At 40.8% G+C, this 121,896-nt stretch overlaps 2 protein-coding genes across 2 annotated transcripts; one reads left to right on the top strand and one right to left on the bottom strand.

Moving 5' to 3' along the window:
- The first annotated feature begins 465 nt into the window (after positions 1-465).
- On the top strand, positions 466-80,246 carry GLP1R (glucagon like peptide 1 receptor). Its single transcript, XM_041477171.1, has 13 exons — positions 466-537; positions 27,397-27,493; positions 28,719-28,829; positions 50,689-50,798; positions 53,356-53,462; positions 56,869-57,022; positions 58,491-58,650; positions 67,011-67,071; positions 71,086-71,155; positions 71,874-71,962; positions 74,477-74,615; positions 75,463-75,504; positions 80,056-80,246. The coding sequence occupies exons 1-13, from the start codon at positions 466-468 to the stop codon at positions 80,221-80,223; spliced, it is 1,380 nt and encodes a 459-aa protein (XP_041333105.1). The 3' UTR covers positions 80,224-80,246.
- Positions 80,247-84,675: 4,429 nt separating this feature from the next.
- SAYSD1 (SAYSVFN motif domain containing 1) lies at positions 84,676-99,165 on the bottom strand. Its single transcript, XM_041477095.1, has 3 exons — positions 99,108-99,165; positions 85,249-85,577; positions 84,676-85,170 (listed from the first exon to the last, which is right to left on the bottom strand). Exons 1-3 carry the CDS (start codon positions 99,163-99,165, stop codon positions 84,880-84,882), a joined length of 678 nt encoding a protein of 225 aa, XP_041333029.1. The 3' UTR covers positions 84,676-84,879.
- Positions 99,166-121,896: the final 22,731 nt, after the last annotated feature.

The following is a 121,896-nucleotide window of genomic DNA, read 5'->3' as shown; positions in this document are numbered from 1 at the left end:
CTCTGATCTGCTCTGCGTGCAGCTCTGCAAATTCAGGTTATAAATGGATAATTGCATTCACTATTATTAAACCTAATAAAACTTGGACGTCACGAACAGGATGAAGGTCACCAAAATGCCCAAGCCTGAACAGATTCAGAGTAAAACAAAACAAAATAAGAAGTTGAAAAAGTGGGAGACGGGCGCTGCCTCCACTTTTTTCTTCCCGTTCCCGACACAACGCTCCCAACACCCGCCCGTGCGACCGCCGTTCTTGGCGGCTCCGCATCTCCGTCGGGCGGGGCCGGGCCGGGCCGGGCCGGGCTGTACCTGGGCCGGCCCCTCCCCGCCTCCGCCGCCGCTACAAAAGCGGCCGCCGGAGCGCCCGGCGCGGCTGCTGCCGCTCGCTGTGCCCGGCGCGGAGCCTCCGCGGCCAGCGGGAGCCGGAGCCTCGCCGGGCCCCGCGCATGGGGGCCGCCCCCGGACATGCCCTCCTCGCCGCTCGGCTTCGCTCTCCTGCTGCTGGCGGCCTCGGGAAGGTCGCTCCCGGTGAGGCGGGTGAGTGCCTGCGCTGGTGCCGCCCCTGCCCCGCGGCGCTGCCCCGGCCCGGCGCCCGCGGGGTCCCGCGGGGGCTGCGCTCCGCCGCGCTGCTGCCGTGGCCGCGGCTCCGGGAGCGCCTCGAAGAGGAGTCAGAAGTTTTAAACCCGTCACTGTTTGGGCGCCCCCGCCAGCACTTGCGGCACAAGCGGCGGCCGCCGGGGACGGCGGGGCTGGAGCGCGGGGAGTTCTCCGTGCGGGGTCCGCGGAGCAGCCGAGGGTCTCTGCGGGCGGGCGTGGGCTTAGGGCGAGCGGAGTGGAGGAAGGAAGCGGAGACGCTGCTACTGCGAGGGTATTGCCCTGGAGGTAATGCTCCCCCCGGCACCCACAGGAAATTACACGCGTGTCTGTAATGGCAAACAAACGTAGTGCCGTGGGAAAACCAGAGCAGGGTCCTGGCGGGGGATTGTAGGGTCGGCTGTGACACAGCCTTGAGGGTGGGAAAGCAAAATGTAATCTGCGTGAACAGCAAGAGCAGGCAGTGGGGGAAAGGGAAAGGGCCACAGAAAGGATGGTGGACAGAGAAGGTTGGCTTGGCGAGCTGGGGACAGCGAGGCGAGAGAGACTGATGGGGAGGGATGGAGGCTACAGCGTTGGGGTGGCAACAGGAAGCTGTTGCTATAGGGAGAGCAAGGACGGGTTCAAAGCTGGCACTGTAGGCTGCAGAGGTCAAGGAAAGGACAGTGTATCTGATGGTGGGCCAAATACACTATCCAGTTTCTTTGCAGTTGCTAAAAGCTTTTGGGGTTACAGACTTCTACAATACAGCACTAAGAGGATCTGTTTAATACCAAACTGGGTATAAGCCTGTAGGGTTGTCTAACACGTTGGGTTTTCTTAGTGGGTTTGTTTTACTTGCTATCTACTTCAGGCCCTTAAAGGTGCAACAGGCACAATTTGCCGTAGGAAAAATTCCAATTCATTGTTAAGATAATCAAATACTGAAACAGGGGCCCTGAGAGGCTGGGGAGCTTCCATCTGTGGAGGTATTTGGTGTTTGACAGGCTAAATCCCTGAGCTACTTGAGCTTCAGCCACAGAGCAGACTAATAGTGGAGCTGCCAGCAGTAGAGAATCAAAGTGAAGTATGTTTCTGAGCCAAGGGGCCTTCTTTACCTGGATGAGGAACTGGGAGCAGGTGAGAAGAAAGAGGCTTCTATGGCCTCAACACTGTAACTTCAGTCTTACAGTAAAACAAGTACTATTATAGCCTTTTCTGACACTAGAGGGTCTTATCTGACAACTTCTCTAGAGCAGTGATTGTGCTTGTTGTATGCTGAAAAACTGAATGAAGCACTCTGCTCAGTCATAAGTGTACAAAAGTATGAGACTTTGGCTATCTGAATTATTTTCTCATGCTCAGTTTAGAATAGTGTTAAAGGTGATATTTAAAGGCAGCTGAAAATAGCAATGCACAGTCAATAGCAGGTAGTAAAATCTGTGAAAGACGGGAGTGAGAGGAAGGCAGAATGAAGTGATACAGAGTTGAGGGAAGAAAAATTTTATTGGTACTCTGACTAATGTTTTATTTAGACTTTCTCTCCCCTCACCCCCTCAAACAAGTGAGGAAGAGAAGAGGAAGAAGAGAAAGCTGAGAATGTACGTAGAAGGAAGAAGAATTTTAGTCTGGAGTTTTTATCTGAGGTGGTGCCGCTCACATGCCATCATCTTAAATGCAGGGTGATGGGTAATTCCTAGGTCTAGATTTTCATTACAGCATTGAGGGGCATAAAACGACCAAGGGCTGGTAGCACACGGCTGCATTGCAGAATCTCATTACTAATGACAAGCTTGTGTCCTTTCTCTGTTTGGCCTTGAGCAGTGATGCCCTGCTGCTGAGAGAGCTGACCGGCAGCTGGCCACTGGTTCACTGCCATCTAGCCCTCTCTTAGATTTGGATTTCAGATCCTGCTTTTCTGTGTAGTACTTTTGCTCAAAGGTTTGATAGAATAATTTCAAAGAAGTAGTTTAAATGTCAGTGAAGAGCAGGAAGGAGCTGTGCCACTGCTGTGATTTGGGGGGTCCTGTTCTTCACACTACCCCTGCTTTTGTTTTTGAGGCTAAATGGAAATAATAGAGGTGGTCTGAGTAGAAGTAGAAACAGATTAAATCAGTGGCAAGGCTATACATATTTTGCTCTCCTCACCTCTTATTTCTGAAGTGCTTTGGGATGGGAATAGAAAAGCACACAGGTAAATATCAACATTGAGTGTGGGTGTGTGTATGTTACTGGTGCTCCCAGTTGCTGTTTTTGTTACTGAGGCTTATTTAGATACAGCAGCCAGCTGTTCTCCCAATCAGCAGCAGGACTTTGTTAGGTTGCAGGTGGTAGGGGCACGTATAGTTAGTTACTGCTACTTGCTCACCCTTCTGAAGCCTGCTGTGGCTGCTTCCCAGTTCTGCATGCAGCATCTGCGTCTTTAACCATGGGTGTGTAGGATTGGATATTTCTCTCCTGGAGACTAGTTTTGAATCCTGATAGTCTTTGAGGAAAAGGTGCAATGTGAGGGGGGGCAGTTTTAAATGCCTTGTTAGTCTGCTGTACCCTTCAGGGCATGTAGGTCCCCTAAATGTTTGCATGCCCCAGCCCAGGCTTGCAGGACCATGCCTATTTTGACTTCCTGTCTTCTGTTACATGCCCTAATGCTGAGAAAAATGAACTATGGTTCCTGACTACCACTGTCCTGTTCTTTAGAAGTCTTTAGGGTGGGAAAATGACTGTGGATAGAGCTTCTCTGAGAAACAGAAAAAGAAGGCAATCTATGAACTCGCGACTCCTTGCAGAAGTGAGGATGGTGAGTTGGACTGCATCTTGGTTAGCTGGATAACCAAGGGGTTATTTTTACCCCAACTGGGTAAAAATCCCTCCATTAGTATTTTAGCTGGAGGTTCTGAGTTACTCCTTTTCTCCGTTTTCTGCTCCCAAAAGCTTCACAGAATTGTTTTTTGGTCTTTTTTTTGTTGCCTACACTCTGAAAATCAAAATATGCTAGACCAGCATCTGCAGCACATACTGGCAGAGGTATAGAAAGCAGTGGAGGAAAGGGTGGACAAGGTCTGACACTGGGCTGTTTTGCTGTAATTATTATTCAGGGATACTTGGCTGGCTTGTTGGTAATGGGCTGCTTTCCCAGGAGTATGGCCAGGTTGTTAAAAACTTTGTATTTTTAGGCTCTTTAAGTTCATTACTATATTATTATGGTGTAAACTTAAATTAGATGATTGTATTATATAATTAAATGTGAATTAAATTTCTATCCCAAGTGACTAAAACCTTTATGTATTCATAAAATAATGTGGGGGTTTTCTTGTTTGTTTTGTATAGAAAACTGATTTTTCTGGAAACTTTATAAAGCTAGTTACACTGTGTGCTATAAAGCCAGATGGCCTAACATAGCAAATCTGACTATGCAAATTAATAGGATACTTGTTACAATATCCCAAACATAACTGTATTGTGGGGGTGGTGGGGAAGACACATGGCATTTCAGGCTTAAGGAGCCTAGGACAAGAGCATGTAGTGCCAGCACAAGGGGGAATGGCTTCAGGCTGCAAGAGAGTAATTTTAGCTTAGATGGTAGGAAGAAATTCTTCACTGTGAGGGTATTGAGGCACTGGAACAGGCCCAGAGAAGTTGTAGATGCCCCATCCCTGTCAGTGCTCAAGGCCAAGCTGGATGGAGCTTTGAGCAACCTGGTCTAGTGGAAGGTGTCCTGCCCATGGCAGAGGGGTTGGAACTAGGTGGTCTTTAAAATCTCTTACAACCTAGGCCATTCCATGGTTCTGTGATCTCCAAGGGCCAAAGGAAAGGACTGCATTTCACACAACAAAACAATGACTTGGCCCTTGGCATTGTCTAAAAGCTCTGATGTCTGTTCCAGGAAAGTTTAAGTTAGTGAAACAGCTCTTAAATCCTTGCCTCTATTTCTGTAGCTGTGACCGCACCACCATCACTTCCCCACCCCCCAACCTAGGGGACAGTCTGAGAGTTTGGACAGAAGTATTTGAGGAAAAGTGTAGACAGATGTGGCTGGGCATGGAAGGACAGATATTATGGCTGTACAAGCACATATAGCTCTCCTTTGTGAGAAGAACTTGTATTCTCAAAGTGTAATGGAAGTGATGGAGCTTTGCAAAACTAAAGCTCCTGCACTCTGAAAGCTGTGGCTCTATAGCCGAGGTAGAGTTCAATGAAACTGTGCCTGATGTACAGAACATAAACAGTTGTCTGCCTTCTGTCAGATTTTTAAAGGTATTGTATCATATCCTGTTTCTGTGAGCCTGTGTAAATAGGACTTTAATTTGCCGCATTGATTGATTGCCAGTTACTTGAGAGGACACACCAGGAGCTGTTATCTCTGAAATCACAGGGCCTTCACTAGTTTTTAACTTGGAAATAGTCCTTTTCAAAACTGATTGTTTCCTTCTGCAGTGCTGTAGGGAAATGAAATCTGTTACCATCTTCTTTCATGGACAGCTTTTGCGTTTCTGTGATAAACCAGTGTATGTACTGCCACCAAGGCTGCCTGCTCAAGTTTCCTTGTGCAGTACATCAGTTCTATTAGTTTGTGTCTTAACAAAAGTGAGTGTACACAATAGCAGGTATATCTCAGTTTTGAAAAAAAAAAATTGTCAGCCAAGTAGATAAGAGACCTTTTATTTAAGCTCTACAATGTTGTGAGCCCAAATTAAAACATCAGGCAGGAACTCATTTCATTAAATGAAACTTCCTAACTTAGCTACCAAAAAAAGACTGAGTTTATTGCTTGCATCCAATGCTTTCCATTAGAAGAGGGATAGGGTAAGCAGTATCTAGGGATCTCTTGCTTGGCAAGTAGAAGGTAATCCCTTCAAATGTCATAGTTTCATATACAGCAAATTTGAACTTGTGAAGGGTGAAAAAAGTTTGGTAGTGGTGGCTGAATACTGTTCTTTGATGCCTCGTTTTGTTCAGTGTTGGAAACTGGTATTTATGAATTTCAGCCACACTGGGCTATGACTGCTGCATTCCCGTGATCCCTTGCCTTCGTGTGAATGAGAAAGAAATACATGTCGATCTTCACAGGCAGGAGGACAAGAAACTCCCAAAAAAGTTGCAGCAGCATCATGATCTGTGGTTTGTGAGCATAAACATGAAAAGCCCACTGCTTCCACTGCTGAAGGAATGTAGATGAGGCTACTCTTACTGCCGGGGAGACGGACCCATGCAAAAGGAAACTCCCTGCAGTTTGACAGGGACTTCAGTAAACCTTAAAGACAGTGTTCCAGGGATACAGCGTGGCATATCTTTGTGGAGAGGAATCTGATTAGATTTCTATCAGTGTCCTCCTCTTAATCTTTGTGGTCTTGTCTTCCCAAAGAGACTAACAACTGCCACTGCCTCTGGTGTATGTGAATGAATTGATACAGGTTGCTGAAGTGAGCATGAGAACATGAACAGCTCTTTCCCAAATGTTTACATGAAACCTTGTGAGCAGCCCCTGCCTCAAGGTCAAATACGGCTTCTTAATAGTCTCGTAAATACTGCCGTTATTGTATGGAGAAAGTAGGGGCTTAATTTAATTGAATGAACAATCAAAAATATGGTAACTGTGGAGAGGAAATTGTAGTTTAGACATGTGAAAAAAAAATTCCTTCAGCTGGTCATTTTACTGACTACATTTTATTGCCATTTCACCATAACTGATTGTTAATAGATTACTGTCTTAGTGTAGTCTGGTATTGACTGCTATTTTTCTTGCAATTGATTGCATTTCATTGTTAGTTTGCCTTCTCGCCATCTTTTTCCTCAATTGTTTTATGCTGGCTTTTAGAATTACCATATTTTTGTCTTGTGCTCGTCTGTTCATTGAGCTCATCTGCATTCACCTGTTCTATTCTTGCCTTGTCCCACTTGTGTACATGCCCTGCCGCTCTCCCAGTGCCTTCTCTGATAATTTCAGGACAATTTTTGAAACTTGCATTCTATTATTGATAGATATTGTTCTACCTGTATGCTCTCTGCTGCACTGTACAAGTTCAGGAAAAGAAACCTGCTTTCTTGTTGTGCCTTGGAAGCAGCTAAAGAGGTGGAACCTTTGCAGAAGAACCGTTTTTCATGTGTGGAACTATGAGTCCTTTGAGCGCAACTTAGAAGCTTGTGACTTTTGTGGTGTCCTGCCTTTTCCACTACCTTCTGGATCTTCAGAGATCAAGTGAGCATGAGTTAGCTTGTCATCTAAATTTTGTTGCAGTTGGGGCATATCTGCTCACATCTTACTGTTGTTCAGGCTCATTTTTCCCTGTCCGTTCTGTAAAACTGCACTGCTTCTCTCCTTCTTCCCACCTCTCCAGCTGCCCCTTCTCCCCATGGAGCAGTTTCTTTGTTAGATTTAATGAGTTTAGGGCAATCAGGAAGGGGAATGTGGGGTGTGTATATGAGCACATCTGCATAGGACGTTCTCTGAAGTCCTGCTCTTTTTAAGACTTTCATTTCTGACTAGGATGCCTTGGTAACTCCTCTGACATCTGCAGTTCTGTTGCTGCTCAGTACATCAGTCTGGAAGGTGAATCACACTGAAAGGCCTGGTATCAGGTAAACCAAAACGCTTGTGTGAGCAGCCTGAGGGAGAGCAGTGCTGTCCTATAAATCCTTCTCTAAATGGGAAGAATGGTGACCACTGAGGCTTTTGCACTGAGTGTGTCTCTGGTGCGGGGCAGAAGCGTATGGAACTCTCCTCTTACCCCACAGCACGCGATTTTGGCAGCATGAGTAGGCTGAGACTTGCTGTTATGTGTGGACAAGCCAAAAGCAGACGAGAAGTTCAGCTGCCAGAAGAGCCCTCCCAGCTGCTCTGGCTCTGCTTAGGGTGGGTATTTCTCTGGTGCTTTGAAAGGCAGTCCAGCTACCTGTGAGCACAATGTGTGTGCTGAAGCAAGCGGAGAAATGGATGTCAAGCTTTACCCTGATTCTGCCAAGCACTCAAGAGATGTACAAAAGTCATTCCAATGAAATGAGTGGATTTCACCCCTTAAAACCAGGTTGTTTCATGATCTGTAGTATTAATCTTCCTTTTCCTCCGAGTTCTGCAAACAGTAAACTTTTACATATTATAGGAAACAACTGTTGTAGTCTTTCTTTTGCTAATATTCCTTCTCCCATTCTGCTCCATAGGTACCAGCACTGCTTATGTTGTAACACCTCCTCTATATTCAACCTTATCTATTATTTCATGGTGAAAACGGAATTTTTTTTTTTTTTGCTTAAAGCATATTCCAGTTGTTCAATTGCAGCTCAACTTCCTTACAACTGAGTTTCAGAGAGTTTATTTCTTATGTAACCAAACTGAGTCAAATTTTGCATGTGCTCCTCTCTTTTAACAATTCAGTCTTTCTTGACATCTGAAAGAAACCCTTAATAAAATGAGTAATTGGACTTTATGACAATATAGGGTGTGACTGGGGGGCATAAAGGGCAAATGACGACAAGTAGGTGACTTCTCAACTGCAGAATGGGGCCACAGTTCTCTAAGAACCTTATAGAGTAAATGAATCAGAAGATTACCTTACTACCTTTGATGGGTGTCAAAGCCTGTGACCACCTTCAAAAAAACCCAAACAAACCAAAGCAGCCTTGAAGATCACTTCTAAAACAGAACTGAACTTCTAAGGCATTCTAGAACATCTCTTTTAATTTGACATTTGCTGTGACTATATAAGGCATTAGGAGGATAGTAGGTGAGGGACATGGAATTACAAAGGTCTTATCACTAAGTCTTCAATGTTTTTCAAGATTACATAGTCAGCTTTTAATGGAGAGCAGAAAGGACAAAGGGTTTGTGCTCAGTTAGATGGGGTGACTGTTTTTTAACTCACTTGTTGCATTTGAGGTCATGTATGCACAAAGCATATAGGAAAACATATGATGTTCATGTTAGGAGGAGCCTTGGTGGATGTGGCTTAATATTTTGTTCTGTGCTGCAGTTCATCTCTAAAGCCCCAACGCTGGGGAACATTTGGAGACATTGGAATAACTTTCTCTTGACTATCCTCCTCTGATATTTGTCTCTTTCCTGGCTTTTCATTGAGCAGATGATAAATGCTAGGCACAGTGTACCATGTGTATTGTCAGCAGCCCAGCAGGTGTTTTTGCTCTCTCCTGTAAAGGAGACTGTCTCTGAACTATTGCAGGTAAAGTAATGGCAGAAGACTCTCCCTTTGGGTGTTTGCTGCTTCTGCAGGTGCCTGGTAGAAATTCTGAAGCACGGGCTTAATGAAACTACTAAGCTGCAGTGTGAAAAAGTAGTTCTTGTCACCTTTCAGATCTTCTGGGGGAGACAGATGTGCTTGGTATCTGCAGTCCTCTTTCACAAGATTGTTTTCCTGATGTGCACAGGCTCCTGGCAGTGCAGTAACCTCTTCATAGATCTTCTTCATGATGGAAATTGATAATTTTTTTTCTCCTCTGACATGTCTAGAGTGTTGCACAGAAGCTATTGAAGAGTTGCTGTAAGTTGTTTTGATATGTAGAAAGGGTTGGGTGTACAGAAGCATTGAGAAGTATCAGGTGTCTTACTTTGTCTAATTGGAGGGAGAAAACCAGGTAACTCAATCAGCTTGCTTTATAGGTTACAGAATGTTCTATTCAACAACTACTGCATCAAATTATTAATTTATTCATCCCAATGTCATCTTTGTGTTGTTCAGGCCCAGAGTAGCACCTTGAGAACTGGAATAGCGTGGCAAAGTACCTGTCATGTTTCCAAAGTCCAGAAACATGTTGCCTTTATGGCTGGCTGTGACTTCTCTACAGACTGATCATTGTGCTGAGGAGGTCTGTACATAGAAATCCACATTTTATGTCTTTCAGAGAGAGTGAGGATATAAGTGTCAGTGCTTGAATTTTTCACTCTGCTTCAGTATGTGAAATTGAATGGCAAGCATGAAGTGTGAGGGAAGCACCAATATCTAGGAGGGTTAACAGCCTATCTCCTATGCCCCAAAATCATCAGAGGTGCTACTGCTGTTGTGGAAGGAGCCAGATCCTGTAAAACACTTACAGTTATTCCTAAGTCACCTCTGAAAGGATATTGGTAGAGCTGTGGATGGGTTATAAATAAGATATACAGCTATGTATCACTAGATCAGTGATAATCGCTTAGGTCAGTCTCCATCTTCCTCCTTTGGTCCTATTCCTCCCAAATAAAATTGTTCTACTGTACAAAGCTTATTATGCAGAATGAATTAACCTTTTAGTTTTTATCCCTTGGGGTGGGAAAATTAAAGGTGTAGTATTTGGTCTAAATTATTTGAAATAGCAGTTGGTCTTTGCTTTTGTCGGACGCTGTGATGCTCTCTAATATACTGCCCTTTTCATTACTGTTTCTTAATGAAGACAAATTCATCAAGTACCGTTGGAAATGCATCACCCTAAGAATAACAAAAAGATCCAGTTCCTTTTAAACTCAGGGACATGCAGGCAGAGTAACACTCTGGAGGGAAAAAAAAAAAGAAAACAGGATGCTATTATGTGTTGTTTACAGTGACACAGTTATAAATTGCACACAAATAAATTAAGATGTGTTTGCAGTGGACTTCTTTCAAAAAGCCCTAAATCTTTAATATGTACGACCTCACAAAATGAAATACAGAGCACCACAGATGGCATGGATGACTTTTAGATATAAAGGTAGTCAGAAACATCCTGTTCAAACAGTATTTCAGAAAGTGAAATTCCAATGCATTTATTGTTGTGATAGATGTAATTTGAGCCTAGATGTTGGCAATCCTGTTTATTAGTTGAATTGAGTAAAAGTTGATACAGGAAACTTGAAAAACCTGTGTTCAGTTGCACTCAGCTTTGCTCCCTATGGACTTCCAAGGGGCAGCAATTTTATCTTTTAATTAACTGTATTTATTTAGAGGAGAAACTTGTACTAGACGAAAACTGTAGAATAATAATTCTATGACTATTCAGTATGGTCTGTATTTGTTCATTGCTCTTTGGGGATTAAGACACCTGGTGGTAATGAATGAGGCTATTAAAGCTTTGTAAAATAAAACTGATTTTATTACTAATAAGATGTAATGATAAAGGAATGTTAGCTTAATAGTTTGAACTCTTGACTTAATGGCCTTGCAATAGTAGAGATGGTTTTAAATTGCAGGAAACCAAGCTGAAGTTGGAAACTGCATTTCTTGATTTCTTACTTGTTTTGATACCTAAATGACACTGGAACTCAGAATGGCTGAGGTTGGAAGGATCCTCTGGAGAGAATCTGGTTCAACCGTCTTGCTCAAGCAGGGCCACTTAATTATTTATTTGTGTAAGGTAACATCAATGCCAGTGGGTCATTGAGCTGTCAGAGCTCTGTATTTCCTGATCAGTTTTCCTGATGTTGATTATGCTAAATGATTGGTGGGTCATCCTGTAATGGTTGAATGATGCTTTTGTCTTGTTCCTTGCTCCTGCCTTCTTTTGCACTCTGCCACCATTCATCCATCTTAATTAGTTATAAACTGAATTTACTGTGGTATTTCACCAATCCAGGCTTTTTTTTGAGATGAAAGCTCTAATAAGTCGCTGTCAAGTATACTTAAAATCACCTTGGATTGGGCTCAAATAGACCTTTACAAGATCACATCAACAATTAAACATTGAGTAAGAAGATAGGCAAATGAGTATATTGATTAATCTCTAACCCATTCATATTAATTCTAGAGGAAGTTCTTTTATTAGTAGACTGTTAGTTTTCTGTAAAAGCCTTGTGGTAGTGCAACTTTCTGCTTGGTTTTTGCAAAAGGGTGTCACAGACTTTCCAAATGTGAGCAGCAGTCCCATCTTTGGACCTTTACTGTGATCTTCCAGGATGCTCTTCCTCTTCCTAGAAGGATGATAGAGAGGGGTTTTGGAGTGGGTTTTTTTCATTTGTTTGTTTTGTCTTGAGGGGTGTGTGTGGTGTATTGTAGGGAAACTGTTTGAAAACCCAGTCAGAATAAAATGTTTTTTAACAGAAAATTCATTCCTGTGTCAGAATGGGTGGGGAAGTATGTGCTTCCAGCTGCAGGAAGTAGTTGGGGTTCTCTTTGGGGATAGGACTCAAACTTCTTGAGGAGAGGACAATGTGGGGAGCAAGCTGTCCATCTTGTTGCTGTAGTAATCATGGTTAGTCTGAGCAATCAAGGGAGAGTTGCCATCCAAGACAGTGGTTATTGGTGACAAGGAATTTGCCTAACTGTAGCTTGGAGTTTACTCATAAGTTTTATTTTTGGCTGATATGGTGTTTGTGCTTTCAAATAAAGGCTTTCTTCCAGAACTAGATAATGGAATAGTCAGGTGAGAAAAGAAGCAGTGGTGTCTCAAGATTTGTGTTAAATGTCTTGGTAGTTCCTCATCAAGTCTGGTGGAACATCTTGTAGCTGATGATGAGAAATGTCCAGATTTGAGCCTTGGGAAAGTGTTTCCTTTTTTCTTTAACTATCTTGCATGTAAAAATTTACAGTTTCAGACTTCTATTATCTTGCTCTCTTCATTTTAGGGGGATTGAGTCAGGTGAGTAACATTCCTGTGGTTTTATAATATTAATTATTGAGTAGGGAAATGGATTACAGTGTTGCCTTACATTTTGCATGGGAGGTAGGAGCTGTTGTCGCTCTTGCTGTTAGAAGTGTGTGTGTGTGTGTGTGGAGATAATCCATTTGGTAAGATGATCCCTTCCAAATACCTGTTATGGGGAAGGAGTAGTTGTGCTTTCTTCTGTCTGCACTTAATTCACCAGGCCTATGTGTTTGAATACTAATATCATGGGTGCCTTGGAAGGATCTGTAATAGCTACAGAAAGCAGTAGAGGACAAATTGCTTTTTATATTGAGTCGAGGTTGAAGGACTGTGTTTGTCTGAAAGTGTTCTCAGTTCCTGTATAATTGATTACTGGTGGAGAAGGGGTTACAGCTGTACAAAAGAGATCTTCATCAATGAGACTGTGTGTAGTATTAAACACTATATTCCTCAGAGCCAGACACTTAATAACAAACCAAGCTGTCAGTCGGTGCTACACATGCTACTGAGGGAGCTTGAAGGCTGTAATATTGGGAGAACAGAGCTAATGTAAACATCATTTATAGTTCATGGGGTTAACTTTCTACTTGCTCAAGCTTTCAATGATTAGTTTCTTTCATGTCTATGTTTTGTATTGCCTGTTGCGTGTGGAGTTCTGAGGTTCAGCAGCTTGGTTCATAACTTGGCTTTAAGCTTAGCTGTGTTGTGTCTTTCCTCTGTTGTCTTTGAAAATACTCTATAGTTTTTCTTTGACAGAAGGACTTACAGTTCTCTTTAATCATGACTTTGCCATTATGGCTGAGCTGCTTAGCATAATGCTTAACTAAAGCCTTAAAGAAAATTCACCTTTTGAGTAATTCATTAATATGCCTGTACTGTATGGGGAAGGAGAGAGAGAGTTGTACTGACAGATCAAGAAGAAACTAAATTTCCAGTTAGTGTGCTAGAAAGAACTTGGATAAAAATTCTGAATTCCAAATATTTTCTCTTATCCCCAAACAACATCTGATATGGTGATCTTTATGCTGATGGTACTTTATGGCCTCTGAAGTTTTTTGGTTTGTTTTTAATTTATAGCTCTTCTTATTCTTCCCTCTTTCTTCTTTTTGGTCATGCTGGAAATATTTGGAGCAAAACCAAATTGTGGAAAAAACAGATTTATTATATTGTCCAAAGTATCTGTATCCTCCTCAATGGACAGCTGGGATCAACACAGAAGAAAAGTGTTACATGAAAGACAGCATGGGCAGCAGACTATGTCACTGGGAAATGAGAAGATAATTTCATAGCAAATTTTGTAGCAAGCTTGGAACATTGTCAAGTATGGGACGACAGGCAGCTGACATGGAAATATTCAACTTTCACTCCCATTGAGATCTAAATGCTTTGTGCTTATTTTGCAATGCTTATCTTTTATTTAGTTTTATGATCCAAATTGGAAGATAAACTATTTGAACAATTGGGAATGGAGAGTGTCAGCCTACTTTGGTCTTGACTAAATCATTTTCTCTTTAGCTGCCTTTTCCCTCTCATCTGTCTTTTCCTCCACCCTGGCGCCTTCTTAAGTTTTTGACCATTTCTGGTCCAAGGAATCTGACAAGAGAAATGTTCTGTGGGTTAGTGTCCTTTCCATTAAAAGTTCTGGTAGAAACAAAGCAGACAAGCTGGCCTGTCTGCTGTGTGTTTGTCTGCTTGCCCAAGCTGCTCATCTAGTGGGCCCCTCTAGGGAGCATGTCCCAGCTCTGGCCAATGTTGTCTTCCTGTCCTCCATGTGGTGAGTTACTGCCTTTTTTGGCTGTGTTGTTTCCTCCCTTGAATTCCATGAAATGGATACTTCTGGACAACTTCAGTTAAGATGGAGACTTTTGGAAAGTTCCTGCCCCCCCACTTTTTTATACAGTGATTAGCCTCCAGAGATTCTGGGATCACCTGGACCCTCACTATATTGTAGTGATAAGCATTTGTTTCTTTTGTTTTTGAAAAGCCAATAAAAATGTCCTTTTGTCTATTTTTTTCCACCTTTTTAAAACACTCTGTATATCTGAATGGTCTGTCGTTTTGGAGACAGGAATTGTAAAGGATTTAACCTCACTGTTGCTCGTGTCAATAACTGGAGACTGTTGTATAAAAGATGTTGCAGGAGGTTTTCATGCACAAGGACTTAACTGCATCTGAATAAATTCTGGTTGCCAAAAGGCAGGAGGATGCATCTTAGTGACCTGAACAGAAGCTGTTCCTGCAGGTTGTTATAACACAAGGGTTTCTGTGTTTCTGCCATTTCCCGCCTGTTTTTGGAGCTGACCTTTCCTTTCTTTTCTACTTAATACTTTTAATTCTACCTGGGTAATAAGTGTTTTTACTTATATAGTGATGTTTGAGCAGAAGTTTCATGTACAGAGGCTTATTTACCTATTTTAAATCTAAGTGTTTCAGTGAACTTTCTGCTGTCATAATCTGCAATGCTAAAGCAAAAAAGATGCCTGGGTGAAAAAGGGACTGTTGTCTGCAGTACAGCAGTGTGCTGCTTTGGTAGCTGCAAGGAACAGATGTATTTTTTTGGGCAAGGTGTTCAGGCATGAAAGCTTTTACCAATCTCTAAAAGCAGATGTGATCTACAGCCCTGATACTGCAGCACTTCCATCTACAGATTTTGACTTGTTTACCCAATTAATTCCTTCAAACTGAAAAAGTAGAAAAAAAGAATGTGCAAACCTGAAAGAGTAAAAATTGCGTGAAAGGAAAACATTATCGTATAAAAAGCACAAGTATTTTTAACTTTGACGAGATAGTGATGCTGATAGTGTCCCCAATACCTCCAGCTCTGCAGATGTCTTCTCAGAACTTAAACCATTCTGGTAAGAAATGGAAGTGGTGCAGTTATGTATAAGGAAAAGGTAAGGAAGCTGATGGCAACAAGTACAAACCAACAGTTTCAAAAATGCTAGTGAAAATAAAACTGTCTAACAAGTCTGCATAATCTGAGGCTAAAGGACAACTGGCTCCTTTATCAGAAACCAGCTTAGTGGCAGTGGGATGGAGGAGCCTGGACTCTCCTTTGCAGGGCTCCACAGCAACGTGGTGGTACGTAATGGTAGCAGTCTATGAAAAATTCAATTTCTATTTGCTTTCGCTAGTAACTCTTAACTGTTTAATCTGATACACATCCGCCTGTTTTGTGAAAAGGCTGAAAAGTTACTGAACCTCATAAATATTAACCAACCTGTTATCTTGGGAAAATTGAGTCAGATACAATTTTTATTACTTCAGATCCATCTTATTAATTAAAACTATTGTGACATACTTCATGTTTTGCAAGGTAGTTACTTTTAAGCAAAGTCATTTGTATGGTTAATTTAACTCAGACTGAAATAAGTGAAGAATTCAGTACTGCGGGTGATAAACCACAGCAGTAGCTAGCCTAAGAATGCAGTGAATTCTTGGTCACTTGGAGTCTTCAAGTCAAGATTAGATCTGTTTCTGAAGGGTGTTTTCTGGTCAAGCTGGCATGTGTGAGATGGATGCAGCAGTTGGTGGGAGAATCTAGGAGGTGCTGTGTGAGAAATTGATGAGTTTGGCCTCAAGGTTACTGTGGTTGCAAAAGGTGAAAAATCACGAGTTTTATGGTAGGGAGTGTAGATGAGGAGAAATTAGGGGCTATTTCTCCTATTGCTGAAGTCCTCAAGTCTTTGTTTCTTTTGAATAACACATTTGACTCCTAGCTTAACATTTTGGTACTGGTAATTAATTTTATGTGCTATATAGGATTTTACTTACTACTCAGTTCTAAGATGGTGGATAACTAAGATTGTTCTTATGTCTCCCTGGGAGCTGTGCTGCGTTTGTTTCTGCCTCACAGCAACACTTAGCCTGTCAAATATTTTCCTGTTTAATTTTGCCTCTGAGAGTAAGGCTGTTTGGCTTGCAGTGCTGATGATATGAGTGCATCATAAGGCGACAAGGGGAGTGAGGCGGGGGGGAGAAAATCACCACCTTTCTGTGGGCAAAGAGAAACCATTGCTTTCAACTGTGGTGCTGGTTTATGCTGCTTTAAATGCTGATAGTTATGCTATAAGATGACCCAGTACTTCAAAAGTACATTTTAAGGGTGAGCTGAGATGAAAACATAAGTCTTGCAGAGCAGGCTCACTTAGAGGGAAAACTTTTCCTCTGAAAATGCATGTCAAGCCAAGCCTCTGCTATTAGAATTTCTAAGTTTTTTCTCTAGCATCTTTTTTTGTGAATGTATTCTGTTCCTGCAAGTGGTGTTTGATTTAAGGTTAGTGTCAGATGGGGAAACATGTAGCTCTGAAACTACTAACATGGAATGAGTTTAATTCCTTTAAGCGACCTATCCATTTTCAGCTTTATTACTGCATGGTCACTGCTTCAGTGCTGTTAAAATTGGAGCTGGGTGGAGGGGAAGATTTGTGCACAGTTTCACCTTCCTCAAAATGAGTAATTTGTAGACTTGACTGGAGGGGTGGCTCTCTCTTCTGTGTTTCCATTTGTCCGGTTTACTTGAAGCTCTCTGCATGCCGTACCAAGCTGCTTCTCCCTTGGAGTTTGTCCTGTCTCTTGCTTTCTAAAAACAAGTGTGCTTACTGCTTGAACAGCCGTCTTCCTCTGCTGCTCACCTTCCCCCTTTTTTTTTAAGGCGTCCCCAAGGAAAAGTGGCAAGAAATGGAAGTCCCGTCAGCTTTAACACCAACACAATTGCGGCTCACTTCTGTACCTTAAACCACAATCCTCTTTAGCTGCATATACCCTGGGGAGAGTAAGGGAAGGAAAGAAGGAATGAGGTGGAGGCAGGCTGATATCTGTGGAGAGTTATGACTGTATTTCAAGCTGGCTGCTGCCCATAGCAGACCTGCTGGACTGAAGGCTGTGCTGTCTGACTGAAGTGAAAAAGTAAGATCCAGCCCCAGGGCTGGTGAGGATCATGCACGGAGAGAATACACTGATTTCCCATGTATTGAGAAAATGGTCTAATGAGATCCCAATTGATGAAAGTCAAAGCGTTCCAGAAGTGGCCTGCAGATGGGGTAGGGATAAACTTTTGAAAAAATAAAAGTTAGGTCTTGCCTCCAAATTCCTCTGTTCTGCTACTCTTTGGGGGCAGAATCATTGTGGCTTGTGAGATTGTCTTGCAGAACTAATGCATGGATCCTTTGCTATTGATTAAGCTGTAGCCAGAGATTCTGGCACTGACTGCACAAGAAGGACTGCATATTAGTATTTGGTATGCATGGTTAATGCAGCAGACTGGAGGAATAACCTGAGCCGATTGCTGTAGCAGTAGGGTGGTTCATGAGTTGCTTTGCAGCCCTAGAGTAAGGAAAGTCTGTGATTCAACTTGACCTGTCTGTACTTCTGTAGTCAGCTCCCTGGCTCAGAGGGATTGCAGGAAAGAGAAGTAAATCTCTTCTGGATGAATTTGTCAAGTACTTTTACTTTTTTAGGATTTGGAAAGCAAACAGATGACGTCTGGAGAATGAGCTTCGCTGGCGGAACTTCTCCTGTATGCTCGGCTCTCAAATGTGTTATAACTGAGGATGAAAGCACTGGCCATTTGTAAAGGTGCTACACATAACTGCCTTGGCAGGGACAAGCCGTACAGCAGATAATTCGGACAGTGAACCTTGAGCCACTGTGACAATGAGCTTCTGAGGGAGTTAATTTGCATTCGTTAAAACCAAAATAAACTGCTACTCTCAACTAGGACTGGTAAAAGCAGTACAGATTTGATTGCATTCTACTCTGGCAATCTCTAAACAACAGTAGATGCAGAACTCATGAAATTGTAAACTGAAGTTTTTGGGTTTGTGTGTGATGTTGTTTTTCTATTGAGTAATTTTTGTAACTGGAGAACTCTGTTTACAAATAAAAAAGTGTAGATGGGAATGCTTTCAGTGAGAAAAAGGTTTGTGAAGATTAGTGTGTCTGATTTATTTGGCTGGTTTTTCTTTTCTTGTTGTTGAGCTGATTGCAGTGATGAGATGACAGATTGGTGGCCAGGCTTACAGTGCTACAGGATTTGTGATCTTGGAAAAAGTAGCTACACTTTGTACCACGGCCCTCTGAGAAGGGTGACTGTTAAATAGTCATTCGAAAACTTGGGGGAGCTTAACTGTGTTGGGATGTTTTGGTATGGAAAGTGGAAAGATTAAGAGTTTTTCCTGCTTAGCGAAAATACAGATTATTTACAATATGTTTTTCTGTGGTAACTTTTTTTAACTTGGAAACTCAAATGTTGCAATTCCATGGCTCTGTGGGGCTGCCAGCTCAGTCTGTCCCTCTGCTCAGCCAGCACTGGGACTGTCCAGTTGCTGGCTGGCACAGAGAAACCAATGAGTTATAAGCATAAGATAAAGATCCTTTTAAATGCATTTGGTTCAGTATGTCCTAAAGAACCAGCTTAAATAATTGCATTGTAAACCTCAGCAAGAGGAGACAGAAGTCCAGCTTTGACAGATGTTCTTTGCTTTTTTTTTCGCTTGAGCAGCTTAGAGATGAGTCAGTTGCCCAAATGTAGGCATCTAGAGCTGCTCAAAATTTTTACAGTATTCAAGATCCTGTATGGGACTAATTGATATGATGTAGGATATAGAGGAATCCTGTGCCTCTCTGTAGGTGTGGCATGAGACAACATGAGGGACACATCTATGTTAAAGGGAACTACAGGTACCTATGATCAGGCATCAGAATTCCATTCTAAAACTCCTCAGCTTTTTCCAGCTGTATATATCCCTCATTTTTCCTCTATTCCGTTTGATAGTACATGATTGTGATGCCCTTCAGGGCTCTGTACTGGGACCAGTAATTTAGATATCTTTATTAGTGGATGTAGTGGGATTGAGTAAGTTTGGCAAGTTTGAGGTGGCACTAAGCTGAGTGTACAGTTGATGCACTGGAGAGAAGGGGTGCCATCCAGGGGGACCTTGACAGGCTTGAGAAGTGGGCCCATGTTCAACAAGGCCAAGTGTGAGGTCCTGCACCTGATCAAGAAAATTGTCAGTATCCATACAGGCTTGGTGAAAATGGATTGAGAGTAGCCTTGCAGATAAGGACTTGAGGGTGCTGGTGGATGAGAGGTGGATGAGCTGGCAGTGCGCAGTCAGAGCCCAGAAACCCAGTTGTATCCTGGGCTGCGTCCAAAGCAGCCTGGCCAGCAGGGCAAGGGAAGGGGTTCTTTCCCTGCTGTTCTTGTGAGATCCCACCAAGAGTGCTGCATCCAGCTCTGGAGTCCCCAGTAAATGAAAGAAATAGACCTGTTAGACTGGGTCTGGAAGAGGGCTGTGGAAGTGATCTGAGACTTCTGCACAGAAATCCTGTGAGCCATCAGATAGTTCAGTCCAGTGGAGAGAATGTTCTGAGACCTTATAATCCTTAAATGGGGCTTATAAGAAAGGCGGAGAGAGTCTTTTTACCAGGGCTTGCAGTGTCATAGGAAAAGGTTTTAAACTAAAGCAGGGTAGAATGATTTTAGATAGAAGGAAGAAATTTGTATGAGCATTAGTATGGTGAACCACTGGAACAGGTTGCTCAAGGAAGTTGTGTGTCCCATCCCTGGAAGTGTTCAAGGCCAAGTTACATTGAGCTCTCAGCAACCTGATCTATGTGAAAGATGTCCCTGACCACAGCAGGGATATTAGAACTAGATGATCTTTAAATGTCTTTCAACCAAATTCTATGATTCTGTGTTACTAATGAATGAAATGCTGAGTTGTTCTTCCAGTAGCCTAGGCTGAATTTTGTTTCTAGATCTGTGAGTGTATATATGAAGTTCTGCTCTCATTTTCAGCTTTATAGCTTCTGCTCCTCCTGTAGCATTCTTCAACTCTACCTTTTTCATTCCTTGATGTTTTTAGAGCTATATCTTGTGTATCTTTCTAAAAATGCATGCCTAAACTATTATGTTTTGCTTGCTCTGTTGTATGACTGCATCAATAACAGTCCCCTGCTAAAGAGCACTTTAGAAAGCATATGTCTAGATTTGCAATGCACAGTAAAATCTCCTTGTATCATAATGTAATTCTCATGAGTGCTGTATGCTATCTCCCACTAAAATTGTTGGATTGCTTTCTTCTCTCCAAGAGTTTGTGAGTTACAGTTGCTTTTGAATTTTGCATTTTTCTTCTGTCCCTCTGCATAGTTGCTCAGTAATTTTCTTCTGGCATTTTTGAGTGGCTCATGTAATACATCCTTGACAGGAACACTTACCAGAACAGATGAAAGACATTGTAATGAAAATAACATTTTCTGGTAACAGCTGCTGCCAATCTAAATGTGTACCTGTCTCAACAGTGAGCATATGGATTCATGGGTCCTACAGTCATCAAAGACAAAAATCTTTCCAGCTTTGGGGAGTTCTTCATGGGACAAAAGAACTCTGCATGTAACTGTTCTTGTCCCAGGTCTGTCCATCACTGAAGACAGAAACAATAGAAACTTGAACCCTATAAACACAGGTTGGCACCACTTTTTCAGACTATCTTACTTGACCTACATGAGTTTGATTTTATTTATTTATTTCTCTAGGTGGTGCTAAATTTTGTAGCATGCTGAAATATTAGGATTTACTTTATTCCAGTTATTTTGAAACTGTATACTCTGCAAGTTGATTTAGGTCTTTAAAAGTTTCCTTTGACATGTATGTCTCTGAATGCCAAATACTTTGTCTTGATCCAGAAAATTACAGGGCCAAGAGGAATTTTTCTCATTGAGATGCACCTTGTCAAAACAAAATTTTCAGGGTTGGGAAAACTGGTTATTTTCAAAGCACAAATGAAAGATCCCAGGACAGACCTGGAGTGTTTGGTCCTGGAATGGAAACCCTTGTGGTTAGGGCTGAACTCTCCTGCCTGCTCAGACAGTTCATGTATTTGGACTGATTGTTCCACCAATCAGTCAGCTGAACTGGGAGCTCCCTGTGCAGAAGTACCAAGAAATAGGAGTATGCCTCAAATCAGTTTTAGTTTTGTTCTTTAAAATTACTTACCTGAGATTCTGTGCAGAAGCATTCTGCATTTTAAACCTTTAGGAGATGCCTGTGCTTATTCTTTTTTCCTTAATCTAGTAAGAGCAGGTCTTAAGAATGGAGGGGGTGGGAGATGGGAATGGGGTGGTGCTGGTAAGTGCCCTTATAGGTGCCTTACAGGCTGATGTAGGATTGAGCCCAGCCGAACCTTCCTTCCTTAGCTGTGCAGGTGTATAAAAGAGAAAAGAAAAACCCAGGAAGTCCAGGATGAGGGACTGTGTGGTGCAGTGGTCTTTTTCAGATGAGAGGGAGAGAGGAATGCTGAGATTCAGTCACTGGTTTAAAACAAACAAAAATAACAACAGCAACAAACACCACCAAAAGAAAAAGAAATCTGGGCTAAGCAGGTCTGAAGAGACAGAATGTCTCTTCTGTGTGTTGATCATATGTGTCTAATGAGTGCTTCCTCTTGCAGCTGTGAGTTCAAAAACTTGATGTCATGGAACTAGAAGTCAGTGACAGAACAGAGGGCTTTCCATGCTTGGACAGATGGTGAAACACTGTTCTCAAGATTTGCCTTTATCGGAGTCCTGAGACTTTCTGTTTTTCTTCAAGGACTTAAAAAATACTAAGCTGCTGCAGCCCAAGGGCAAGAACAGCTGGCAGGTGTCATCAGGGAATTTCTCCCTGAATTCAGTAGCTCCTTTTGAGGGAACCCATTTTTTGCTTTTCACTAGCAAGGAGGATGCTGAAAGATTTCTTTTTCTGACGCTTCTGAGCTTCTGAAGTAATTGGTTCATTAGTAACTAAGGAACAGAAGCATTTACAGGAAAAGCTCCTAGAAGCTGGCTTCCCTCTGAAAGATAAGTTGTTTTGATCCTGTTTGTTTTTTCTGAAGGGTGAGGAATTTGTACAGAGTGATCCAACCACTGATGAAATATCTTGTAAAATATGAGTTGGGAAGCATAATTAATATTGTATCATCTGATCAGTCAAGCAGCCCTACAGAAGGGACTGAGAGTAATGACTTTATCTCAGAGGGTCACTTAGTGTTGGATAATGTCAAATGACTACATTAAACTTGATACTGGGCAACGTAATGTGGGAAGAGAATGTGATAAATACAGAAATCTAGGGAATGTCAGTCCTGAAGTATGATCTAAGTTATGATCTCTTTGAAAGGGTACCTTAATGATACTTCTTTTGAATTATCTGTAGTAGATATCATTTTTTGATGTACCTTCTCCTCCTTTGGCATAGCTTCAGTTCTTAAAGGAGAACTGGACTATGAGATGTTGCACATAATGGATTTAGATTAACTTATTACACAGACGTTGAACTAAGTAGTTACAAAATTGGGTTGAATATCATCGCTTTGGGAGAGTGAGGGTTGAGCAATAAAGCCTTCTCCCACACTAACACACTTCCAGAATGTCTTTAGATCTTCAAGAAGCAATGTACTTGAAGGACTGATCCTCTACAGAATTGTTTTAGCATGGGGTGAACAGTGAATCAAAGAACTCTGTTAATACTGAGTTCAGTACAGTACATTTCAGTCAAGCTTTGGATACTGTCTCTCATGGGATCCTTCTGGACAAAATGTCCAGCACACAACTGGATAAACACATCATGCAATGGGTGAGCAACTGGTTTGGACACAAAGGGTTACAGGGAATGGGCTGGCATCCAGCTGGGGACCTGGCTCTAGCGGGGTTCTGCAGGGATCCTTGGCCTGTTGTTCTTCAGCAACTTCATAAACAACTTGGACACAGGACTGGAAGGGATACTAAGCAGTTCGCAGACAGAACAAAAGTGGGAGGAGCTGTTGACTCTCTTGAAATCAGAGAGGCCCTGTAGAGGGACCTCGAGAAATCAGAGGGCTGGGCACTCACCAGCCATGTGTAGTTCAGCAAGGGAAAGTGCCGGATTCTGCACCTGGAATGGGGAAACCCTGGATGTAGGGACAGACAGAGGAATGAGATGCTGGAAAGCAGTGGCACAGAAAGGAACCTGGGGCTCCTGGCTGATAGCAAGCTGAAGATGAGTCAGCAGTGCCCTGGCAGCCAGGAGGGCCAAGCATGTCCTGGGAGCATCAGGCACAGCATCACCAGCCAGGCAAGGGAGGGCATTGTCCTGCTCTGCTCTGCTCTATTGATGCAAACCTATAGCTTATGTTACCTAAGTGATGATTTGTTTAAGATCTATATTATACCAGAAAAAATGTTACGAGTCAGAATGAGCATAATGCTTGTAATGTGGAATCTTCACCTATTTTGGACTTAGTTGCTGTGCTGATCCTGAGCAGAATAGTCTTGAAATGTCGTCTGACTTTGGGCTTTTCAAGAAAGGGCTGTGAAATTTAAAAGTAACTTACCAGTGCCCTTCTGAGCTAAAAGGCAGTAAATATAATCTGAATCCTCCTCTCACGAGGTAGATATCCCAGCATTACTATCCAAGGGAAGAATACCAAGGCTGTGCCAAATTGTTGTTCAATGCCAGGTTCCTTATTGTTTGCTTTTGAAGATTAAGATTAGCAATTTGGAGGTTCCAGTGGTTGTAATGTTACATGTGAGCCTTTAGCACCAAGGTTCAGTCTTGCTTGTTATCCAGAAATACTAAAAACATGAAAAAGTTGTAGCATAACTGGTCCTGTTTAAAAACAGACAAGCAAAGACAAAGAAATATAAATGTAAGGAGGAATTTCTCATTCTGTTGCATGTGAGACCTTATATGTGGTGGTGGGAGAAGAGAGAAGATAATCCCAGGGGTCACCAGTTGCCTCTGAAGCTCTGAGAACTCTTCTTTCCACTTTAATTCCATTTCATGGTACATTTTCTCTGGAGGCTTTATACCGTGTGTGTTCAGATTTCACTGTACTAGAATATTGCTTTTGTGGCATTGATTGCTTTGGATCTGTGTGGATGCTGCTTTTTGTTTCAGCAGGAATAGTTTCAGAGATGTTGAAAAGTGATGAAAATGCTTACTTTTACAGCAGGCCCTGTGAAGACAAAGGATGGCTATAGAAAGGGGCTTTCCTATGAAAGTGATAAGGATTTGTAAAGAATTCTGACTTCAGATTGTTAAATGTGTTAATTTGGAGTGTGCTCACTAGAGATTAATTGCACTTAATTGTATACATATACTGAGAGGCTCCCAGTCTCTGTCCTCTTGACTGTCCTAATTGTTCTTCATTTGTTTCATGCTCCTTAGGCTGCACTGTCACTCACCTCTTTCATGTCTTGCACCCTTCATGCCTTTTAGCTTCTCCACCTTAACCAGTCAGCTGTGTTTCTATCTTCTCCTCTGCTATCCTTCTGTGATTTATTTTCACCACAGCAAAACTACTGCTGCTTTTCCACCCATGGTTAAACATAACAGGAAAAAATAACCTCGAGTAAACCTGCAACTACATGCTTTCAGCAATGAAAACAGTTCTGAGTTTAACAAAACTATGCATTTTCCATTTGCTCCAAATTGCAGGTACTGACCCAGGAACCTTGGCTTTGTATACTTTCATTTAGTGCTTTGTTGCAGAAGGCTTTAAATAACTTCTCAAGAAAATACAGTCTCTCATATTTGAATATCTACGCACATGGTAAATCTGTGGCACTGTGTAACTTGTGATTCTTGTTCCTGTGGGCCATAAACTCTGAGAAATAGAAAGTAGCATGTATTAAAATCAAGTTGAAGTCAATTTGTCAGATAACAAACCACAGTATTTAGCTGAATCACAGTGAACTGTTGCACAGAGAGAACAAATTATGTAGTCTTAGAATTTATATTTGATTGTCTTATTGCAACAAACTGTAGATAATAGAAAACTGTGTACTAGATAGGTGATCATCAGAGAAAGGCATGTCTAAATATTTCACTCTTGTAGTTTGCTAGTCTCCTTCTTAGTTGTCTTTTCACATTCTGAAAAGCTTCTGTAAGTAGAATGCTTTTACTTTTTCATTAAATTATGGGATAGAGGCTTGCTTTTAACCTGTAGTTAAAGCTGGTTGTTCCTGCATTCATGAAGGCAATAGATGAAAGCTTGATTTAGAAAAATTCTTTTAAAGCTTCCTAACTCCAAAAGAGCTACTTTTCTTAGTGGAAGTGAAACTTTTCTTAGTTTTTAGGATATTGTCAGGATATTTTAAAAGGTAGAGTCTTGTTTCTGAATGAAACTCTGTATGCAGCTGTATCTTGTAATGATTTTAAAAGCTAAGTTTGGATTAACCTGATGTAGTCATCAACATACTTGCTGAGTAGTTACTTTTTGGAAAGATGTGTGATGTTTAGCAACTTCTGAAATTATACTGAATTGTAATTTAAGAATTCATCCTGAAAATATTCCTTTTAATTCCTTTATTAAACTGTTAACCTGGTGATGATAGTGAAACAGTCTTGTGTAACTTCAATTAATGACCCTTGTAAAATGAAGACCTTTAAATGATTCTCTGATTCTAAAAGATATATAACTAAAAGTCACTTTGTAAAGATGCCTGAGAGAAACTTAAGTTTGAAAACTGATTGTCTCCCTCTATTCAGATCATCTATCATTACTCAGCCTACATGGATGTGTAAATGGTGGTTTAGTTACTGATTATCTGTTTCTCTACACACACCTGTAGATCTAATTTAGGTGATGTTTTCTTTCCCCTTCAGGTATGTTCAGCATAGATCACTATGTTACAGGTTTGTTTTTCCATTCAGTAGAATCCATTTGTTTTACAAAAGACAGACTTTGCAGCATTTATTGGCATAGATAAGGTGATTTAAATCAGGCAAACAGGGTCAGAGTTTCCAAGATCCACAGGCTTGTGCTTGTTTTGACTTCAGGGGGAGCTGACTAAATTCTTCTGAAATTATGGCCATGAGCCCCTAACTACAAGTTATTGGTACTTACTCTTGAAACACAATACAGGTATTTACTAAATGTTGTACTTTTCATCACATTTGCAAGACCATGTTTGTAATTAAATGTACTGGGTTAATCCAGGCAGAAGCATTACGCATATGGTGCTTTTTTAATTTCTTTTCAAATGGGTTTTTAATTGGAAGGATATAAAAGAAGAGGACTTGAGAGGTCTTTTCCATTCTTTTCTGTTTTTATACCAAGGTGATTGCCCTGGTGTCTAAATTTCAGTCGTATTGGTTGCAATGGACAGAACTCAGTTTGACTTTTCTGAAATGCAGTACAGTTTTAAAATTACTTCTTCATTTTAAAATTCTTCTTCCCATACTCCGGTTTTATTCTAACCATCTGGAAAAGGTTTAGAAGCACAAGTGGAAAATAAAAATCAGCAATTGAAGCTGGGAGGGTAAAACTGCAAGGATTATTTACCCTCATGCTTCACCAAATAAACTGATTGGCATCTGGGATTAAATGAACTTCCTTCCACTCAGCAGCATTAGTGTGTTGTACCATTAGGTTCATGCTTTTGATTGTATGTCTGTGACATCCATGGGGCTTTGTCTGGAAAAAGAAGGATGAGTTACTTTCATTGTTGATCACTTACAGCCTCCTAATCCGGAGGTTTGGGTTTATACAAATACAAAGAGCGGGGGAGAAGGAGTAATGTCTCTACTCAAATGCAGTGAGTAAAGCTGGATCTCTGTGAGCCAGGTAGGACATCTGCTAGGGTTGAGTGAGCAGCCAGCCCTGAGTTAGCTGCTCACTCTAATAGCAGCTAATTTCCTTTGTCCTCAGATCAAATTTGTACATACTTTTCCCCAGCCCTGTCACTACTTGGGGTAGCTGATGGTGGAACCTGCAGCCTGTCAAAATGTGCAAAAAGTATGTTCCACATCTTCCTGCATTTGCAGGAAAAATATGCAGGATGCAGGGAAAAGCTGTTAATGAAAGAAAAAAAAAAGCTGGAAAAGCTTTCATCTGTATTTTGGAAGAATGCTTGAGGAACATCCTCTGAATATGGTGAATTATCTTGTTTTCATTTATAGGAAAGCAGAAATACTGCTGTTGGAAAATAAACCTTGACTAATAAAGGACTTACTGCTGTCCCTGTCTTTTCATGAGATAAATCACACAACTGGGGCATGTTCAAGAGAGCAAGGCTATCTCAGCATTGGTTTCAGTGAGGATATGGTATAGTTTGTTGGGTTTTTGTTTCCTTGTGGTGGAAATAGAAGGGGAATTTTTTTTTTTGTTGAAATTAGGCAAATACATAGCATCATCTTCTGCCCTTTGTGGTGAGCAGTGCTGTTGTGGCTTTTTGTAGTCATTTTCACGCTCACTCATTTTGTGTGAAAAACCCTGCAGTTTAAATCTCTACAGTGTCTGAGAGTCGTGATTTCTCTTTCAGAGTTCAGATGGGTCCCTCTCTGAGGTTGTGCAGAAATGGAAGGAGTATCAGCTCCAGTGCCAGAAATACTTGTATGAGACACCCCCCATTGTGGCAGGTAAGCCGATTTGGTAGAGATAGGATGTATTAATTTTTAAAATGCATGATAACAGTAGCAAGGGAGTGATTTTGAACTTGGAAAATACTTCTTTCTGGTTCATTGCTTCTTTATCCCATTTGCTCCTGCCTGCTCTCTGTGGGGCTCTTCCTTCTGCTGGGAGAAGCATTTTGTGGAGCAATTTCATTGTAAAGATGTTTGTCCTTAGGTCCAGAGTGTTATGCAGTGGCAAGTGGTATCTGTACCATATCAAACAGCCACTGATGTAATAGACCTGAAACTTCTTTAGGTGTCAAGGTGTTAGGAAATCTGGGACTGTGCTGTTCATATTGAACTAGGAGTTTGTGGGTTGTAAGCTATTCTGAGCCTTGTAAAATGCTGAAATGGCTGTGGAAAAGGCAGCAAGTGACTTGAGAATGTACCTTGTCTTAGTCTTTGAGCTGCTGTAATATACTGAGAGCATCTGTGATGTGCCAGCATCGTGGTGTTTAGAGGACAAGTGTTGGCTTGTCAGTAATGCTCACAGTTGGACACCATGCAGCCTCTCCTCTGCTTCAGTGCTTTTGTGACACACTGAAGATGTGTCTAAAGGTGTGCCTGTGAAGAATTATTTCTAAAACGTTAATATTCCTTGTCTTAACTGCATTATTATGTCAGAGTGAGAGCAGTAGCTGATGACAATGGCAGGGACACATTCATCTCCCTCTGCTGCATTATTCTGTTGAGCAGTTGAGTGCTGCCCTCTAAGAATGACAGTTTAATGAATCTGAAGTAGAAGTATTCTCATGTTGATTGAGCTGTAATGCAAAGTTATGATTGTGTGTGGGTATTTCATTGGTGGACCTATATATTAGGGTAGACTTTCCAACTGCATGAATTTGAACCATTCTGAGGAATTATCTTTAGTGTTCATAGCAAAAATGATTTTAAATTAAACTGTGAAAAGTAAGAGTGTAAAAAAAGTATAGATAAATTAATACTAATCCATTACTTTCTTGTCTGTTGAGTCAGTGTAAGACCCTAATCTGTTCCTTAGTTCCTCCCTGAAACAACAGATTCCGGTTTGAAGATAAACTCACTCTTTTGGAGAAATAAATGTCATATAATTCCACATCAGAGCTTAAATGCATGTGTCATTTCCTTTTATATTCTGCTTTTCAGTCTTTTCCTTCCTGCTGTATTAGTACAAGGCAGTGGCATGAGCCTCCCTTCTCTCTCTCTGCAGAAGGCAAGTTCTGCAACAGAACTTTTGATGACTATGCCTGCTGGCCAGATGGACTGCCTGGCACCTATGTGAATGTCAGCTGCCCCTGGTATCTTCCCTGGGCTAATGCAGGTAAGAGCCTTTCCTTACAGGCACAGCTTTAAACCAATCCTGTTTGCCTTGCCCAGTCTTAGCAAGGACAAGATTGGCTTAAATGTCTGGGAGTGCAGTCAGTTCTCTGTAACATAAAGGTAGGGACTCATATTGGTATGATACATTCTTTATCTTTGTTTAGCAGGAGAAGATGAAAATGAGAGAACAGACTTCTTAAAGGTTGTGTTTAGTTTGGATATTTTTTGCTCTCATCTGGTTTTGTTGCTTGGATAGTGGTGATTATTAATAACTAGCCTTCAGCAAGCACGCAGAGCTGTCTTACAAAGATAATGGCTTAGTTGGAAAACTGAGATAAAAGTAACAAAGGTAACTGGTACATCATCCTGTAGAAAATAGAGATGGAAAAGTCTAAAGTGAAAGTGTTTTGTGCTGCTTCCTGAGATAAACTTATTTCTCAGAACACTGTGAGATGAAGGCATTTTCAGTGGTTGCAAAGACTTCTTCCATGAAGGACTGAATGGCACCTTTAGATTTTACAGCCTTATGTGCATGTACACTTGAAGGCAAGGTGTATTGGATCATTTTGTCTAGCATTCTGTCTTTCAAACCAGTGACTTGTACAGCTTGTACTTTGTGAAGACCTTTCTATGCTTTGAAGTCTAAATGAAACAGTTTATTAGCCAGCTCCGGCAGTGTGGAGAATTGGCTTTGGCCTCTGCTAAAGGACAGAGGATATTAGTTAATGAGGATATATAGTTCTGATTGATGGGTGCAAAGTGTATGGTGTAAGTATGGAGAATATGTTGTGTTAGTATGGAGGGATATCAGGAATGATGAAGAAAAGGGGTGACATAGTCAGAGATTACTTAAACGTGTTGTGAAGTGTGGGACATTGGCATAATACAAATAGCATGAAATAAGGGGTGGAGATGGTCTTGGGTCTGGCTGAGTTGGAGATTACTTTCTTCACAACAGCCCTTGCTCAGCTTCAGAGCACTTGCTCCAAACCCTGCCCAAGGCCAGCGAGCCTGGGGGTCTGCTTGAGGTTGGGAGGTGATGTAATTGGGACTGCTGATCTGATGGGCTATTCCCACTCTATTATGCGGTTGGCAGTAAAGCTCAGGGAAACGGGAAAGAAGAGGGAGAAGTGAGTAGAGACATTCAGTAGTAGTCAGCATAGGTTTATGAAGGTGAAATTATGCATGATGGTGTCTTCCCACGTAATGGTTATCCATGCTGAGGCCCTGCTTTCCACCAAGTGGATGGATGTCTGCCTGCGAATGGGAGGCAGTAAATAAATTCCTTATTTTGATTTACTTGCATGTGCAGCTTTTGCTTTATTTATTAAACTGTCATTATCTTGAAGGGTTGGTGGTGTGTGTGCGTGTAAATCCCCACACTTAAATCAAAATGTCACCACAGCACTGACAAAGGTTAAAAATTTATGCATACAATACTACTACACCCCTTGGCCCTTCACTGCTTTACAACCACAAAGGATTCCCTTGTAGTTGTACCTCATCCACCAAGGAAGCCCAGGGACTGTGAAGAAGTCTCTGCCCTGGTGCCTGCAGCATCTCTTCACCTCACCTCCATCTTCTCTGAGCTTAATGCTCTGCACAGGGCTGTTTCTCACACTTTTTTTCTCACTCCTCACTGCCAGGCAGTGTTTGGTTCTTTCTTGCAAACGTTTTCCCTGAGGTGCCATGGTTTGGTTGATAAGGTGGTGTTAGTTCCTAGGTTGGACTTGATGATCTCAAAGGTCTTTTCCATCCTAGTTGATTCTCTTATCTTGGCTGAGGGGCTCAGCTGTGCCCTGCAATGGATCTTTGGAACCAGTCGTGTCCAGCATGGGACAGCTCCAGCCCCTCCTTACGGAGGCCACCCTTGGTTACCTCTTCAGCCTTGCCTGCTTTCCTAAGTGACTTCAGAAGTTAAAATGCTGTTTGCTAATCCTCCTCAGGCTACTAAAGACGTTATGCTTTTGGAACGGATAAGCAAGCTTTTTCAAGTGTAATGAATTAATATTTACCTCATAATTAACATGAAATCACTGGATATGGCAGAATTTTTTCCAATAATGCTTTTCTGTCTGGATACCTAAACCTCTTTACCGACTTTAACTTCTTTCCTCTAAACCTGTTTATTTTCAGTCTTTAAGACCCTGGACTTTCAACTGCTCTTGAAACCACTGGTGGAAAAAGCCATGGTTTAATGCAATACTGCAGATTAATAAATTACTTGAATGTGCAATATCTTTCATACTTTTGGAAACAAGTTTTTTTAAAAATTAATTATCCTGAAAATGGTGTTTGTTTCAGTGAGAAGAGCAGCATTTTGTAAACTCCTTGCTAGGGAGAATTGCAAAACACTTCAGAAAATCATTAAACCCTTGGATTTGTTCCTTTGTTGAGCAAATTGTGCATATACTTCAACCTCTGTTTTATCAGCAAGGAATAAGAATGGAACAAAAAGGCCTTTCACTGTCCAATATAAAACAAGAAGTTTGTATCTCTGCCAGTATGCAGTTTAGGAGCCTGAATTACCATCACCTGTTAGGATTCCATGACATCTTATGGAGTCATGTTCAAAGTGAATGGTAAAAAAAAGTGAGCTGCTGTGATCAAGAGGTAATGTCTTTGTAACAGAAGATCTAGAGCAATAGAAAATTGAACACCCTGTGGTTTAGAGTGGTCATTGAAGGATCTTTATCACTTGTTCTTGCTTAGCCCCCTACTTGGAACTTGAAATAGGTTCTAGCAGTGCAGGACTTCCATCTCATCTCCTGGAAATGGAGAGGAGGAAAAGATTAAATGTTGTTTGGGAAGTACCTTCAAAACATGTTTAGGGAAGGTCATCACTTGGCAGAAGCACTTCATACTTGTACTCAAATATTTAAGACTGCTGCTCCCTTGACTAGGAGTCAGGTTTTCAAGTCTGTAGAAAGTTTGCTGGGGTATACCCCCAGAAATCCCCTAGGAATTGAATTGAGTCACTTGAAACCAAATGTTGAATCCCCTGGAAATTGAATTGAGTCACTTGAAACCAAATGGGGTACTGAAATAGAGGAAGCATTGAGTCTGAGTCTCTTCATGATTTAACCACTTTGGTATAAAAATGTAGAAGAGCTGGAAGCAGGGAAAGGTGATCCGGGCAGCATACGCTGGTCATTAAGGGATAGCATTGGGAAAGCCATAGCCCATACAGAATTTTGTCAAGTGAGATGAAGAGCAACAAAAAGGGCTTCTAAACAGATAGGAGAAAAAAATGGGGAACCACTGCTGAGTGCAGCAGGAGACTCTTTGGCAAAGGATGAGGAAATTACTGAAGTATTCACTGCCTTCATCATGGCCTTTACTGGTAAGAGCCACTTTCAGCAATCTGAGGCCGCTGTGATCAGTGATAAAGTTGGAAGCAATGAAGACTTACTCTAACTGGATGAGGATCAGAAGATGGAACACTTCATGCAGTATACCCGAGTACACAACAATTGGTAGGATGTACTGATGAGTAGTGAATGAGCTGATTAATATGGTTGTGAGGTCACTTTTGAGTATCTTTGAAAGGTCACAGCAATTGAGGGAGATTCCTGCAATTGTCACCACTATCTTCAAGAAGTGCAAGGATGCAAATCTGGGGAATTACAGGTGAGTGGCCTTTTGTCAGTCCCTGGCAAGTAACAGAACAAATAATCCTGGGAATGGGTTCCTAGCACTTAGAGGGCAAGAAGGTGATTAGGAGTAGTCAGCATAGGTTTATGAAGGTGAAATCATGCATGATGAACCTGATAAGAGGACTAGCCTGGTGGCTAAGGGAAGAGCAATGGAGGTGTTTTTCTTTACTTTAGTAAGACTTTTGACACAGGCTCCCATACATACTCTTTGATAAACTGATGAAGTGTGAATTAGTCAAAAGGCTGAAAAAATGAACTGACAGGCATCCTGTGAGGTTCTGCCCCTGGGGAGGAATAGTTGGGTGTATCAGTGCTGACTGGCTGGAAAGCCACTTCACAGAAAAGGTACTGGAGGTACTGGTGGACACCAAGCTCAGCATGAGCAGCCATGTGCCCTTGAGGCAAAGGACAACAATGGCTTCCTGGGTTGTATTAGGAAAGCATTAGTGGCAGTTCAGAAGAATGATCCTTCCCCTCTACTCTGCGGGGGTGACACATCTGGAGTGCATTGTCTGGTTCTGAGCTTCCTGGCATGAGAGAGACATGGACTTATTTCAGCAGGTCCAGCAAATGATTGTGAAGTTTATTGATGAATGGGAGTGTCTCTCTTACAAGATGAGACTGAGAAAGCTGGTGTTCTTCAGCCTGGAGAAGAGAAGCCTCAGGGAAAATCTTATCAATGTGTATGCTCACATATTGAACTACAGAAAATTTCCTGTAAACATAATTATTTTATGGTGAGGTTTGTCAAATACCTAGGACAAGTGACCCAGAGAGGTTGTGGAGTCTTTGTCCTTGAGGAAGATGATTATAGCCTGACTAGACATGAACCTGACAAACTTGCTCTAGTTCCTTGCTGTATTAGGCAATATCCAGAGTCTCAATCCAGTGTTGATTGCTTTGTGATTCTCTGCTTCTGGTTTTTGGTTTTTTTTTTTTTGTTTATAAGATAAGTTTTGGTAAATTATTGTCAGATGTTACAAATTTCTGTTTGTGTCAGCCAGAATGCAAGATGGGGAGAAGAATTTACATGGTAAATGTTTGGAAAGCTGGAGCATTCCTTAGGGAATTCCAGGTTTTACAAACTATGCTTTAATAGCTTTTGCTGTTCGTGTACCACTCTTGTCCTCGTGGCCGTCAGTCTTGAGCCTGCCCTTCTGCAAATCTCAACAGCAGATGTGGCCCAGCAGGTTGCCTAGCAGAGTGGCAAGCTGAAAGTGGGATGAAGAACTTTTTACGTGCTCAGCAGGTGTGTGAGTAGTCCAGCTGCACACGATGTCAGCTCTTGTCCCTACGTGATGCCACAGAGCTGCTCACTGAGGTGTGACATTCTTCTTGTTCCTTTAATGTGGCAGCTTCTGAATCCCTGTTTGAATTGTGGGCATGGTTCAGCAGTGGTGCGTTCTCCAGTTCTTTGGATTGCTTATTTATCTCAAGATAAATACAAGAGTATTTATCTTGAGGGTACAAGAGCAACTGCAGGGAGATGGGAATCTGTTCATTGAGAAACTTGAGAGTTAATCTGGTGTCCAGTGCTGTGTGCCTATTCAGGCTTGTGTGAATACAGGGACTCAAGACCAGTCTTTTGCCAGACAAATCCGTGCGGGATGGGCTTACAGGCCTTTTGTGCTAAGGAATATGTGCATTTGCAAGATATTTCCTTACAAGATCACTTCCCTTGTGATTGCAGCGTTTGTCTTCAGCCCTTTTTGAAAAAGCTGCTTGCGAAGGCAGCCTATAAAGTACAGGAGAAGCAGAGACAATCCATACGGTCCCTCTTGTGTCAGATCTCTTTAGAAATGCTGAGACTGAGACTTCTTTTTGTTGTCTTACAAGAGGTAACACCTAGAAGGCGTGTCAGCATCCCTGAAAGAGTCACTACTGGCATGCAAGGACAGACTCTGAGGGCTGGGAATATGTTCACAATAATTGAATAGAAGAAAGATCACAACATTAGACCAAGATTTTATGACTGAAACCATGTAGGCCTGTACTGTTACAGACTTTTTTTGTGACAAGCAAGTAAATTAAACCTGAATTTTTACAGAAAGTTTATTATTATAGGTTTCACTGAAATAGTGGGTATTCACTTGTGGGTGCACTTTTGTGATACGTTCTGAATGTAGGGTTATCTTCTCTTTCTTCAGTGGCACTGCTGTCATTTTGTCATCTGTAGTTATGCAGCAAACTAGATTGGCAATTTTACCCAGCTGAGATGTGGGGATTTCTCCTCATTCCTTTGAGTTTTGGTTTTATTTTTTCTTCTCCATGTAGATCAGTTTCCTGATAAGTGTGATTGCAGCTGTATTAGCATTCATCTGCTTCAAGTATATTGGTCATTATATTATTTTCTTAAAATAAAATTGTGAAATAAGAATATTATGGGTATCTGGGTAATCAGTATTCCACTAAAGCCAAAGTAGCTGAGGTTTAGAGTAGCCTCTGCTTCAGGTTAAATCATTGTCACTGGAATGAGAAATAGGTGGCTGATGTGTCTCACAGCACAGGGGTTGATATCCTAGCAAATGAGGAGCCCATACACTGCTGGACTGCAACTACCTGGCAGGAGTTCATAAAGGCATCTGTGTCCCTTGAAAGCCGTAGAAAAAAGCTTTCTGCGTGTAGTGAGGGAGCTCTTCTTGCTTCTTGACAGCAAGAAGCAGGATCATTGAGACAAATTGAATGTGGAAGGGAATTAATTTTGGTCAAACAAAGTATTCTGTTCAGGGCTCTGTAGGGAAATTCTTCTATTTTCTCTTTGGGAAGATTTCTTGTTTTTCAAGTGTTATTTTTAAATGCTTTCAAAATATGAAGGGAAATGTATAGACTATCAAAACAAGCACATGCTTAACTTTGGCATGACTTGCTTCCCTATTCCAAAAAAAAAAACCCCAAAGCAAAGCTTTTTTTTGGCCTGCTTATACAACTTTGAAAGAGCAAACAACAGAAGTTTTTAAAATCTGTGATAGCTATTTCACTCTAGCTCTGTTTGGCTTTTATTTGTTCTTATACAACTCCCACTGAGGGCAGGTCTTTGTGGGGAGATGCTGAAGTGGCAGGATGGAGGTTATTGTTAAATGAATTTGTTCTGCAAAGTTGCCAGGGCAGATCTTGGCCCATAGCCAGAGCTCGTTGAAAGCAAATTTTCTATACTTGTGGCTGACCGAGTTGAAGCTTTTGCTCCTGTATGTGAAGCCCACTCAGGTTATGGTAACACTGAAGTTACACCTGGTAAATTTTGCACACCTTGCTATCCACATTGTAGTTGGAGAGATTATGACAAGTTCTGGGGCCGTAGCTGCCTCAAAGCCCAGTCAGTGCAGAAGCTCTGAGGGGAGCAGTAGGGGCTCCTTTAAGGGACAGTGGGCACCTTGCCCCACTGTCACTGGCTGCGTGCTTTTTCTTGTTACCTTCTCATAATTGAAGGCCAGCTGCCAGTAACACCATGTGGATTTGGAAACTGCCGAGCTGCACAATTCATCTTGCAATTATGCCTCCTCTGGGGTTCTGATATTTTATTGTTTAATAGCACTAAATCCTTTTTAATTAAAAAACCTTCCAGAGGTACTTGTTTCAGGCAAGAGTTATGTGAACAGTAGCCACATCAGTTGCCCCTGTATGCACTGGACTGCACCAAGGCTGGCTGTGGACTTGCATCAACACAGATGTTGCTGTTGCTCAGATCTCCACTCAAAATCTGAAATATTTGAATGCTTTTGTTTCAGCTTAGAGCCTGTCTCTAGTTTTGAGGGGTCTGACACCTGAATTAGATTGATGCTAGTCTCTGTCTGTGTTGGTATCTTGCTGTGGCACAGTGGTGAATTTTGAAGCAACCCCTGATTGTGCTACTTGCCAAGACTGATTTAGTTTGACCAGCTTTGGTGTCTGTTTCTTTGGAGGAAACTTAAGCCAGAAGCTGTGCCCCAGGAGTGCATTGGATTCTTTTCAGTCCTGGAGGGAGGCATAAGAGCTAACAATTTGGCTGTACTACTTTGAAGTCTTCCATAACAGCCGTACACAGGCCTTTGGAGGACTTCTGCACTACCAAGATCTCATTAAATTGTAATGTTTCTTGGGCCAGGTAAAGGGCCAGGTGGCTTGAATGCCTTAATTGATGTTGTCCATGAGGCCTCAGTGCTTTGTAGTTCCCTATGCTCTCTAAATCTACCTTTCTCCTAGTTTGAAATAGTTTTCTTTGTTTACCTAATAACTTCCGTTGTCATTCACCTTTGCTTGAGTCACTTGTCTCCTGTAATTCACTTTATTATCTGTATTATCCTCTCTTTACTATGTTATATGTTGCAATGGTGACACCTGCTCCTTTGTTCTCCCAGATCATCAGGTAAAGTACAGCCTGGGGACCCTTGGAAACAACATTGGTTTCCAGCCTGTGACGTGAGAGACCTGAAAGTCTCTCTGGTGGCAGACTAACCCAGCAGTAATACCAGATGACCTCTGACAGTAACCTTGTGGCTGCCTCTGGCTGCTGGAGATGGAGTCAGTCTGATTAAATCGTGGAGATATCTGGCACCACAGCTGTACTTCACGCAATAATTTTGCCCAGTCACAGAGATTGTGTGAGCTGAGCTTCACGTGGGGGTGTGGAAATAAAGAGATCAGACTGGGCTGCTGCTCCAGAGTACCATCAGTTGCAAGGATACATCGAGGTCAGATCTTTCTCATTTCCCCCTGCTGTAACCTACATTTGAGACCCTCTTCCAGCACTCTCCATTTTCTCTCTGGTGGCAGAACTTCTTTTCCTGATGTGTCTTTAGGCAGGGGCTCTGCATGAACCTTTGGGTGGAAGTGGGGTGTTGGCTTGCAACCCTGAAGTACCAGACATTAGCAGTTTAACCATGAGGATTTTATAATTGTTTAAAGCAATTTCCCTAGGGTTATGAAATATAGACTAACCTTACTGTGATGCAGCAGGGCTCATGGAAATTGTCTGCACAGTCCCCACCCAGCATTAGTGTCTAAGTTAGTCCTGGCTGTTGCTTAAATAATGAATTAATACCTTCCTTCTTGTGTGGTGCCTTTCTTTTCCCAAGAGCGTAACTGAACTTATACAATTACACAATTGTAATGGTATCATGTACAGCAATATTGAAGATTCCATTCCCTGCTACACAAGCAGGAAAACCAAAAGTGTTGAAATGAATTCATCTGATCCCAAACTAAATCTGTCTGTGATGGGGAGAAGGATAAGGGCTGAGAAGGAAACAGAGCCTTGTGTTTGTCAAGGCGTTGCCACAAGCCTTTTGTGTCTGTGGCATGCCGTACCGTGACACAGGTGACAATCACGTGTAGACTTCTGCCTCAGCAGGATTTTGTGTCATTGCTCCTGGGGTGCCCAGACCATTTGAAAAGCTTGTGCAGCTAATCTTTTCTTAAATGTGATTTAGTACCCTTCTCAGCCCTTGCTATCAAACATGGTCATTCAGGGCTGGTGTTCAAGCATCTGCGCTCCCGAGGCATGTGCTGTGCTGCAGGATTAAATCCAATGTCTTGGTCCTCTTCCCTTTCCCTGAGTTCCTTTTGCACACTGTCCAAATTCAGAGGGGGAGGGGGTTTGGGGACAGAGTGCCATAGTGCCAGAAAGAAGCAAAAAAATTTTAAAAAGTGTTTGATTTTGTTTGTGAAACCTACTATGGATAGCCGTGCTGTGGTGGTGAAGCTCTACTGTTGCCTGTGCAAAGCAAACCAAAGAAACTCTGTTGCTTTCTAGAAGGCTCTGTGGAAAACCCTACAGCTGAGGAAGCTGGTGTTTGTGTGAGAGTTTTCCTTCAGACAGTTTTTTGAAGTTATGTGCATGGCAGGAACATTTGGTTCAAGGGACCAAGTTAAACCTTGTCTGGTTTCATCTCTCTCACTTTCTGTTTAATCATCCAGCTTCGCAGTTTGAGATGGTCTTTTAAAACAGAGACAGCAGATGTCTTCGTGAGTGTGTACTTTAAATACCTGCTTGTCTTTTTGCATGCAAGAAAATAAATTTCACTTCAAATATTGGATGCTCTGAGGATGATTAGACATTTATGAAATTTCTTCCCATCCTTGCTTTAATAAAACCAAGCTTCCAGAAAGTTCTTCATAATGCTGAAAAAGGTGTGACCTTTTTTCAGTGAAAAATGTTTCTTTGCATTTGCTAACCCGTAAGCAATTCAAAATTTATATTTCCTTGCACCAGAAGCTGTCTCAAACTAATTGGCAATTTCAGTTTGCTTAAAGTAATAATAAAATAAAAAAAATCTTAGTCTTTCAAGTTCACCTCTGCCTCTGTTTGTCAGTCTCCATCTGGTAGTATACCAGAGAACTCTCAAACATATGTTGCTCATCTCAAGGGTAGATGTAGGGGCTGTTGGAAGAAATAATTTTTAAAATCATTAACAGATAGATGTTATTAACATGCATTTATTTTGGGCCATGTGGCAATGCCATTCTCTATTTTATCAATTTTGCTTAAGTAAAAGAAACAGCTGCTTAACTTCAGATTGAGGTACATATAATAGAGCAGTGACATATGACCTTCCAGCTGGGCTCTGACTTTCTGTAGGGACAATGAAAAGCTCTCTGCTCTGATTCCTCTCCTGCCGCAACCAAAATACATAAAATATGTTACAGAACAGGAAACTTTGCACATAGCCAGACACTGAAATGCACATATGTGTGATGGAAGCATGATGTTCATATGTCAGGTATATATCTCGTCACCTGAGACCTTCTAGGAAGAATTATGGTTTTTGCAATGCTGGACAAGCCTGCTAAAGGCTATCAGCTTGCTGTGTCTGTGGGAGTTGGAGCAGTTGGCAGGACTATGTGTTTTCCAGAAATTTTTTAGTTATAACTGTATCATGTTTTTGTTTAAAGTAATTCCTTGAAATGCACTGTCAAGGATGTCAAGGCACACCTCAGAAAACACATAGCTGAGCTTAATTTTGTGAGTGCTTGAGACATCTCCTGCAGCTGATCAGGCCATGAATAGTGCTTTTCAGTGAGACATGAACACCATTAGACCCAGCTGCCAGGAAGAGCTGGACTGCCTCTGTGCCTTGCCCATGCTAGTCCAGCAGGTAGCTAAATATATTTGATATCTTAGACTTCATCTGTGCTCTCATTACTTATTTGCATAACTGAAGTTATTATCTACTTGCTTTTATTTGTTTTTTGTAACAGTGCACTCTTAAACAGAGGGACCTCAAACCTTGCTTCAGGTTACTTGCGCCTAAGAACTTGCAGTTTTTAATTGCTGTGGATGAGTAAAGTGAACTAATTAAGGGTCTGAATAAACAATAGTGTTTGTGGTTGCTACATAATTAAATACCTTGCTGAAAACAGATTGTTAAATTTCAGCTTGCTTAAACGTTGCTAATTAGTAAAATATTGATTGGTTTGGTTTGGTTCTTTTCCCCGCAAGTCCCAGAAGATGGGCTAAGACATCAATACCTGATCTTAAAACGGCATAGGTGGAGAAGAACTTGCCCATATGGCTCACTTCTTCCTCCCCTTTTCAGGAATTCCTGGCACTTCACCTTGGATGGTGGGAAAGACTTCTCTCATATCCAACCTATGTGTCTCCTCTCACATAACAGATATGCTTCTGATGTGGTAGTGATCTTAAAGGTTATTTCTTTTCCCAGTATCCTCAGTTAAATTTTGGTGAAGATATAACTCAATCAAAACTCAATCTATGTATATATGTGTGTGTCTGTGTATATATATAGGTAAATGCTTTATGTAAAGGCAGCTGAATCTTCACCTCTAAGTTAGTAGCTTTGTGGTTGAATTTTTTATATTTTCATTTGACAGAAATGTGGACTGACTTAAAAGGTGTCTGAATGCAAGTCTAATTACAGAACATCCTCCCTTTCATGCCATTTATATTTTCATTTGACAGAATAGTCCTGCAAAAAAATGTGGACTGACTTAAAAGATGTCTGAATGCAAGTCTAATTACAGAACATTATCCCTTTCATGCCATTTTGCATATGCAACTTTAACTTGAAAATACACTAATCTTTACAAGGATTACACTTCTTAATCATGCACACAGTTTTATTTATTTAGCAGTATAATTATTTTCTACTTGCATGTTTTATTGGTGACTTTCCCCTTGAGAGTTTTCTGTCGTAGACTAGATTTTCCCTGAGAGACCCAGGTCCCTGCTATGAATTTTGAAAGTGTCTAATCCTCCTCAAACATGCTCCAAATGTTAACTGTTAGGATTCCCATACATCACTTTAATTTTTCTTTGTATAAGAATAAAGCTTTTCTGGCCAATGTTTATGAGAGAACTTGGGTACATGACTTGTTTGATGACAAAAATAATGCTGGTTGATGCCTGGTCAGACTCATTTGACTTTTGGGTTCTAATTTACTTTTTGACAATTGGAGTGAGCAGAAGTGAATTAGGCAAGAAAGGATCAAGTGCTCAATGGCATATTTCCTCTGAAGGCAAAAAACTGACTTATACACGCAAAAACTGCCTGGTAATGGTGCTGGAGCTTAATGAGGCAGGGCACCAACAATTCCTTTAAACAGAATGAAAGCATGGGTAAAATGTGGAAAATATTGTGTTGGTGTGACTGATGAATGACAGTGGGCCTAAGGTTTTTTTCAAATGTGAGGTATCACTGGCAGTAAGTATTCAAGGGAAGGGATTGGTGCTTGGCAGGAAAAGAAAAGTTTAAGTCAAAGGGATTTTGTGTCCATCCAAATACCTCTCAAGCAATGAAAATTGAACGGAAATGAAATTGGAATTGACAACTTGGGGAAAATTGCCCATATAAGAGTGTAAGAGATCCTGATTTTTAGATCAGAGATAGGGCCCAGCTTTGGGTTGGAGGGTAGGAATCACTGAGATTGGTGTAAAGATTGACTTTGTAAAGGAAAGGTAAATCCAGACATACCTGCAGCTTTAGTGGCCTCCAGACACTATTGACAGAAAAGATAGTAGTTTCCATAATAAAATTGCTTGGTCCTTCCTTTTTTTTCCCCATTATTTGTAAGAGCTTGTATTTAGTATCTTACAGATTTGTAGCACTTGGCGTGATGAGAATCAACACATTAGAACTCTGTTTTAAGGCTGATGTTTTCCAAGAACATTTTGTCAAAATCCTACTCTGTATTTCAGCATGTGGTTGAGAAAGAGGAGTGTGGCTCCTGTGACACTGGTGATGTGTCTCTTGCTGCTTGTGGGGATGAATTCCTTACGTGTGATTGATTGTTTGCACCTACAGTCTCCAGAGGCCATGTCAGTGTGGAGTAGTGTTCCTTTCCTCTTGAAATGTGTGACTGTTGAGGTCAGACGTGCTTTTGGTGCATGGGCTGAGCATTGTGGCCTTGTTGGCTGCAGTAGGTCCAGATCTGAGAGCAGATGTTCCTTGTTGATTTTGCCCCTCTTCTCTGCTTGGCTGGAGCAGGAGGAGCTTGGTGTATGATGAGGAAGGCTGAGGAGTAGACTGGCGAGAAAGGAGATGTGACAGGCTGGAGTTAGGTTGCAGTTTTAATTACAGCGGCTTTGGAAAATGGCAAATTTTCCAGCTGAGAGAGAATAGTGTCAAGTCAAGTAGAATAGTGTGGGGGGACAGGGAAAGGGGGCAGGAGTGTGAAGGTAAAGCAGCAGCATAGAACTAAATATTGTGGCAGCAGAAAGGGTTGAAAGAATGAACCTGAAAAGTATAACCAAGGAGAGAAATGCAATTAGGGGAGAGAAGAATGTTGTGTCTTTGGTCTTTAAAATGGATGAGATGCATTATTTTATTTGTTCTGCTTTGAAGTATCTACATTCTTTATTTTGTGTAGATAGTGGCTAATTCTTGTGGAAGTTATAGTTATATAACTATAACTATATATAGCTAGCCCTAAATGAAGTTTGGTAGTTTGAGATAAATTTTATGATCTATTTTCTGAAAGCTTCCTATTGTTTAGGATTTTTGGATGATCTTTTTACCTGTCTTGTGAGAGATGATAACTTTAGGATTATTTAATCAGTGGTTCTTTATACCATTGTTTTTGTGGATAATCAAATACCACTAATTTCCATGTTGCCAAGGACTGCCAGTTTGCTTGCAGCATCAGGCATTTGTTTTAGCCTCCATGCTCTGGAGTTTTTGTTCTGCACAGAAGCTGCATCAACCAGCCAGTGTTTATTTGCATGTGTACATCCCTCTCCCTCCTGGCTGTGCATATTTAACATACTAGTTACCTGTTGTCTTTTCTCGAAGTTTGGGGGTTTTTTTGTTCAGCAAGTATTATGCTAATGATTTGTCTAGGTTTTTCTTTTCTTTTTAGCTTGTTTTGATGGTTTTTTTGCTTATTTTTCTAAGGACTTGGATTACGGGTGTAGAAAATAGGTCCCTTTCTCTGCCCTGGAGACAACTTTAGTTGTGTGGTTTGCAGCCTTTTAAGAGGACTTTTTATTGCAGATTTTTTTTTTTTTTTGCATCATTCAAATTGTCCTCTAGTAGGATGGCTTCTATTAATTACATTAACTGATCCAATAACTTAAAAACACAAAACCTCTTAACAGCATTTTTACAAGTCTGTTTTGCATTAAACTTCCAATCACATTTGTTGTTGCAACAAATGTATTCCAATCCACTTTTATTTATTCTGAACAAAACTTCTAATGGTACTTTTTGGTATCTTACCAAATGTTGACAAAACTGTGCCATTATCATAAATACTTGTTTTTCATAAGCTGCCTGCTTTTATTGCATTAATTCGCATATATTTTATAGTTCATAAACATTCTTTATTAAACCTCATGCCCACATGCATGCGTGCACTTTTATGATTTTATTTAAAGTTTATTTCAAAAAGTTATGTTAGGTGTCAGTGTTGTCTAGCATAGTTAATGGCAGCCTTTTCTTAATAAAAGTTCTTCAAATTAAATGCCTGGAGGGTATAGCACCTTTTAGGGTAATGCTCTGTTAAAAACAATATTCTTTTCCAGAAAGCTTTTTTAATTTTTGAGATACTAACCCATACCCAGTGATGTATACATTTGTGACTTAAGGAATACTTTGTGATTTGATATGGTCTTCTTTGCTTCCATTTGCTTCCTTTATTGGCCACCATTATGCAAGTAGTTTTTAATTATGAAGCTGTGTTCTGTGATTGTTTTCTTTTTCACAGATCTTACGCTTTCAGTATGAAGAATGGATTTGCATGTGAGATGTAGTAAAGGGGGCTCTCCTCTGCAGGATCATTACCTCATTAACTGAGAAAGTTGTGTTGAGTGAGGCAAGATATTGCAGAGCTGGCGAGCATGATCTCTGCACTAAGAGAACTGAATATGCCCATGCAGAACAAATTTTGTGGCTGCATAATTTTCTTTTTGTATAAATGTGACTTTATTATGTTACCACAATATGGTCTTTATTTTTTGATCATCTCTTTATGCATATGATCTGATAGCCTCTCTGTTCATTGGGGAGCTGTATTGTTGATGGTCTTTGGATGGACCACACAAATAAGAAAAGTAGTATTTGATATAGATTTGATTCATTCTGCTTAAATATGGCTTGCATCTCACAGTCGTAAGAATGAGTAATTTCACATTAAATTATCTCCCTCTGTTCTGTCCTGAATAAAACTGTGGATTCTGTTGGAAAAAAAATGTATGACTGTGTATGTAGAAACCCTGTTACCTGGTGGAACTAGAACTCGTCTAAGTAGTTTTAGCTTAACACTTCCTAATTCTTGAATCTTTAGTGCTATTGTGTTAATATAATTTCAAAAGGAATGCTTTTAAATAAGAATTTGTATGCAGGCAGTATGCCCTGTGTGATGCCAAACATCACCTCCATCTGCAGTGTCTGTGACTTTGTGCTTTTGATAGCACAGCAGAGGATTCTGGCACTGAGAATTTCCAGGACGTGCAGGGGTGTCTCTGCAGCCTGCAGTGTGGCCTGTGCTTGGTTGGATCTTCCCTTGCACCCTGTGAAGGTGTCTGTCAGGTCTGCATAAGGTCATGTCAGGCGGTCACTTCAAGTTCTTGCTGCAGGAAGAGAATAATTTTCAGTAGTGCGTATGGTTTGGGTGAGAGTTAGGGAAACGGACTCAATCATCCCTATTGTGAATGTTCCTCATCACTAGCTCCTAGCTTGAAAGATCCAAGAATCCCTCCAGCCTTTTCCAATTAAAAAAAAAAAAAAAAAGCCATAACACTGCAAGGAAGAAGAGTAACAAGAAGAAAAAGAAAAGTAAATGCATTCATGCTCCTACCAAGAGACAGACATGAGCTTGCACCCACCTAACAGCCACCCCATCGTGCAAGGGAACATGCAAGTAAGCAAGCACAGGCTTGGGTTTTTTCTTTTTGTTATTACAAAAGCAAAGGAGTTGAGGTGACTAATCCATTATGAGGGAAGAGGAATGGTGGGAAAGAAGACGAAATGAAGTACCTGTAGTTAAAGTGCCTGTTGAGGTAATATAATTTGAGATGATGTGGCGGTAAGCCCGGCACAAAGGAGCACTTTGATAAATGTGATTCTTGGACACTGGTGCAGGCTGGGGCTCTTCCAGCTCCCTGGAGGCTTCAGGGTCAGGCTGTTCCCTTATGTCATGTTTTTAGATGCATGCTCCTAGGCATGAGTCCTGGGTTTAGGACGTTTTTGCAGAAAGCAGCATGAGGGTTGGGGCTGAGTGACACTTAGCAGCAGCATTTACAGCCAAGAGTGATTCCTTTCGGGAGAGCATTGGCCAATTCACAGCAAGTGATAGCTGAACAGAGAATTTAGGTGCAACCTCCTAAATTCTGGTAAGTTGTTGTCCCTATCAAAGGGAAGTTTGCTCATTTCAGGAGTCTGTCTTGAAGACTGTAGTGATGCTCTCGTACTGCAGAGACACTGCTTTATGGAGAAAATTGTTACCTTTTCCAAAACAATTTCCCTGCTGGAAGTAGAGAATGGATAACAGAGGACAAGTCTATAATATGTGACACAGAGCAGACAGACAAAACTGCAGCCTCTTGTTCTTCTCATTCTCTCATCTCTCTGCCTGAATAGAATTGATTGGCTAGGACATGCTGTAATTTATTTTTACAATGAATAATGTTCCAATTTATCCTCAGGGACAGTTAGGTGAGTAATGTCACACTGATCTTGACACCCTGGTGTTGTAAAATGCAGATGAAGTTGGCTGTTTCAAATAGAGAAGATACTCAATTTGGTTTTATTTCTAGTAAAAGTGGGCTAATAAGAAAAAGTTTGTGAGCTTTTTGCCCATGGTCTCCATATGTAAAAGTATTCAGCTACTTCTGGGATTTGATTTGATTTGATTTACAGGTACAGTAGATAGGTGTTATTAGCTTCAGTGCTAGTTCTGTACCTTTTATCAGCTCACAGAGACTGAGTTTTGGGCATCAATCCGTGTTTTAACATGTAATTCTAATGAGATGTGATTGACACTGTCCAAATAGACTCATGCCATTAAGCTGCTGTTCCAAAGGGTTTGCAATTTTTTGCACTTAACTTAAAAAGTAAATAAAATCAGATGGCCTATGCACTGGGTGTGTATTTGTTTATTTGCAAAGAATGATAGCCAATTCTAGAATATAGTGGAATGATTTGAAATATTGATGGTATGGTAAGAGAAAACATAACAGGACAGGAAAAAGGTATTTATTGCAGGATAGCAAGGAGGCAAGAACCACCTTGAACCTTTAAAAAAATATTGTTTGTCATTCTGGTCTGTTAGAGCTGCTGCTGGTCTTTGTATGCTTGGTGTTTTGACTGCATTAAAGGTAAGAGAGCCTGAGTCACTGTGGAATTCAGGCGTGGACAAATGTGAATTGCCTCTGAGTAAACCACCAGCGAGCAAGGAGCTGAAATTGCTCAGCAGCTGTGTGGGTGCCTTCTTTTTGTCATGGCATACAGGCCACCTCCTAGCATGTCACTGTTAGTTTGTCTCAGTGTCTATTAATAACTGATTCTCTTTTCAGCAATGGCATCACATGAAAGTTGCAGGAAATGAACTGCAGCTGAGCTTTGGACCAAGCCCTCAGCAAAGACAGAATGTGTGCATATACTATCCCTTTATCTGTTTGAGAAGGTTGAAGATCTCTGCCATCTTAAGGCATATGACCACCTGTGCAAAGAGAGTCATAAAAAGTACCTGTGAAAAAATTGTTTTAAGACATTTTTAGGTAGCTTTATTGCAAGCCACCTGCTTTCCTCTGAGTGGAAACAATGGTTAAGACACTTGCAATTCTTGAGTCAAAAACATTCCTGATTAAAAGCTAGTGGAATCCTTGAACTTTGTTGGACCTGCAACAAAGATGGGAATTTTGTATATGAGAAGATCTAAAATCTCCAGGGTTTTATTGGTTATTTTGGAGAAACACAAGGGCAGAGTTGCTGGTGTTCTACCCTGTCCCTCACGTCACTGAGACAAGACTGGGGAAGAGCGTTCAGTTCAGGTGAATCTCTTCTGAGCTGTCGGTCATAAACAGCCTTTTTTGTGTTTGGGCAGTAGCAGGTGGCTGCCTGCCACTGAGCCTGTTGCCCACAGGAGCAGTGGATGGAGGCTGTTTGCCTTCTGCTTCTGGGAAATGGAGAAAGTAGGAATGACTGTGGGCTGATGCAGTCAGGGAGGGTTGTGTTTCAGAGGCACACCTTTCCGTGGGCATGCTGTATGAAGGCTGGGCTCTGGGCAGTCTCCTCCGGGCAGCTTCTCTGACCGATCACACAGCGCTCGAAGGTGGCCGCACGCCTGGGCTGGGTTTGCCTGGGAGAGCCTGCGTGGTGCTGCTGTGGGATGGGCCAAGCTGCAGGGCATGAAGGGGCTCATGTGTGTGGTGTTTATTGATTTCTGAGCCCTTCTCAGCTCCACAGAGCGATGCTGTGTGGGTAATGGGGAGTCTGACACATTACTGAAAGCATTCCATTTCCACAACAGTGAGACTTGTTTTCACGTTTCAGAGTAACTGGCTGCCTGCAGTGCATCAGCCCTGTGTTATTTTCATGTCCTGCATTCTGCACTCTCTCAGCTCTTTCATGAGCATTGTCCCATGTATCAACTGGCATCTGAATGGTGCCTCAAAGTGGAAATTTTTGTAACATTATAAACGCTCTTTAAAACATTAAAGCAAACATTAAAACATTCTTTTTTGTAACATTTTTCTCTCTCATAAGCATTTTGCTTAATAAGTTATTCCATAAACCAGGTATTTAGGCTTTCACAATTTGATGTGAAGTCTCATCTATTTGGAATTTGTTTGATTTATTCTTTTACATTTTAAGGCTCTTCCTGGGTACAGATAGCCCAGCTGGTCTTCAGTTCCCTCTGAGTCCTGCCCTGGTCACCTCTGTTTTGGCAAACTGTGAGTCTATGACAACCTGACACAGCTGGCATGTGACTACCTAGAAGTCTGTAAGAGCCATTCACTTTGAGTATTTATGGCCCCTAAGATGTGGCAGGAATGTTTCTATCCAGTGTAATAGCATTACATTATTTTTTCTTCATATCTAAATGAATTGCCTTGTCTTTCTGTCTGATAGCAAATTCCATGTTTCATTTACAGTAAACCTTTCTCTAATATATGCTAGGCTTCAGGATACACTAGGTTTTCCTCTTCATTATTTAAAAAGTGTTATCAATAAAGAGAAAATTAAAGTGTGTCATGATGATTGGGAGAGAAAATAAATATATTGAAGCTAAGCAATCATTCCAATTAGACCTCGCCACTAAGAAATACCGACAGAGAGGGGGAATTCACAAAGAGTTTTAGAAAATGTGAAATAATGTTTGGGGGTTTTTTGCTTGCTTGTTTTTTTCATTAATTCTCCTTTAGCGGAGTGGGGTTTTTTTTTCCCCTTGTGGGTTCCCCCCCCGGAATATAGTAACATTTCTTGTTCTGGGATTATTCCTCATAATAACTTTGTCTTGTAATTCTTGCTTATAGCTCATCTAATGGTAGTCAGACAAAATTTCCTAGTCCTATGACCCTCTGGACTTAAACTTCCTGGATTTCACATTTGTTGGCTCCAAATATACAATATTTACTGATTCCTAGAGCTGCTTTTGCACAGGTGTTTTGAATGGCTTACTTCAAGTTGCTGACCACTAATCGTAAGGGGGTGGGTGAGAGGGGGAATGATGTGTGAGATCCTTAATATATTCATAGAATATATTAGAATGGTTAGGTTGGGAGGGACCTGATCGTATAGTTCCAGCCACCATGCCCTGGACTGGGATGTCTTCCACTAGGCCAGGCTGCTCAAAGTCCCATCCAGCCTGGTCTTGAACTCTTCCAGGGATGTGGCATCCTCAGCCTCTCAACATACCCTGTTGCAGTGACTCACCACCTTTACAGTAAAGAATTTCTTTCTAATATCTAGTCTAAATTTACTCTCAAGCTTTCTTGTAGCCCCCTACAGGAGCTGGAAGGCTGCTTTAGGGTTTCCCTGGAGCCTTTTCTTCTCCAGGCTGAAGCAAAAAAACCATTGAGTACCTCACAGCTCTCTGCCTGTCCTTTGCGGCTACATCTCCCCTATCCTTCCTGAGAGGACCCACGTTTTCCCTAGTCTTTTATTCCTGATGCTCCTAAAGAAGCATTTTTATTACCCTGGAGCAACATCATAGCAATACACTGACCTGAAGAAATTGTCACTGGCAGTAGATAATGAGAGCAGGTACAGTTAGTGGCTGTGAATGTGTGTGTTGCAGATGCTGTACCTAATCTTTTCTGTTTTCACAAGAACAGTTACCCTTAATAGTAAGAAAAAACCTCCACAAGCATAGCTTAATTTTTATATCATCTTTATATTACCTCTTACTGGTATATTCAGTATGGCAATTACAAAACTAAATAGACTGTGCCTACCACAACCATTATCAGCTACCATTTAGAGTACCCATTAAAAATGGTGTATTAGAATATTAATGTCTATATTTTTAAAGCATTTATTACATATAGTACCTGCTAGTTGTCTGCTGCTGACAATTATCAAACAGATTACCAGTTGTCAGCTAACATGCAAATAACCTCCTGGGTTGCTGGAATTTCAAATAAGTTTTAAAATTTTCCCATTGAACGGAAATGCCAGATTCTAATGATTCTAGTTTGCAATATTGAGGGAGCTGACAAAAGAATGAGGTTGCAACAGGCAAGGCTGGGTTTGAGCAAAAGCTGTAATTGGAATTATTACATCAAATGTAGGACTGAATCCTCCCAACTCATCTTCTTATACCCCAGAATATTGTAAGTGCATTTTTCTAAACATTTTTCTGGGTAGAGGCTAACCCTGGTTGAGGGATTGACCCAGCATTGCTTTTTGAGGGGTAGCTTTGTTATACAAAATAGGTCCGTTTACTGGGTCAAAAATGTGATTAGTGAGAAACTTTATTTGCAAAGCAGCTCATAGAAGAACACTTCCAGTTGCTTGTGTGTACAGCTGTCTAAGTTGTTAGATTTCCCCAGTACTCCAGACACTAGAGAGGGAGTCTCTTTTTGTGCACTATGATTGAGTCCTGCTTCCCTTTGCAGTTTCTCTTTTGGTGCTTCCGTCTGACATAATTTTATTGGGAGCCATTTCCATGTACTTGCCTTTACAAGATCAAGCAGCTTACTGCTTGAGAAAGGTGTTTAATTTATTGCTAATTTTGTTATTCAAAGAGGTAGACAGAGGGAATAGAAGGAGTACATAGGTAGTTTAGGAAAAGATTTATGGCTACATTTTATAGCACAGATATTTGTATAAGCATCTACATTTTGGGAAGTTTGTGTTAGCATACCTGTTCTGAGGTTTCTCTGGTTCTGCTTTCAGAAAAGAAAAAGCACATTTAATCTTTGTGAACCTTCTTTTCCATGTAGAATTCATAGCTGAAGCTTAACACTCCTAGTATTTGTATGTTTCAAAATCTAATATTTTAGTGAGTTTGAATTTATGCATGTTGTAAAATCCACACAAAGATGGCAGCAATTTTTTCAGTCTCTTGTTATTGTGGAATGGTCGGCAGCTGTCCTGGTGCCATCTGATACCTTGGCAGCTGCTCCGGGGCCCTGAGGACAAGCAGCTGAGTGTCAGGGGCAGGCAGGGAGCGGGTGCAGCACTTCCCTGCCATGGTGCAGCTTCCCCCTCCAGCCAGGAGAGTGGTGGCTGAGGAAGGAGGGTTGCATGGAGATGCTCTGTGAGCCTTGCCCCTCGGCTGAGTAGGCTCTCTTCCCACTGACCCTGTGGCTCACTTTGCTCCTGGCAGTGCTGCATGGGCAGGTGTACCGCTTCTGCACCTCGGAGGGGACCTGGCTGCTGAAGGAGAATTCAACCCTGCCCTGGAGGAACCTGTCTGAGTGTGAGCCCTCTGACCAGGTAAGAGTTTCTCCCATTTTCCCCGCCTCCTGCTGCTGCTGTTTAGGCCAAAGCAGAAGAGAGGAAAAAAACAGTTGTTGATGCCCACGCGTTTTTCTCCTGTCAGAGTAATCTTGACTGACTCACCTCAGTGAGCCTAATGCTGAGGGACAGCAGGTCTCTCCCCTTCAACAAGGAGAACATGAAGGGTGGATGAGAGCACTTTTAAATGTGCGTGAGAGCCAAGAGAAGTGACTCAGGTCATCCCAGCTGTGGTGCAGGTTGAGCAAAGAGCTCAACTGCAGGAGCGACCTACTGTTATTCCTTTGCCTTTTTTCCATTGTCACGTCATTGCAATAGTGACCACTTGTTCTGTCTGTCTTGTTAGCAGCTATTAAGGTGATTAAGATGAACTGAATTGAAGGATATTTGATTTTTCACCTTTGGGCAAGGGGCAATACCTGCCTTTTTTTTTTGTTTAAGGTTTTTTTGTCTTTATACCTTCATTTTATGTGGGCGATGGAATTAGGCTTGTCAGTGTTATTTTCTTGCCCTCGTGCTTTTTACTCTGCAGGGAGCTGAGATGCCTGGCACTAAATGAAGGAGAGCACAGGGATTTTCAGAGGATTTTTGACAGCCATTGGCGTCAGCCAGTGCACTGTGTGCGTTCCCATGACACGTGATACCACTACTACTGTGAACCTCCCAGGGTGATGCTTTTCCTCACAGAAATTGAGTGCACTCTCTATCCCAGAGTACTGGGAGCCAGTGCGTTACCTAGTCAAAACAGTTCAAGTTTATGAAAGTCCCAAGAGCTGCAGGATCTATGCCCTCTATGGTTTCCATTGCTCAGTGCCTCATTCTTCAAAAGGAAGACCAGGCAGAGATGGGAAAAGAGAGAGTTTCTGTTCTCCAAATATGTGAATTTTAACCTTTTTCTTTGACTTGCAGCCTTACTCCTTGTCCCTTTTGTGTTCTGTGCTATTCCAGCACAGAACACACTGTTTTAATGCTATGTGCAAGCCTGGTTGTTTGACTTCTCCTTGTTGGCCATTATGATTTCTTCCAGACCTGTGTTGGGACATGCCAGTGAGCGAGATACCTAATGGTAACACTTGTTCGTTTGGCACCTCCTCCAATTTTTCATGAACTGATCTGGATTTTCTGAAACCCTTTGTAGGTGGTGTCACTCCCTGAAATGTGAACAGCCATGTTTGGTTTTCCAGCTAATGTATATAGAACCCCATAGTAACTGTGGTTTATGCATCTGGCATGTGGGAACAAGAAGTTGTTTCTATGAGTTTGTTGCGTGTTGTATTACAAATGTAACTAAAGCAAATTCCAAAGTGTTAGTGAATCTTTATAAATTTAGGTGTGTGATGTCATTTTCATCTGTGTACGTGTTTTACATTGTTGGGTTTCAGTTGTTTGCTTAAGCTTTGATACTGAAGAGATTTTCCTTTTCATAGGGCAGCTTTCATGCATTCCCTTAAAAACATTAAGCTAGCAAATCTGAGGTACAGCCTTAAATCCTCCTAGCTGTGCAAAATGCATCTGAATAACTGTACCTAATTTATGAAGTACAAGGAATGTATTCCTTTGTACAGCACAGGTCTCAGGAGTCAATTGCAGAGTTAGCAGCTTCAAGAAGGGAAATAAAACCCCTGAGTCTATTTAGACAAAGATAAGTGCTTAGATATGAACTAGGACAGTGAATATGAATGTGCCTCAGAGGCTGAGCAATAAGACTGTGTTAAAATGCAGAGCTGCCTATACCTTTTCAAGTAATTCTCTTCTCTATAAGGATTTTGGCCAGAATTTTCAAGCAAGGGTCTCAATAATCATGTTTTCATTGAATCTGAAGAGAGCCCCCGCTGCTCTAGTCTGCAGCAGGTTGCTCCCTCTCAAACTCTGTGGTAACACCCAGGCCATGAGGTGCTGTGGTTGGGCTGTGGTTTGTTACCGGGAGGTTGCAAAATTAAGGCAGAACACAGATTATTTGGAGGCAGAAAAGGGTTTAGCTATGTGAATGCAAGGCATGCTTTGCCTCCAAATCATCAAATAGGACCTGGCTTGTTGCACTTCGAAGTGTAGATGAGGACCCCCTCATTATCACAGTAAGGATACTTGCTTGAAGTGCTCAAATCTGAAAAGGTTAGATATTCCATTTTTACTGCAGGTCTGAGTTGTGTCTCTGCTTCCTGCCATCAGTTTTAAGACTTTTAAGACTGCCATCAGTTTTTAAGACTTTAATTACTTGTGGTAATTTGTGTCTCTCCAATTTTGTTATGAAATAATATCACATTATCTATTTTTCTAGCCAGGCTGCAAAACCCAACTATTTCAGCAAATACCTGGGAGCAGCTGAGGAATTAAGATTAAATTTTTATTTCTTTAAAGCATATGGAAAATGGAAGACAGATTTGACTCATGCATTTAAACTTGAAAGTAGGAGAATGATTTCTGCTTATCATTAAGAAAGCTAGAAAGTAGCTGGGAGAAAAGAACTGAAGGCCATGAGCTCTCTCTTTTCCCCCTCCACTTTTGTGTTTTTCTTTTCTTCTTTATATGCTCTCAGGATGCACCAGAAGAACAGCTCCTGAATTTGTCCATCATATACACCATTGGATATGCTCTTTCCTTCTCTGCCCTTGTAATAGCAACTGCCATTCTTCTTGGATTCAGGTAACTGGTGAAGCTTTGAAGAGAGGGGACTAAAGGTTTTATGTTTTTCTATATGACAGTATCAGACTTTGACAGAAACATTTGATTATTTTTTTCCCTCCTTCCATCACCTCATTATTTCTCTATCTTTTGTCACTTCTGTGTTCCTTCCTAAAATAATTCCTTCTCAAAATGCAAGTAAAATTGCCAAATTTTTGCAGTTATCCATATGAACATGTAGAAGAGGTACTTTTTATCAATTGGAATATTTTGTTAGGCAAGTTTTTATTTAAATGAAATTTCCATTGGAAGAAGTGGTAAAAGAGAGAGATGCAAGCATTCCTTCATGGTCTCACCTTGCAGATGAGGCGCAAGTATGAGATGGGCAAGGACATTTAGGAGAAAAATTTTCATCTTGCTTTGCTTGGAATTACCCAGAGCATAAATCTCAGTCTGTCCTATATCCCAGCCTTCACATGCAAGATGTGCAGAAATGGATTTTTGACAAAATTAATAATTTCAGAGAACTTTCAGAAATTCTTATTTCTTTCACAGTATGGAAGAGAGTCTAATTTGAAACTTGAAAAATTTGTGAAATAAATTGCTGACAGCTGGCCATAGTGACATACTGAGTTCATTCAAGTTTGCACCTACAAATTCAACAGAGCTTATAAAAATTTAGACACTCTTGGTTGCCCATGCCAGAGATACACTATGTGTGTTTGGTTAAAAAATAAATAAAAGACAAAAACCCCCACCAGACCAAAACACAACTTTGGATTCTAATAGGGATCTTTTTTTTTTTTTTTCCACCTCTGTAAATGCAAGGGATGTTTTGATTCCAGCCAGACTTTCCTTCAGTTTGGGGGTGCTGAGTTGGAGACTGATACTTAGAAAACACAAAGATGAGATCCTGTTCTGTTGTGGGAAGGAAGTCCCTCTGCCATGAAGCTGATCCCTACAGCCAGGTCCCATCCCTCTTATGTCCTGATGAGGCTGCCTCCTAAAAAAGTATAATGTTCCATGTCCTGGTACTCTTATTTGAAGCCAAGTCAGGAACCTTCAGTGATCCTCTAATCCTTGAGAAACTTCCTTCCCTGACTGAAGAATTACCATTGCCAGTTATTGGTCATTTCCTCTGGTGCCTGCACTACACTTCTAGCAAGGCAGTCCCTTTCCTTTCTTCCCTTATGTATTTAAAAAGGTCAGTCATGTATTTTAACTTCTGATTTCCAAAACTAAAGTGATGCAAGCCTTCTCACATTGTACCATACTTTTTTAGCACTATATTATCCCTTCTCCTTCCAGTGGAGAAGCATAGGTGGGCAATATCAAGGAAGTTTTAAAATGATTGCAGAAATCCAGAGACATGCTCACCCTCTGTGAATGCCATGTGATAATAATGATTTGTATGTGTTGTACCTGTGCAACTTTGGGACCTTTCTGAGGAAACACCAGATGGTCTTGAAGTCTCCAAATGTCTCCCAGGATAACTGTTTCCTCCTCATTTCACCTATCAATGACACTTCTTGAGTAATCTTAGCAGCCCAAATGTAAAGGTCACAGAGCACAACCATGTGCTTTTTGAAGGAAGGAAGAAAGGATGTTTTCTGGCAGGGAACAAAGAGCAAGTTTATCACCAAGATCTGGTAGGGAGAGAGGAACTTTGGATGTCCCTCTCTCATTGGGGTGATGCTTTAGCATTTTTTTCTTCAACAATGAAGCAGGGGCTGGAGAACTGTAAACAAGTGTGTGCTACTCATTTTGAAAGTAAGGCTTTAGGGACATCAGAGGTTCTAGGGGCATCAGAGATACCTAGAGTCTTGTTAAAACTATGCAATTTTGTGTTCTCCTGTCTCAGTTGTTTACCAGGAGACAACTTGGTCCTGGATCTTGTGAAATATGAGACCTACCCTATGTGAATTGCAGTTTCTGGATTCTGACTGGAATCTCTGCTTGTTTCCCCTGAGCTGCTCAGCCTCAACAAATGGGGATCAAAATCTAATTCAATGACATGCAAATACTGATGGGCCTCTTAGAGTTCTTAGACTACAGAACAACCTTTATATTTGTCTTTAAAGGTGATACAGCAGAGGAAGCAGTATCTCTCTAGAGTCCTTTTTTGGATGCTCCAAAAAAATGGAAGGAAAGTCTGCAATTTCAGTGATGGAAGCTGAATTAGGCCCATAACTTCATGACTGAAACAATTTGAATAACTTGCATTGCCTGTAGCAAAAATACTCAGTAACTACTTGCAACCTATTTTCTTCAATTGCCTAATTAACATAACTTTTTCAATCAGATTGAAATGTATAGCAGTTCTGAAGGGTAGCAACAAATGAATTTTGAGTTTAAGGAACATAAATATTAATAATAGGTAAGTTTTGAAATAAACTGTGACTTAAAAGTCATACAAAAATTCTACCTGACCTATGACAAACAAGTTGTTCTTCAGTGCAAACCTCTAACTTGCAGACCAAGTCAGTTTTTGTACCAAAATTTATAGAGCTGTAAAAACCAGACATATGAAGTATAAGTTCACTGAAAGTTTTGCTGGAATAATTGCTGATTACCATATGTTACATCTGTCTTTTACCATCTTAAAAATCATACCTAATATAACTTCCTTTTTGGTGAAGCGTGTACCCTTGCAGGGCTGGGAGAAAAATGTGAATAAGGCTGCTAAAACAGTGGCAGTACTCTGCAATTGGATGCCATTTACATGACTGCAGTTTCTTTTGCTATCCTTTAACATGCTTTTTGTTTGACAAGTAGCAATTTTATTGTCTTTGCAGCAGGCTACTGAAATTCAAGAGGATTTTTCCTTTGTTTTTTTGTTTTCAATTCTGAATGCAGAGGTGAAAAATCTGTTCCTTTTACTTCTACAGAAAGTATTTACAGTTCTCCCAGAAGGCAATTTGAATATAGATTTTTCTCTTGTTGTCAAAGGGTGATTTGCAGGTGGATGTTTTTTCATTGTGGGCTTGAGCACAGCCAGAAGCTGCACTGCACACCAGTCCTGAGCTTTGCCAAGGTAAACTTGTGCAGTGACATTGGGGTCAATTCAAAGCAATTAGCTTCAGCATTATGTGGAACTTGACTTTTTCAGTCCTTTCAGATAAGGCTTGTGAAAATTACTTTATTTTTACCCTTTTTAAGCTTTTGAAATTTTTTTTTTCTTAACGCACCTATCTTCTTCCTTTCCCCAAACACTGGCTCTAAGGGCTGAAGGTTTGAATGTGTTTCCCTTGATAGTATTTTCTTCCCAAAGATAGTTTGAAATCCCTACAGCCATTCTCAAGTTATGGGGTTTCCTCTGGTGCCTCCTGATTTCTTACAGGGCTCGTTGTTCCCTTTCTCAGTCCTGTGTCTGATGTTGCATCTTTTATGTAGGTAGTGGATCGTGACTGTATTTTTCTTTTTACAGACATCTGCATTGCACAAGGAATTACATTCACCTGAACCTCTTCACCTCTTTTATCCTCCGGGCTATATCTGTTTTCATTAAAGACTCGGTGGTGAAGTGGATGTACAGCACAGCCACACAAGAGTACCAGTGGGAAGGACTTATAGCCTTCCAGGTAAGGGCAGACACTGTGGTCATTCCTAGCCTACTGGAGTCATCACTGTGGTGTGTCTGCATGACAGCAGGTAATTTAATTCTTTAGTTGATGGCATTACATGTTTCTCTACCTGTGGGAGTTTGCCCCCACGTGACAGAGGAGCAAGAAGCTGATCTTTTTGCATACATATATATATACACATACACCAATGCCCATATCTTCTTTCTATGCTGCAGTTCCATTTCTTTCTAGCAGTGACAAGAGGGCATTGAGTCTCCTTAGCCAGCATTTTTTGTGATAGAACTGTCCATCTGGTAAGTTGGTTGTCCACCAGCTAAGTTTGTTGTTCTTGGTCATCTCTTTATGTTGTTCTTGGTCATCTCTTTTTTGTTGTTCTTTATAATCTCTTGATGGCAGGGAAAAAAGGAAGCATCTGATTGAAATGCAAATTTGAAAGCATTTAGAAAAGCTTTGGATGAATAGGCTAATTAAATACTCTAACTGATGAACGAGGATATACAACTCTTTTGTAAATAATGATGAAAGTGTGCCCTTCCCCATTTGGATTTGGAATGCAAAATGTACTTGAAACCTCAAAGAAAAATAGCTTCATTATCTGTGCAGCTCTTGAGACTCTAAAACACGGGTACAGCATTTGCTGCTGCAGTACAGGGTTGGAGTGGTAAGGGGAAACTCTCCTGATGCATCCTTAGTGCCCATCCTTTTCTGACACTGCCTAAGGCAGAAGTGCTAAAACAACTTAGTGAATCTCATGTGATGGTTGATTTTTTTTCTCATCTGCTATTTATCAGTTACCAGAAAATAACATTACATCTTAAATGGTTTGGAAATGTGCATATTGGATTGTCAGTCATTTCCTCTTTCCAAAAAGCGTGATTGTACACAGTTTACTCAATAGTGGTTTGATCAGGTCTGATGGATATATTAATTAGGTAATCAGGTTTCATACTTATCTAAAGCCCTACTGATCATCTCTGTATTTTACCAGCTATGAGAGAATTTGCACTTAAATGGGGTGCACTGGGCAACATTGCTATTCCATGAAAATATCCTTTGCTTTGGCAAATAGTCAACCTTACGGCATCTACTCTTCTTGTTAATAGAGAAATTCTCAACTGCAAAATAGAGTATTCAGGAAAGATTCACTGACTGTGGTTGATATAGTACCTTTCATTTGTTCTTTTCATCTTTATTCATGCTTTTCAAAATAAAATCCATTGCTTATTGAGGGGAAAATACAAAACATGTACCTTTTGTTTTAAGGAGTAATGTTGTTGCAAGCATCTGTCTGCTGTGCGTAGTCCCTATTACTGGTTTCTGTCCATTCAGCAATAAAACGTGATTAGTTTAGCAAGCTCTCTTTTTGAGGAGCAACAGTAGTAAAGAGAACCAGTCTTTTGAGTTAGTATCTTTTTATTCTCAGTCCCTGTTGGGCTACTTTGGGCTGTGCTTTTTTCCGTCACAGGAATCCCTCAGCTGCCGTTTGGTCTTTGTGATGATGCAGTATTGTGTGGCTGCAAACTACTACTGGCTGCTGGTGGAAGGCATGTACCTGTACACACTGCTGGTACTTTCCGTCTTCTCTGAGCAGAGGATTTTCCGCCTCTATCTCTGCATTGGCTGGGGTGAGTTGATTTTTCCGTTTGTCCTCCTGTGGCTGCACTGGCAGAGGGTGTAACAGGAGAACTTGTGTGTCCCTCCTAATGCTGCCCGGTTCAAGTCCTGCTCTCTGCATTCCCTTTTTGTTCCCAATCCCTTACCCTGTTTGGGCTGGAGGATGTGGTCACAGCTCCTGGATGCTCGTGGCACAGAGGCTGTGGGACACCACAGAAACTCACCAAACCAGTGGCAAACTACTTTTCCTTCAGGACATTAGCTTCCCAGGATAGATTATGTGTGGGTGGTTCCAGCTGGATGTGGACTTTTCCGGACTGTCCTGCTTCATCTCCTGAAAGTTTCCCATTGTATTTAAAGACATGTGAACTGCTTGTGGTGTAAAATAGCAAAGATGCTTTGCATCTGGGCGAGGACAACAGTAGAGCAGTGGTGACAGCATGGGAGGGGGTGATGCAGAGGGGCAGGGCTGTGTCAGGTTGGCTGAGTGGGCAGAGCAGGTCAGATAGGGATTGTCTGGGGAAAAAAGGGTCAGGGGTGCATGTGCCATGGGCATGTGTGTGCTTGAAGTCAAGAGTTGTGATGCCTTAAATCAGCTGATTAATGGTCACCTTCTGTAGAAAGGGTCACCTTCTGTAGAAAGGTAAAGCTTTGATTCTTTCGCCGTATAGTTCACCTGGAAATACATTACAGTTTGGGATTAATCCTATTTTTAGAGTGATCTTGCATGTACTTTTATTGTATTCTCTCCCTCCCTCTTTCCTACCCTCCCCTTTTGGTGGAATCATGACGCTTTTGAAAAGATGAAAGTAAATCCAAGTAAATACTACAAGTGCTTTCACAGATGCTAGTTTGAACATTTCAATTGCTTTGACTCTCCTCCTCTCTCTATGGATTTCAGTTGTGAATATTTTAGCAAATTAGTTCACTGGAAAAATGCATATAAATGGCATGTTATTGTGAATTACCCAATTCTACAAAAACTTGATGTATAAGGAGAAAAGGTTTTCTGTCATTGATAGGAATAAACAAATGCAAATAATAGGAGTTTCCTGCAGGAGAGTTTTATTTGAAGTTCTCCATCTTCCATATTCTTTCATGTCAGGCATGCAGCAAAAGCAGCAGCTTTTTGTTTAACATTTGAACTATATGTTTTAATTAGACCCTCAATTTAATTTAAAAAAAAGGGGGGAGGGGGAGCTATCCTGAAGCACTGACTGAGGTCATGAAAGGAAATGGAAAAGAAATTAGAACAAAATTATATCTAGTCAAATCCTAAGGGGACTGTGTTGACTTAAAAGAAAGGGTTAGGCTGCTTTTGGTCTGAATCACTTCTATTTAGAGTTTGTCTCCTGCAAATGCAGAAGGCAGAAACAGATGATGTTATTTTGGTTTTGTTCTTTCTTTACAAAGGTGGTTTTGCTATTGTATATTGAATTTCTAGATGAGTTTGTGGAAATGAGCAGCAACGCAAAACTTGGCACTAGATACATGGGTTTCATCCAAGCCTTGTGGAAAAGCTCTGTCCATGCCATTCAGTCGTTATCTGTACAGTTTCTTGCTCTTCCATATGTGTCTGCATGTGCAAACCTTGCCAGTGATTCTCCACCTCCAAATGCAGAAGCATCTGCTATTTCAGTGCTCCCAGATTAGTTATACCAGATAACAATTTCATCTCTAACCAGTGGAAAGTTACCAAAATTTTCCCCATTCTTTCTGCTTCTTCATTGTTGATTCCATTCAAAAAAAAGTCACTGGGTGACTTTCTGCTCTATGCAACGCTCAGAAGATTTTTCTTTAACTTGATTTTTGAGCTGCATGATACCTCAGTGTAATGCTGAGGCTTCAGAGAAGAGACAGTAGGTTCCTATTGGAACTGTTGTGCTGCTCTTTGAAATAGTTAATCAACTGAAAAAATAAAGCTAGAACAAAAAATAAATATTTATTTGCCAGAGCTAATTTGATACTCTGACCCTTTGTTCCATTAATGAATTGTCCTCTTACAGGATATCTTTTTAGCTTTTTCATTTCTCATCATTTGATTAATATTTATGTATGAAAATTTCATGTTTGTATTGCTCAAAACATAGTCACTTCATGTTGTTATTTCTTAACAATTGTAACTGAAGATGGTGATCTCTCTCAGACATGCTGGAGTCTGCTCTCCGGGAGCCCAGGGTACTGAGCTTGATGTGCACCCTCCTCACTGCCCTAAGGTCCTTGAATTCCATCATTTCATGGTCACTGCAGCCAAGGCTTCCCTTGAGCTTCATGTTCCCCACTAGCTCCTCCTTGTTGGTGAGAGCAAGGTCCAGCATGGCACCTCTCCTCATTGGCTGCTCTGTCACTTGGAGAAGGAATTTGTCAGCGTGATCTGGGAAACTCCTGGATTGCTTATACTCTGCTGTGCTATCCCTCCAGTAGTTGAAGTCCCCCACAAACCAGGGTTTGTGACTGCGAGGCTGCTCCTGTCTGTTTACAGAAGGGCTTCCTGGCCAGACAGCCTACAGCATGCTCCCCTGCAATGCTCCCCAGCATGTCCTCCCTTGAACCTCACCCATAAGCTCCTCACCAGCTCCTCACCCATCCCCAGGTGGAACTCCATGCACTCCAGGTGCCATTGATGTGGTGACATCCCCTCCTGCTCTCTCCTGCCTGGCCTTCCTGAAGAGCCTGTGGCATTCTGTTCCAACACTCCAGTGAGGAGCCATCCCAGCATCTCTCTGTGATGCCAGTGAGATCATAGCCCTGCAGGTACTGGCACTGTCATCCTGTTGGTGGGAGTGGGATGGATTAAGGATCCCATTCCCCAGTAACTTCAGTTTAAAGCCTCTTCGCAGGCTTGGCAAGCCTATTACTAAAGATTTTCTTTCCCTTCTCTGTCAGATTCAGCCCTTAGCAGACCAGTTGTTCCAAGATATTCCAGTTTTTGTAATATGATAATACCAGGTCAGTTCTAAAGTCAGTTATTAGACAGTAGTGCATTTATTATCAGTTCAAATGACTAATTATTCTTTGCTGTTGAAGTATTTATAAAGGGAAAAGTCTGTCTTTCATCGTTGTACTTCGAAAACATAGAAAAGTCATAAAATCTTGATAGACCTATGAAAACTAATGTAGTTTCAGAAACTGGGAGTCATTTATACTAACATCATGTATACTGACAGAATTCTATAAACCGTCCCTATTACTTGTGAGGTAACTGTATTCCTAATGGCCACTTCATTGCTGAGGTTTCATGTCTAGGGTTGTATTAGGTTTCATACTAGGCTTTGAGATGGCAGTGTTAAATTTTTCTTATTTCATTTAATGTGGAATATGTCTTGCTTATGACTTCTATTTCTTTGTCAATGCAGACTTCCATACATTTATGTCAACCTTAAGTTCCACATATCTTACTGCAAAAGCAATTGTATATTCCATTTTCAATGCTGATGGAGAAAAAGAAGTCAGAAACACTTTGCAGTATCAAAACCTCAAAATTTTTATAGGCCAAGGGAAGAGCAGGTAGGTGAGAGGTTTCCTTCACTCTGGGGGTCAGCAGAGCAGCAGCTACAGCAGCTGTTGATTCACATAGTCATTTGCACTTGCAGAAAAGAAAACCTGTTGCTATGCTCTGCTGGTACCTGTTGCTTCCTTGAGAAATTCTTGCCCATGGATCTCACTTTCTAGAGAGAAGAAAAAACATTTACAAGAAAGGGGTGGGAAAAAAAATCCAACCTACCTACAGAGATCAAGATCATTACTTTTTTTGTTTTGTTTGTTTCTCAGTATGTGCAGACTGGTCTGAATCAGGACACCAATCCAGTGTTCATCAGGTCTGAGCCCAAGGCAGGAGTTGCTGAGCCTGACACTGACTTTCAGCTGTCAGTACTGTACTGAGTAGTCTCTGGAGAAGAGCAGTTTATACTGTAAAGCTGCTGTATCAGCAGTTTTAGTGGAAAAGGGACCTGTTCACATTTAAGAGCAGAGAAGAGGGAAGAATGGAAAACAACAGAAACATCCCACTGTGATGTGACTCTGAGTGACATCCAGACAGGAGACCATTTTCAGCACTAAAGGCCAAGAAGAAAATGTTAATAAACAGCTAAATATTCTCTGAGCTTCTGTGGTAATTTTACACCCAGTTGCACTTGCAGCAGCAAAATCACCATAAAAAATAAATAATCTGCTTCCTTCCAAGCCTTGGCAATCCAAACTTGCTCTAAGGAAGAATACTTTGAGGAATGAAGCTATTAAAAGCAGAAAGCCTGGCTGGGGCATCAAAATCTACATCCCAATTGCAAAGAATATATGACTGGAACAGAGCCAGTAAGAGACCTTCCTTCAGAAGCCCAGTATGAACTCACTGTAGCAACAGGATGCATTCATTGCACTGAACACTTCTTTTCTATTTTCAAGTGAAAAATCTGCTTCAGTTAGGGATGTAAAAATAGATTTTGTGTCCAGGCTTATCTTGGTAAGAAATGCACGGAATTCCTCTTCACTCTCTGTTTTCTAAATTAAACTTTTTTTATGTTTTTCCTTTTTTAGGAAGAAAAAAAAATAATCTTCTCAGGTCATCAGTGCTTTTACTCTTTTTACATGTAGTCGTATTTGTTTATAATATCTTTCAGTTCCTCATGGCATCATTCTTGCATTCCTTCATCAATCGGTTGATCAAATCAGAGCATCTTGGATGCTTTCTGAGAGAAAGAATAATGGACTTGTTCTGACAGCAGTAGTGTCCTTCTGGTTTATGTGCCTGATTTTCTCAGAGGTTGAACTTGTCACACATGGAAACAAGGGATGTCAGGTTATGGCTAAAATAGTGATAAAATAGCCCTAAAATGCTGTATTAAGAATATGTCCATCTTTAAGGGTTTCAGCAGGATGGCAGTGCTCTGGTCCTTCAGAGACAAATCTACTTCAGGAAGAATCTCTAATCAGCACGTGAGGATGAGGGGAGCCTCCTTGCTCCTCATATGTCTTTTCTGAAATTGCCTCCATGTAAAGTGAGGTACAACACAAAGCTACAAATACGGTGTGTGTAAGAATGGAAACTTGCTTGCACGTGGAGGTAAGGGAGAGATGATGGCATGGAATAGCACCACCTGGTGACACCTCTCTTGGTAAAATATCTCAGACATGTTAAATGAATAGTCTGATTTTTGCATGCTGCTGTCAGGACACGGAGGCTTCCATTAGCAGCTGCAGGAATTTCTTTCCCCTCTCATTAAGGATAGTGGAGCATTCTAAAAATGTCAACCTGTGCAGATTTTTCTCAACATTTTCTTCTCTTACCTACTCCATCCTTTTGACATTCTGAAAAATTACTGTTTTTCCAACTTTTTGTTGTTGTTGTTGTTGTTTTTCTTACTATGCAGGCACCTGTCCTGGTGTAGAATATATAAGCTAGAATGGAACTAAGTAGGTTGTGCTGCTTATTTATGCAGTGGGATGTTGAGATGATGATTTGGCAGTTGCATTACTTTCTCATCATCCATAATATATATTATTATTGCAGCCTATAATTCAGATGCCCAGTCACTTGAAGTTGAACTTTATTAGCTGAGCTGTCAGCAGGCTTATTTTCTAGTAGACTTGACAGATTTCATAATCACAATGTAATGTTCAAAGATTTTGGGTCAGCTATCAACATGCAAGAATTAAGGTTGCAGAGTTTATCATGATCAGGCTGTTGCAGTTTCTGGCATCTTCAGCAGTGATGCAGTATGGAATAAAAAGTAGACATTACCATTTCCAGAATTTAGAGACTTTTCTCTGGTCAGTTAATCTCAGAAAAGATCCATCTCAGAGCTTTCTGTATGACAAAAAAGCAAAACCAGGAAGAGTTTAGCCAACACCTTAAATAAATGCCTACTGAAAATGAGTGCAGTTTTTTTCTTGGGTATCTGATATACTTTGAATAGCAGCAGCAGGAGAAAGAAGTGTGAGACTGAAACTCAAATGCCTCAAGTGTTGTGTTGGAAGCCCAGGGGTGGAATACACCACTGATGCTGTTAATGTAACATAGTCATCTGTGGTGTTTATTCAGTGAGTTGTATTTGGTTTACTTCCAATGCCTGCTCAAACCAGACAATTCTCTTGACTGTAACCAGAATAATATATGTTTTTTTTGCCAGTTAATGCAGGCTAACTAGATATCAAGACTGTTAATTAGTCTTGGGAGAGTCTCAGTGATCCTTGCAAACTGCAGCTATTGCAGAGATGCTTCAGATTTGCTCTTTTGCTGTGATGGAATGACTTCTGCAGGCTTGAAGTGAATTAGGGAATGTTCTTGGGACAGTCTCCTCTTTAGATCTTCACTAGGGCTTTGGAAAACTGCATGTGTTCCCATCTGCTGAGACTGTGTCCAAGACAGAGCAATCCATTTCTCTGGACAAGACTTTGTGAATTTGGTAGGTGTCAGGTAGTATCCATGCAGTAAGGTTTGAAAATCAGTGCAACTGGTAAGTCTTGGTGTCTCAGACTAAAATGTGCATTGCCAGCATGGAAAATAGTGTGACTGACGGTGCTGCAATACCAAGACACCAGTGGTGTGCATCACAAGTGGGAGTGGGCAGAGAATGTTGAACAAGTTGCTTTATACTTGCTGCCTATTAATTTGTATAATATTTGCATAGCTGATGCAATTCTGTTATATCAACCTCCCTCTACTTAGGCTCTTTTGAAATACAGTATTAATAATAGCTTCTCAATGCAAATGTCAAGTGATTTGATTAAACATGGAGAGATTTCTGATGTATCCAGAAGACTGAGATACCCATTATTGTTATCACTTGATGTATCAAATTATATATCCGCTTTGTGCTCTCAGTGTTTGAGTCTTATCCTGTAGGTTTCATACTAAGATGTCTTAATGCCCAGCAAAGTCAAGAAAGGAGTCATTCAAACTATAATTTGTTTCTGTGAATCAAAGTCTCATTTGGTTTGGAAGTTATGTGCAGTGAGCCTGTTTTTAGTTTCTTTATATGACTATCAAGGCAGTAAAGAGTTTTTGGTAACTTTGCTCCCAAAGTACTGTGTATTCTCAATATCAAGTAAATCCATGGAACACAGTAGCTAGTTGCCCAGATAATCTCTACTCAATTCATTATCTTTGCTATTATTCTAATTATTGGTATTTTCTCCATGCTGCTCTTTGTGCTCTCTCTTTTTGTTTCTTTAAATAACTGATTAAGGAGAATATTATTATTCTGTGTCTGTGGTATTTAGCTGTTCTGATAGCAGAGAAATTCTACAGTACAACAAAAGTGAAGGTTTTTTTACTGATAATACCCAATAAATATATTGCTTGAGGTATTCAGACTGTGGGGGATGACCAATTTCCCTATGACTTCTGCTGCCACGAACTGTGGATTTGCCCTGTGCAGAACTTACTGCTGCAGCCTGATGTTCTTATGGTACCTGACATTACTGGTTCTTAAGAATAAAGTAACAAAGTGTGCTAAATGTTGCTCTTTCTATACAACACACATGCTGCATCAGACATTGTGCAAGGAGGAATTAGACCATCTTGGTCTATCCTGAAGCAGAAATTCCTCATCTTGCCTTTTGAGTCACAACCTGCTTTCTTTCCTTGTGTGCATTTTTATCATTCTCTGTATTGAGTATTGGTTGGTAGGTGCACTTTGAAATTATTATTAATGACCTAGGCTCTTCATAAATGAAATAAGTTAATTAGAGAGCCTTTGATAGTGTAAAGCAGGTAATGAGTGCCAGCCTCCTTGGCTTGTCTCTGCCCTTTCCACCCCAGATGAACTGATGAGGTGTAGCCCATGCGCTGTCTGGTGAGTGCAGGGCCTTTTCTCACTGCCAGCTTCCTCTGCTGTCTTTGCTGCAGCCACTCAAATCCACACCAGTACCACAGTAGAACTGGGACTTCTCTGTGGGGAGGACACTTGCTGGGTGTGCCCGCCCTCCCTCTGCCATGGGGGGCATGTGGGGCTGGGCGTGCTCCAGCCTCGACACCTTTAGGCAGCCTGAACTTGGTCCTGGTTGAATACAGTCACCCACAAGCAGAAATTTAGACGCAAAGGTTTTGGTCAGAGCACACTGCACCCTTCTCTAGCATGAGTACAGAGGCTAGTAGAGCTTCCAAAAATTTAATTCCCTTGCCCTGTTTGTGAAAATGTCCACAGAAGTGGTGAATGCCTGTTATGGGACATCTATGTTGTTCATTTTTCATGCCTGTTGAGAGCTAGGTGGGAGCCCACTGTTCATGGCAATCTGTATTGGATAGGAGCTGCAACCCTGACACCAGTTAATTATATTTCTCATCATTATGGGGGGAGGCAGAGGGAATTGTCCTTCTCTCTGCTTCTCCTAGTCTCAATGTCAATGTCAGCCTTGTCTCCTCTCTTTTCAGGTGTGCCAATGCTGTTTGTTATCCTCTGGGGAACTGTCAAGTACCTTTATGAAGATGAGGGGTTGGTTTAGTTCTGATTTTTATGGCTATCTCATTTGTGCTGTATGTGTGCACCAGCAGGTCACTGTTTGCTTTCTGTTCAGTGTGGTTTGCTTTGGCAATGTGCTGAAACCTCACATAATTGCTTCTGTTTTGTCTGAAAGTCTTGCATAACATTTCCGAAAGGAGAATATGTTTTTTTCTGATCAGAATTTTCTGCATGTCTGAATAAATCTATTCTTTTTCAGGTCAAGGAAAGGTATGTTTTGTTTTTCTGTACTTACAATATCAACAATAGCAGTCATCCTACCCAACCAGGACCACTCCTGATGCTGTGCCTTTGGCAGTAGCCTTTACAGTTGTTTTGGAAGAAGACAGCAACCTCCCACAGTATTCTGCCTGCAATTTGTAGAGATTAGCCTATGCCTAGCAGCAGAGAAGTGATTGCCTTTTCTTGTTTAAGCTCCCATTATTTAGGTTTTCCTAAAATAAAGGCACATTCTCTGTCTGCTTACGTTAGTCTTGCTGAAGTCAACTATGGCACGCGCAAGACTGCTGTAAAGCACAAAATACTTTTTGTGCATTTTTACCATGATGGCTGTTCTGGAAAAAAAGATCTTTGCATATGCTTTATAAATAGCTATTTTACAAGTAGCACTTAGCTTGTTGGTGTTTTGTTTGTTTGTTTGTTTTAAGGGAGGAAAGTGGCTTCTTCTTTTTAGAGATAGTAGCTGCCTAGAAATGTTTGGGTAGTTTTCTTTGTGAAAAGAAATAAATCTATGTGCTTTCATTTTTATTTTAATTTTTTTTTTTATTTAATGGGTTTTCGTCTTACTTAGTTTCCAAACTACTCAGCCAACACTTTTGTAGAGGATCCTTTTTTTTTTTTTTTTTTTTGTGTTCCTCGTTGCACTGAACCAGTTCAGTCAAATCTGCCTTTTCTGGCTTAAGCAATGCCAGGATTTTTTTACTTTCCTTTTCAATGTTGACGTGATGATATTCTGTAGCAAGATTGTGGCTGCACTGATGTACTGCAAGTTTTGTTGAAATTATCAGAATAGGTGAGGAGACCATGCAGCCTCTGAACAGGTGATTTTCCATGGGCTTGTCTTCCCATTGATGTAGAAAATGTATTCAAAGTGCTCATGCTGAGCCTCCCACATTATGTGGTGCTCAGAGCTGATTTATATTTTCTATTAAGGAAAACTGTCACTCACTGCCTTCAGCAGAGCTTAAAAGGGGCAATTTTGCACATTATTGAATTTTCTAAATCTTGTCTAAATATTTGTAAAATACAGCAATAAATAACTACGTGCAGCAGCTGCTCTGAAAGGCAAGATTTCTGTGCCTTAGGCAGGCATTTGCTGGAGTAGCCAGGGATATCTTTCATGCTGTTTGCCATAGCTCTGTCACCATGCAGCGGGCTGTAAATTTCATTTGTGATTTAACTACTTCCCTGGCTATGAAGAATAACTGGAAATAAACGTGGTCAGGGCTAGGAATCTGAGGCAGTGCTGTGAATGTAGCCATTTCAGTAAAGGACTGAAGCCTTCAGGACTTGGTTGGTTGCACACTGGCAGCTTCTTTCTTTACATGTGCAAGTATAAATTCCTTTAGAACACAATTAGTGTTTTAAAAAGGGAGCTATTCAAAAATATTTTGTCTAGATTACAAATACAATTAAAGGCAAGTTGTTGTTCTTAGTTATTAGACTGTGCCTAAAAAGCTGATACTTACACAGTTTTGCTTCTGTCTGCAGTTAAGTACGGGAGCAAAACAGTCAGCCTTCAATCATTTTTTTTTTTCCATTCACCTTTAGCAATTCAAGGTAAAAATTCAGTGTTTTCACTTCTAGAAGGAGAATACTGGATTGGTGAGCAAAGGCAGAAACATCCCACTAGCATTTTTTTCGCTGGACAAATTCTCCATTCATGGGTCTGAGGCTATTAGTTGCCAAGCATCTTCTGAGAGTTGCTGAGCAAACTGTAATGATAGATCCCATGCACATTAGATATTGGTGTATTTATCAATGTGGCAATCACAGAAGGCACAGATGGGCAAAAAATCATGTAGAGATCTACCATTTTTATTTTCTAGATGTTTTTATAGCCATGACACCTTAATTGACCTGTAATGGTTTGTTTATTGCACATATTTGTATAAATTTAAAGGTAGCTAAAATTGGTGTGCGCCACAGGAAGCAAATTAACTCAGAAATGTAGCAGAGTTAATGTAAAGAATTGTTTTTCATCCTCTGTTATTATAAACAATTTTTTTTAAATTACCTCTGCATCTACTGCAGCTAGTGAGAAAATTAGAACTCCACTTCCAGCTATGCCTGTTATCTCATCAGTCTTGAGGTGTTCAAATAAAATTAATTTCAAAGGCTCTATGAAGCTGACTCCCACTCACGTGTACCAATTAAGAAGTTCTGTAACTGAGATTCTGGCTCAGGTACACTGACTGCACACAGTCTGCACACCTTTTTTGTCCAATACCTAAAATGCAATTGAACTGAAAGCTGTAGAGATGCTGGTGGCAATAATATGCTTTTTGTCCACATTAAACTGAAATTGAAGGAAAACCAATATCCCGAGTCCTTTTCAGACTTGCAGTCCCTGCAAGGAAATGTGGAATTGCCACAGCCAAGCTGCTGTGCTTTCCTCCCTAGTAAGTGAGCACATGTGGCTGTGTGCTTGTAGCATGGATCCCTCCCAGATGCTGCATGGTTTGCTCTTTTCTCTTAGACTGACCCACTACAAGGCTGAGGAGGGTTTCAGCTCCACCAGAGCTGAACTTTCTTAGGTCTGTTGAAAAGCCTTAGGGAAAATTGTGCATATGTATGTTTTGGAGATAAAGAGAAGCCTTTTTTTGGGAAGGAATCTATGTTTTATGTAGTACTGTTTCCTAGTTTGTTTCCCAGCCTGTGTAGCTCAGAAACCTGCTGGCTTTACTGGTGTCTGTTGCTTCTGAGTAATGCTGAGCAGGAGGCTAACGAAGTTATTTCACAGAAATATTAAGAATGCTGTCACTGCAGCAACAAGCAAAGTGGCACATGAGCACTGCCCTAACACTTGGGCCATCCTACACAGACATGGCCCATCAAGCAGTGGTCGTGGCTGGCTGTGGCTAGAGGAAAGGAACTAGATGTACAAACCCTCTGTTTAAGGTTCACTTCAGACCAGTGATCCCAAACTGTGGCTGCCTTGACTTTTCTTGTCATTTTTCACTCATATTGCTCAAGGTGACAGGAGTTTTGAAAGCTAAAATGAGACTCATGCAGTAAATGAAATATTATATTGCTGCTGCATGCTACTTACTTGGCAGAGGGCTCAGGTCAGCAAAAGTTAGGAATTGTTGCTTCCACTTTTGATTTTACTTGTTTATAATTTTTAAAACTCCCAGTGGGCCTGAAACCTTGTACAAATGCACCGAAGGAGCTGGAGTTTGTAGCTGCAATTGCTTCCCCATGGCTGAAATTAGTAACTCCTTTTTTGAAAATAAGGACAGATAAAATAGATGACTAATCTCAATATTGTTATGACAATAGTGATGGTAAGTAATGGGATAAAAACTAACAAGCAATTAAATAAGATGATCTGACATTGGAGACTGAAGAATAATAAAAAATAGTGCAGGACGAGGAATCTAAGAATGACAGCAGAAAGATCAGACTCAAACAGATTCCCCCCCCCTTCTTCTTTCAGCCAAATGACAAATTTGACCTTGATTTTAATGGAGTAAATCTTCACAATTAATGGATGATAATTCATAGCAAATTGTGGAGGAGAGCTAGCCATTAGTGGGCAAGAAAGGCTGGTGAGTAGTATCCAGTTGGATTATGATAGCTGCAATAGTACAAAGCATTCAGTGTTTCTCAGAAGCAGCTGCATCTGTTTCCATGTCAGCATGATGTGCTTTCCTGGTATCTAGTCCTTAATATTGTTTTCCATCTGCATTGCTGGAACAGAACGAAAAGCAAGAGATTTTAGTAATGTACTGAAACTTTTCCATCTCCTTTTTGTCCTCCTATTAGTTGCTGGACCAGAAACTACAACATGAATTACTGGCTGATCATCAGACTGCCCATTCTCATTGCTATCGGGGTGAGTCTGAGACGGGTGCTGTGAGATGGCAGATTTCCCTGAGAACAGCACAATATGGTACAAAGATGCACATGCGGCCACTGTGCATGTCCAAAGGCTAATAACCTTTGAGGCTATTGACATTTTCATTCAGAAATGTGATTTTATGAAGCCAAGTTGGTTTCTGTCACTGAAACTCCAGACTAGTATTTTGTTTCTTTAATTTGGCCACAAGCTGTTAGGTTGTAGTGGCAGGACATGATAACAGAACAGCATGCTGCAGCTGTTAACTCCCATTAACTCCCCTGTGAGCAGAAGATGTGGAACGTAGTTCAGGGAGACCAAAGATACTGTTTCAGATACTGGGCTATAAAAGAGCTGCAAAATGTGTGGCATTGTGTAGAAATGTTCTGCAGGTACAATACTGCAACACTGTGTCAGGCTCATCTCCAGACAAGGCAAATGGGCCAACCCACACCTTTACTGTGTCTCACTCCCCAGAGAGTAACTGGGGTCCCCTGCTTTGTGTAATGAAGTGCCTGTGTTTTCAAGGGTGGCTTGGTGCATTCACAGTTAGACCACAATTCCTTAGGAAGGAGTTGAATTCTGTGTCAAATTCTGCAGCTGCTTCATAGCAGGATGCACAGAGAGCTACACATGCATACACAAACTAGCCTTTTGAGTACTTATGCATATGGGTTTATTGATGGTGATACAAATTCTTCTTTCATTTCTCCAGGTGAATTTCCTCATCTTCATCAGAGTTATATGTATCATCATCTCCAAACTGCAGGCTAATTTGATGTGCAAAACTGACATAAAATGCAGGTATGTCTAAGGTGGTCTGATGCTTTTTGTGCTCACCAGAATAGAAGCAGACAAGGACATACGTGAAAGGAGTGGGTTGGCAAAGGTGGTTAAAGCCCTTGAGTAATGCACAGGTATGGTGTCACACATTGGTATAACTGCTTGGACAGTCAGTCCACAGAAAAGTCTCAGGGAAACCAGGACAGGTATTTCACCTGTGCTATAAACAGAAGGCTAGATGACTGTTGCTCTGCAGTCTCCTATTAGACTGGATGAATATTAAGTAAGCATTTATTTTTAAAATACCTGCAGCACATGCAAGTACTGAATGTTAAGATTCCTTGAAATCACCCAGAGAAGGGCAGCAAAGCTGGTGTAAGGGCTGGAAGGAATGTCCTGTGAGGAGTGACTGAGGACTTCTGACTTACCTAGTTGGGAGCAAAGGGCTCTGAGGGATGACCTTGTTCCCTTCCACAGCCCTCTGAGGAGTCGAAGTAGAGAGGGAGGTGCTGGGCTCTCTTCTCCAGGGTATGCACTGATCAGAGATATGGGAATGGTTCACAGCTGCACCAAGAGAGGTTCAGATTTGACATGAGGAAACATTTCTTTACTGAGAGGATGGTCAAACCCTGGAACAGGCTTCCTAGAGAGGTGGTCAATGCCCAGTGCTCAAGAGGCATTTGGACAGTGCCCTTAAGAACTTGCTTTAAGTTCTGAACAGGTGGTTGTCATAGATTCCTCCCAGCTGAAATATCCTATCTTATTCTAATTTGAATATAAAAATATGAGTTGATAGAAATAAAAGCTTTCACTTCAAGTAAGACAAAATGGGATCATTTTGAGTTTTGCTCCTTGTTCTTCTTGCCACTTGTTATTGGGAAAACTTTCAATCTTGAATGCATGAGATGTTTCAAGAGAAATGTCGAGGCTACCACAGATACATTCAGTTTTGCTTTGTAGTCAGTCTGTCCCTGTCTGTATTCTCCCTGTTACTTAATCCCCTTGCTAAGATTCATGGTTGCATCCTTCATTTCTCCATCTTGACTTTTGTATTGCAGTCTGAAAAACAATGTAAGAATAACAAGTTAGCTCTTGAAGTGTGGAGCTACATGCTGTGGTAGCTGGACTGCTGCTGTCACTGGACTTAGCTATTTTACATTGGGTATTTCAATACAGCAGTCTTCTAAACAAGACACAGCATATATATTGGTGATTTCTTATCAGTGTAGAGTTGCCATGTATGTTACCTACCTTCTTTTCCTCACATGAAATTTTGGAAATTCTAATGTCTTGAGAGTTCAAAGGAAGGATGGGGACTTGTCTGAGCTGGAGGCTTTGATTCCAAGCCCACTTGTACAGAAAATGGAGTATTTTCAGAGGGTCACAGTGAAAGGACAAGGCCAAAGGTCACAAGTTATAGAAAGAGAAATTCACCTTGCATGTCAGGTGAAAGAAATTCACAGTCAAAGTGATCTGATGCTGAAAGAGAGGCCCAGAGGGGCTTTGGAGGACCTTAGATATACTCAAAACTTGTCTGGACACAGCTTTGAGTAACCTGCTGTGGAGTTGGGCTAGAGACTTCCAGAGGTGTCTTCCAGCCTGAATGGTTACATGATTCAGAATAGCAGCCAATAGCCCTCAGGCACACAACAGCTACAAAGGTCTGGCAGCCCTGCTAACTGAGTGATTTTGCATCTACTGACTTGTCTCAAGACAGGTTGTTGTGAAATGTTGGTGAGTTTTGTGGCCCAGGAAGCTCCCACGTGATCCCCAGGCATCTTTCTACCATCCTGTTGGGTGGCTGGCATGTATGTCCATCAAAAGAGAGTTAAGGATCATTCTTGTGAATTTTTTCCGGTGGTTATATATCTTGAACTCTCTCACAGGTGAAGAATCATTTCTTTCAGATTAGTTTGTCTTTCAGCCTTTGCTAGCTGTGTCTTTGAACTTGCCATCACTCATTTTAAGACTGATTGCTTTGACAAAGTGTTCTGCAGTTACAGATAGTTACGTTTAGAAGATTTAACACACCACAGAGGTGGGAAGGAATACCAAGTACTCCTCCCTTTGCAAAGATATTTTTAAAATATTCTAGTTATTCATAGATTATGTGTTTCATGTCATGAAGAAGGTAGGTTTTGGTTGTCTTTCCCAATTACAGGTGGATGAAAGAATACAGAGGAAAGACACCACAGGTACAAGAAAGCACATGGCTTCTTACTGCATTTGGAAGATTTTCCAGGTGAAATACAGCTGGTAGCTGGATATATAGCTTTGCTGTCACCAATAAATGGTCTGCAGTGAAGTGGTAGGGGAGGTTAAAACTTGTAGGAACTTACTAAGGTTATTTTGAGGAGATTTTTATACTGCAGCCTCTGGAAGAGGACCTGCATCACAAAGTGGTGCAGTGACTTAAGAAAGTTGAAACTGTGTCAGAAACAGAATGCAGAAAGGGTGACTCCCAGTGATCATTTGGGTCAACAATGGTCTATTCAGTGGCACTGATGGATTTTTAATTTCTCTTTGTGAACTTAGGTTGGCCAAGTCTACGCTGACTCTGATCCCACTGCTGGGGACCCATGAGGTCATCTTTGCCTTTATTACTGACGAGCATGCCAGAGGGATGCTGCGCTTTGTGAAGCTTTTTACTGAGCTCTCCTTTGCTTCGTTCCAGGTAGCACTCACAGTGTGCCCATGGGCATAAGATATTTTTTAACTGCTATTTGAGGACCTGCTTTCTCTTTCATTCATTGCATGCTTACGTTTGTTATATTTGTCAGTTTAACACTGGATGTTATAGGATTATGACAATGGAAAGGAGAGTGTAAGGACTAATTTTTAACAGCCAACTTTACTACAATAAGCTGGTATTCCTGTCCACATATTAATATTTACTTCCTATGGTTCACCTCAGGGCAATATCAAAATTGTCTGTGATTTCCTGTAATTGTACAGTGGCATTGCTGAAAGCACATTTTGTGTTTGTGCTTTCTCCAGTGTTTCTGATACTCCTTGGAAAATCTCTCCTGGGAGAGGTAGTTGTCTCCAGCTATAACTGCATGTGACGAGGGCATAGGCTTTTTGTGATTTTTATTTAATTGTTGCCTTAGGTAAGGCCATTTCAAATGAGTATCCTTGTGCAAGGAAATAATTATTCTGTTTCCCTGCACACTCACTCATTCCCTGTTTATCATACACAGAGCTGTATTTAAGGCCATTGTGAATTACTCACTAAGTGTTTAAGACTTGAAACCTTTGCTTTGTAAGGAAGAAGGGGAAAGAAATCACTAGACAAAAATAACAGATGAAGAAAACAACTCCTTTTTCCTAAGATCATGTGCTTTGAGACATAGTTTGATCAAACCTCTGATCTGCCGTCAGAGTTGACAGGGACCAAGGATTTTCCACTTTTCAGTCTTTATCAGAGACATGTCATGTGTGGAACCTCTAGCCCTTTACAACTGAGTTTGGCAAAGTGAGGAAACTGCTCTGCTCACTGTTCTGGTTTTTATTGATTCCAGGGGCTGATGGTTGCAATTCTTTACTGTTTCATCAATAATGAGGTAAGAGAGATACTATTTTCTTCCAATTTGCCTTATCAGCATACACTATAGGAAAAGGAAATTGAAAATGGTCTTGAACTGCTAAATTGTCCTTGTTCAGGACTTTTTTTTTTTTTTTTTACAGAACCTTCCCTGCACAGCTCTGTGGGATAACTCATCAGACAAATGTGTTTGGAAGGAATTCAGGCAGTATAATTTACAGTCACTGTTTGTAGACATGGAATGTCACAAACAGTCTTTTTTACAGTTGTGTAGTTTGCACTGGTGGATTCTTTAATTAAGAATTACAGCTGCTCTTCTTAATATTTTTTACTTAATTTGCTTGTTTTGCTTTTACTTGCTTTTTATTTGCTTGTTTTTGTGAATGTGGGAGTGGAGCCCATTTTATTCTATGAACTCAGCTCAGCTTGCTGGTGAAGTTGGTGAATCCTCATAGCTATTCTTGTACAGTTTGGTTTCATTTGGTTTCCCTGTGGCCCAGCTGCTTGAATGCATTGTCACTTTCTCATTAAAACTGAACTTCACTGAGTGGTTAACTCACAGACCCAGAAGAAGTGTACCTTTGGCTTTGAGTTAATTGATTGCAAGTACCATCTTCTGTGGCTTCTGCTGAATCCCAGCCCTGTAGTGGGAAAGGGTATTGTTCTGTTTCAGTATTGCAGGAATCTCTCGTGTTACCTTCTAAGTGATTATTATTCATTCATTCAGCAGCTAGGTTTGTAAGGGAAGCAAACACTACTCATTTAGTCACTACATTATTAAATTAAATGCACGTCAATATTTTTAACACTCACAATAAATCTACTTTTAACTATGACATGGTAATTCAAGATCACTTATTGAGAGAAAGGCCTCATCAAGGAATTGGAATTGCTACTTCTATCATTATGGCCAGGCTGGAGTCAACAGGAAAGCAGCAGGCATCCTGAATTAAGCCTTGCAGGAGACTGCTCACTTTTGTAGGTCGTGGGTAAGATTTTATTGAAGTGAATCTATTAATTGTACTGCTTACCAAAATCAGAGGAGTAGCAGCAGGCTTTGCTGTTGGGAATGAATGTCATTTGCTGCGTGTCACGAATTAGAGAATATTTGTTTCAAATTCCTGGTATGGCTTTACAGGTGTACTTCAATCCTGAGATGCAGCACCGTCTGCTGGTGGATCATGTGTTTATTTTGATTCACCTTTGGCGTTTGCTCACGCATCCCTTGTGCAGCTGCAGCCAGGCCTCTGATGTGTAATGCTCAATAACTTCCTTCACATGAAATAACAGCAAAGTTACATCATAACCCAGACTTTATTACAAGCCCTCAAACAGGCACCCTTGTTTCATTTGAGGGAGCTTACTGTGTAATAGCTTACCTGTGTTTCTAAGAAATGCTCCAAATCTCTTGTTACTATAATTCTCTTGCCTTTGTAATGTAGTTCATAAGATCTGAACACGATGAGTTCAGCTTCACTGACAGTCCAGGATGAATTATTTTGTTGTTCTAATTCTTGTTCAAAGAGTAGGATTTTGTGAAGCCTGGTCATCAGTGTCCATAAAAAAAATCTTTACAAAGAGTTTGGTTAAGTAAAGTCTGTTCTAAACTAGATGAGAATTCTTTTCCTAAGCTAAATGAGAAACTGTCTTCTGACACACTGTATGTGTCCAAAGACTATCCTTGTTTTCAATGTGGTCTACATTTTATTTTTGTCTGTGACTCATTGACTACTCTTTCTTTAACCATACAGAATGAAAGTTCTTTGCAAGTCCTTGTGCACAGATCAATAGTAGAAATGCAAGATAGAAGGGATGTTAATGTCCTTTTCTAATATCTACTTCTGAAAAAAAAAATTAGGATTTGCTCATATTTCAGTCTTACTTTGCCTGAAAGATTCTGGATTTTCTCTGAACTTGTTCTGAAGCCAACAGTAGGGTCTCATGAGATTGCCCATTATCACCAATGTTCTTTGCAAAATGAGCTAGGCTTAATATGACCAGTTTTTCTGCTGTTAGTGCTGCTTTCTCTAAGAAATACTTTCAACCACACAGATAGTGCCTTTTTCCACCACTTAGTTGAAGATGGTTCCATAAAGAATGGAAGTTCTTTGCAAGTCCTTTTGCACAGATCAGTAGTAGAAATGAAGATAGAAGGGATGTTAATGAGCCACTCGCTCACTCCAGTTTGGTGGGATGGGGAAGAGAATTGAAGGAATAAAAGTGAGAAAACTCCTAGGTCAAGATAAAGACAATTTAATAGGTAAAGCAAAGCAAAATGTGGAATTAATATACTACTTCCCGCTGGCAGGCAGGTGTCCTCTCAACTTCTTGCACACCTCCAGCCTTCCTGCTGTCAAGGTGGGATGAGAAGCTGAAAAGGCCTTGGCACTGTGCAAGCCCTGCTCAGCAATTACAAAAGCATCTCTATATTACCAAGACTGTTTCCAGCACAAATACAAAACACAACCCCATAGTAGCTGCTGTGAAGAAAACTAACTCTACCCCAGCCAAAATCAGCACATCATAGGAGCTTTGTTCTTGGTATCATTTTCCTGTATAGCTTATTTCTGGGGAATCTTATCAACACAGGAAAGTTAGTGGGGTAAGTATTTTGCTGAAAGATCTGTAGATCTGCTTCTGTGCTCAGGAACTGCCTCTGCAAAATAAATCTTAACCAATTCCCTTGCTTATACATTCAAAGCCATTTAGGCAAAAACTCAATTCCACACAGACAGCAGACCTGCTCCCTACGCTCTTCCTAACTCCTGGAGAGAAAACTGATGTTATGCCAGTCATATCTGTTGCTAAGATAGACCCATTCCTACAGTCTTTTGTTCAGGTCTTCCATTCACTTTATCTTAGTTTTGCAAGCTATTTGTATCATAGCTCAAGCCTGTCATGTCCAGCTGGAGTAAAGACTCATTTCTTCCCTTTGACTGACCTAAAGGTACCTATTTCTATTGCTGTTGACTTAGTCAGTCAGTCACTACAGGCATGCTTTCATTCAGAATTTGCCAGTAAATGCCTACAACAGTTTTTTCCCAGTGCTGCCTTATGCTTCCATGACCACAAAAGATGCCAAGTACTGGAATGATAATATGGTAAATTATTTTCCTGCAGACACTTGGTTCCTGCATTTCTGCCTTCATCTGACCATTCTCCCTCATTGTTCTGTGCCAAGCTATCCCAGACACACTGTCTTTTTCTGGTGTGTTTGTGCACCTTTTGACACAACAAACCCCCTTACCATGCTAAAATGCAAGCATCTGTCTCATCATCTTTCCTTCTGACCCATTTGGTCATTACAGTGGAGGCCAGATTCTGGATTCTGACAGATTGTGAGAAACACAGAGATGCAGCTGGTTCCACCAGGACATTCAATACAAGGGCTGACAAGCACTGATAGAGGCGCCCACCAGGGGAAGACAATTAGTTTTGTAAGGCTTTGCTCCTTTTTTAGGACTGCCTCTCAAATTCAGTATTTCACAGCAAAGAAAGCAGACATACAGCAGCTGGTTCCCTAGGAAGTTTCCCTCAGAATATGAAGGTTTCAACAGCCTGGGCATGATGACAAACCTGCTGAAACTGCCATCAACCTACTTAGTCTCTTGGTACTCAGTATGAGATCCTAAAATAAAGGAAAAAGCATCTCTCCAGAGAAGGCTCCCTTAAGTGACCCACCTACAGTGAACTTACTTCCACGCTGAAGCACACCCCATAATGAACTTAATACTGTGGTTGCACTCCTGCCTTTATCTAGAGTAACAAGTGTGACATTTTATGTCCTCTGCCTTATGTGTTAAAAGCTAATGGAGGTTCTTACTTCAGTCAAGTGGCCTGTGGAACAGGAAGATCTAATTCTGTTCTTGTTTAGCAGTTAGAAAATCCTGGATAAACTTCCAAACCTGTGCAGAGGTTACACAGTTTGATCCAGAACCTGTGACTAGATGAGCATACTTTGTAGCTTCAAGAAAAGCTAGTGTCTGGAATGAGATACTGCAATTGCTGTTTGAAAGGGGAACAAGTACAGTCTCTAACTTGCTTAATTGTTGTTTTCAATTCTGAATAAACATTTGATTATTGTGTAAAATAAAAAGAACCCATATAAGTATTCAAAGAACAAAAATAATCCAGGACATAATAATGTATAAATCAAACCAGAAGTCAGAACTCTTAAGAATACCTGTGGTGCAATATTGAGCAGAAAGTCAGTCTTTTCAGCTGTTTCATGGCTGATAAGCAAAGTCAGGTTAATTGTTAGTACTGGTAGGGCATAGAGTCCAATCAGTATTGCAGGTGAATACAATTTAGAGCAAAATAATGAAGGTAAGATTTTCTGGTGCATAGAAGAGCTTTTTTTCTACAAGTAAAAATGAATGTCATCATTATTTTAAATGTGGAATGGCCTACAGTGGATTAATGAGATAATTGGAAGCAATAGTACTGCAGGTTTAAAGCACTTCCAGTTTTTCTCAGTGGTGTGATATCCTTGCTGTTTTCTGATGGAGTAATTTAAAGAGCTGATTAGTTCTACATTCATTCCTTTTGTTTCCTTCTTTGCTTCTGTTAGGTTCAGATGGAGTTTCGGAAAAGCTGGGAGCGCTGGAGATTGGAACACTTGTATGTCCAGAGAGACAGCAGTATGAAACCTCTGAAGTGTCCGGCCAACAGCATCAGCAGTGGGGGCACAGTAGGCAGCAGTGTCTATGCTGCCACTTGTCAGGCCACATTCAGCTGAGATATCTGCAGGTGAATCAGACTGAGAACAATGAGCTGTATAATGTACCTGAAAACCCTTAAACACCCAAGCAAGTGGCTTAAGTTTGCCATCTCCAGCAAGAAACTTAAGCATGTGCTGCTCATCGCCTGCAGGCTGCTGGACAAAGGTTTCTAGGGAAAGCAATCTGCTAATGTAATGAACACATCGGAGGAAAAATTGGTCATGTCTAAAGTAAGTTAAAAGAGTTTTTTTCCTATTTGCACACAAGGCCTCCAGGGGTCCAAAACTTAAGTGTTGCATTGATCCAGTCTGAAATCACAGGGTCAATGGCTTATTACTGTTGAGTGGGTGAGCTGAGTGATCGACTGATTAAATTACAAGGATATAGAATATGATTATTGCCAAAACATACATTTAGACGTTTCTGGGGATAGGGTAAGGTGCCATTGTCATTTTTAGAAAAAAATAATTTAGTGGGACATGAGTTTCAGGAAAGAATCAGTTTGGTAGCAGGGGTTTCCCAAAGTTAAATATGAAAATATGCTAATCTGTTTTCTGGGTAGGTGAAGAACAGCATCCTGAAGGTCTGTCAGTATACAGCAGGTAGTGTAGTGAGCACTTCTGAATGCTATCTTCAAATTTCACTTTAAAAAGTACAAAACACCAAACAAAACAAATATGCAGTATCTGTTAGATACCTCCTCTGCTAGGAATAGGTGCACGTTATCTCTTTTGACATGGATGGAAATGTGCTCTGCATACAGAGCCCTTCCATTGTCAGTGCTAGGCTGCCCACCTGGTGGGCACACAGGCGTTCACAGGGATGGGGTGATGGCTTGTGTTTCAAGAGAGCCTTTCCTGTCTGAGCTTCACTCTGCTTCTTGTGGGTGCAAACACGCAGAAAGAAATCAGCTTGCGACCACTGCTGGTCTCAGCAGACCTCTCCTCATTGCAAAGATGTGGTAGCTGGCAATGCGTGCTCACTTTTGTTTCCCCTCCGCCCTTGGTCCTTCTCTCCTGTGGCACAAGGTACCCTCGCGCGCGGAGGGGAAGGTGGCCCAGGCGCAGGGCGCGGGTTCAGGACCAAGGACAGCTCCCGCCCCCCTTCCCGGGGTGGCCTGCCATCCTGAGCGCCTGCCAGCTTCCCACCAGCGGCATTCCAAAAAACACCCCAAACAAAACCAACAACTCCAAACAAAAAATCCTGAACTCCATGAGCTTTTTTTCTGTCTGTTTAAAACAACAAGGGCTCGTGCAGTGACTGCACCCACACTGTGTATTGTGTTCCCTCCCTGACGTTGACAAGAGTTGCTGGGGACAAGCAGAAGTACCTTTAGAAGCTGGATGTGATACGTTGCATCACTTAATAACAAGCTTTGCACAGTTTTCCTCTTACTTGGACTCCCTTTACAACAAAGAGGCCGAGTGCCAAAGCTCTGAGAATCTCCCTACTCACGAAATTTTTGTAATAAATAAGTAACTTCCATGCAAAGCAGTTACAGCGACTCAGCAGAAATAACCCTCCCTATTTTCAAGTGTCTTTGCACTTGCATTCACAGCCCCTATTACCAAGAAAGAGGATGGGATATTCTGGGATGTAACTCAGCATCTTTCCTGCCTGAAGCTAGATTGCTTCGCATGGGATTATTTAATCATTGTATTAGAATCCTAATTGCCAACAGCATGGATTAGTTTTGCAATCATAAGGTTAGAATTGAATTAAAGAGGATGTGTTACCACATTGTCCTCTAATGCTAGTAATTGAGCTCCAGGGAGAAAGACATGTTTGCAGAAATCCACCACAGTTCTCAGGCTGGCTTACGTGTCTTCAGCACGCTGGCTTCTGTGCAGGCTGCTTCCAGGCCTTCCCTCTCTTAACATCGGTTGCAAAGATGACTTTGGAATGAAGCACTTCAGGTTCTTCTGTATATTTAATAACTAGCTTCTGTGTTGTGTGACCATCAATACAATACTTGTCTGCTACGTGCAGGCGTTAACTGCTGTCCTGCAAGTTAATTAATTAGCTTCCTGTATCTACACAGTATGCTTGATGTTTCTATCTAACGTCTATCCTGAAGTGCTAAGAATAGGAAAAAAAGTGCTAAAGATTGTCACTGGCAGGTGAAAGGGCAGCATGGTGACAGATGCAATTTACAGCTGTGGCGTAATGCACACTGGTGGGAATAATTTTACTCATTAATATTCAAGAGTAGATGCTGGTCCTGCTTAGTTGTGTGCAAACCTGGGAAAAAAAAAGTTTCTGCTGCTTGTGCAGCTGTTGGCAAGATGATAGTTCTGCTATGACAACAGGAAGTTACAGCAGTGTTCTAACTCACTGCAGTGCTGGACAAACAAGTGTATGTAACAAATGAAAGAGGACAGACATGGGCATAGAGAGCATTTCCATGTGTGGTAACAAACCTGTACTTAATTGCTGTCACAAGCAAGATTCAACAGCTTGATGTCCTTTTGAGTTAGTAAGCTGTTCTTGTCCCTCCCCATTTGTGAATTGAGGGCTCTGGGCCCACAGGAATGGCTCCAGTTAAGTTATCTTGGTGACTTCTGCTTTGTTAGAACACAAGACAAAAGTAAGGTAACAAAGTGAGGTCTTAGCCAAGCAGAAGGCTGCAGCGGAAATTTTCCCCCCCTCTAATTAAACTCTCACTAGTTCAAACCTTTTAAAATCCCCTCTCAAAACAACTCAGTGGAAGTAATTAACACCAAGCAGATTTACAGTATTTGTGTATTTAGAGACTGAGCAAGGCCTCAGTGCCAATTTCTCCATCATACTTTATCTACTTCAGTAAAACCTTTTACAAGTCTTTGTTTTTCATGCCATCCCTGTTTCACAATGTGTAATGTACATTTATTTGAGTAGCATGAAATAAGCAAACCAACACAAAGCACTGGAAGAGATGAACTGTGTCAGTTTTTATTTCTTGTGCCTTTTGGCTTCATGCTCACTTATTGTGTAACTTTCATGAAGCATTAAATACAAGAGTCTATAAATCCACCTGGACATAATGCAGTTAGAGTGTATAGCAAGTGAAACTTTATTTCCAGCATTGCTGCTATGAATTTTTATAATTTCATTGATCTTACCTTATATTTAATATTTATTTGCACGTATTTTCTTGTTTTAAAAAATACCCACAGAACTGAACTGTACAAGATGTCAGATTATCAACTCCCCATGAACACTATGCTGATGTTTATTTTATTGTTGTGAATAAAGTTTCAACTCACAAAACTCCATTGCTTTCAGCTGTTTTGAGTACCATCTAACTACTTCTTACCCTGTTACTAGAATACTTTTAAAGAATGGAAAGATTCACAGTCTGTGGTTCTTTCAAGGAAACAATGCTTTATGTGGGCAGATGTGTGTCCACTACCCAGAGGTGTTTGACCCTGCTGAGCCTAGATTAATCAAATACAAAATGCAGCATGTTATAGAGTCAAAAGGAATCAGTAAGAATAAAGAAAACTTGGGGAAGGGGGTTTACTGGAGGATTACAGAATATGTGCAAATGACAAAATTTTTTGCCTTCAAATAGCAGGACTTGGAATTTATACAACAGCCCAAGATAGAAACTGAGAGTGCTGTGCAGAGCTACTGAGAGATGCTTATCAGTGTTAACATATTATATATGCTTTCATCTATTACTCTCTTACTAGTCCAGTTAAATTCAAAGCACCACTTTCTTTTGTTTCTACAACCAATGATCAAACTTGTGTTAGTCAAACCTTAACAATGTGTTTAACTGTTAAATTAGAATACTGGAACAGGACTTGAAAGACCAATTTGTGACTTTTCTTAACTCTGTCCTCAGAGACATAAGTTCTAGCAGCTGCTCTTCAAAATGATGACTTAATGAATCATAAAATTGTTATGGTTGGAAAAGACCTTAAAGATCATCAAGTCCAACTGTCTATGTAGCATCACCACCATAGAACATGATCTCAAATGCCACACTTGTTTTTTTTCCATGCCTTAAGCAGTGGTGAGTACCACTTTGCTGAGCAGGTCTGGCTCAATGCAATGATCTGCACATTAAAACCAACAGTGGATCATACAAATACAGCTGCCAAAAATACGTATTTTTTATAAGCTTACAATTATGAAAACTGTAATATGAAGCAAAAAGGGAATTATAATCTGATGTTTATGTTAGGTGAAAGACACCACTGCAAACCAAAAGCAGCAGCCTCTTTAAGTATATGGCTATTGCTTCTTGTCGTTTCTTCAGAATGAGATTTCCAGCCGGTGCAGGGGAGAGCAGCAGCAGGCCCTTCTACTGCAGGTGTCATCAAACGCCAGCCTTTGTGTCTGTCACCTGTGGCAAAGCCCTCGGGAGCTGAAGCTCTCCAGGTGACACGCTGGCAGCCGCAGCTGTGACAAGGCCGTGCCTCTCGGGGCCGCTCCACAGCCGCCGAAACTGCTGCCCGGCCCCAGGAAACGAGACCAGAGCACAGGCTTTGCTACGGCTTTATTCGGGACCGGCCGGCGCCGTGGGGCACGGGGCCAGCAGTAAGGCTCAGGTGTTTTTCTGCATAGGAACAAATCACATTTCATTCCCCCAAGCCCCGGCCCTTCCTCGGGGCGGCGGCAGCGGGGCCGGCCGGGCGCGGCAGCTGTCCCGGCCCAGCACAGCGCAGTCCCCGCCGGGCCCGGCGCTACCTGCCCGCGGCGGGCCGGTAGTGCAGCTCCCGCTCCAGCTGCTCGGCCGTCAGCGTCCCCGCGATGGCGGCGCAGCCGGGGTTGAAGACGGAGTAGGCGCTGAGCTCGCCGGGCCGCCGCTCGGCGGGGCCGCGGGTGCCGGCGTACATCCAGTAGAGGAGGGAGAGGACGAAATAAGGCAGCCCGAGCTCCAGCTCCGCGAACAGCGCCAGCAGCACGGCCCACAGCAGCACCTTCAGCAGCAGCGGGCGCGCCCACACCGGAGCCGCCGCCGCGCCGGGCCGGACCTGCGGAGGCGGCGGGGAGACGCGGCGTCAGGCACCGGCCGGCCGCCGCACCCCCGCCCCGCCCGCCTCAGCGCTCACCTGAGCGCTGCCGCCCGGGCCCTCCGCGTCTGCCCGCGGTCCCTCGGCGGCCTCCGGAGCCGCGGCCTTTCCCGGCGGCTCGGCTGGGTGCGGAGCAGCGGTAGCTCTGCCGCGGGCGGCGCGGAACTGAGCAAGGCGCCGCTCCACGGCCGCCGCCATGGCCGAGCCGCGCCTGCGCCAGGCCCGTGACGGCCCGGGGAGAGGCGGGGCGGGAACGCGGAGCTGCGAAGGCGGCTGGGGACCCACTGTGGGGAGCCTGAGGCGGCTGGTCAGCCCCTCCTCGCCCTCCGGGATGGACAGCAGAGCCGGCGATTCGCTCTGGAGAAAAGCTGTAATTCATCAGAGACCACTCGTGTTTTGTTTTCACACAATTTTTGTGTTGGAAAAGGCGTCTGAATTACAGTCCACCTTTGACCAAACACCAAATCAAAAAGATCATGGCATTAAATGCCACGTTCAACCCTTTCTTGAACGCCTCTAGAGATGGTGACTCCACCACCTCCCTGGGCGGGCCATTCCAGCATCTAATGAGACCTTTTGTGAAGAAATTCTTCCTTCAACCTAAACCCCCTCTGGCGCAGCCTGCGGCTGTGTCCTCTTGCCCTGTCGCTGGTTGCCTGGGAGAAGAGGCTGATGCTTACCTGGCTAAAACCTCCGCAAGCCACCTCTTCTCTGGGATGAACAACCTCAGTGACTCATGTGGCACCAAAAAGAAGAGGGGATGGAGGGAATAAAGCATGGAGTGACCAAAGCCTGGGAGAAGGAATGAGGCGTTCACAGCCAGGCTGACCAGCGCCATTTGTGTTGGGCCTTGGAGCAGAGGTTTTAGCAGAGCGCTGAGCAGCTGGGGCAGGGCAGCGAGCAGGAGGAGGAGAGCACCGCTCTGGGCTTGCCCACTCGCCATGTGGTGCCAGGAGTCAGGGCTCGCCCTGTGCCCTTCTCTGCTGGCCCTGGAGAAAAGCCTGTGGTGGGCTCCCTCCAACACAGGCCCACGGGCCTTGCCAGCATCCATCCCGCACTCTCTTTAAGTCAAATAATAACATTGGGAAAACCAGCTCTGTCACATCATGTTCCAGCTATCGGCACTGCCAAGAAATAAAAATTTATTTACAGAATCTGTCTCTTAGCCTCAGGAGTAAAATATCTATCACTCTCCAGCAGTAATAGTCAGCAATGAGCCATCATTTCATCCTGCAGTGCTGTTTCCAGTTACTTATAGCCTTCTCAGAAGTGACCTTTGGGGCTGAATGTCTCATGCATGTGTCAGCTCAGAAGGGAATATGAGAAGTCTAATAAAAATCAATTTGGGTGTTCTTAAGTTATCTTAATGTGGAAAAAATTGTGTTTTTTTCCCAGCTAAATAATTTTTCAAATGCCTATTTTATGCTTGGTTACAAAATTACTTTCTTTTAACCTTCCAACTTTGCAGAGAGTGCCACAATGAATAAAATTTTTCTCTTTATTTGTGGAAATTTGATTTTGAAATAACAGTCAAAAATGTTTTAAGATAGCCTGCACAGATAGCCTGCACATTATTTTATTTTATTTTTCTTCCTCTTGTTCTACTGTTCATGGAAACATCTCCTTGTTCTATAGACTTCATTAGTCAAAGTAATAGTTTTATGTGAATAATATATAAAATCACCTTTGCAAGCTGCACCCAGTGATTCCTATGTTGTTCGATTTTTCTCAAGATTTACTGGGTTTAGTATGTATTTGCTATTATGCATCCAAGTAGCTGTTTTATGGCTATTTTATAGGGCTGCCTATATTGCCATGTGTTGTTAGGAAACAGAAGAGTGCCATGAATCATGCCTTTGAAATTCAAGAGCACTCCAGTAACTTCATCTCTAAATGAAGTTACACTGCAGATAAATACCTAAACAAATTTGTATCCATAAAGTCTTGAATTACTTCAATATATCCTGTTTTAAACAAACAGCTTAATTGTATAGACATTTCATTTTGTTGTTTGTTTAACAAACCACATGAGCATTTTCTTCCCTACTCCAGTGCCTATAGAAGATCTTGGTAGTTCACCAAGCTTAATCTTTGGATCCTCAGCCTGTGATTAGGAGGGCAGAGGGGACATGGAAAGGCTGAAGAACACTTCTGTGGGACTTGAATCACTTCATGCCTTCCCCTGTGTATGAGGAAAACAGATTGAATATAGTGGGTTTGTAGACGTGAAACTACAAGTCAAGTATTTCTTCCCTTGTGCCACAGCCAATGATGAATCAAAAATGTTGGGTGGTATTGATAGATCTCTAAAGCTGCATTCTTTATGAAGGAAGTTCTGGAACTGCTAATCAACTTCTAGGAGACAGCATTAAGATCACTTGAAAAACTTTTTCTTTTTTTTGACTTGTCTCATACTAAATCATAATACAAATCAGTTCACATGCGTATTTCTCTCTGCCAAGAAGAGAACCTTTTTTCTTTATAAATTTCCACTTCAGCAATTTTGAAACCTTTTCCTCTATCCCAGCAATCAACTTTTTGTTATGTTTTAATATTTATGACAGAAGAATCATTGCATTCTGTTCTCAGCTAAGTATCATCAGCTTAAGGCGCTAAGGTTCCAAGCCATTAGGAACTTTGTCTATGGCACTCTTATCAGCAAGTGAACCTAAGGAGATGAAAGAATTGACAGAATAAGAAAGCAAGCAAAGCCATGCCCAAAGTGCAGTTGATTTTATACTTTTGGGGTGGTGACTGCAGAGTTTTTCCTAATTAATTTTGTTATTGAAATATGAAATATGTTTACTTTTTCATGCCCCTTAAGAAGAAAAGATAAGTGAAAACTAATTAGATTAGGTATTTTTACATGACAGATGGCCTTAGAACTATTTGTGGGAAAATACCAACACAGCTGAGTTAACCTAAGCATTGATAGCAACATTCAGATCCTGTGGCACCCTTTGCATGTGCCACATCAGCAGTCTGTCACCAGGTCTTGGTGTCAGCCACCTCCTTGCTCAATAGTACAGGCTTGGGGCCTTGCCCAGTTGTTTGCAGTGTTGTTGCTTGCTTCCTACAGCTGCAGATACCTGTTTGTGTATGCCAGCTTCTTCAGATATCAACAGTAATCAAGTCACATTAATTCTCTTGATGGATTAATCTAATTCATTGTCAGGAGCTCTCTCCTTCATGAGATAAGTGTTCACACTCACACTGACTTGCTAAGTGCCATAAATGCAGACAGAAGGGCAACCCATTATTAATATAATGACCTAGCTTAATTAGTTCAATGGAGCTGAGGGAGCATTAGCTCTAGTTGTTGAGGTTGTGCAGAACATGTATAAAATAGATTGAAGTGCACAGATTCATATTTCTCTAATTCCATAGAGAGCTTTCTGCATATCCATTTACTAATCAGTTCTAAACTGCAGAGAAGAAGTGCTTCCTTTGTAGAAAATGGTCATTAATTTTCCTTCCTAAAATAGCAGCATCAGGGTACTTTGCCATTAGACATAAAGAATTTTTTTCTGTCTTTTTATTGAACTCGTTTAGCTTCTCAATTGCAAATTTTCCTGTCTGTGTGGTTTTGAAACGTGTGCATTTGTATATTAGGCAGTGCATGCTAAAGAGTTCTCAGACACTAGACACTAGCAGTTATGTTCCTGCTTTATATGCTGAAGTGCTCTGTATTCAAATATAGTTAAAATTGGACAAAGCAGAGTTATTAATATTTCTGTCACAACTCTGAAATGTTCCTCATCATTTCACAAGAAACTTCCATTTGGGAAAAAACAGAGAAAAAAAAATCCCTCACTAGTTCAATGTCAGCAGTAAATGTCAGATATTTAGTGAAATCATTGTAACAGAAAAGGGAGATGAGCTATTTTACTGCTTTTGGAAGATAACACCCAATGAGCTCTAGGTGGGATTGTTTAGCCATGTTCAGAACTTTGACCTGATTCCAAAGTCGAAGTTTGGAAACTGTTTTAAAACTTCAAAAATTCAGAATACTGTCTTTTGATTTTTATCATATAGCTAGGGTGGGGAAAAAAGGCATTTGCCACTTGATATTCCTCATCACTTAAATGAAAAGAAACCTGTTTTGTCTCTCCTGTCTGCCAACATAATGCTGGGTTTAATCAGCCTCCTCTTCTCAAACCTTTTTTTGGGAAAAAAAAAATTGTAACTTAATTATCAAAGTACTTTTGTGAAGTTGGAAATACAGCTCTTTGAGCTTGGTGTGAATATTTTTTATAATGGGTTTGTATAGCACTTAAACATAACAGCACTTAAATGTACCTAGATGCTGTAATAGCATTTCCCCAGACAGGAGATATGAAATGAAAAGAATGTCAGACAAGATCTTAAAACTAATTGTAGATCTGAGTTCTGGTTCCACATCTATTTCCTTTAATTGACTGCAGTTTAAAATACAGAAGATTCTGGATGCTAGACGGTGAATAAAGAGTGAGAAGACAGAAATGGGCTACATTACCCCCTTACACACATGCACATTCAGTCTTCACAGGCCTTTCATTGAGAGTGCACTGTAAACTTTAATGCTCACATTAGCTGTCAATTTTACACCTCCACATCTACAAAAACAAACAAACAAACAAACAAACAAAAAAAACCAAGAGGCAGAAGAACACTGACAGGTTTCGTTTTTAGAGGAGCAGAATGCCTAGAAAGGTGATGCAACAGCCTTTTCTCATGCCTTCAAGCCTCTGCCCTGTACAGGACGAATCATCATGCAGAAGAGCTGCTCTCTCACTGCAGTTGTCAGTGTGCATTCCAGCAAGCTGGTTGGAACCTCAGGCTCTGGCTGATAAATATAATTTCCCTATAAATGTTTCAAGTAGGGGTGAGACTTCAACTGCACCCCTGCAATTCCAGATGTAAGGGCTTGGAGCTATTTCTGAATTACCACAAATTATTTAGCAGACTACAAGATGAAGGAGGGAGATATCATGGCATTCGTCTTTCTCCTGGGCTCTAAATCAAAGAAATTAGCTTATCTAGAATAAAACAGTTGATTATGTATATCTCCATTTAATCTACAGAACAGAAGTCCAAACTATTACTTCTGGCAAGCCGTTAGATTGTATAGAAATATTATCAGTTTGCTCTTTTTGGCAATTTCTCCTCTTTATTATCTTCTTTTTGTCTCAACACCTACACTGGATTTTGGAATATTTATGGTGTTTACCACCAGGAGTGATAGATGACAAGCTTTAGGGATAAGGCCTTCCCTAAAGCTTTCAACAATAGGAATAAACTGGACAGTCCACCAAGAGAATGAGCTGTTTAGCATGACTGGGGAAAATGCTTTTCCAATATTGATATTTGACCATACGATATACCAAGGGCTTGTTTCCAAACTGATACAGATTAATAAAAATAACTGATTGTCATTCGTAACAGAGGTTTAGAGCTCCAAGCTCCCTTCAGTAATACACAAAGGTTGTGCTGGGGCTCACGCCTGAAAATTAGTGGATGGCACATATAAATAAAAAGTGGGTACACTGGTAATGAACTTAATCCCTAAATTAATCTTCTGGTAATGGAAAGAATTTTTATGGGTTTGACAATCCTGAGAGAAAGGCAGGAGCAGTAAGCTTTATATCACACCCATGTAATAAGGCTGGGGCATCACCAGAATCACCTTGAAAAACCTGGTGTTCATGGAGGAGGTGGTCCTGTGGTGATGCATCACACAGTGTGGGCATCACCACAAGTACAAAGTTCCCCAAGCACCCATTCATTTTCTAATGGAAGTGGTCATTATTTTTTAATGCTCTGTGCCAAATCCAGAGTTATCAGATATCTGGGCCATGTACCAGAGCAATTTAGCACCCCTAGGGATGCCTGGTTTAAGGATCCCTAATTACTTTCATAGAAAATAGGATACGAGGATGCTCTGCTCAGTTAGTATGACAGCACTTCTGTAGACACACAGAAGCACCCACGAACAAAGAGTATCTAATCCCTAGAGCAAAGATTTTGTGTGTGCCTGTCTTGGATTGCAATCATGCAATCTAAATTCTGTCCCAGTCCCTCACCCCCGTTTAGGTGACTGTACCTGCTCTATTTATGTCACATCTAATAGCTGTAATTTTGAATTGGGTCAGATGCCACACTGCAACTGATGTGTGTGTAAGGGTCTAATTAAATTTCAGCTCTGCTCTAGGTGATTACGTGCTATTTTGGATCTTATCCCCAAATGATGGCTTTTAATTTATTATGAAAATACCAACAAATTTATCTTCATGATTGTAAAGAAAACACAGGAACCCAAATGGATAACAACCAGTATAAAAAGTGCAGTAGTGGTTCAGATCAGAGTTCCTTGCTTCTTAAGTTAAATTTGATAGGGTATAATTCACAGAGAGAGTATTTTTCATGCCAGTATTTGTTCTAATAAATGGAATAAAGATCTGGAAGAAAAACCTATGTAAAACAAAATGAGAAGAGAACAAAGATGTAAGAAAGTCTTGAATCCACAAAGGACTTGCAGAAATACAGCCTTTGCTAACTGCTGAAAGCTATTAAATGGTAACTTGGCCTTTTGGAACAGATTAATAAATATTTGATTTAAACACACTGTCAGCCCTGACTTGCAAAAAAATCACAAGTTCAATACTCCAAAATCCAATACATAATGCCTTCCTCTGACATCCTCAAAAAGTGGAAAATCCTTAGTTTTCCACTAGTTACCACTTTGTCTTGAACTTACTTTCCTGGATTGGGTCTGACTGTGAGACCTGAAAAAACATGTCAAGCACCACATCAAGCAGAGACTCAGCAACAGTCTCCTCTCATTAGAGGCCAAGATACAATATCAGGAGTGTGAAGCCCAGTGGGTGGGACTGGAGGAATACAGGGAGGAGATAAGAACAAGAGTACTCATGTGAGAATAGCAGAGATGAGGCTGGAGGGTCCAAAGCAAACAGAGACACCAAATCAGATCCTCAGTTTTCCTGAAATGATGTGACCTTGTAGGGTTAAAACCTGACCCCACTGAAGTCAGTGAGGACTTTGCCAGGACTGTACAGGGTTGGTATTACATTCCTGATGGACCAAACTGAGCTCATACCTTGCTATCTGCTTGATGAGACCTGTGGGCCTCATATAAAATATCTTCATGTTACTTCCCTTAAAAATAAACTGACACAGCAATGAAAACTTTGCCACTTTTTTTCCTTTTCTTTTTTTTTTTTAACCATGACAAACCTAGCCGATTTATTCTATTTATTATGCCGCAAGCATGCCTCTTAAAGCTTGTACCGTACGCTTTCTAAAATAACATAAATTGCATGAGGAGGACAATTAATACCTAAGCAAGATTAGCTTCTTATGTATTAGATTGTAAAGACAACCTGGAATGGGGCTGTCTCTGAATTTATGGCAAGCAAAGCCCAGAACTGGGTCTGGCTGTTCCAGCACAGTAAGAAATGTGGAGTGTTCATCCTGCCTCTGGTAGGTTTAGAAACCTTAAACTGTGTTTCAGCATTTTTCTGCTGACCCTGAGGGACACTCAGCATTGCAGCAAGTTCAGCATCTAACCTCCTGCCTGGGTTCTCTCTGCATTCAAACTTGACCAGAGTTTCAGTATTTGTCTTGACTGTGGCCTCATAGGCCATGATTTGAGCAATCAAGTTATGAAAGGAAAGGGAAAAACCCAAGAAAAGCATGCTTTGTATGTAGTGGCTAAGTAGAAATTTCAGATGGCAGAAAAGACTGAGGACCATTTCTAGATCATTCTTTATCTTGGAGGGCAGGAAAGGATGCAGTATGTTCTTTTGTCAGCTCTTTCAAAGGATAAATAAGTGGCTTTCATAGGCGGGATATAGCAAACATTTCACAATACTATCCTATAATTTCTGTTTTAGCAATCCACTAATGACAACAATATGGTCTAACATTTATGTTTCTAAATTAAATATAAACAGACAGGAGCAAAAAAATTCTACAGTTTTCTACAATTAAAGTACTTACAGGAAAGCATTCACATTTGAAAGTTGAATTCTGGCCTTAAATCTGTACCAGTGTACATTTTCTTCCTCTATTTGTGGTCTCTAAGTCCCTTCCAGAAAAATTCCACTGAATTTCAAAATTTACTAGGTTGTTTGGGGTTTTTTTAAGATTCTTTAGAGCAGCAACTAGGGGGGCAAGAGAACTGTGGATTCACTTAACACCATGAACCGAAGGAGAAATGACAGCACCCTCTGCTGTAATTTTAGATTATTACCTTAAAGATTTCTGTGTTAATCTCACTGGTTTTATCTTTCCTGGGAAAAAGCTGACAGAATCTTTGCATCATAATTTTGTTTCGTTTAGGAGGACTGTGACGGCCTTGTGCTTTACTTCTATTTTTTTGCTTTGCAAATGACTTATATTCTTTAATTCAGACTAATTTGTCCTTCCTAAAAGGAAGTGAAATTTTAAATCTATGACTTCTGCTTATGTGAGATAAGATTCACCTTTCAAAATACACCCTGTCTTTTAATAAACGTGGTTTTTATCATGTGCATGCTGAATTTCAACATGTTTTCTAAAACCCACTCTCTGACTGATGAGCCAAAGAGCCCAACAGGTTTAATCTCCACTTCATACAGCTGACACCAGGGAGCTGCACAATTAGGATTACATCTCCCTTTTCCCTGCTGCAGACACAGGGGATTCTGACACTGAGCTCCCAAGGATGTAGCGGTGGATTGACTACAGAGACCCGAAGGGATTTATTTCCATGATTGGGGACTGAAGTAAAATTTTAATTCTATTAAATGAATATATACTCCCTCCCTCTCTAATTCCCACTTCCCTTCTGTGATGAAAATATAGTCTGAGTTAAATAAGTTCTAAAATAAATGTAAAATCACAGGAACTTTATTTATATACTTATGGAAGTCGACTTATTTGCTGTAGACCTGATCTGATAGTTTTTAATTCCTTCACACGCATGAAGAGAGTGAAATATATTGGATTTATAATATTGTGATTTACATAAAAGCATGTGTGTCTCCAGCCTATGGGATACTGAAAATGGAGCTCTGGATTAATTCCAAGAAAATCCTTTACTTTAAAACTTAATGTGAGGTATTAAGACAAAAAGGGATTAAGTCTTCCTTTATATGTAAGGTCTGTTTCATTAAATGGACTTCTGAGTTCAGTTTCAGGTTTTCCAGCTACTGATTTTTCTTATTTTTCTTTCCAGAGGAAATTTAGTAAGTATTCAGTCCTCTTTCTTTCCTTCTTCTTTTTTTTTTTTTTTTTTTTTTTTTTTTTTTTTTTTTTTTTTTTTTAATGCTCAGTATCAACATTTATCAACATTTTAAATTGAAGTGCTAGGAAAGATTCTTCTGTATTAATTAAAAGTAACTGTTCTGCTGGCTGTGGTTTTAAAACATTGGGTATTAGTATTCATTCATATTCTTGAATAAAAGTGATTTTCAGGAGAGAAATGCGTTGTAAATATGGATAATGTACATTAAATGCTAGGATTTTGTTGGGGAGAGCAAACACATAATTATCCCAGCATTACTTCTGTTTCATGTAATTTCCCAGATTTTTTAGCATGCAATAAACCAACAAAACCAATGGGGAATCAACAGGACAGAACTGATCAGGTTCTCAGTAGGCATCCCTGGTACATGAAAATCACTAGTGCTGCATATGCATACATTAGCAAGTATCTGGCCCAGGATTCCTCATGGAAGGTACAGGCTCAATGCTCTCATATGGTTGGCTCAGTTCAGTGTCTGTGTCTATTTCTGGGAAAAATTCCTAGAAGATTGAACAGAATGGCCTCTGTACTAAAGTTGTATTTACTGTGCATCACTGCCTGTAGGATTTACAGCCAAATGAACCTGTGCCCGGTCTCCAGACCTATCACAGTTTGGGTCTGTTTTCAGTTGCCATCTCAGCCTCACTTCACAAATGAGTTGATTCCTTTTCCTGTTGTCCTGTGTTTTCTTGTTCTCCAGTCTTGGCTGATTGAAGAAAAATGAAATCCACATTCCCTGGCCACAGCCTTGCTCCTCCCGTCCCCTCCTCAGCATTTAGCAGGGCCATAAGGCTTCCGAGGCCACCTCCACCTGACAGTGCTTAGGTGCTTCATTATAACTGTGTCTCTTCATACAGGCTCAGGGCCCTGGAACAGCAAATCAAAATCGGGGGAATGTCTGTACGCAGTTCTCCACGTTCTTTCCCTGTTGGTGACATGCACCTCTGCACGAGTCCGTGTCCTCACACCTCTCCATGCCCACTAGGTGGTAGCAAAAAGGCGCTGAGCGGAGGGGTTTGCAGGGCTCCTCCGTCCTTGTCCCGGGAATCCGAAGGGCAGAGCTGGAGTCAGGCCGCTGCTGCTGCTGCTGGGCAGGAGGGGAAAACCCTGAAGATCTTCAGTTGTACAGATCTGAAACCTCGAGTTTGCTGAAGTGTAAATCCTTCTCGAACTCTAGAAGATGTAAGGAAGGAAAGTTGCTTTGTCAAAACCACAAAATAGGTAGTAGGGAGTTCTTGGGGATTTTCTCCTCGAAAGCACTTCCAAAACCTGCAAAGGAATATTCCCGTGCATTGCTGTCCCCCACACTCGTTGTCAAATGTGTGGAGATTTCCATGTTCAGCTCATTCCCTCAGGATATGCTATATTTGGCAAAGGCTTCCCTAGGGAAACTGCTAGAGGTCAAAGAGGGCAGCAAGGTAAAGGCAGTTCATGTCATGCTGGTGACATTATTCCTTCATTTAAAAATACCTACATTTAATGAATTAAATGAGCTATCTGTTGGGATGAAAATTCAGGTAGAAGCTTGAAGACCCAAACATGGGTCTCCTTCTGGTCCACTGGTCCACATCTGTAACATAACTAGCACTAAACTTAGTAAAAAAAATGTGATTTCATAGTTTTCCTTTTCTATATGGGGACAAACTGAGTATTTTTTTGAATGGAAGATGAGATTATTTTTGGTGAAGGAAAAAAAAAAAAAAAAAAAAAAAAAAAGAAATGCCTTAAAATAATTGGAGCACTTACATGGGAAAGGAAAGAAAATAAACAAATAAAAATCTCTCATTCAAATCATAGCTCTGCTTGATTCAGGGCAAGCCTTGATTTCAATGGGCAGCTTTACCAGAGACTGGGGTCACTACCTTAGTTCTACTGGGCCACCTCATGGGACACAGTGACGCAGTCTGTGCCTACCCAGCCTCTGTCTCTTTGCAGGTCTCTCTCAGCATGCTAATCAAAATTACCACGCTACAGGAAACATCTTCTGCTGAAACATTGTTGCAATATATTTGGCTAACAAAAAAAGTATATTTTATTTGGAAAATTGCTCCAGGAACTCCTGACCATCTTTGTTCAAGGGAGCAGGAGGGCCATGATTTCAGAGTAAAAACAGCAAGCTCAGCAAACTGCCTGACCTCTCGTGCACGTAAAACTTCCCAGCTGCTGAAGCTAATAAAAAGAGTAGCAGAATGACTGTGGAGTCATTTGGTACCAGCCAAGTACCACTGGGAAAGATGCAGTTTGCTTCTCTTCTCCAATTCCTCAGTGTTTAAGCTGCAACAGTTCAGATTTCTTTGGAGAAATCCTCACCAGAGTGCAATTTAGTTGAGTTCTTATTGTTCTGCATGAGAAAGAGCAAGGAAAGAAAAACAAACAAAGAAACAGAACAATCCCAGTAACTATTAAAAGTGAAATGGTTCAAGAGCAAAAATTCAGAAAATGTTCCCCATCAAACAGGATTATTTATATTAGCTTTTCATTCCTGCAGTCCTGCACATTTGATTCAGAGGCAAAGTAATCAATAATTTGCATATTTCCATCATGTTAACAACATCCTAGAGGAAATAATTTCACAGGGATAAACTGTTCAGCAATTTCTGTCCACAAGCAAGCCTTTCTTGAATGTCAGACCTTTACTTCTGCTCTCCTTTTTGTCACTATCTTTTTTTTTTTTTTTAAGCAGTATTGAGAACAAAACAAAACAAAACAAACCCCCTGGTTTATTTTACCATTACTTAACTTCATATCCTTTTCACAAGACAAGTTTGCCCTGGAACCTAATCCCTGTGGCACTCCATTTCCTCATATAAATTGTTATTTGTCACAGTTCCTGCATTTAAGTTATAGCCCTGTCTTGCTCCATTTTTAGATTTCACTGTAAAAAGAATTATTTAAATCAAGGTGAATACATTTCTTTACTGTGGTGGACTTCACAAAGGCTTTTCCTGATGTCAGATCTTCTCTAGGCTCTTGACAAATACCATTGCTTTTGCAGATGATTTTTCCCACTAACAGGATATGTAGCCTTTCACCTCTAAGATGCTGTTTTGAGTCCTGCCCTTCTCAATTGCCAAACAAGTGTCAAAGAGCAGCAATTTAGATTGCAAGACTTGAAGAATCTTGATCTCATTTCCAAAGAAAAGATGTTCAGAAAGCATAGAAGTCCCTTTCTTCTGAGACTGCCCTTGCTCACTGAAGAGTTAATAATCAGAAACTAAAGTTGGACCAGCTCAGTTATGAAATAAAGTGGATATTCTCAGCAAGTCATGCAATTAAGTATCTTACAGATTTAGCAGACTTCAGGGTCAGAGAGAGGGTATCCAGTGAGCAGAAGCTCCTGCTGTACATGCCATGCTAATGGAAGCTTTAATGCCTTTGCTTTACCTCCACATAAAGAAGGGTCTGGTGACTGCAGCATCCCCAGCACACGTAATGACTGTTTGGTGCCTACAAGTGCTTTCCCCAAATCAGGGCATGTGTACAACCAGAAAAAAACACAGGTTTCCTTTTTGCATGTCTGAACCATACCTATCCCATGGTTAAACAGAGTATTCTGTTATCAAGTTCTTCACAGGTGATGGTCCAGGAGAGGCAGTAGTAATGAACCCTCTTGCCCTGTGCAATTTCATTAACCTTTCTCATTTTGTGCTTATGAGCTTTGCAACCTCAAATGTCACCTTATTTTCTTCCATCAGATACAGGAGTTAGTCATGCACAGTTTTATTTATAAATATAATATCACCTTATTTATTTGAGTCCCAGAGATTTTGGGTGCACACAGAGCCTGAACAAATGGGGTTGCTGGGGCAGAGCACAAAGTTCAGCATTTTCTGAGCACTCTGTGCTGCCTTAGTAAGAGTGGGTAATCATCCTAAACAAATGAGAGACCATAAGGAGAGCAAGCAGAAGCAGGACTCAAATCCAAAAGTCTTACACACACACACAGACCACACAGACACACAGACACACAAAATTAAAAGATTTTACATTAAAAAGATACAAAACCAAAAGTCAAGAACTCATACACACTATACATAATGCATGGAGACAGAGAAGAAAGAGCTGCCCTGACCCATACTGTGCTGGGATAATAAAGATATTGCAGTTGTCTCTTGCCAGTCCTCCTGTTGTTGCTTCCCATCTTTGCCTTTTTGGGAGAGTAAAGGTGGATTCCAGCTGCCCTGGTGAGCCATTATACTTTTCTGTCAGCTGCTCTGGGTAGACAGAGTGTTCAGGAATATTTCATTTTTTGGGCTACAAAACAGTCTTTTTGGTTCTGGCAGGTCTCTTCCTTCCTGGTGCATGCTGAGGTGAAGAAACTGCAGTGCTTCCCAGCACTATCTAGGGCATCCATGAACAACTTCCCCTTGGCTAAAGCAGTCTCTGACAGACCTTTTGTCCCTGACATAATTATAAATGTCCTACTTTGACTTCACAATCTTCAACCCTTTTTTTCTCACACCTTTTGTTGCCCTTCTGATGTTTTTGGTTTTGTTGACTTTTTTCCAGCATTTTGCTATTTCTTTGGCTCTGGGATGGTGCGTTGATCCTACTGATTTGTATTTTTACTGTCTCTTTATTTATTCCACACCCCAACCTTGAGATAACTCACCATTTGTTTGCTCGTCAGGTACTTCTGGCTTGGTAACAAATTTCTTGAAGTCCCTCATAGTTACTTGTCGTTCCTAGTCCAAGCCTATGCAATTCTTTTCTATATTCAGTGAAGTAAGTCCATAGCCCTCCCTCAAAAGGTCAATGAAAGTCATGTTTGTGCATATCAGGACAGAATTTGGCATCAAAAGCTTCAGTTTTTCCATGTACTACTTTGAGGAAAAAACCTTAAAAATAGAAATATGGAAAGAAGTGAAGGTTTTTCCCAAGGCACATTTCTCTATTACCTTAGTGATGCAGGTTTTCACTTGTACCCACTATCCCAAAAGATCCAGATAGGTGTTTCTCAGGAACTTAGGAATGTCATGTCATGGAGTGTTTTTCTAGGGCTCTCAGGACCCCTACTTTGAGCATTCATCTACCTGCAAACCTTTCCCACCTTGCCTCAGGTCACCAAATCTTCTGTGCCTTTTTAGTTCTACCTGCTCTGCTTTGGTGATATTACCAGCTGCCATATTCCTTCCCTGTAGCTGGGTGGTCAGCCAAAGTCTTCCCTATTCTTGGCTGTCCTTGCAGGATAAAAGGAAAGAATCAGAGCTCCTCCTTCATCCAGGATTTCAAAAGTTCAGTCTGCACTTACCAGATGTCAACAAGAAAAAAGTGCTGTCAAAAGAAAATAGCAATATGGTAGAGGAATAGTATATAGTTACATAGTATGGATAGCCACATTTATCCATAAAAGTCTCTGCGATCCAGATATCTATCTCTAATTCATCACAGGAGAAGACTGGAGAAGGGAATTTGCCTGGAAGAAGAAATAGAGCAGAAAAGTTCAGCCAGGTCAGCATTCCCCTCTGCAAATCCCTGGAAAAGTAGAAGGGGTCAGAACAGTGCGTCTCCCATCTCCCTCAAGTCTGCCTTACGCTTCTGTTCTCCAAGGTATCTGGAAAAACACAGACCAATTTTCCTATGGGGATCACATTTGAGTTCCATCTCTGAACAGAAGGAAATGGGGCCCTGGACCCCAAAACCCTTGGCAACAGAATGAGGCAAGCCATTGGGGACCTAAATGAACCAAAAGGGGAAATTTCTGGTTTGGATTTTGAGAAGTTTGCAACACAGGCCATAAAAATTTCCCCAGAGGTAAGTATGAACAACTGCACAGCAGCAGCCTAGTGCTTGTTGTAGGATATTATAATGGCAAACGGAGAATTCCTTTATGTATATTGTTGCAAAATGGTACTGAGCAATATTTATGAGTATATTCTTGAACATATTTTCACCCTGGACGTGACTAATCCTGTGCAGATTTACTGAAAGTTTATCTGAATGTCAGGCAGTTCTAAGGAGTAAAACAGCCGGACCATTGCACAAACTGCAGTGAAGTTGTTAGCAAGGACACCTGGCACAGGAAAAAAAGATTTAAAAACCCAGTTTCCCTTCTGCTTGAGTAGAATTTCTTGACAATATAAAGTTATTTTCTTAGAGAACAAAGGGCCTTTTCAAAGAAGAAGGGTCATATCTACTGACAATAGGCTTCTAAATTCTGAATAAGAAATAAAGCAGCCAAATATATTATAAATTATATATTACATATTTACATATATAAAATATCTTTTATATATTTAAATACATAAAAATATTTAAAATATATTATAAAGAGCACTACAATATCAAACTTAACTTTTTCCAGCAAATGGGACATATTTGAACACTCCAGATTCTTTTTCATAAATGTCACTTGCACAGACACTAGCCTCCTCATTATTGTACATGAGATTTGTAAATTCTTCTGCTGGAACTACTGAAATATTCATTTTAAAACAACAAACAACATTTCCTCATGTGCCAAGGAAAACGGGAATTTTAACATCTTAAAGCCTTCCCTAGAGATGGCAGGATTCCCTTGGTTTGTGTGTTACTCCACAGAACTGCATGTTGTGCCAGTGGGAGGGAGGGGTGTCTGCTCTGGTTTTTTCCACTAACTTCACAATGTCTTTTTCTCCAGACTCCTGTGACAAGTCTTCTTGTTTCCTGACTTTGCTTGTCATTCATTTTTGAATCCACCAGGCAGGACAGAGTGGGGAAAAAAAAGTAATTCCTTTTGCCCAGACTCCTATGGCAAGCAGCAGATTTGAAAGGAGGAAGCATGACAGGTTAAGGCTGGTTGGGTCTCCTTCAATTTTGGTCCCTCTTCAGAAAACCCATTGCTTCCTGCCAGTCAAAAGTTTCTGATCCTCATCTGCTCACCTCTCCATTTAGTGCCTGGTTTCCCTCTGCCACCAGATCTGTGTGTGGGCTGCTTCTCCTGCTCAGCCAGCAGCCCTCTGCAATCAGGGCACCGCTCCTCTGCCTGACTGTGACTCAGAAACAGCTGGGGGCCTTCTACCCCTGGTGCTTGGCTCCTCTTGCCCCAGGTTCATCTCCTATCACACAGTGCCACGCTGGGCTGCCAACTATTCCACTTAGGTAACACTTGGCATTTCCAGCCCCAGGGCCTCAGCACTGACGCAATTTCCAAAATTATTTTTAAAAAAGCCACAAATATTTTGAATTCCTAGCAACTGAAAAACCCCAAAAGCAAGAAAGCAGCATTCTTCTGCCAGGAAGGGAAGAGGAAGGGCTGCAGTAGGGAGCAGAATGGTGGATTGAACACTGCTTCATCTTTCTATTCCCTCCCCTTCTTTTAAAACTTGCTAGTAATTCAAGGTAATGGGAAAGGGAAGAAATAAAGAGACAAAAACTGGGGTGGGGGAAATAAATTTTGGAATCCTTTTTCCAGGAGTAGAAGTGAAAAAGATCACAGAAAGCAATGTTTGCATCTTTCTGTCTTTCTTCTCAAGCTTTCCATCTCCTTAAAAGCCACGTATCAATACAGGTGAGAGACAGATGCTATTACTTTTTCCACTTCTTCCTTCATTAAAAATAAACAGAGCATAGTTAATGGTTAATGCTGCTGAGTTCATGGAACAAACAGTTCTCTTTTCCCATCTCGCCTGTAGTTCAATTATGAACTTAGGCTGCCTTCAGGCTACAAAGGGCAAGAAAGCAGGAAATACATATATCCAGAAATGCAGCCAGTGTTTGATGTCTCTGAGCTGAAATTAAATAAAATTGAAGTGGTGAATAAAAGCAATATGCAAACCATAGAGCTCGGAGTCAAATGGAGAAAAAGCAAAAAAAACAGGTCTGAGATAACTGAGCAACATGAAGGACTTCCAAATTCAGCAGTAGTGCTAGAAAGCTGTTTCTGTGAAGCTTGTTAGTAAGTTATCTTCGAAGTAGTCCCAGATGAAAAAATAAATGAACAAACTTTGGCTTATATAAGTGTGCCCTCGGGGTTTGCCAGCACTGAACAAGCAAGGTAGGAGGAGAAAAACCAAGACCCCAGGGTCTGGAGCCAGAACAGTGACTGAGAAACTCAAAAACCTTGTAGGGATACAGAGGAGCCAAAGAACAGGATCATCCTCACACTCCTCCAAAACATATGGGAAACTTCAGAATTGCCTTGGAGTATATGGTGCTCTGAAGATCAAAGGTCAGTAGGTATCTGTTAGGGAGGTGAAAGCAGAGGTGAAGTACCATGTTGGATAAGGATGCTCATACAAATCCGCCACTCAGCGGTGCCATAAACAGGCGCTGGACAACATCACAGACAAAGGCAGCAGGCTTCAACTCCTGATGCTGCAGGAAAGAGAAGGGAGCTTTCTGCCTGGCTTATTCCATGGTGAAAGGGGACAGTGCGTACAGAAGCTTGCCAGAAGGGGAAGAAGGATTTGGAGCTCTAGCACAAACCAAAACTAGCCCCCCAAATATTTCCTTTAAGCATGACCCACATTTTTCTGCAGCTCAAAGTGAATCAGAGTTCCTAATCTCAGCATTGCAATGAAACACACGAGATCAAGGAATCGATCCAAAGTTCACTAAGCATCAGAGAAATGAATCTGGCTTGCCTTTGGATAAAATGAAATACAGGTGTTGCATTAAAAGGATTAAGAACTATACACAAACTGGCTGACTTCACTGAATATACAAGGTAACTGTTATCTGAAGAAACCATGAAACATGATGAATGGCATAGGTATGCTCAAAATTGTTGTGAATGCAAAATTAATAATTATAAGTACCTGATAACACATGCAAATCCAGCTTTTCAAAAGTGAGGTAGGTAGGTAGGTAGGTAGGTAGGTAGGTAGTCACGCCAATTTCTAGGAGAAACTCCAGGGAATATCTAAAAGAACACTGCATATTGAAAGAATAGTGCACCTCAACACCAGACACATCAAGAGATGTGCAGGATGGAGATTCTGAAAACACAGCACCTGGATACTGCAGACTCTGAAATTATCTAGCTAAGGCAGAGTAAAAAGATACTGTAATTTTAACTACTGTGTAGATGCCAGAGAGCTGTCTTCCCAATTGATGCCTTTCCCTGCATCATCTACTGAAATCTTGTCAATCAGCACATGAGTTTTCTAAAACAATTGAGGGCTGAGTGAACACCATAGGAAGGACACAGTTTTGAAAGGGGAAAAACCCCAGGCAAATAACCACCCCAAAAACCTAAAAGAAATGAAAATTCCAAAGAGCTTCTTTACAGTTTTGTGTCTTTAATATATAAAGGTGATAATTAAATTTAGATATTGGCATCCAGATTGCAGCTAGTAATATTTACATATGTATCCCAAAACTTAGTTATCTTGATGCAAAAGGAGTCCTTAAGAAACAACAAAAGTAAAGAACAACTTGTGGCAGAGCATCTCATCAACGTTGATGTGTTGATATACATTTAAACTTAAGACTAAAGAAGAGAAATAAAAAAGGCTTTAGTTATGTTGGAAGGTTATCTCTTGTTATTAGAACAACCATGGACTTTCAAACAGAAGCCAGAGTGGGTTATTCAAGCCCAAATGCACTTTTATATTTTAGAAAAGAAGAACTCAGATCCTATTGTGGAAGAAGACAGAGGTAATACATACGCCTTCCTTTGGTTTTGGTGTCATTTGCACATGTGATCTAATTATGAGTGGGATGAATTAACTTCGAAAAAAAGAAAAGCATAACAGTGTATTAACACATTGTCCAAGGACAGCATGTCATTAACCTAATGATACACTTGTTATGTTACTAATTGAAATGTCCTATTAAACGAAAATCAATACTTCCAGTCTTTTCCTTAGCTGAGTAATGCGATTATCACAAAAGCTGTTATGATTTACATTTTTACTATTTTTTTCTTAGCTAGAATACCAAATCTCTTCTCAATGAGGGATCTGACCACTAGTTGGCGTTGTTACCTTACTCAAATAAATAGTCTTTAAACGTGGTGTTGAGCCACAAAACCCGTCTACATTTTTGAGCTCTATGTTTCATTTTGCAACATCTGGACATGGTGAAAAGGGAAAAGGGAAGGAAGAAGTAACATGTGATTGGAAAATTATTTCCCCTTCCCCACCCTGTGTATCTCTTTCAGCAAATGTTTAGTTCTACCTTAAATTCTGAAAGAGTGAAGTGATATAAAGTGTATCGGTGGAGGGAAAAAACCCCAAACCAAACCACAGCCATAGTCATGCACACTAAACTGGTACAGTCCAGGCTGTGAGTGTAGACCCAGTAGTATTTCTGGGTCAGGAATCTTAAATAACAGAAACACAACTGTTGAATGCAAACCTGGAATAAAATAACTTTATACCCCGTGAGCTGCTCTTTCTGCTACATCAGAGCTTTTAGAGATGCCTTATGCTCTGAGCTGCTGGTAACAAAGCAAGTGCCAGCTTTTCTGCATGGCGGTTCTGTCAGTCATGGAATAAAACAAAGGTGTGTTTTCTCATCTTTCCAGAAAAAGTGGGGTGATACCTTTGTGAGTTAGAGTGCAAAGAAGCCTTTAGGGCAGAATCTGCCTGTGCTGCTCATGGTCCATTCGCTCTCAGGCTGCTTTATCACACCAGAGGATGGGATGTGGGATTCCTCCTGGCTGTGCTACCCACAGCTCTGGTAGCTCTGCTGTGTGACTGGGGAGCCCCTCTGGGGCACAAGTTGGTTCTGGAGGTTCCTGCAGACAGGGAAGTGGGAAAGAGAACAGGTTGTCTCTCTGTGTCCCATCAGTGGGACAAGGAGAGGGGATTTTCACCTTTTGGAGTCTAACTTCTAGGACTGATATTGAAACAGTTAATGGTTTGTTTTAGCTGCAAATCAAACTTCCTTTCAATTAAACTTAACATTTCTGTGATATAGAAAAAAGAATTTTAAAAATATCCACTTCTCAAAGGAAAATGAACACAACCTGAAAGAGCTGCTTTAGAACAATAAGAAAGATGTAATCTCTGTAATACTGCAAATCCTGGCTCATACACAAACCCACAGACTGACACTGCTTTCACATTAACTACAGTGAGTCACAGTAATGTTCTCAAATTAAATCCTCATCTACACTACTGACACACTTTAGGCCCTTAGGTATGTCTCATCAACACTCTTGAGCTCTAGAACACACATAACACTTGCCCAGCATTACAGAGATTAATTCATTAGCGACTGCAAAGTGCTAGGTAAATGTTTACAACAATTAACCAGCAGGATGTTTTCATCACCAAAACAGAAAGAAATATAAAATGCAAGAAGCACCAATGTGAATGGTGGAAAAAACTTCCTTCCATTCTGATGAATGTTTCAAAGCCAAAACAACAAAGAGCAGTCAATCAACCAGGTAGTGGTTTTGAGTAACCTAAGTAACTTGACATCAAGTCTTCCAGAAAGCAGAGTAGGCTGATTTATAAGAAAATTTAAACAGATTTGACAACTGCTTTGCCTATAAGACTTTCTAAAATCTCATGATAGAAAGCAGCTGATTCCACAATATCCAAGATATCCCTTGCTGATCTAGATTTAATTAAGCCACTCACAAAATTATGCTACGCCACAAGGCAATCCATGAATGATCACAGAAGGTACAGCAAGCCATCACCAAATTCTCCACTACTGAATGTCTTAGCACCTGTTTTCTTTTGAAGGAACTATATGTTAGAAATTCTCATTTGGTTGGAGTGAGCAGATGTAATGCTGCTTCAGACACCCATGTTTGTAGTCTAATCTCGCTCCTCTCAGGGAGAAGCAACTGAAGAATGTGTGATGGCTTCTAGTCTGTAACACAGACTGGACTCTGATATCCAATTGTACTCAATCTCAAAATCTATATAAATGCCTTTCACTTTATTTAGCATTAAAAGCTTCTAGCCTTTGAAGATAAACAGGTTAACAAGCTTTAAAATCATTAATGAAGTAAGGCTTGAGGAATATCTTTCTGAGCAGCATAAACATTGGCTCAGCTAACATCTCATGCCGTCAACGAAGAAAGATCACTAGCAGACCCAGGCCAAGATGCTGTGGGAAATAAGTGGAAGGCAATAACAGCTGGAAATATTTGGCACATACAATAAAGTTTTGAAACCCTTTGGATAATGGGTTTCCAAGCTCTTTTTTTTTTCTTTTTTTTTTTCTTTTCTTTTTTTTTTTTTTAAACCACAAAGTTTTTCATTAGCACTTGTGTGAGAAACAAAGTCAGAAACACCCAGGTGTGGTATGAATGACATGGTTACCTGCCATGAAATGATACAAACAACCCTCTCCTTCCTCCCTCTCCCCCTCCAATTATCTATTTGCAGAATGCATGTAACAGCACATCTTCAGAGCTAATGTTCTATGAGCTGGGTATGAATACATATCTGTCTGTATGCATTACAATTGAAAATCCAGTCTTCTTAGGCTACTTTGCTAATTAAATGGGCTTTATACAATTGTGCTTTGCATTTCCTCATGGTTTCCAAACATAATGAGCAGTTTTGGCCAAATTTCACAGATGGATTGAGGTTTGAAATTCCTACAGTGCAAGATTTGCATGGTGATAGAAGACACCAGGAAATTTCCCTGTGAAGGCAAAGGCTGTGGCAGGGACTCAGGAGCTCCTTGCTGAGTTGGGTCTTGGAGGACACAGTGCTCAGAACTGGGCACCCCACACAATGCCTTTTGCCCATGCACTTTATTTGCAGGAAGATGACAGTGTATGCTGGGTGAATAAAGGCAGGAAACAGCAAAAGGTGTGGGGGGGAACCTACTGGTGGAGGCCTCAGAAAAGATGCAAGTGTTAAATCTGGAGAGGTTTTTAAATTTTTATTTATTTATTTATTTTTACTGGGAGAAGGTTGGGGTGTAGGGTGCAAGATGTGAGTGAACTAGAACTCTGCAGTTCAGAAGTAATTTTTTTTTTTTTACAGAATTTTTTTTTTCTAAACCAACGGTTGCCAACTGTTTAGACATCTCACTCAATCAGATGGAACCTGTTTATCCACTGATCCACTGGTCAATTGCATGTGGGATGAGAAAGTACACAATAGTCATGTACTGTGGCACAGGAGTCTCAGTTGCTGCATGGACCTGGCTGTGCTTACTCCACAAATGTAAACAGAAAACATTATTTCTGTCCTAAAAAAAACTGAACTAAAAACAACAGCCAAAAAAAAAAAAAAATCAAAAAAAAAAAAACCCACCATAAATATTTTTCCCGTCTGCCCTAAAATAGTGAAACCCAAAGTAAACATAAACCAACCATCCTCTTTAATGGTGATTATAGCCTTGCTGGATTCTGTGCACAATAACAATGGTTTGAATTTGTTAAAGGTCACAAGGAAAAGTACAGCAACAAGACCTTGTAGCTGGCAGCATGTTTTTATTTCTCAGCTTAAAGCACACACAGTAGCTGGCTACATAGTGAGTGCTTTTAAACAGCAATCTACAGGAAAAAAAGGAATTACCTATGCACTGTTGAGCAAGGTAAACTGATAGATAAACATATATGACTGCTAATCTCTGAAATTTCATTGCTATTTTACCTGTGCCAAAGCCATCAGGGAAAAAAAAGTAAATAGCACTTCTAGACAACCTAAGCAGGAAGATCTCTCCTGCTGTCTCTTGCACACAGAGCTCTGCCATAACACAGCGGCACAAGGAATATTCAAGGAATCCAGAAAGTGTATGTCTCCCATGACATTTTTTTATGCACCAGAAGGGAGGAATAACAGAGACAAAACAAACTTGGATTCAATCAGTACAGCATGACAAGTACTCAGTTGTACTCCAGGCCTTTGCTTGAGTAAACAGCAGTGTGCCTGTGAAATGTTCAAAACAAAAAAATAAATAGCCTTTAAAGACACAAAGTGTCTATATAAACAGAGGATGGAGGAACACTACTAGAGTACCAACACCTTTTGATGGAAAAAGAAATCAGCAACTCTCTCTGTGGCAGGAATGGAGAACTGGGACACAGATCCTGCAGCAAGGCTTCCTGCAGTCCCAGGAAATCACACAACAGATGCCCAGGTGCCCACTTTCCACACAATACCCACCCGATATTGATAACCAAATAACGAGCTAAGAAACAGCTGAGACAAAAGAGCCTTAGACAGAAGGCAGCAAAAGAGAGACTGAAGGCACTGCTGCTGTCCTAGATCCCTTCAATAAGCAGGAAAACTTTTTAATAAAGCCTGTTACATAGTTTAGGGGGACAAATCTCTGCTGATCCCGACAAGAAAGGGGCAGAAGCCTTAGCGCAGGATTAACAAAAAATAAATACAGTGCAAGCACTGATCTGGTTTCCTTTTGAACATAGCAGTTACACATGGATTCTTATCTTCAGGAATTCTCCAAATTAGTTACACAATCCCTTCCATTGGGTTTATCATGCTCAATCTCCCAACAATTTAAACTCCTCTTTCCTTCCAGTCCTGTTTAGAGCTTCACTCTATGAGTGTTCAGGAGCCTTCCAGTTTCTGGCCTAAATTAACTAGATAATAAACACTCAGTCTGGGATTAATATTAGCCTTTTATATATATATATTTTTCTCCCTGATACATAACCCTTCAATCCGTTTACAAATAGTTGTCCTATCCCCTTACAGGCATCTGCCAACCAGGCTATAGAAATTAAGATATTTTTTATCTCTTTGTAAAGAATAACAGGGAAATATTTAATCCATCCCATTCTTCTAACCAATTTACTAATCCTTGTTGCTACCTGTCTAAATTCAAATTAGGCTTTGTTAAAGCTAGGTGATCTCAGCTGTACAAAAAACTTTATCATGGTCACTTACAATGCTTTGGGTATCTTTACAAAACCACCTTGCTTAGTGTGCCCAAAAAGTACATTATGTTTTTTACTTCTGCTCACAGACACCCACAAATTTGATTAACCATCATATTCTTCTAGGTTTTTTTTGCTTCTATGCTTTTGTTTCAAAGACCCAGCAGCAAGTACAAGGAAGACCGTTCACTTCAGAGATGGATGCTGTGCTGCTTCTGCCCTGCCACAGGGTTTGTGGAATACATATGGTATTCTGGGTCACTTAAATCAGTGGCAGGATTAGCACACAAGGTGTATGGATTATTTTGCAAGATTTAGGTATTGCAGAAATATAGTTCTCCTCTGCAATAAGGAATTAACTTTCTCAATATTCCTACAGCAACAGATACTTGTGGTTACATGTAAATTGAGAAGGAAAAAAAATCACATAGTGTTTAATGCAGAATAGCCAACTGGGTGTAACTTCTGCATACAGATAGATGAGCCCCCACCTGGAGTACTGAGTCCAGCTCCAGAGCTCTTGGCATGGCAGAGACGTGCTGGACTGAGTCCAGAGGAGGACCACAAAGATGCTCAAGGCAATAGAACACCTGAAAAGCAGGAGAATCCCTAACACCAAGTCTTACAGGAATTTGCAGAAATGTGAAAGCAAAACTCTAGGAACATTTTCCAAAAAGATGTTTACAAGTGCCAAATGCAACACAAGTGAATGAACAAGGGCGAGCAAAGCACTCGTATTGCAAATTTGCCTTCCAGCTGCACTGCCCATTTGTGGCTGCTGAATGCCACCAGAAAGCTCACAGCCATGATCAACACTACAGACGTAAGAACAAGACCAATTGCACCATTTTTAAAAAAAGTTTCATATACATGAGATTGAAATTCTATGTTTCCTGTAAAATTACATTTTCCTGTCATGTAAAAAACATTTTAATTAGTTAGTTAGCTTCAAACACATGCACACGCTCACAGTGGTCTCAGGGAAAAGTACAAGTTTACAAACTTTATATCAACTACTGATTTCCTCTCTTTCTGACATTTGCATTTATTTACAAAATACATAAGCAAAGCACTACTGAGCATTCAAGGAAGCACTTCCTTTGCTGATGATGCCAAGTCTCCTTCCAGTCAGTAGCTGAGCCCTGAGAGCTCCTTCTCCCTCTTGGCTTCAAATAAATCTGTGTGATGTTTCTGCAAACTTTCCTTGGCTGCTGGTCTCCCAGAACCACACTTCTATAGGAAGATCATCACGATCTTTGGGTTTTGTTTGGCTGCTCATAAATCCTGCCTACACAGCTCACAACATCACTGAGATTTCTGTAAGACTTGCACACAGCGAAGATTATTATTTTATCTGTGGCAGAAGAGAGCCAAATAACTTACACTTGTTGTTTCACCAAACTCTGCTACCACTTTTTTTGCTTTTTCCACAAACTGCACATTCCCTCCTCCAAACACTGAGCATTTCTGATGCTCTTGAAGAAAAGGCAGAGGACCATCCCTTTTGCACCTTTGCTCACTGCTATGTTAATTTCTGCACAGGAGTCAAAGGCATAGTCATGGTCTTGGGCCTAAATCTAGAGCCAAGACAAGCTCCATGTTCCTTTTTGAAAAGGGAACATCTTTTGAAAAGGGCCATGCACCAGGCACCAAAAATACTGAGAGCAATGGAATTAGGCAAAGCTGAATTAATCCTCTCCCAGGCCTCCCACCCCCTCACTAAAAACCTTGGGAAAGCTCAAATCCAAGCTTGATCTTTAGGTACAATATGTGTCAAGGCCACAAAGTGCAAGCTTGCAACTAAAGGTGCTTTGAATACACAACAGATTTCCCAGATGGGAATTTCCTTCATTATTATTTTTAATTTTCCATTTCCTAACATTCAAATACCAAAGAATACATCCAAGCATAACCAGCTTTGAAGAAAGCATTTAAGCAAGGACTAAACTAGGAAAGAACACTTGGCCTTTTACAACACAGCCATTACATTAACTCCTCTGAGAGCTGGTCTTTTGAATCCAAACATAGTTTGTTTTTTTAAAGTCACTAGTGATTACCAGGGGAAGAAAATAATTGTTGGGAAAAGCTTGGTTAATTCAGTGACCAACATAACATTTAACTCCATCCCAAGCTTTCTGTGGAATAATACACTGCAAGATGATGGCATGCTGTACTCGGAGAGTCAGCCTCAGAAAAAACCAGTCACGCAGAAATTCAGATCAAATGAAAGGCACAGTTATATTTTGGAATAGAATGACTGGTGGACACACAGCATTAGGTTTGAACTCCAGCAATATAAAAAGACTAACTTTTATGTAGAAATAATTTCTATGTAAAAGTTTAAATAAGAAATATCTCTTCAGAATGTTCTGAGGGCTTCAGGACCAAAAGAAACCAACCCAGTTTTTTACAGAGAAACTTTTAAAAATTAAATCTATTCAAGAAACCCTAAAATATGCAGCTAAAACCCTAGACTATTACAGCACCTTGTATTCTTACTTTTGTTATCACTAAACACCACAAAAGAAAAAAGGCAAAAAGAGAAAATCTTTCTTAGGACCCTTCCAGACCAAGCTGTATGCATCAGCTGTGGACTTACAGATTTTCTTCTTTTAAGCCAAGGTTGCTCCAGCTGAAAGCTTTTTACAGTCTGCAGTTAGATCAGAAAGGTATAGCAAAGGGCAATGGCCAACATAAGGAGAGCCTAAATGTTATTTGAGGTTTTGATGGGGCAAGCTGGTATTTTCTGAAAGAACAAACACATCAGCATCACCCACTTCAGCTATAATCCTCCTTCACTCAGGACGAGGTATAAGTAATGAGACTGAGTGTAAACCTTGGCAGTACTGCCAAGTACCAGGAGAAGAGGCCAGGCTCTTCCAAACCCATAAATACCAAAAGAAGCCCCACAACCTTCGACAAATGCAAAAATGTTACATGGAAATAAAAACTCAGCTGTTTGTCTGAACAAATCACCACAGTAAAATGTGCTTACAAGCAGAAAACTTGATCTGCAGTCAGGAGATGTTATAATATTTTCAGTAACGGATGCTTCTGCAATTCCAGTGCTACTTTTAATCGGATTTACTGACTGTGTTTTACAAAATGGTCATGGAGAGCCAAAAAGGGCTCTCATCCACCCTGCATGCATCTGCCAGCATAACAACGATTGCTGCCTCATTAGGAATTACAAAACACGATGATTGGAAGAAGCCCTTTCACTCTACTTGAAAGCAAGGAAGGAAAACACAGGTGGATTTACCCTGAAATAGTATTAGGGAGGAAAAAGCATTTCCTTCTCTTTTCAGAGTGTTTCTAGTTGTTGTGGTTTTATTATAGTACATTTTGTTTTAAATATCAGAAAATGTTATTCCCAGGATGAAGAGAAGCTGAAATACTGAAAAATTCTCTAATCTTGGCCCATCAGTGAAAGCAGTTTGAAATGTCTGCTTCTACTAAATGTTTTGTTTGGGTAACTTCCACTAGGGATTAAGCTTTATTTCCATTAGAATGTCCTTTGAACAGGATTTTATAAAAGCTTAAATGAAATGAGAAAACACTTGGGTCAGAACTTGCTCATAGCAGTGTTTCTTCAGGACTTGATTAGCCTGGGATTGAATGAACTGCATTCTATCAGCTGACAATCAGTAAATAAAAGTCTGGGCAATTATGTTTTCTTCAGTTCAGTGACCCTTTCACAGCAACTCCAGCAAAGGAGCTTTGTAAGCAAGAATGTGAAGCCATTCACTGAGACATTCACTTTCTGAGAAAAGGACACATTTGCTTGCTGATACATCTACAGGCAGGCATACATGGTACCTCAGAACACAGGCAGCTGAAAATAAATGTAACAGATTTTGCAGTTTATGGGGCAAGTTTTGTTCACATTTAGACAGGCCTGTACCTGGATCATATCTATCATTTCACTGAATTTAAAAATTTATAAACAAAATTAAACCTCAAACTGGATCAACAAAAGCATTGTCTGGATCTCTGAACACAGCAGAGAATCAAAAGGCGTTTAAAAGTGTTGGAAAAGAAAATCCTCCTCCTTTAGGAATTCATTTTATGGATGAATAAATTTAAAAAACCAAAAATAAAACTGACAGTACGCAAGTATGAAAGAACTTCACCTCTTATCCCACATACTTTAAATCATAATCCAATCTCTAGCTTCTAGGGATTGGTATAAACCCTGCAGTATGAAGTGTATTACCTCTCCAAACTTTTGTTCATATTATTTATGATGTCTCTTCTGGTATCACTTTTTCTTTCCACAATGAGCTGTGGTCACAGCAGGCCTTAAAAAAACCCTTATACAGAACATTTTCCTGCAGGATGCTCCAGCTGGTTTTCAGCATATGAATGTGACAGAGAACCAAAGCAATAAGCCCTGAAAGAGGGAATTGTGTCAGGAGAAACATGTTGCCAGAGTACAATGTGCTTTCTGACAGCAATTTTAATCATGACAGCACCAGAGCACATGACTCCATGATTAGCCCTGGAAATTTGTCCTACAATAAAAACGTCTCTGTATTTCTTCTTACATTTTTAGCAGGGAAAAAAAAAAAAAGCTACTCCCCTGATTTGCAGTAAATTACAGCTCCAGGCAAAAACTTCAGCAGAAGAGAAACATTTCTGACCGTCCACTTTTATCTATACGCAAGATACAATCAGTTTCTGTTGCAGAAAGTCTCCAGCACATTCAGTTATAATTTCATCCAAGGTTAACTAACATCCCTCACCCCTCCTCACCCCAAACCTGGTCTTGCTCTGGAACATGCTGGTGATTTTCCACTCTCTGTGCTACACAGTCTCTGATGTTTGTCAGGTGTCTTGGCTACATGGATCAGGATTTTCTAACCAGAAAATCCATTTCTCCGTGATGCACCATGCTTAAAATTCTGCCCTCCTCGGAGGAAGTCATGTCTGAAAGTAAACCCCACCTGTTTGTTTAATTTGTTTCAAGGAAGCTAGTTATTAATAAGTTATTAAAATAGCACCCTTTCCCCCACTAGTATTTTTGTCATATTGAGCTGAATTCTACTCAGAAAATCACTGCTTTTTGATTGCATGTAGGGAGAAAAAGAAAAATATTTTATAGAACATGGTGAAATAAGTGAGGGGCAATTGTTGTCAGGCAGAGGCTCTCACCACGCAGCCTTGTTCTCCCCATCCTTGCTTTTCTCTTCCCCCACCAGCCTTTAGCATGCTCTAGAAATGCAGCTTGCTGTTAAGAAAGCAAACCAAACCCACCCCATTTCAGGTCTTTCTTCCCATCCAATCCTTATACCACAATCTCTTTCTAGCCCCACTTTCCTCTCTCTTTCAGCACAGCTTCTCTGCTGGACCATGAAATGTTACTAGCAGCTGCACCCCTTTTTCCTAATCATTGGTACAGGTGGAAGAAACAAACTCAAAACAAGCCTAACTACTGTCCTAACAGCAAAGATTTTTCCCTCTGATGTCCTCAAATCTGCTTCAACTACTGCTTAAACTTCAGTGTATTGTTTGAACACTGGGATGTGTCTTCTCTAAGCATCTGGTAAGGCCCACAGGAGCTAGTGAGGAAGATACCTGACCAGCATCCTCAAGTTTTCTCAGATTTGACTGAGCAGCTCACAGAACCAGGATTTGTACGCAGTTAAAATAATTTTAACTGTTCTGAGTTCAGAGCCACAATCTTAAGACATAGTTCATTTGTTTATTAAACAGCGTAATGATGTCCTGGGAAACTTTTTAAGTTGCTTATATCCTATGAAGTGACATCACTAAAATGAAACAGCGGGTCACAGTGTCACAGCTGGAAACCTTGAATCCATCATAACAAGACCTTCAAGTTTCCAATTCAAAAGCTCTGGAGAACTCAAGTATTTTTCCCCCTAAGGGTATTAGCTGAGGACTCTGCTTTCACGGTTCATTGTGAATAGGACTTGGTACTGAGCTATTGATAGGGTATCTCTGGAAACTCTGACTGTGAGAGCACTGTATGTGCAAAAGCACAGAGCCAGAAGCTGAGGTACAGTCCTTCCAGCCCTGAAGGCAGGGTTACACTGCTGTGAGGTGCCTACGAGCTTCAGAAGTGTATGAAATACAGGTAAACAGTCCGAGCTGGATGACAGATACATCCAGGCCTAAGTAAGGGAATAGATACAGGCATTATTTGTGCATGCACTGCAGAACAAGAGAAGACAATCTATGTGAAAAAGATATCCATCAAGGCAGAGGACACAGCCATACACACAAATGCATGGAAGAGGTCCCTTATGAAGGAATAGCCTATGTTCAGCTTTTTCCTGTTTGACCAATGGAATTCAATGTTCTTACATCTCTATGATGTTACAGACAACAGGAGTGGTAGAAGAATAATGCTGAAGTAATTTGGATTGACCTAAGGACTTGAATTTCAAGCCTTCAAATTTATCTGACAGTAATCTTGAACCACAATGCAGACAATTTCTGCAGATGCTTCAGAAATCATCTGCAGGGAAGGAAGTTTCTACTGTCTAGCATCTGTTGTCTAAATAGTCTTGTACCTACTGAGGCTGCTGGTGGGGACCATATTTCTATTAGTAGATTTACGACAAAACTAGCATCTAGCTCATGTGGAAACCCAAATCCAGCAGGATTTTTGTGACCACTCCTTGAAGGTGCAAATTTCCACATTCTCTTACCAACCACAGAATGGTTCAGTTTTTCTCCCAAGCCCTTTTAGTGACTACAGTTCATTTCTAAAATTAATATTTTCTTGAAACTCACTAAGATGCATCTGTAGAGGGGGAAAAAATTAAGTTACAAACTTTGATAATCAAATAAAAAAAACAATTTAGAAAAATCTTCCAAAGATAAACAGAATTTCCTGTATGGCTTAGTGGCCCAACTAGGATTCATCAGCCCAATAAGAAAGATTATTAAGCCTTTTTAAATGACAAGAAAGGCCTGAGAAATTTCAACATGATCTGGAAGAAGAAAATTTAAATAATGACTGTTCTTGCCCTCCCATATAAAACACAAAGGGTTATTTCTTAAAGATAAAACTCACAAGAATAACTATTTTAGTGCCAATTTTAGTTGCCCGGAGAACAAGGAGTAACCTTATACAATCTCAAGTAAGTCTGATAGAGTCAGCTATCCACTAGCTGTAGCCACTTGTTATTTTTTTAGCACTACAGGTCATGCCCCAGTGAAACAAAAAGGGGATATGGTGGAAATTGAAGGAGTCCTTCAAAGACGGAAAAGAAGCATGAAGAAGTGAGGTGGCTCACCCAAGAAATTTTGAAGGGAAGAATAAAGTCAGATCATTACAACACTAGCAACTGAGGCAGAAAATAGTGATTTCTCCTCTCATCTATCTGTATCTGAAATACCAGCACCCAGACTCACTATGGACCAGCAGGAAATTTTACCTATAGAAAACTCCAGAAGTAAAACCAGACAAACGCTCGATTTCTTACTACATAAGGGTAAAATTAATGGAGAAATATTAATATAATTCCTGAAAAATGGGGAAGATATCTCTGCCCAGTACAGTACTGCATTGGGGAAAAAAAAAAAAAGAAAAAATCTAAAAGAAATGTTTTTCAAGAAATGCACAGCTTTCTGCACCTCTAAAAGCTATTAAAAGAATACAAAATAAAATCTCATCCCAAAGTTTCACGCTCTTTCACATAACGCATTTAAAGAGAAACAAATAAGTTGTATGGGACAGTGATGAGCCTCTGAACAATCCCTCTTTTCATCAGGATCCAAACTGGGTTTGAAAAGCTGCTTGAGACATGCCTAGCTATTTCTGTTCCGCAGCAATACAGTCATGGAAAGTTTTCCATGTACCACAGCAAGGCCACAGAGCAAACAGTTTATCACTGGAGTGTCTGAGCTTGCACGATAAAAAACAAACAGGGAGTAATATATGACAAAACCTTGAAAGCGGAATTCTGGACTCTAATTACCTGGTCAGAAGCTCTTTTGAATGGGCTGTGTGAGATAATAAATTTCTTGTTAGAGAACAAGTCTACTTTGTCTGGACTCTAATCTTGGATTTGTAGCAGATTGTTATCAGTGCTTTCCCCATGGAATTCAGCTTCTCTGCACAGATTTAAAAGAATAAGTATTTTTCTCTTCCTTCAAGGCAATAGCATGCAATATAGCTGTTCCTACTTTTTGCCCATATTTGGGGTGAACAGCAACTGGCTTAATTTTCACTTATGCTTTGGTTTCCTTTGGCTTTCCAGCAAGAAGAGCCGCAGAATTCCTACAGAAGGCCTCCTATTAAGTATTTTTTCTTCTCTTGTTCTTCTGTGCAGATTTTAGTGGGGAGCCATTAGATGCATGCCCTGTATCTTCGGGAGCTGGTGGAAGGGAGCTCAGGGTAGTTCACAGGCAGAAGGTGATGGTGTTTCCTGGTGGGTGTTGAACGGCAGTGTTCAAGAGCAAATGGGCATATTCAGGTCCAGTGGCTCTTGCTGTGCCATACCTCAGAGCTGAGGACCTGCAGAGCCTACAGCTCCACAGCCCTCTGGCATCCCTTGGCTGGTCAGATGCCAGAGCACCGACGTGGGGACAGCACCAACGTTACTCTAGAGGCGTGACGTGGTTGCTCCAAAGGTAAAGTGATTTAAAAATACGGGGGAAAATGAGAATCAGGACTCACTTTGTATTTTTATACAAATCCAGAAGAAATCACAGAAAGCAAGATTGACTTGACCTATGTTAGGGTGGGGTGAGTCAAGACGACTGTAGAGCTTGACAGGACATTTGAAGGTTATCTTGTCCAGCCTCCCTGCAGTGACCAGGGACATCTTCAAGGCCTGGCCTTGAATGTTTCCAGGCTTGGGGCATCTACCACCTCTCTGGGCAACTTGTTCCAGTGTTTTACCACTCTCACTGTACAAAACTTTAAAAATACTTCTTTTAACTTCTATTAAATAACAATAGTCTCTTGTCTTTATGTGTTTCATTAAAGTCTACCCATGTCTTCCCCTTGTTTTGATCTAAACCAATCTCACTGAAATACTGAGAGGGTCCCCTTGACCCTTCTGTGATCATGTTACCACAAATGTAAGACTTCTCCAAAAGAGCAGATGTGCCAAACCAGCCCAAGGATGCTGAGCTGAATGGAAAGTATACACTGATCAAATATTTGCTATTGCTGGAGAGGAAGCTGAGAGGTGGCATTTCCATGACATTTTGTTCTTGTAAAGCCAAGAACTGCTCTATAATTTTGAATGTGCCTTGAAATTGTTAGTCTCACACCAGAAGCAAATGGAGAGATTTGGAAATGATGCAATTATTTATTCTCAATCCACAGTATCACACATAAATAACTCCTATTAGGAAATACCATTAAAAAATAAGTCCTCATGATGAGTGGGAGAAATAACTGATCATATCAAAAGAATTTACAGCTTAAGAGCAGGGTGACATAGCAACTCCATGCAAGGTTATCTTGCTCTGTCCTGTTGTAATAGGCACATGTGCTTAGATGAAAGTTTATTTTAAAAACCATACTCATATTCCAAAAGCCAGCTAAGAATAGTAGTCTACAAATATGAGGTGTTTCCATACCATCCATTAGCCAGAGCTCCAGGAATAGCACTGTATAAGAATGAGGGAATTAAAACATTTTTACCACTTCTACTCTGCATTGGGTCATTTCTCATTAAATGTGAGTTCTCATGGAAGTTGCTAATACAGAGGTGGCCTGGAGTAAGTACAGATTGCTTGGACTTGAATAGAAAGAAATCAGGAACAAAAAAAAAAAAAAAAGCCATTTTCAAGAAGGAAACCGTGAAAAGGCTCAAAAAAGACAGCTGAAAAGTTCAGGACAAGAGACGAAAATAATTTCAGCTGCTGACTTTTCTGGCAGAACAGAAGTCCAATTTGTCTCTTTTAAAAATGCATGCATACCCTTCTGAAGCAGCTGCCTTCAGCCTCCTTTTTGATCCTTTGCAACCCTACTGGGATGCATTTAGCATGTATACACACCAGTTTTATCAAGCATCACAAAGTACCTCAATTCTGTCTAGTTCTTTTCTTTTGGAAAAGTGCAAAAGCACTACCTATCCTAAATTTTGACTAATAATATATTGTCTGATCTAATTTGAGAACTTTCCAAGTGATTTAAAACAATAACAAGAATTGTCATGAGGAGAAATCAGTGCATTTAGTAAAGTCTTCTATTTTCTTTTAAGGAAGAAGAGGTACTATGGAGGAGGGGGATAAAGGCCAAAAAAACCCCCAAATAGGAACAACAGCAGCAACAAGCAATACCAAAGCCTTCCTGAAAAGCAGGGAAACCTCAGAGGACCATAAAAATAAAATTTAAAAAATTAATTCACCACTGACCCTAAGATATTTCATCTGCAGCCTATGGGATTTACAGGTTGCTTAAAATATGGTTATGTTTGTGATATATGCAGAATTGTTACCACACAGAAAAGGAAGTCAGGCTTGTTGGAGTGACTTTGTACAGCTGTTTCACTCCACACTCCTGTGCCCTCATATCTCTTCAGAGACACATAATTTATCACAGTGGGCAAAGAAATTTTAAAATTGCTGTTAAGGAAAGGCAAGTTCTATGTGGTGATTTCCCTGAAGCAAAGTCCCTCACAAAACAGGGAATTATGTAAAATTGCTTTCATTTTGCAAAATGGGGGAATGACAAGACAGCCACAAGAGAAAGATTTTTAGATCACAGCTTAATTGCAGATGCTGCGTAATTCTCACACCATCCTAGACCACCTCCATCAGGTGAACATCAGAGTTTTTTAGAAGAGCTTGTAGCAGTCCATGCACCTCTCACTAGAGCATCACAGAATTGCAATAGAAGTAAAAACAAATGAACAAATAACCTGCCATTTGATAGATACATTGAAGTAATTCTCCTGTATTAACCCAACCTCACACCACAGAGCATCCATTTTTCTTCACCATCTTCCAAACAAGTCTTTACATTCATCCAAGCTCATGCATATAATATTTAGTCATTTCCAATAACGTTAGTTTTATATGTGACCATTAACTTCTGGAGAGTTCTTTAAAATGCAGATTAGAAAATCCCTATTTTCTGTCATTTTGTGGTTGCTATGTTTAAAGAATCTTCCCTCTGGGAATTTGTTGTGGTCAGAAAGCTTCATCACAAATGCACTGTACTACATTTGCTCTAAAAACAAGAAGTAAGTGCCTTCTCCATTTCCTTTTCAAAAACCATGGTTTATGATGGTTTAATTAATGCCTCTTAGCTTGAGAATTCAAGAATTTAAAAAGCAATTTGAAAATGCTTTATTACCACAACTCAAAGCCATGGTCATTGGTGCAGAGTGCTATGTGCTCATTTCATATCCCTGTGTGGGTTCATGTCTGACTGTGCCATGTACCAGCTTCTTTTTCTTCCTTACAATGGTCCCATAAGATGCAGATATTTAGAATTTTAAAATTGTATGAAAAGACCAGAGACTGCACTACCCTCATCATAAGATCCTGGAGGTCCAAGTAAAACAAAGGCAATTTGAGCTGTACCATGAAGCAAAAGACAGCTGTTCAAAACTAATGCTGAGACAGCTTTGATATTTTTGAAGGATAATCTATAGAATAATTTAGAGTGGTAAAAATTCCTTGAGAATTGTATAGGCAAAGCTCAAAAAATATGAAGGAGATAATTCAGTGCTTAAGAGTGAGAAACAAAAACACCCCAACATTGAATGGAACGCTACAGTCTGGTAGCAGAATTTCTGAAGGGCTAGATGAAGCCTATCACTTTTGTAGTCTCCCAAGAATCAGAAGTATTTGGCAGATGCTTGAAACAGGAGAGAAATAAGTTTTATTTAGGCCTCAAACATTATTTATAAAAAGTCAGCTCATAGTAGTCAACCATGAAAACCTTGTACTATCACACCTATAAATGTATATTTTAAGACACAGCTTTAGAGTTTTAGAGTTGCCTGAACCATCTACATTTCTTTCTTTCATATATATATATATATATATGTATGTATGGAGGTGTGTGTAGGTATATGTGTATTTATAAAGCAATTTGTTTGCCTTTAAAATTTGTTTCCCATAAGTCAACACACCGTCCTGATTGCACTAAATTGTTTGGTTGAAACACTTATCTCTAGGGTACTGAAAAAGTATTTTTGTGGGTTTGGGAAAGCTGAAAATATTTTCAATTTAAAAATCCCATAGTGCAGAAAAGCAATGTTCCAGCAACTAAAAACATGGCATGTTCTCCCAGCATGATTCACTTTAGTTAAGCCCCCAAAGAAGCAATGCTAGTGGATGATTGCCAGTGGTAGTGTGTTCTAGAAAGAGGAAAAACAACCTGTGAAACCATAAATAGGTGCTGTTTAAAACAAGCTGTGCACAGGTACCACTCACAGAGAGGCAGCCAGCATTACATCTTAGTCCAGATGCAGTTTAGGTTTCATCCTGGCAAACAAGAGCTTTCCCATTCGATATTCCCAGCCTAAAAAACAAAACCTAAATCAGGGCCTGATATAAAAAGTTGTCTGTCCTTGGCTAAGTTAAATCTCTTTTGGGGACCCCATCCTGAGAGCACCCTGCCCTGTTTACTCCCACTGTGGAGGGGATGTGCTGCCTGGGATGTGGGATGAGGCTTCCTGCGTGATGTTTGCCACCTTTGCAAGTCACTGGAAAGGGA

Source organism: Pyrgilauda ruficollis, unplaced genomic scaffold (genome assembly GCF_017590135.1).
Source record: "Pyrgilauda ruficollis isolate IOZ18807 unplaced genomic scaffold, ASM1759013v1 scaffold4, whole genome shotgun sequence".
NCBI lineage: Eukaryota > Metazoa > Chordata > Aves > Passeriformes > Passeridae > Pyrgilauda > Pyrgilauda ruficollis.
This window is presented reverse-complemented; position numbering and strand designations above follow the sequence as displayed.

Excerpts from the sequence above, each read along its gene's own strand:
- GLP1R (XM_041477171.1), top strand. The coding sequence starts at position 466 with ATGCCCTCCTCGCCGCTCGGCTTCGCTCTCCTGCTGCTGGCGGCCTCG. Across the intron at positions 538-27,396 it reads GGTCGCTCCCGGTGAGGCGG|AGTTCAGATGGGTCCCTCTC; the intron begins GTGAGTGCCTGC and ends TTTCTCTTTCAG. Across the intron at positions 27,494-28,718 it reads GACACCCCCCATTGTGGCAG|AAGGCAAGTTCTGCAACAGA; the intron begins GTAAGCCGATTT and ends CTCTCTCTGCAG.
- SAYSD1 (XM_041477095.1), bottom strand. The coding sequence starts at position 99,165 with ATGAGGGACTTCAAGAAATTTGTTACCAAGCCAGAAGTACCTGACGAG. Across the intron at positions 85,578-99,107 it reads ACCTGACGAGCAAACAAATG|CTTTTCTCCAGAGCGAATCG; the intron begins GTGAGTTATCTC and ends GATGAATTACAG. Across the intron at positions 85,171-85,248 it reads GCCCGGGCGGCAGCGCTCAG|GTCCGGCCCGGCGCGGCGGC; the intron begins GTGAGCGCTGAG and ends CCGCCTCCGCAG.